Here is a 144,179-nt window from a genome sequence, read left to right as displayed (position 1 = left end):
CTAAAATGTTGTGTGATTTCAAGAAGAAATTAGATTTCACTCTTGGGGCTGAAGAGATCAAGGGATATGGGGGACAGCAGGACAAAGATATTGAATTTGATGATCAGCCTTGTTCATAAGGAATGGCAGAGCAGGCTCGAAGGGCCAAATGGCCTCCTCCTACTTTTAGCTTCTGCGTTTCTGACTGAGCTTCCAGCCTCCTGATTGGGCCGCCTCCACCTATAGAAGATCATCACCAATTTCGCCATCTACTCTGAAATTCCTGGTTGTAAGTATCCAACCATGTGCAGTATGTTAGGACAATTTCAATCCAACCAATTGTTGTCGTTCCATAACACAACATGATCTCGTTGAAGGATGGAACACATTTGAGGGGCCGAATGGCACACTTCTCTTCTTCTGTTCCTAATGTTGTTTGCATTGAGATTAAGGAGCGATTTTATTGAGGCGTTCAAGGTGATTAAAGGGAGTTGAGAGGCTTGATAGAGAGAAACTGTTTGGTGGAGTCCAGAACTTGAAGACAGAACCTTAAAATTAGAGCCAGGCTGTGGAATTCTGGAACTACCTGCCTAACAAACTATCTAAGCCCAGAAGCAATTGGAACGTTTCAAAATAGGTTGCTAGGTTTTTGTGAGGCAAAGATGTTAAGTTTTATCAAGGCAGGTAGGTGGGGTAAAGATACAGATCAGCCATTGAATGGTGGAACAGAACCAAGGGCCGAATGGCCTCCTCCTGTTCCTGTTCAACATAAATTTACAATCTCACTTGAAAGAATAATAAGGATGTGGCACATCAAAGGGTGGCAGAGTGGCACATTGGTTAGCACTGCTCCCTCACAGGGCCAGAGATTCGCGTTTGATTCCGGCCTTGGGTCACTGTCTGTGTGGAGTTTGCATGTTCTCCCCGTGTCTGCTTGGGTTTCCTCCGGGTTCTCTGGTTTCCTCACACAGTCCAAAGATGTGCGAGTTAGAGTTAGCCATGATAAATTGTCCATTGGGGGAATTAGCAAAGTAAATATATGGGGTTGTAGGGATAGGATCTGGGTGGGATCGTTGTCGGTGCAGGCTCAATGGGCCAATGGGCCAACTCTAGAGATTCCATGATTCTTCTATGAAAGTGTTGTATTGGTAAATAATTGAGTGTCCTTATGAGGTTGAGGTGCCCTAGCATTGGCCTTCAGTTCCCTGATGTTTGCTTGAGAAAGCAGACATGGCCTCAACGTACCATCTCATCCAAAAGACGACACTTCCAGTCCTTAAGTAGCAGACTGAAGCCTTAGCCTGAATTTTCTGTACCGGTTGCAGAACTGAGCATTAATTGACAGCATTCTGATTCAGCGATGAATCAACTCCAGCACAGTTTATATATATATATCTATAAGTTAAGCTATGTTCAACAGCCAGGGTGTAAAGTTTTGGTGACTTGTCAGAGCAGGAAATGTGGAGTTGTGCCAGCTGGACTCTTGCAACAAGGAGTTTCAGGACCTGAATCTGCACACAGTCTCCTCCATTCATACTGGTTAAGGCAATTTAAAGTGTTGAAATGAGAAGATTGGAAAGTTTTCATAAATAAGAGTTCAATGTTTGGATGCAAAATAGATATATGAAAAGTACATGATCCTTCTGGGCATTGGCCACAGCTGTCACTTATTGCAGTTTGTAACATGCAAACCTGGCTCAGTGCACACCGCTTGTTACTGATACATTGGTCAGAATTCTTCAACGCTGAATGTACATGCAAATGGCTTGGATGTATTTATGAATGTGGAATACTTATATTGGTGCCCATTACATTATGTTGTTGCTTTAAGGTTGCGACAACACAGCCAATTGACTTGACACAGTCCTATATAAGTAATTATACTTACGTTAGTATAAGTAAGTCCTATATAAGTAATAATACTTCAGTAAAATGGACTAGGATGTGGATAATGTGGGTGGAATTCTCCCATTCTCCAGGAACAATCTGAGACAGTAAGATGGGCTCTTAATACCTGTGTCAAATAAAAATCACTTCTTTTGTAATTTATAACTGACCCCCCAGTTTTAAACGTATTTTATTTTTGTGGGGGGAGAGTTCCAGATTTCCGCTCCCCCTTCTGTGAAGAAGTGCTTCTTGACATCACTCCTGCTTGGCCTCGTTCCAATTTTAACAGCATGCCCCCTTGTTCTGGACTGTCCCAGCTGAAGAAATACTGTGCCACGAGCGTAGAAGGCTGGAATTTTCCAGCTGTTGGCGGCCGCTGCTGCTCCAAGCTCAGCTAAATTTCCATCCGCTGCAGCGGGAACAGAAATTCTGACCGGTGCGAGTGGCCGGAAAATGTTCTGCTGCAGGAAAAGATCCAAGGCGGAATTCTCCGGCAGCGCTGGTCCGAAAGCAGGAAATTCCTGCTCAGTTGTCAATAGGGTTTTGTATTGTCTGCAACCCACCCAGTGGCGGGCGGGATGGGAGAATTCCGGCCCCGATTTCTATCTGCATTGTGAGCGAAGGAAATCATTACAGGATTTGGGATGTGACTCAAATGTATATCTTAAATTATCTAATTTCCTTCACTCTTTCGCATTCTTTCTATGAACACAATTCACAGAAATATTGAAGGCTCAACATAGGGTACGATTTAAGAACAAGTTTGAATATTATCTGGATGTGAGAACATGACGGCTCATGTGCTGCTGAGTTGATAATGAGTCATTTGCAATACAAGTTTCACTTTTAAGTATGAGTCATGGCATTAAATCTGAACTCACTAAGTTCAATAGATTTTTGTCGGGTGTGGAATCAAGGTGAGTAAATGGGGTTAAGATAGATAGGATAGATTCAGTGATAGGACTGAATCTTAGAGGCTGAATGACCTCCTCCTGTTTATATTGTCTTGATGTTGCCGCAGGTGGATTGACTGTCAAAGGACAAAGGTTGGGATTCTCCGGTCTCCCCCATCCCTATTTCCTCCCGTCGCCAAAACGGAAATTCCTGCCTGAAATCAAAGGGCCTTTGGCTGCTCACTCAAAATTTCTGTCCCGGCCGTGCTGATCCTGCCATGGGTTCGATTCCCAGCTTGGGTCACTGTCCGTGTGAGTCTGCACCTTCTCCCTGTGTCTGCGTGGGGGTGCTCCGGGTGAGTGGGTTGGTGGATTGCCAAATTGTCCCTTAGTGTCCCCAGATGTGTAGGTTAGGGGGATAGTGGTGTAAATATGTGGGGTTATGGGCATAGTGCCTTATGGGTTTAGAGCCTGGGTGGGATGCTGTGTTGGAGGATCAATGCAGACTTGATGGGCCGAGTGGCCTCCTTCTGCACTATAGGGATTCAATGATATATATCATTAGCTGTGGAAACATGACTGCTCCGAATGGTTAGGATTTTAGAGAGGATTTATCAAGCAGGTTGTCAACGATGAATAATGTCAGGTGGGTATTTTGAAACATGGTTTGATTCTGCTTGGGGTGACAGGACGTGACTTTATAAAGCTTCCTCTCAGATTCCAGAGAGTGGAAGGTATCCCAAAGATTGTGCAGGTGGTAGAATCACAGTCCTCTGCTGCCTTAAACCATGAAGGGTCTCATTATAACCTTTCACTGTAAACTTTTAAGTGGGTTGATATAATGTGAGTTTAAAATGAAACCCCAGGAGCTGTTTTCTGCAGGGAATGATTTTTTGCCCTAGTGTTTAATGGTGTGAAATGATACAGAAATCTTTCCAGAGAGAGCTATTGATCTTAAATGATGATAGCTCCCATTTGATTATCTATACTAATAGATTAATTGCATCGGAATTAGTTTGTGGTTTTGAGATGTTAATACAATGCCATCAAATAGCTGTAGTGCGGCACAGTAGTGAGTACTGCAGCCTCACAGTGCCAAGGACCTGGATTCAATTCCTGGCTTGGGTTACTATCTATGTGGAGTTTGCACATTCTCCCCATGTCTGCGTGGGTTTCCTCCAGGTGCTTCAGTTTCCTCCACACTCTGAAAGACATGCTGGTTAGGTGCATTGGCCGTGCTAAATTTTCCCTCAGTGTACCCCAATATGCGCCGGAGTGTGGTGACTGAGGGATTTTCACAGTAACTTCATTGCACTGTTAACGTAAGCAAGTCAAATGTCAGAACATTGTAAAGAAAACTCACAAAAAAGCAGCGAGGGTGATATTCCATTAGTATTACACCAGTTTCCTCTGTAACTTGAGTGGAAAAAAAACAATCTGTTCATAATCTTGATGTTATATTTGACCCCAAGATGAGTTTATGAACACAGATCCACTCCATCACTAAGACCACTTGTTTTCACCTCTATAACCTTGCCCAACCTTGCCCCACCTCATCTCAGTTGCTGCTGAAACCCTTAACCCTGTCTTTGTTACGTCTGGACTGAGCTGTTCCAATATTCTCCTGGTCAGTCTCCCATATTCTACTCTCTGTAAACTCCACTGCCTGTGTCTTAACTCACACTGAGTTCCATTCACCCATTACCCCATGCTTACTGACCCACATGGCTCTACAACATTCCAAGATATCTGCACTCCTTGTCCGGAATTCTCCAGCTGTTCACGCTGGCGGGATTCTCCGGTCCCATTGGCAATGCACTCCCACCTGCAGTATTATGATGTTGAAGGAATGAATTACATATTTGTTATTGTTGTTGGATAGAGTAGAAGATTGGCTCAGGGTTTCTTCAGTTGACTCTTCAGAGTCCATTGCAATGTCCAGAAGTTTCTTCTGAATGTGTTGGGGAACATCTTCCCTCATCGAGGCAGGCATAGTCAGTGAGGGAATGGTGTTTGACATAGTTCCCCTCATTAAAGCCAGGACAATACTGGAAGCTGGGAACTTGCTACATGGGTCTAACTGATCATGGGGTGATAACCTCTCTCAATGGCAATATGATGGGTAATGTCAGCTATGACAGGACAACATTGGAATCTCTTGAGATTTGTGTGGGGTCAAACAGAGTTGTGTTCTGACACTGAAACATTGGTATATTCCTCTCTCTGCTGCTGTCATTTTTCCTTCAGGTCACACTACATAGAATGTTTACTTACATACCAGAACTGACCGAAAGCTGTTCAGCTTTGCTCACCTGAGATCTAAGACAGATGCATGCCAGGTCCCCATCACTAACAATACCACACTAACATTCCACACTGAGGAACATCTACAGTGACAAATAGACTGACTCTTTCACACCTGTAAAGAGTTTTGTTTGACCATCAGCATCAGGAAGACCAATGTCATAGTCCACAATGTTGCCATACTGCCATCAATCAGCACTCACCATGTGACACCGGAGGTTGTTGACAGCTTCACATATCTAGGTTCCATATATCTAGCTTCCACAATCACCAGCAATCTGTCACTTGATGCTACAATTGACACCCACATAACAAAAGTGTAGCTGGGTCGGAGAGTTTTGAACAACAGCTACCTGACTGAGAAGTATCAAATTGTGAGCCTACTAAGCTTGTGTCCTCAGCACACTCCTCTACTGGGACCCAGGTTCAATTCCAGCCTTGGGTCTCTGTCTGTGTGGAGTTTGCACATTCTCCCCGTGTCTGCTTGGGTTTCCACTGGGCGCTCCAATTTCCCCCTGCAGTCTAAAGATGCGCAGGTTAGGTTGATTGGCCATGTTAAATTGCCCCTTAGTATCAGGGGAGTAGCAGGATGAATTTGAGGGGGCAGGGGTGGGATTGGCTTTGGTGCAGGCTCGATGGACGCAATGACCTCCTTCTGCGCTATAGGGATTCTAAAACCTAGACAACATATGCTACATGGGATAAAATGTTGAATGTTCATTATTCCTTTTGTTGTCTCTGATATACCCTCGGCATCTTGGGTGTACCTTCAGCACATGGACAGCAGTAGTTCAATAAGACAACTCATCACCTCCTTCTCAAGAGCGATTAGGGATGGGCCTTCAAAGTTGGCCTTACAAGTGTTTCTCACATCCTCCAACTTATAAAAAATTATTTCGCAGAATGTGGGCTTGGCTGGCCAGGTCAGCATTTATCACCCATCCCTCTTTGCCCTTTAGAATTCTCTAGAGAACTGCCTTCTTGAACCGTTGCAATCCCATTTGATGTAGGTACATCCAGATGGAGAGAGTTCCAGGATTCTGACCCAGCGACAGTGAAGGAACGACAAATATATTTCCAAGTCAGGATAGTGAGTGACTTGGAGAGGAATTTGCAGATAGTCGTGTTCCCATGTCTTTCTAGGTAATAGACACTGTGGGTGTTCTCATAGGAATCTTGGTTACTTGCTGTAGTGAGTCTTGTGGATGGTAAACATTATGAATGATACAAAAAGGAGTTTAATTATTGAAAATATTCTTTGGAAAATGTTACTAGTAGTAATTACAACCAGCGAATTTAAATTGTTTTGATGATAGTAATATATATATATCATATATTTATATACAAACAATCTTCAGGAAGTCCAGGAAGACAAGTACCTGATGGATTTACTTTAGTAATAATGGAAACGTGTGACATGTTGGCATAGTGTTTAGCACTGCTGCCTCACAGCGCCAGGATCCAGGTTCAATTCTGGCCTCAGGTGACTGTCTATTTGGAGTTTGCACATTCTCTCCGTGTCTGCATGGGTTTCCTCCCAGTGCTCTGGTTTCCACTCACAGATGAGCGGGTTAGGTGCATTGGCCATGTTAAACAAAGATATGTGGATTAGTGGGGTAAATGTGTGGAATTACAGGTACCTGGATAAATGTTCTGTTGGAAAGCCACTCCACACTCGATGGGCCAAATGGCCTCCTTCTGCACTAAATAAATCCATCAGTGTTTAACATTTGACATTTCTCTCATGGTTTATTGACTAAGCTCAATTAAGTGCTGAACATTTTGAATATGTTGCACTTCAAGAATTTTCGTATCTGGTGAAGTCAAACCTGTCCATCCCTCCTTAATTCTTTCACTTGTCTCCACCCATTTGACAAGCAGAAGCTTTTCAACCGTGGAATCACATGGATTAAACAGTGAAAAGCAAAGTTTCAAGTTCCTTACACGGCCTTCCACAAACAAGAGTGATTGATTCAGTGTGAATTCTGAGGAATTACACACAGACCCAGTCCGGTCTGCAAGGCAACAAAGGAGGGAGATGTTGCATATTCAGAAATGTAATCACAACGTCACGACAGCGGCTTACACAGCGCTGGGGCCTTTTCAAATAGCACATCACTGCAAGATTAGTGAGAGTGGAGCTGAACAGGTAGAGGGTGGGGAGCAGGAATGCCTGGGTACCCCTCGCAGTGAAAGCTTTAAAGAAAGGTTTTGGATGAAAGGGAAGGAACATGGGGAAGGTGTTTGTTGGTTGGTTCGGTATTCAGGCTGAGGGTCCGCCCACACAAAGTAAAGCTGGAAGCTCGGTGGCACAGGAGACACAGGTAATAAATCAGAGCCTGAAGAGTAAAAGGCTTGTATTCCATAGAATTCATATAGTGCAGAAGGAGGCCACTCAGTCCATCAAGTCCACACCAACTATCTCACAGAGCATCCTATCAAGGCCCACCCTGCCCTATCTCAATGACCCCACGTTTTTACCCCACTGATCCACCTAACCTACACATCTTAGGACACTAAGGGGCAATTTAGCCTGGCCAATCCGCCTAACCTGCACGTTTTTGGAGTGTGCGAGAGGAAAGACTGAAGTCTCTAACATCTCCATCCCTCCCCTTCACTCCAACGGGGTTTAGAATAGTTCCCTGATACTGGGGAGCTGACAGGAGGTTGTAGTATTAATGGGGGAAGGGAGGCAGTGGGAGAGAAAAAAGTCAAAAGAAAGGATTGCAGCATGGTGGTTAGCATTGCTGCCTCACAGCACCAGGGACCCAGGTTCAATTCCGGCTTTGGGAATTGGAATGTGGAGTTTGCACATTTTCCCCGTGGTTTTGCTCCGGGTGCTCCAGTTTCCTGCCACACTCCAAAAATATGCAGGTTGGGCAGATTGGCCGTGCTAAATTGTCCCTTGGTGTCTCAAGATGTGTAAGGGGGGATTGAGTACATGGGGTTATGGGGGTAGGGCCTGAGTAAGGTGGTCTGTCGGAGAGAGCTGATGCAGACTCGAAGGGTTGAATGATCTCATTCTGCACTATAGGGATTCTATTATTCTATGAAATATAATACATTTCACAAACACTGTACACCATAAAGCACTTGCCAGCTAACAAAATGCAGTTGAGATGTTGTCACAGTTGTAATGTAAGGCACCCAGTTGTTAATCTCTGTCACAAGTATAAGGATTATAAGATTGCTTTATTTTAGCGCGGTGTGTCTTTAACTTTAAGAAGGGGTCATGTGACCAATTCTGCAGCCTGTCTCACAGAAGGTCTGAGTGGTTTGACTTTTAGAGATTAAAGAGAGCCTTGTTAGTTTTATTGGGAAGCAGGTGCAAGGTATTGGAGACAATGGCAGCAGCTAATGTGCTAACAGCAGATAGGCTGTAAGTCTCCAGAACTGGGGGACACATTTGAAAAATAAGGGTTACCCCATTTAAGATGGAGGTGAGATGAATTATCATTCCCTCAGATGGTTGTGAATCTTTGGAACTCCCTTTCCAGAGAGCAGTGGAAACAGGATCAATGAATATTTATAAGGCAAAGGTGAATAAATTCTAGACTGCTAAGGGAGTCAAAGGTTACTGGCAGTAGGTAGAATGTGTATTTGAATCAGATCAGCCTTGAGGAGTTGAATGGCCTGCTCCTGCTTCTAATTCATATGTAAAATCACAGAAAAGTGCTGAGAATGTAAACAGTTGTGTTTTAAGCTGTCCATTTACTTCCAAGATAGATACCAGTTGGGCTATCAAGGATAGCTAAACAGCATTTCTATCTGGATACAAGGCCCGTCTGATTCATATTACAAATTAACCTGCCAGGGTCTGGAAGAGAATGAGCAGCTAAATGCAGCAGGATGCTGTGGTTCACTGTGTAGGAATGTGGGTGGAGGCTTGTGCTTGACATGGAAAGATCAATCAACCTAACCCAAACATTTTTGGACTGTGGGTGAAACCAGAGCACCAGGAGGAAACCCATCCAGACACAAGGAGAGCGTGCAGACTCCATACAAACAGTGATCCAAGGCAGGAATTGAACCTGGGTCCTGGGTAAATACATGGGGTTATGGGGATAGGCCCTGGATGGGATTGTAATTGATGCAGACACGATGGGCCAACTGGCCTCCTTCTGCACTGTAGGTATTTTATGATGATACTGACACAACATACCGTTCATAGAGTACATAGGGGCAAAGGAAAGGAGCAGGTGCAGAATATAATGTTACAGTTACTGATAGAGTGAAGAGAAAGATTAGTTTAATATGTGATAGTTCCATTCAAAAATCTGACGGCAGAAGGGAAGAAGCTTTTCTTGCGTCAGTTGGTATGTGATCTCAGACTTTTGTACCTTTTTCCTGATGGAAGGAGGTGGAAGAAAGAATGTCTGGGGTGTGTAGGGTCCTTGATTATGCTGGCTGCTTCCCCGAAGTGGTGGGAAATATAAATAAAGTCAATGAATTGGAGGCTGGTTTGCCTAATGGACTGGGCTATGTTCACAGCTCTTTCTGCAATCTTGGTCACAGCGGGAGCCATACCAAGCTGTGATGCTTCTGAAAAGGATGCATTCCAACCATTATCTTGTAAATTGAGTTTGTGTCTTTATATGCCCTGTTTGTGAACAGAACTCCCACTTACCTGATAAAGGAGCAGCGCTCCGAAAGCTCGTGGCTTTTGCTACCAGATAAACCTGTTGGACTTTAACCTGGTGTTGTGAGACTTCTTACTGGACGCACACCATCCAGACTTGGAAATATATCACTCTTGCTGGGTCAAAATGGGAGAACTCCCTCCCTCACAGCATTGTAGGTGCATCTACACCATGTGGACTGCAGCAGTTTGAGAAGGCCACCCACCACCATCTTCTCAAGGGGAGTAGGGGATGGGCAATGAATGCTGGTCTTGCCAATGAGGTCCATATAAATAAATTTTTAAAAATTCCCCTCTGTTCATTGAAATCGTGTCACCAGACCTTTCACCTCCATTTGAAAGGGTGGACGGGACATGGTTTAACTTAATCCAAAAGGTCTCACCTCCAGAAGTGGAGCAGAAGAAACTCCTCCTATATTGCTTTGGAAAGTTGACCTTATTTCTGTGCTCAATGGAATATGATCAAACCTTTGACCTTTTTTGAATCACTGGGAAACTCATTCTGGGAGAGCTGTACTGTCAGAGGGACCGATATCACTGACATTGGTAGAGAAGAAAGGATGAAGTAATCAGGAATAATTTGCAAACTTGTTCATCTGAAATAAAGGCTGATGTTGACTGTCAGTTTTGGTGTGAATGCGTGCCAATGGTTTTGAGAACAGATTCTTTTGCCCTTAGTTTCTCCTGGCTGTTGGTATTCAATGCAAAGTAGCGTGTTTGTGTTGGGAAATGAATCACAGAGAGGAACATTCAAAATGCATTACGTGTACAAAGAAATGAATGTTGTAACTTATTCTGGCCAAGTGCAGCTGGTGCAGGTTTTTGTTGCTCTTTGCTTGCAGGTGCTTGCTCTCACTTCACGAGAATCCCTCACGCTTTGCGTTTGAATAGACTGTTGGCAGATCCTTTCCAAACCAGTTTTCATTGTGGGGTTTACTATCTGTGCACCTGAATTTGAATATTGGTACGGTTGTGAGGGAGCATTCCCTTCCTCTTGTTTACCTTTATTTGGGAAACTAATTGACCTCTCCCATTCTCATATTTTCATATTAGTTAATTACTCAGTAGGACAAATCCTTCTGAGTTTAAGTGGTGTTCTGATTGCTTTGGTAATCATCTTATCATTAGCGTATAAGGAATAACCAGGCTTTGTTTCAATTGGAATGCACATATTGCACAAAACGGGTTTTTGGGTTCTCTTTCACTTTGGTCTATTGCATTCACTGCTCCCAATGTGGTCTCCTCTACGTCGGAGAGACCAAACGTAGACTGGGTGATCACTTTGCTGAGCACCTTTGGTCTGTGTGCAATCAGGAAGGACCCTAACCATCCGGTTCCTTGTCATTTTTACACACAATCCTGTTCCCATACCTACATGTCTGTCCTTGGTCTGCTGCAATGTTCCAGTGAAACTCAGTGCAGTCTGGAGGAACAGCATCTCATCTTCCAGCTAGGCAATTTACAGCCTTCTGGTCTCAACTTCAAATTCAACAACTTCCGATGATTGGCTGTACCCCACCTCCACCCCTTTGTTTTCATTTTATTTTATTTTTAACTGTTCTCAACCTTTATTTCTTTACTGTCTTTCTTTATTTTTCTTCCCCCCGACTCTTTCCCCTATTTCATCTCCATTCCTTACATTTTCTCCCCCTTTGCGTCCCCTTTCCCCCTTTTTCTCAGTTTTTCCTCTCTCCCACCCATCTCCCCCCCCCCCCCCCCCCCCCCGCTCCCACTTCTTCATCTGTCACAGTTTACCCTCTGATTTCGGCTCCTCTGCTGTTTGCCCATTCACACTTCAAATCTCGCTAAGGACAGCCAGTAGCAACCTTACCCTTATTTCTGTGGCTATGACTCATCTTTCATTCCCTCATCCTGGGGCATAAATAACTCCCACTTTCTATGCCATTTAGCTTTGACAAAAGGTCATCTGGACTCAAAACGTCAGCTCTTTTTTCTCCTTACAGATGCTGCTAGACCTGTTGCGATTTTCTCTTTTGGTTTCAGATTCCAGCATCTGCAATAATTTGCTTTTATTAAGCCTTTGAGTAGTTTTGTCTTTTTCTGTGCGATCCCTAAGCCAATAATTAAACTCTCACCATCATCAATATCCATTTAAAAAGGCCTTGCCTTCTTACTGAAGAGATGTGACGGAGTCACATAATTCATTTAAGATCTTTTAAGCGCCACTTTCTATCAGTGATAAAATAGCAAATGCCCAAAGCACAATAGCACTGGAGGTATTGTCATCCTGTACCCCAACAAGTTGAGATTTAGATCTGTAGAGTTCCCACTCCCCTGTTTCACACAGGTAGGCTTACAGCGGGACCCTGAATTCCCGGAAAATGATGCCACAGTGGAGGGATCAGAAGGTGGCTAAACTAACCTCGCTCTCCCCCTCTGGAATCTTTCTTCAAAGCTAAAAAGGAGACTGAGGAATCTTGAGCCACCAGTGATGGTCCTGAAACAGACACTAGGTGGAAAGCACTCCAAGAATTTGTTTCTTATAAAGACTCATTAAAAATCTACCACTGTCTTTGGTCGTAAACATACAGTATCATCACTCCAACCAAGTTTATCCATTTGGTGACAGTGAGTCAGAAAACAGTAGTTTAGTGATTGCATATATAAGTTATGGACAGGAGAATGAAAGGAGATTCTGGTTTGGATAAAACGTCAAGAGCAGACCTGCCCATTTCTCCTGTTATGGGCCTCGACAGAGCAGAAATCCTAATAAAGTGGACTCAGAACAATGACATTGATTAATGCTGGAATATGCTTGTTCCAAGATGTACATTACAATAATATTTAAACAACAGGGGTTGTTGGACAGGAACCATTTTCTCCCTGTCCTTGGACTATTTCTAGCTGTCCCCTTTCATGCATCAGAGCAAACACCTGTCTTCTTCTATGGAAAGGAAAGTACTGACCAAAAATGGAACAAGGGTCAGAAAATCCATTCCCAGAGCAGTGAGGCAGAGTTGTTTAATTCCCTCAGCTGGCAAAACCAGGGAGGGAAACACCAATCCTCTCATAACTGGGTGAACATAAGAACATAAGAAGTAGGAGCAGGAGTCGGCCATCTAGCCCTTCGAGCCTGCCCCACCATTCAATAAGATCATGGCTGATCTGAAGTGGATCAGTTCCACTTTCCCACTCTCTCCCCATAACCCTTAATTCCCTTGTCTATCAGAAACCTATCTACCCGTGACTTAAATATATTCAGTGAGGTAGCCTCCACCACTTCAATGAGCAGAGAATTCCAGAGATTCACCACCCTTTGAGTGAAGAAGTTCCTCCTCAACTCTGATCTAAACTGCACCGCGCCCCCCCCTCCCCCCCCATCTTGAGGCTGTGCCCTCTAGTCCTGCTGTCCTTTCTAAGCGGGAAGAATCTCTCTTCCTCTACCCTATCTATCCCGTTCATTATCTTATACGTCTCTATAAGATCCCCCCTCATCCTTCTAAACTCCAACGAGTACATCCTTCTAAACTCCAACGAGTACAGACCCAGTCTATTTAGTCTCTCTTCATAGGCTAACCCCCTCATTTCCGGTATCAGCCTAGTGAACCTCCTCTGCACTCCCTCCAATGCCAAAATATCCTTCTGCAAGTGCTGTCTATCATGGAAAGGGCAGCAGACATGTCCCCTGATTTCAAAGCCAAACTTTCACTCTGTTCCTATCATATATATATATCTGTATGCACAAATGAATCTCCAAGTAATGCCCACCATCTCAATACAGTTAAAAAAGTCAATTACTATATAATTAATAATGAAGTAACTTTAGCAATGGAGAAATCACCTCTGTTTCTTTAAATAAACTATGTTAAGTTTCTTAAGATTTCACATTTGATTCCAGTTATTTGCCTTACAGTAATAAGCTGCCAATTGTTGACTGAACATGGCCTTCGCAAACTACCTTACAATGGTCAAAAGGTAAAGCCGCTGTAGGCCTGGATGACCATAGGCTGCTCTTTCCTTTGCCAGGCAGAGCTGACTGGTGGTGATTTAATCTGAGGATCACCACACCTCAGGCAAAGTTGAGAAAGTGGGGCCTTTATGAATAACCCTAGGCCAGTACAGGAATTGAACCCATGCTGTTGGTGTCACTCCACATCACAAACCAGCTATCGAATGGCGGTGATGATGACGCAGAAGAGGAGCCTTGAATTCTTGATTGGACCTTGTTTTTAAATGACTGCTTTAAGAACTCATTCTAACAGAAATGCTGTGGAACGTGGTGGCTGAACAGTAGATGTGCATTTTTTGAGTTGCCAAGTTGATTGCTGTAAGTTGGAAAAAAGGCTTCTGTAATAAGGTTCATATTTGGTAGCAAATGTATATTTTTGACCCCAAACAAAATACATTGGTCGAGTATATTGGTAATAACAGTGGCCCAGTCACAATCATATATTTAATAAGATATTTGCAACTGAATAAAGTTAACAAAAGTGGTAAATATGTATTTGCCTTAAACTCACTACCCATCTATCTTTAATAAAACCCCTCTGCTGTTGAATGTGTTTTGTGAAATAAGAACATAAGAAATAGGAGCAGGAGTAGGCCAAAATGTCTGACAACCCCCTCAGTTCTAAGAATGATGTGAGTCACAGATGTATTGTCACACCCGATTGCTGTTTTACATAACCCAGCATTATGCCCACGCATCCTTGGCTTGCTGCAAAGCTGCAGTGAAACCCAACGCAAACTAGAAGAGCAGCATCTGGCCTTCAGTTGGACATGCTGCACCCTCAGGACTCAGCATTGAATTTCTGCAGTTCTAGATCATGATCTTTCTCCTCCATCTTAAACCCCTTTTTAAAACTTATTCCATACATGCATTGCCTCAAAGCAAATGCTTCCACCCCCTCCCTCTTGTTGCAATCTTTCACAGCTACACCTTAATAGATAGCACGTTCTCCTCCCTTGACTCTGTCAAGGAGCCAAAAGGCCTCGAAACATTTACTCTGTTTTCTCTCCTTATGAATGCTGCCAGACCTGCTGAGTCCTTTGAGAACTCTCTGATCTTACTCTTTAACACCGTCTTTTCTATGCCTTCTAGTAAAGATTTACTAAGATGCTACCGGGTCTTGATGGTTTGAGTTATAAGGAGAGGCTGGATAGACTGGGACATTTTTACCTGGAGCGTAGGAAGCTGAGAGGTGATCTTATCGAGGCCTATAAAATAATGAGGGGCATGGATCAGCTAGATGGTCAATATCTTTTCCCAAAGTTAGGAGAGTCTAAATCTCAAAGGCATAGGCTTAAGGGAGAGGGGAGAGATACAAAAGGGTCCAGAGGGGCAATTTTTTCACTCAGAGGGTGGGGAGTGTCTGGAACAAGCTGCCAGAAGTAGTAGTGGAGGCAGATACAATTTTGACTTTTTAAAAGCATTTAAACAGTTACTTGGGTAAGATGGGTATTGAGGGATATGGGTCAAAACGCGGGCAATTGGGACTAGGTTAGGGATTAAAAAAAGGGCAGCATGGACAAGTTAGGCTGAAGGGCCTGCTTCCATCCTTAAACATCTATGAGTCTATGACTCTACCTCAATCCAATCATGTTCTTTGTAATATAAAGCAGTGCTAGCTTTTGCTTTGCCAAGTTTTCTAATGATTTTAAATCTCTCCTTCATTGGCTCTAACTTGTTTTGCGACTTCTTAAGGCATTGTACAGATGCAAGGCTTACCTTTAAGAAAAGAAGGAATTGCATTTATGAATGGCGTCGCCCTTTGAGAGAGGACAGCTGTACTTCTCGGACTGAAGTTGTAACATTGAGTGAATTTACTTCAAACCAGGAGCTTAGCTGAACAGAATCAGACATAGAAGTCAGTGTCAGGGGAAGTGCAAGAGTATTAGGTGCAGGAGGTGAACATTCAGCCTTGCATACCTCTGCCCCATGAAAAATTTCCCAGGGTCAATCTACCCAACCTGCACATCTTTGGACACTATGTGATAATTTGTCAGGGCCAATCCACACAACCTGCACATCCTGGGACATTATGGGACAATTTACCAGTTGCTCTTAGTTGTGGAAGCTGGATGAATTGGCCATGGGAAATTTACAGGGCTACGGGGATAGGGCAGGGAGAGTGGGTGTGGGTGAGATGATTGTCCAGAGAGTTGGTACAGACTTGATGGGCTGGATGGCCTCCTTCTGCATTATAGGAATTCTCTGGATTAGGCACTTATAAGATATGAATGATTGTTTATTCCATTAAAGAACTGCCCCTCCCCTTATCAAGGCTAAAATATTAAATCTCAGCACACTGTCACACAAACCGCATTCTGCTGATATTTGATTCTATTTCTTCGCTAACTTGTCGGGAAAGTGGTTCAATATCGTGCTCATCTTTCTAAACAGAAGGTTACTGGCAAACTTCAGCAAGTATTTAAATATCATAAGAATCCCTGGAGAGATGAAAATCCAATACACTGGCATGAAAGTGAACTTTAGAGTAATACAAAGCAGGTCTTTCCTTTAATGCTGATTGCTGACTTAGCAGTTTTGTTTTGATTGCTACCATCTCCCAGGAGTAATTTAAAGATCTTTCTCCGGTTTAAGAAGCATTATCCAGCTGCTAGTTGGTACACGGTAAGGCTCCCCCTCTGCAGTCTTTCACTGGGGAATTCTCACAGCAGGGCCATTGGACCATTGATGTATTGGCTCATTTTTGAAGAGAAATATGTGCCAAGGAGTTCCTTTTACAATGAGCTCAGGGACGGCGCAACCATGTGGCAAACTAGACAGTTGCCAAAATTCTGTGGGTCGGGGGTTGGGGGTGGGGGACCTAAATGGTAAAAAGCAGAATGAACTTTTTAGGATAATGTGTAAAGTGGACAAACAGGCTTCAGCAGTGGGACTGAAAGGTTTAGATTTGCTGATATACAAAAACTTACACGCATAGAGATTTCCATGTATTTACATTGCAGGCACTCCCAGAATATGAATATATCCTTCATTGTGTATATGCAAAAGTTTTACATGTTTATACATCTGTGGACCATTCCAAAACTGGGAACTAGCAAATAATATCAAATAATATATTTTAATTGAGCCCATTGCATCTTAATGATTATTGATGTATTGCGCATAATATAATTTAGTAACTGTTGCAGGAATACATGGTACTCCAACATGTCAGACACATTACACATTATATTACACATCTGGGTTTCCTCCGCGTACTCCGGCTTCTCCCCACAATCTAAAGATGTGCCGGTGTGGTGGATTGGCCATGCTAAATTGCCCCTTAGTGTCCAAAGATGTGTAGGTTGGGAGGGATTAGTGGGGTAAATGTGTGGGGTTACAGGGATAAAGTTGGGGTGGTGTTGGCTGGGTAAGATACTCTGTCAGAGAATCGATGCAGACTTGATGGACCGAGTGGCCTCCTTCTGCATTGTGGGGATTATATGACTCTGTGATTATATTCTGCATTTCTTCTGGCACATGTCCTGTGAAAAGTGTAGAAAAATAACAATGTTAATCATATCAGACCATTCTCCTTTTTCATGTAAATTAAAGTTGTAATTGTAAACAGAATTTTTACTCATTCTGAAGTGCAATATTCACTTTCTCAGAAGATTAAGGAAATTTGGCATATCAGCTATGACTCGCACCAACTTTTGCAAATGCACCATAGAAAGCATTCTTTCTGGTTGTATCACAGCTTAGTCTGGGCTCCTGCTGTGCCCAAGACTGCAAGAAACTCTAAAGGGTCATGAATGTAGCCCATTCCATCATTCCGACCAGCCTCCCATCCATCGACTCTGTCTACACTTCCTGCTGCCTCGGAAAAGCAGCCAGCATAATTAAGAACCCCACGCACCCTGGACATTCTCTCTTCCACCTTTCTCCGTCGGGAAAAAGATACCAAAGTCTGAGGTCATGGACCAACCGACTCAAGAACAGCTTCTTCAACTGCTGCTGTCTGACTTTTGAATGGACTTACCTTGCATTAAGTTGCTATTTCTCTACACCCTAGCTATGACTGTAACACTACATTCCACACTCTCTCCTTTCCATCTCTATGAATGGTATGTTTTGTCTGTATTGCACGCAAGAAGCAATACTTTTCGCTGTATGTTAACACGTGACAATAATAAACTAAATCAAATCAAAATCAATCTGAAAGTTAATTGTGACGCTGTAGTTGGACACAAGGTTAAATGTTCACCTGGGGTGTATGATACTCTTGTACCTGCCTTCCATGAGTTGCATTTTCCTGTGGGCTTTAGGATCCCAATGTTCAGACCCAGTGAGGTTCCTGAGCCTTTGTTCATCAAGGACCAGAGCAATGGTAGCCTCCGACTTGGCTGCCTCAGAACTTACTGTTCTATTAGGTTTGGGGTGGGAGATTTGTGTGGGGTGGGGGGTGGAGGGGATGCAGAGGCGTTGGGGGGATATTGTGGGAGGGTCAACCTCCTGATGCCATTAGCCCAAACAGAGGGTCAGCGACTCTGGCACCATGACAGCCTCACTGAGAGGGCTAGTGTGGCTGAGGCGGGTTGGGGAGCAAGTTGGTGCCTTAATATGGAGACGTCCTTTGGGGCAAAAATTTAAAGGTGAAAGTTCAGAGGGACTAAGCCGGCAGGCATCTTGGATAGGAGGAGAAACTCTTCAGCTAAAGAAAAATTCCTTTCCCCCTCCTCCTCCCAAACCCCAACCTGGCCTCCCTCCCTCTGTTCAGCAGGCAATTGATCCTCTGGTAACCTCCCTGAAGGTGGGAATGTGTCGGGCAGTTATACCCGACCTCCTCCTGTGCCCCAACTCCAAGGCATCTTTGCCTGGCCAAGAAAATTCAGGTCCGGATATTTGTTTTATAGCATCGCAATACATTTCAGCTCATTTCAAGAGAAGTGTGATGAATTAACTCATTTTTCCCCACTTCTGGTTTAAATTGTTGAAGTTGATATTATGAAGTGGGCAAACTGTGAGGTATTTATTATCTGGATGCTTGTCCAAAACACACACTGATATTTCACCGTCAGCCAAGGCTCAGTTTGTAGCACTCACGACTCTGGGTCACAAGGTTCTGTGTTTTTATGTTCCACTCCAGGGCTTGAGCGCATAACCAATGTTAACACTCCAGTGCAGGACTGTTGAAGTTGCTGGTTGGGATTTGCCAAACCTGCCCACCTGCAGGATCTTCCAGTCCGGCTAACGGTGATCCCCGCAGTGGGTTCCACAGTGGTGTAACTGGCGATCAGTTCAAATGTTCGTTGCCATTAGCAGGACCAGAGGATCCTGTGGCAGCCAATAGTGAGTCACCAAGGCGGGGTGTCTCTTAGGTTCTTAGGCTATCTCTTAGGTTCAGTGTTAGCCTGCGGAACCAACTGCCTACTTGGGTAGAAGCGAACGATCCCATGGTTCTATTTTGAAGATGAGCTGAAGAGTTCCTCTCAGCGTCCTGGCCAATATTCATCTTGCAACCAACACAAAAACCAATCATTCAGGCCCTCCCACCACTGCTGCAAGCGAGAATGGAGTATTTGGCACTTGGCCAAATCTCTGTTCACTGTAGCAGGACCAGAGAATCCTGGCCAGAAAATTCCAGCCATTCATAAAATGACAGAATCTCTACAGCGCAGAAGGAGGCCATTCGGCCCATCGAGACTGCACTGAACACAAACCCACCCAGGCCCTATCCCCATAATCCCATCTATTTACCTTGCTAATCCCCCTGATACTAACGGGGCAATTTACCATGCCCAATCAACCTAACTTCCACATCTTCAGAGTGTGGGGGGAAACTGGAGCACCTGGAGGAAACCCACGCAGACATGGGGAGAATGTAAACACTCCGCACAGACAGTGATCCGAGCTGGGGATCAAGCCTGGATCTTTGGTGCTCTGAGGCAGCAGTGTTAACTACTATGTAACCCATTATCACATTACTGTGTGTGGATGCTTGCTGTGTGCAAATTGGCTGCTGGGTTTCCCACAGTACAACAGCCACTGCACTTCAGAAGTACCCTGTGATGTCTGGCGGTTGTGAAAAGCGCTATATAAATGCAAGTCTTTGTCTGTAAAATATATAAATTAGGGCTCTGTGTAATTAGTTTATAAAAATGATTACAGAACATAAAGAAGCAAATTAACTGCCACTAATCTTACAATTTCTAATGTAAACTCCAGTAAATTCTAGTGAAAACAATCTCTAAACTGCATGTTGTGCTGTCATGTTTGGCCGTGGATCAACTTAACATGGGATGAGATCCAAAACTAACAAGCATTCCATCTCCATGACAATTCTCTATCAATACACAAACTGGTGAAAGTGTGTCAGCTTTGATCTGTAAATTTAATAACACAGGAAAAATAAAGCATACTGTAAGAAAAACAGATTATTAAAACTTACAAGCATCTTGTACACACATTACATTGCAAAATTAGGTGGAAAATTGCGAGGTCCTTTCACATTAGTAAATTCCACCGCATTTCTCTCTGAAATGAATGAGGCGAATAGCAAGATAGGTACATGTTGCTATGGAAACAGGTTACTGTTATTTGTTATAAACATTAGATTCTTTGAAAAGTTTAACAATGGCTGAGTGAGGAAATAAACTGTAGGAAGGAGCAAGTGTTCCCAAATTGCCCACGATGGTAATTGTGGAAAAATGTTTAGCACGTTTGTCAGAGCAGAGCCAACTCGGAACGTTGGCTCTATTCCCTCCCCACAGACACTGTCAGACCTGCTGAGATTTTCCAGCACTTTCTATTTTCATTTCAGGTTCCAGTATCGGCAGTATGTTATCTTAGTAAATTACTGACAAATAGGTTAATTGTTCTCCCGCAGTTATCTGAGGATGAGTTGTGGTTCAAAAGCGGTTGTGTGGCATTTGCTGTTCCATGGCAGAAACTTAAAGGCAGGAAGGAGGAGAGTGTTGGATTGTCTACCCGACATCATCATGTTTCAGAGTAACCAGAGAGGTGGTGGTGTCCCACCACAATTAGCTGCCCATCTGTCAGTGACAGCTAAACAAATTAGTAGCAATCGGGTAGATTGGTGAAGCTGGTGGGATCTCCCCAGTGGGAACGATCTGCTGCTAAGGTCAAAGTCTTGCTATTGCTTGGAGATACCTGCCCGATGGTAGACAGGAAGCAAATGAATGCCCGCTTTAAACCCCCCCTCCTTTGGAGCTGTGATTGTCAGGGGGCCTGGGCAGGAGCTGCACACCAACTTGTGGTGGTACACCTCCTCGGCAGCGAAGGCTTGTGGTGAGTCTCATTTGCGACTTCTTGTTACGGCTTCTGCAGGTGCCACCATATTGAGGTGGCCTCCAAAAGTGGCAGCAGCTGGTGAGGTGGACAGTCGCCCACAGTCTCAGGTGCCGCGAGGGCAGCAGGGTGGTAATAGGTTAGCATTGCCAGCTGACAGCGCCAGGGACCTGGATTCAATTCCGGCCTTAGGTGACTGTGTGGAGTTTGCACATTCTCCCCATGTCTGCGTGGGTTTCCTCCAGGTGTTGCGGTTTCCTCCCAGAGTCCAAGGTTAGATGGACTGACCATGCTAAATTGCCCCTTAGTGTCAGGGGGATTAGCAGGGTAAATATGTGGGGTTATGGGGATAGGGTGGGATTGTTGACAGTGCAGACTCGATGGGACAAATGGCCTTCTTTCTGTGCTGTAGGTTTTCTATGATTCTATGACTGGCTGTCCCAAGCAGTGAACCTCACCCACCATCCCTGCAAACATCCTCTTAATTAATCACCTCCAGGAAAATTTCACAGACTGGTGGGAGACAGAATCCATTTGGGTCAAGATTCTATCCTGACCCTCATTTAAAAACTAAGATGGTAAGATTCCAGTCTCAGCCAGTACCTGCACAATGGGCCAAATGGCCTCTTTCTGTGTTCTGAATCTAATATTCTGCAATATAATTTTAAAAACATTGAGAATTTTCAAGACCCGCTCTGGTGCAAATGTGTCAGTGGAGCTCTGGGGGTCACAGTCTCACCCTGGAGTCAGGAAGTTGTTTATTCCACTTTGGAATTTGAGTAAATTAAGTAAGGGTCAAATAGACTTGAAACTTTGGCTTTATTCTCTCCCCACGGATGCTGTCAGACTTGCTGAGATTTTCCAGCATTTTCTGTTTTTTTTTGTGTAACCTGAGGTACAGTCTGGTGGTTTGGGCAGATGTTATGATTAATTGGCCAGATGTCCGAACCAGCATCAACAAAACAGCTCAACCCATCAGTCATTCAATTGCTCTTTGTAGAATGTTGATGAGTTTGAATGCACTGCCACAGAGAGATGTGGTTTTTAAATAATTTCTCTGTGCTATTTCTCCCAATTCATCCTGTTTAACCATGTTTGGTTCATGGCTCCATCTCAAATGACAACTCCCCATGTCCAGGCACCAATGGGGAGAGCCGTCCTCAGTGTCTCCTGGATCGGGTAGAGAAATAAACTCACGTCTCATCTCGTAACAGACAACAGCTTGAAATTATACAGTGCAATTAAAGTGACAAAATATGATTAAATTAAAATTTTGAAAATCTATTATGAACTCATGTTTCTTCTCTTCTTCTTTAGGCGATCCCTCAGGATCGAGGGTGGTTTGCTTCCACTCTGGGTCGATGGGTTCTGAAATGGTTATCGGTTCAATAGCAATCTGGAAACTCAGTCACATGTGGGGCAGGTGGTGCCAGAAAGATTGGGTGGCTGATGGTTTCTGCAGTCCTTCCAAAGCTATAGCTTTGCCCCTGCACATTCCCAATGAAGTCTCTCGATGTGTTCAGTGCCCTCCCGAATGAACCTTCTCATTTTGATTGGTCTCAAGTCATTGTGTGAGAATGGATGTTATTCTTTTTATATTTTTGGGGGAGGGGGGAAATGGAGTGGTATTGTGTCATTCTGCAAATAAATCTGTGCGTGTGTCTGTGTGTATATGATTTAATCAATCTGGAATAAGGCCAATAGAGACAAGTTATCTGGGTGAATTGACAGACGAAAGGGATAAAGGTACTAAATAAATTTGTAATAAAAGGTCATGGTGAAGTGGATTGATAAGTGAAAAGGACAGGTTTAGAAATTTGCATTAGGAGATAGGGACTTGGCTTTTCAGCTGTCAAATATCAATGTAGAGCAAGGAACCTTGACAGCTTATATTTCATAAGTAAGCAAGGGAAGGATTAAAATTTTATATGACTTGAAAGGGAATAATAGGAAGACATGAAAAGATTTTTGTGTTTTGGAAAAAGCTGGGTCCAAGGAAGTGCTGAGGACAATGGAGTCGAAGATGAAGGGGAAAAAGGATATTGAGGGAAAGATGTTAAGCTGACTTTTGTTGGCTGTGTGAGGAAGATATCATGATGTGGAGATGCCGGTGTTGGACTGGGGTAAACACAGTAAGAAGTCTCACAACCCCTGGTGTTGTGAGACTTCTTATTGCGAGGAAGATACCCTCAGATCTGTGCTGAGAGAAGGTGCATAATGTGAAGCAGCTATCCAGAAACCAGAAGAGTCCTTATTTCAGACTGCAGTCTTGTTTCTGAATGTTCTTGGATTTCCACAACTGAGTGGGAGTGTTACTGGAATTGTATGTTTCTGGGATCAGTAGCTCCCCCACCCCTTGTTTCAAAAATACAAAAATGGTTATGATCAGTTAGACAAGTTTCCCTCTGGGATTTGTCTTGCTCAGTAAATAACATCTGCTATGGACATAACAAGAGACCCCCATGGCTATTCATATATTTTGAGGACATCCTTAAAACTCATGATTAATAATTCATTTAGTCCTTCTGTGTAATTGTAGATAAAGACAGGCGCGGGTTTATTCTGTTAATGTTAACTGCTAGTGGTAGTTTTAATGATCCCACACGGCCACTAGTTTAATGACCCAGGAATGGGAAGCTGAGTTTTTCCCACTCTGTAGCTTAGGGGCCTAAGATCAATTATAGTGCATCTAATATCATCAATGAAAATAATATGCTTGAGCAAGCTATCAGAGGAATGACAACAATTGTGGTGTGTCAGCTTGTCTTAGTAACATTCCTGTTTCTCAGTCCAAAGCTTCTGAGTTCAAGCTCATTTAATATAATGAGATTTCACTGCAGAACTGAGGGAGTATTGTATTTATTACTGGAAAGTTATGTTAAATATTTTTGTTACATTTTAATTATGTTCTTAAATAAAGTTAGTTTTGATAAAAGCTTCCCAGTGGGTCATTTGAATCATATCATCAGTGAAACACTTTATGCTCACCCTAATGCCAAAACCAAATGTAAAAAGTGATGTCTAGGCTAGCTTCATAAAATACCTTGGAGTCATAAATGGTGATGAACATTGTGCAATCATCAACGAACATCCCCACTTCTGATCTTATGAAGGAGGGAAGGTCATTGATGAGGTGGCTGAAGATGGTGGGCCCAGGACATCAACCTGCAGAATTCCTGCAGTGATATCCTAGAGCTGAGATGATTGACCTCCAACCACCATGACTGTCTTCCTTTGTGCCAAGTGTAGAGTTTTCCCCTGAGTCCCATTGATTCCAATTTTGCTAGGGCTCTTTGATATCACACTGGGTTCAATGCTACCTTAATAAATTTAATTGTCTTCAGAAAAGATGTGTTATCAATGTAGGGTTTTTGTTTCTTTAGAACACCATCATAGTAAAAGTGATTCCTTTACAAGAAAAGACCTGAATGTTTGTTGGAACGCAAGTCCCCACCATCCATTCCCCGTCCATTCCTCAATAATGTCAGGTTTCCCAAATTTGGCTTCCAAACATCTGGATGTAAACACTTCTACACTGTGCAAGCCTGTATCACTGAACTGCTGCATCTCTCAACTGCTGCTTATAGTTGCTTACATTTTGAAGTAACTTTGCCCATGTGATTTACAGCCCTTCCCCCATCACTGATCTTCACCACTGGGCAAAATGCTGCCTTTCAGGTTCCACTGGTTTGAGCAGCTTTAGCTGCAGCCTGCTTCCTGATCAGAGTTTCACTCTGCTGGGCTGAAGTATGATCCTAAACCATCTGCTTCTCCTCATAACCTCCAACTCTGCCAATATTTTCTTCTGGCCCATGATCCTGTATTTGTATACCTCCATGATCGTTAGACATTGCCAAAGAAATACCTCCACCTACGTGACCTTCAATTCTTTACCCTCAATCTCGGACTTTGCTAACCCACCAACACCTGTGTCCAAATTCTCCCTCATCTGGACTCACTGCCCTCTTCTCCTCCCCTAAGCTTTCTCCATATAAACTTCCCATCCTGATCGTTTTCCTTGACCTCATCACATGACTTCGCCACTCCTACATGTCAATTACAGTTGAGGCTATCACTAATTACTCTCCACTAACATTCCCTTACTAACCTCACATTCTTCTGTGTTGAGTATGGAAAAAAATCTCTCTCCCAATTTACTTAAAACTGCAACTCCAACCTTCTAACTATCTAGTCTTTGGCTATTTGTTCACCATGATATTCCTACTGTTATAGTTATTAGGGGACATGATGGCCTAGTGGTATTATTGCTGATGCAGAATTATTATTGCTGATGCAGAAATTCAGCTAAAGTTTTGGGGACCCGGGTTCAAATCCCGCCATGGCAGACGGTGGAATTTGAATTCAATTTTAAAAATCTGGAATTAAGAATCTACTGATGACCATGAAACTATTGTCGGTTGTTGGAAAAACCAATTGGATCCACTAATGTCCTTTAGGGAAGGAAGTCCTTATCTGGTCTGGCCAATGTATGACTCTAGAGCCACAGCAATCCCTCAGCTGTCCTCAGGCAACTAGGGATAGGCAATAAGTGCTGGTCAGCTAGCGATGCCCATGCCCCACAAATGAATAAAAAAAACACATTTGCTATCCATCCTCTCATCCCCAGTCCAATGTCGACATCTCCACATCATGATATACTTCCTAGTCAGGATGGTGAGTGACTTGGAGGTGAGTTTGCAGGTGGTGGTGTTTGCTTATGCCTGGTGCCCTTGTCCATCTCGGTGGTAGTGGTCACGGGTTTGGAAAGAGAAGGAATCTGCGAGGAGACCAATAGGTCAAAGGCTAAAAGTACAGGCAGAAACAAGAATTTTTGAGTTTCAGATATTTAAATAGGTTTGTATTCCAATGAAAGAGCTTCTTCACTAATCTTTTCCTAGTACAGTTTACAAGTCTGTACACATTACTGACTAATGTTTCAGTTATGAAAATTTGTTCTTTAACAATATGTTGAACTTGTTTGAACAGAAACCTCATCACTCTTCATATTGTCAATCATCAGGGTGGAAACTAGCTTCTATTGCCTCTGTCTCATCTATCAACTCAGCTACCACTGCAAATGACAAGTTGGCATTTAGTTAAATTTCAATCGTTCAGATCAGGAAAAATTACACAGTGCGAACATTTGTCTTTACTTCAACTGGTGAGAGGCTCGCCAATCAAATCCTTTGCTTGCAGCTGAGATCTTGGGCTAGAACTGGGTGCACTGGTGAGGGGGAGGGCCATTAAAAGGTGTCTGAAGGGGGACTTGTGGAGAGGTAATTGGGAGAGGTCTGAACAGGAGCTCGTGGACTATTAATAGGAGTGGGGCTGACAGAGGGGCTTAAGGTGGAGTAATGTAAAGGGGACTGGATGGGCGCTGCTAATTTCTTTGACACTGCATTGGAACCCAGAGCTGAACTGTTGCATCTCTTGACTTCACGCTCAAAAGTTTTCCTTCTTTAGTGGCAGCCTCCAGCTCCCCCTTTGTGGAACCCCTCCTATGCAAACCTCCAATCTAGTTAGGCAATGTTTTCTTGTATGTAACCACAAGACAGCCCAATTTTGCAATAGTGCTTCACACAGGAGCTGCTCAAAGTCTCAACGCCTGACTAAAGCACAGCTCTTGAAGGTCTCCGTTCCTGCCCTGACCACCACTCCTGGCACCCACCATTTGGACATTTAGAGGCTTGTTCTTTGCCGAAAAAAAATGTTGAGCCATCAAGATTCTAAACCCTAGAATTTTACCAAAGACCAGAATGGACATTTCATATATTTTTGTGGAAGTTAAAATTCCAATCAACTGATATGTCAAGTTTCTTGAGTGTTGTTGGAACTGCACTCATCCAGGCAGGTGGAGAGTATTCCATCACACTCCTGACTTGTGCCTTGTGGAATTTGGACAGGCTTTGGGGGAGTTAGTTGGTGGATTACCCATCACCAAATTCCCAGGCAGTAACCTGCTCTGGTAGCCACAGTGTTTATATGGCTGGTCCAGTTCAGTTTCTGGTCAATGGTAACCCACAGGATGTTGACAGTGGGGGATTCACCGATGGTGATGCCATTGAACGTCAAGGGGAGATGGTTAGATTCTCTCTTGTTGGAGATGGTCATTGCTTGGCACTAGTGTGGTGTGGTTGTTCCTTGCCACCTATCAGCTCTTGGCTGAAAGTATCTGCTTCACTATCTGAGGAATTCATGGAATGGAACACCGTGCAATCATCCCTTCTTTCCATTTTACGGGTGGGTGGCAGGGGTTGATGAAGTAGTTGATGATCACCAAGCCTGGGACAGTATCCTGAGGAACCCCAGCGGCAAAGTCCCCGGATGAGACAGTCATTAATAAATCCAATAGAGAATTCAGGAGAAACATTTACCGAGAGGCTGGTGAGAACATGGGGCTTGCTACCACAGAAAGTGTTGAAGGTGACTGGTGTACATGCATTGACGGGGGAACAGCTGGACAATTACACGAAGGAGAAAAGAACATAAGAATTAGGAGCAGGTGTAGACCATTCGGTCCCTTGAGCCTGCTGTCCCATTCAATATGATCATGGCTGATCTCATCTCAGCCTCAATCCCACTTCCCTGCCCAATCTCCATAACGCTTCAACCCATTGCTAATTAAAAATCTGTCTATCTCCTTAAATTTACTCAATGTCCCAACATCCACCGCACTCTGGACTAGTGAATTCCACAGACTCACAGCCCCTTGAGAGAAGTAGTTTTTATTCTCACCTCTGTTTTAAATTTGCGTGCCCCTTAGCCTAAAGCAATGTTCTTTCATTCTATACTATTCCTTGAGAGGAAACATCCTCTCAACACCTACCCCGTCAATCCCCTTTAACATCATTTAGGTCCCTCCTCATTCTCCTAAATTGAGTGTAAGCCCAAACTGCTCAATCTCTCTTCAGAAGAGAAACCCTTCATCTCTGGAATCAATCCAGTGAACCTGAAGGAAGGGTAGGCTGATAGGGGGAGATGGTGTAGTGTGGGAAGAGGCTCATGTGGGGCATAAACAGTTAAATAGACCAGCTTGGCTGCATCTGTAGCCTCATTCTTGTCAGAGATGTGGGTGTAGGGAAGACATTTGCTGGAGAGTAGGCTGGGCTACCTGGGTGGATGCAGTTCAAACACCTTAGCATGATAATGGCATTAACTATCATTACTCCTGCAACAATTGAATGACTTTTAACAGGAATCAATTCAAAGCCTTACAATGACAGAAGGGGATCCTTCACCCGTAACAAGTTGACAGCACAGATTAGGTGTATCTCGTTTCTGAGATGGGTTTCACTTTCCTCATCTGATGAGCTGTCATAACAGATACAGTCTTGTAATAACAACTCAATCAAGAAAAAATGTAGATGTGTGCAACTGGAACAGTTAATCCCAGTAATCCTACATTTAAATATGAATGACAATGCACTAATCCATGTCAATAGATTTGATATGCAGAAAAGAATATAGCTTTGACCCTTACCTTATGTCTGATTAACCACCTAATCTATGTGATACCCTCCTGGATCAGCCCCCACTCAATGGGAATGGGCTCTGCTCATCGCATAAATTAACATTTGCATTCTTGTCATTGTAAAGAATGACCAATAAGTTTCATATTGTTTTGATATGATAGGCGTTTCTATGGGACTTTTAATGGATGTTTGAATAAATGAAAAAGTGGAATGCAATCCTTTTCTCCAATAATCTTTCTAAAACAACGTTTAAATGTCAGAAATTAATAGTTTGGTGAAGTAGTGACCTCATAACAATGGTCAGAATTTATAACTTACTGAAAATATTTTAAGCAAGTGCGTATACATATTCGCAACCATTATCAAAACCATGGAAAGAATTGATGGTTTTGCAATAGAACTGATGGTGCTTTATTTTTAGCACCCTGTTATCAACTGTGACGACACTGTGCCTTTAAGAAATGGATTTGTGTCATGTTTCTGGTGAAAGGAATGCTTTAAACTTCAGCTCTGATTACGGTGCCGCTTTGTCTGTTCCAGACAGCCCATCTGCTGAGAAAACAGAGGAATAATTGCTCCTAGTTATGGTGTTGATTGTTTTAATCTGAGTTAATGCAGTTTTGTGATTTTTTTGTTTAGGTTGCCCCCTGGGGTTTCAGAGTAGGGTTTAATTAGGTTGATTGACAGGAGGGAGTCTTGTGACTGGGTAGAGCTAGATTTACAGAGGGGAAAAGCAGGCAGTTTCTGCTTGGATTTGCAAAGAGCAACAACTCTTTAGTCTCTCTCCCTGGAGATTGAAGTCTAGGACTTGTTAGGTATCTCTCTCCAGAGGTGTTAAAAGGTTTGAAGACTGGCAATGTATGTAAGCCTCTGTATTTTTGCAAACTGATTCTGAAGAAAAGTTCACAGCTATGAGGAATATTGCTTAAATTGGAACTAATGGAGATAGTTAGCAGTTAAGAGTTGTACCTTGCCATGTTTGAGTATTTCAATCGGTAAAAGTTAGCCTATTTATTTTTGTTATAGTTAAATGTATTGTTAAATAAAGTTTGTTTTGATAAAACCTTCCATGTGTGTCAATAGAATCACACCTGGAGTGAAACATCTTATCTTCTCACTAATGGCAAAATCAAAAATAGTTAGACTATAGGCTAACTTCATAAAATACGTCGGAGTTTTTGAATTGGTCCCTGACACAGTAATGTTTGGAATTTAGCTGTGTGCAAGTATATAGATGAGTTTAATACCCATAGCACTGGTGTCCATGTAACATTCAGGCTAACTTGTCAGCTATGACACTGTCTTTGAATCAGAAGGTTCTGTGTTTAAGACTCACTCCAGAGACACAAAATCTAAACTATCATTCCCATGCGGTGCTGAGGGAGTGCAACACTATTGTCTTTCGGATGAGATACTAAATTTTGGTCCTTTCCACCCTCTTACAAGGATATAAAAGCAAAGAGGTGCACAGAAGATGTTTCTCCCGGATGGGAAGTCTATAAAATGGGGTTATAAGTTCAGAATAAGGGGGCTGCTACTTGGGACTGAGATGTGGAGAAATCTCTTAACGCAAATGCTTGCGAACCTTTGGAATTTTCTACCTCAGGGAGTTGTAGACATTCTGACAAATATATCCAAGGGAAAGATCATTAGGTTGTGGGACAGGAAGAGAACTGGGGGCAAGGGGGAATAGGGCAGGAAGGTCAAGTTGAGGTAAAAGGTCAGTCACAATACCATTGATCGGCAAAACTGACTGGAAAGGTCACATGACCTACTCCAGTTTAAGATGTAACTCACATCCGAAATCCAACTCCCTTTCATTGCATCTTTATTCATATTGGTGCGTTAACTCTTCACTCACCTTGACTATTGGCACCTATGACCTTTACGTGGCCCATTTCTCAGTCCACTCCTGCCATTTATCTTGGTCCAGCCCTCATCTTTATTCCTCCAAACTAGAGGAAAACCAGTTTGAGTATAGCGAGTACAAATTAGAGTAGACCTTGGACATTCCCTGGTAGTGTAAGATGGGTGATAATGAACTGGTGGCCTGTTTTAAATCTCTCCCTGATCAGATTTCCATGGAGGTCAAAATCTACTCCATCCATTGCCTGATCTCCAAGGCTGCCTTCAAGACACACAACACAAAATCGCCAAGCAGAAACTGATAGCTAACTTCCATGCACATGAGGATGGCCTCAACCGGGATCTTGGGTTCATGTCACACTATCTGTAACCCCCATGACTTGCCTGGGTTTGCACAATCTCACTTACTATTCTGACTTGAGACAATTCATACCTCTCTAACCTGTGCTCAACCCTTTCTCCACTGGCATTGTCTATACCTGTAAAGATTTGAGTACCTGTTAAGACTCGCATTCCAACCGTTATCTTGAAATTGTGTCTATATATGCCCCGTTTGTGAACCCAACTCTCCACTCATCTGATGAAGGTGCAGTGCTCCGAAAGCTCGTGATTCCAAATAAACCTGTTGGGCTTTAACCTGGTGTTTTGAGACTTCTTATGTGTCCGCTCCAGTCCAACGCCGGCATCTCCACATCATTGCCAGATCTGACTGGCCAAAAACATGTAACACTCCAGGACACTGTTGTAGGTGATACAAGTTTTACTGTGTTTGTGTGGCTCACTAATGTCCTTTAGAGAAGGAAATCGGCCATCCTTAACCTGATCTAGTCTACATGTGACTCCAGAGCCACAGCAATGTAGTTGACTCTCAACTGCCCTTGGGCAACCAGGGATGGGCAATAAATGCTGACCCAGCCAGTGACGCCCATATCCCAGGAATGAATAAAAAAAATTTAAGAAAGAGGAGAAAGCTGAAATGCAGAACAGAAGATTCAGCATTATGCTAATCTCATATCTGGACGTTTAATACAGATACAAGTTATAGGCATGATTTCATTTTTGTGATTTTCAGAGCAGTACATGCCATTTTTTTACCTCTGTCTCTCTCATTTTTCCCAGAAATAGCCCCATTTTCACTTTTTGTAGATGCCTGTTGCCTTTGTGCTCAGCTCCAAGTCCTGTTTCTCACGTATGGGCCTGACCAACATAAAATATCTAAAGCAAGCGCACATGCAGCTCTTTCCCAGCTGGTTCTTGCACGGGAGGGCCAAGATTCATTGGATCTTGGATGTGCCAACCGCAGAACTGAAGGCAAAGGTTTGTTTTGCTTTGATCACATCAACTTTTCATCATTTTGTATCTTTATTGGTGGGATAGTTTTGGGGAACCTTCATGGAACACCAATCTGCACTGATTGGGAACCACTGCTCCAATCTATAGCACATCAGCAGAATAGCAGACACAGAATTCTCTCACCATTTACGACCTGCCAAAACTGCCAGCCAAAATGGAAAATTTGGCACTCAGCCAAACCTCCATTCCCTGCAGCGGGACTGGAGAATCCCAGCTGCAGACGAGGTTGGAGAATCAGCCCATGATCTTTTTACAAATGTATTTATAAAGTCTCCGTATTCACAAAGAATCACAAAGATAATATCTGGATGTCATTCCTTTGTTAGCTTCTTATTAGCTCTCAGTGAAGCTTGCATGCAGAAGGAGCATATCCCTTTCACATTCTGATAAATCAGCCAAATCCTGAGCTGAGGCAGTTAACAAAAGCAATGCTTTGTGAGTCCGCACTGCATTAATTCTCCCAAGTACGCATTGTTCTTGGCCAAGGAGTTTGAAAACTCTCAAACCTGTTGGATGGGATTACTGTCTCCACCTGACCAGCTGATTTCTCGCAGTTCCATTTAGCTGTTAAGACATTAGCTCAGCCTGGTGCACTGTCATAACGTTGTTAACTGAAGCTTCATTCAGAGAAATTGCAGCATTCCCCCCCACACATTGTGCTGAAAGGATTGTCAGTGAGTTCACCTGCGTTAAACAAATGAAGGCGGAGTAGGGCTTTTGTTATCCCTGCGTTTGCATGCGCTGTGCCACACTGCAAGGTAAAGCTTAGGAGCAGGCATAACCTGTTCCCAGTAAATGATCCACTCTGTGTCAGAGGAAGGGAATCCATTGCAGCAAAACCATTCCATTTTCTGCAATAAGGACTCAGTTTTTGTACAGCAGTAATTTGATGGGATTGATTGCCTGTAGTGTGGATGTAGAATCATAGAATCCTACAATGCAGAAGGAGGCCATTTGGCCCATCGAGTCTGCACTGACCACAATCCCACCCAGGCCCTATCCCCATTATCCTATCTAAACTCCCTGACACTAAGAGGCAATTTAGCCTGGGTAAATATGTGGGGTTACAGGAATAGGGCTGGTGCGATTGTGGTTGGTGCAGACTTGATGGGTTGAATGGCCTCCATCTGCACTATGGGGATTCCATGGATTCTATGCAACATTAGACTGGGTCACTTTTGTTTTATAAAATGAAGGCTAAGGGGTGGCCAATCAACTTGTTTCTGATCGCTCACTGCTAATTAACAATTTGATTCTGTCTGCCATTATTCTAAGAAATTAAGATCATTAATTTACTTACGACTTCTACACTGCACAATTTCTTGTAATTTACCACCTTGTGAAGTTTGAGGGTTTTGAACTGTCAAGATGTTTTTGTATTGAGCACATTCAGTTTATTTTGAGTAAAAGGCTTCAAGTGCTTTGTTATTCAACCAACAGTATCTCAGAATATAATCTGTAAACATCAGATCACCTTTGAAAACAATTAAGTTATAAGGCGATTCTTAAGTAAAAGTAGTGAGTACTGGATAGTCCCTGGAGGCAAAGATATCCTTCACTATATACATAGGCTAATCCCCAGAAACATCCAGTGAACGAGCATGACAAAACATAGCCCCATTTACCCTGAGCAGCTTCTCAACAAGTGAAGGCAATTAGTTTCTCTGTTTACCTAATCCCCCTATATCAGTTTGCAGTCTCTAAACATTAGTGGAGCCATAGAACCATCCTTGCTTTAATAGACATGGTTCCTCAGCTTTTAACCCTTCAGTGTTTCACACTATAATTATTATTTCCTACCTTGATATCCAAGCACGCAAGAATCTGGACTCCTTATTATTGACTAGAGCTCGGCCTTCAAAGCCATTATTCCTACTCTGTGGCCTGGCGCTTGGTTCCTCCCTCTGCAACTGGATCCTGAACTTCCTAACCCACGGACCATAATCAGGAAGGATAGGCAACGACACCTCCTCCACGATCATCCTCAACACCGGTGCCCCACAAGGCTGTGTTCTCAGCCTTTTACTATATTCCTAATACACCTATGACCGTGTGGCCAAATTTCCTTCCAACTCGATTTTCAAGTTTGCTGATGACAGTGCCTTAGTGGATCGGATCTCAAACAATGAATAGATGGAGTACAGCAAAAAGATAAAGGATCTGGTAAACTGGTGTGATGACAATAATCTGTCCATCAATGTCAATGAAATGAAGGTGATTATCATCAACTTCAGGAAGAGTGGTGGAGAACATGTCCCTGTCCACATCAACGGGGATGAAGTAGAAATGGTCGAGAGCTTCAAGTTTCTAGGTGTCCAGCTCACCAACAACCTGCCTTGGTCCCTCCATGCCGATGCTACAATTAAGAAAGCCCACCAACACCTCTACTTTCCCAGGAGACTAAAGAAGTTTGGCATGTCCACTACCATTCGCACCCACTTTTGCAGATGCACCATGGAAAGCATTCTTTCTGGTAGTATCGCAGCTTGATATGGCTCCCACTCTGCCCAAGACTGCAAGGAACTACAAAAGGGTCATGAACAAAACCCAGCCCATCACTCAAACCAGCCTCCCATCCATTGACTCTGTCTACACCTCCTGCTGCCTCAGCAAAGCAGCCATCATAATCAAGGATCCCGCGCATCCCAGACATTCTCTCTTACACCTTCCTCTGTCGAGAAAAAGATACAGTAAGAAATCTCACAATACCAGATTAAAGTCCAACAGATTTTGGAGCTCTGCTCCTTGATCAGGTGAACTATTTTTTCCTGTTCTTGGTGTGCGTATAGATGTCTGTTACGTCATCTGTCTCGATGTGGAGTTGCCGGCATTGGACTGGGGTAAACACAGTAAGAAGTCTCACAACACCAGGTTAAAGTCCAACAGGTTTATTTGGTAGCAAACGCCACTAGCTTTCGGGGCTCTGCCCCTTCGTCAAGTGAGTGGGGAGTTGCTATGTCACACTATTTGTAACCCTCATGACTTGCCTGGGCTTGCAACATATCACTTACTGTCTTGTCTGGAGACAATACACACCTCTTTAACCTATGCTGAATGCTATCTCCACTCACATTGTCTGCACCTTTAAGACTTGATTAGCTGTAAAGACTCACATTCTAATCAGTATTCTGTAAACTGAGTGTGTGTCCTTATATGCCCTGTTTGTGATCAGAACTCCCCACTCACCTGATGAAGGGCAGAGCCCCGAAAGCTAGTGGCATTTGCTACCAAATAAACCTGTTGGTCTTTAACCTGGTGTTGTGAGACTTCTTACTGTGTCATCTAGTTGCCAGTGTTTTGCAGCTGGTTTGCATCCTGAGCGCAAGTTGAGAATATGGATTATATCTTGGTTTCCAGGATGCAGTGTTTGCTGTAGAGCTGGTGTATGAGATAGTTGAGGAGTGTGATGGCAAAGTCTCTCAGCATTGTGTGTTATAGGTTGTCTTGAGTGGGTTCCTGATCTGTCGTCCTTTCGGGATCTTGTCTACTGTCTTGCATCTTTGTAGAAACTTGATGTCTGCGTTGATATGTGTGATCTGCTTGACGATTCTCTCCACTTTGAGCCGGTGGTTTGTGGTGTAGGTGGTAACCATGATGTGGAGATACCGGTGTTGGACTGGGGTGGGAACAGTCACAGATCTCACAACAGCAGGTTAAAGTCCAACAGGTTATTTTTTAAAAAAAGCTCACCTGATGAAGAGCAGTGTTCCGAAAGCTCATGATACCAAATAAACCCGTTGGACATTAACGTGCTGTGAGACTTCTTACTGTGACCACCCCAGTCCAACGCCGGCATCTCCACATCGAAAAAAAGATACAAAAGTCTGAGGTCACATACCAACCGACTCAAGAACAGCTTCTTCCCTGCTGCCATCAGACTTTTGAATGGACCTACCTCGCATTAAGTTGATCTTTCTCTACACCCTAGCTATAACTGTAACACTACATTCTGCACTCTCTCTTTGCCTTCTCTATGAACGGTATGCTTTGTCTGTATAGCATGCAAAAAACAATACTTTTCACTGTATGAATTAGTCACCGTATGTTAATATATGTGACAATAATAAATCAAACCAAATCAAATCAAATCAAATCAAATCAACCCTTGAAAGCTCCTGGAAATTTTGCATCTAGAATAGAATCATAGAATGGTTCCAGCACAAAAATAATCCATTTCAGCCCCTTGTGCCTGGGCAACACTCTCTGTAAGAGCAACCCACCGAATCCCACTCACCTGCCTTTTTTCTATAGCCCCATAAATGTTTTCTCTTCAGATAATGATCCATTTCCCTGGTGAAAGCCTCATTCGCTCCTACCTCCACCACACTCTTGGGCAGCACATTTTCAATCACAAAAACACGCTGCATAAAAATATTTCTCCTCGTGTCACTATTGCTTCTTTTGCCAATCTCTGAAATCTGTCTCCTCTGGTTCTGGATCCTTCCACCAATGGAAACAGTTTCTCCCTATCTACTCTGGCCAGACCCTTCAAGGTTTTGAACACCTCGATGAAATTTCATCTTCATTTTTCTTTTCTCCGAGGAGAACGGCCCCGGTTCCTGCGGCCTGGCCACTGAACTGAAGATCCTCATCTCGGTCAATCCTCAATCTTGTGAGTCTTTTCTGCCTTCCCCCCAGTGCCTTCACAGATAAGGGTTTCCCCTCGTTCACTTCAGAATTCACGCTAAGAGAAAATCATGCTCAGAAAGTTTAAGGCTGGGACTACACGTTTTTTGACCCATATCCCTGCCAGCATAATTCCCTGCCAAGGATATATGACTGGGGAATCACAATTACCAACTCTCCAAAGATGCAGTCTACTTATCAAACTAGTGATGTCTCGCTGTGAATTGACAGCAGAGTTTGTGCTTTAATGATTATGTAACTGTTCCTTTAGTTCAGCCATATGTTTTCTCAACACACAATGTTCCTTTTTAAATCTTGATTATACCTCCTAATTCACTTCACATTCTATATTCTGATCCTAGCTTCCTTTTCCTTTCTTTGTCTCCTATCTGTGTTTCTAACTTTTCTTTCACTAATTAATGATTGATTCATGTCTGAGTTACAGCTCTACGTAACATTATTAATCATTCCTTGGGCTGTCGATTAACCAAGCCTTTGTATTTCTTAAGTGTTAATTTTCATTGAATTGCTTCATTTTATTATGCCATTCTCTCTGCTTTGACAGCTGAAGTTTCTTTTTTATCTTTCGCGTTTAAATTGAGGACTTCAAAATGCTGCTAATTTAGAAGCAAAGACTCAGTTAGTTTGAGCAGTAGGCTCAAAATCCTCGCCCTGATTTTTAAAGACTTTGCATAGCTTTCTTTCTCCGATAAATCCCACATAGAGAACTCACTTCCCAGAGTCTACTCTGAAAGAGTTTACGTTTGGTTCACAGTAAGTTCATTGCAGTGTTAATGTAACTAATAGCTGACTAATAAATAAACTTCAAACTTCATTTAATCTCATTGTGCCACTTTATGATATGCTATCACGCAAACCAGCCTCCCATCCATTGACTCTGTCTACACTTCCTGCTGCCTCAGCAAAGCGGTCAGCATAATTACAGACCCCACGCACCCCGGACATTCTCACTTCCGCCTTCCTCCGCCAGAAAAAGATACAAAAGTCTGAGGTCACGTACCAACCGACTCAAGAACAGCTTCTTCCCTACTGCTGTCAGACTTTTGAATGGACCTATCTCACATTAAGTTGATTTTTCTCTACATCCTAGCTATGACTGTAACACTACATTCTGCACTCTTTCCTTTCCTTCTCTATGAACAGTGTGCCTGTGCTAGAAACAATACTTTTCACTGTATACTAATACATCTAACAATAATAAATCAAATTCAAATATCTTCTTTTCTTTCTCTTTCTGCACCATGCCAGACATTCATCTGTTTCCATAACTAGTAATTCCTGGAACAGGTCACCAGTCTGTCACCAGGTGCTTATAGCTCGAGGGGCCCACTCCACATCAAACATGTTTGACCAGGAGCCTCTCCCACTCTCGCTGCCTGCCAATTGGCATGTTTGGAAGAATATTCATACTAAATTTGTTTGGCCATGTTACAAATGCACCTTCTTTGGCCAACAAGGTACTGGGGTGGGACTCAAACCTGGAGCTTCTGGCTCAGAGGCAGGGATGCTAATGCACTGCGCCACAAAGCCTCCTTTACGGTACATAGGTCAAAAAGTCAAAAAATTTTCCAAGTTAGTTCGAATGCAATGAGAAGTCAATTAGGTCATCCACCACCCAACTCATTGCTACAATACATTCAGAATGTGCCTGCAAAGTGAGAATCAGAAGAGGGAGAGAGTCTATCTTTAAGGGGAAGCTTGTTTGGGCAGGTTTGAAATTGCAGCTGACAGAGTTTTGGCTTCACAATTAACACTTCACTGGAGCACAGACTGCTCAAGTGGAGGAGCAGAGGGAGCTTTTGGATACAGTTTCAGCTGAAGGAGCCTCCTCTGATTCAGGACTCTGTCTCAATTGATTAGTTTTCTGTCTGTTACCCAGGGATGTAACGCCTCTGAGACAGATGGACATTGTGACCTGCGCTGGAGGCACATCCTCCATTGAGGAGGAGAGAGGGATGAGGATTAGGAGCAGAAGGACGAGGAAGAAGGGAGCATCAGGAGGTTCAGGGTGTTGTGGTTTCTCAGGAAGGAGACAGAGCAGCCCAGACCCCAAGGATCAGGAGGAACCCAAGACATTGTCAGTGGAGGCACAGACAATCTTATATTGCCCCAAGAGTCAGATTTAGCTATCTGCAGCTGATTGAAGATCTACTGACACACCATCACTGCTCCTTCACCTGACGAAGGGGCAGTGCTCCGAAAGCTCGTGCCACCAAATAAACCTGTTGGACTTTAACCTGGTGTTGTGAGACTTCTTACTGTGCCCACCCTGGTCTAACGCCAGCAACTCCACATTAGGGGGACCACTTTGTGAGATGCTCAGAGGGGAACTTTTATTCAGCTGAGTAGGGGGGGTTCACCTAATGTCTGTCGCATTGTAGTTGATGCTTTCCAAGCAGCCTATGGAAACCTCTGAGGAATAACACAGCCTGCTGTATGGTGTTCACAGGAAGAATGTTCCAGAAGGCTGACAGTCTCATTTTCTTCACACAGAATGTCCAGAGGATAGAGCCCAAGGATTTGCACTGATTACAGGCTTCTCCAGGGTGCAGGGAGCCACTGTCTGCACACACATAGCCATTAAGCTCTTGCTGGATAGACCTGCATCAACAGAAAGGTCTTCCGCTAGATCAGTATGCAGCTGGTGTGTGCCAACATTCCACGGTGGGCTATACAGATGTGTGCCAGGTACACGAGCCGCATTCGCCACTCTCAGATTCTGGATCTTTCCACCGGTCTGGACTCCTTTGATGATACCAGATGATAAAGGGTTATCCACTGTAAAGATGGCTAATGACTCCAGTGAGGGTGCGCAGACCTGACACAGAGTGGACGAACACTGGGGGCCAAGCCAGAACCAGGACTATAATGAAATAGACCACCGGTGTCCTGAAGACACAATTCCAATGCCGGGAGAGATCTGGACATGTATTACAGTACTCCCCCTCGCTTGTGCCCCTGATGGTTGTGGTTTGCAGTGCGCTCTGTAGTATCAGTATCCAAAAAGGATGATGACGTGTAAGATATTGGCCAACCCCTGAAGATGATGACGATGGTTTGAGGGACCAGGCCTCCTGATGGCCCTGACCATGAGAGATCAGATGGCCACGACACCAGGGATGCCAGTTTGGTCATCTCAGGGAGGTGGTTGTTGAGTTCAGCTGCCTCGCGCTGGCCCTTCTCAATGACGGGCACAGCCAGAGTGTGAGCAGTTACTGTCCTAGTCCCCACGGCCCCACACAAGACAGCTCCACACTTCTACAGTATGTCTGGACACTTCCAGAGAAGGATTTTTTCCTCCTTTTCCTAATGGTCGGCAATAGCTTGCAGGAGGGCACCAAGGGTGGCCTCACTGAATCTGGGGGTAGCTTTTCCCCTCCTGGGATGCCTCTCCCCTCACTCTGATGGTGCAGATATCCAGGCCTGGAGATACATAATGAATGAACAACTCCCCAATGCCAGGGTGGGAGAAGTGTTGATATTAAAAGTTTCCGTGACACTGAATCAAAGAATAGAATCATAGAATTCCTATAGTACAGAAGGAGTTCATTCGGCCCATCGAGATTGCACCAACAACAGTCTAACCCAGACCCTATTCCCATAATCCCATGCATTTACCCTGCTAATTACCCTGACATCACCAACAACCTGTCCTGGTCTCTCCATGCCAACACTATAGTTAAGAAAGCCCACCAACGCCTTTACTTTCTCAGAAGACTTAGGAAATTTGATGTGTCAGCTACGATTCTCATCAACTTTTACAGATGCACCATAGAAAGCATTCTTTCTGGTTGTATCACAGCTTGGTATGGGCTCCTCCTCTGCCCAAGACCGCAAGGAACTACAAAAGATTGTGAAAGTAGCCCAATCCATCACGCAAACTAACCTCCCATCCATTGACTCTGTCTACACTACCCACTGCCTCGGCAAAGCAGCCAGCATAATTAAGGACCCCCATGCACTCAAGACATTCTCTCTTACACTTTATTCCAGTTGGGAAAAAGATATGAAAGTCTGAGGTCACGTACCAACCAACTCAAGAACAGCTTCTTCCCTGCTGCTGCTAGAGTTTTGAATGGATCTACCTCGCATTAAGTTGATCTTTCTCTACACCCTAGGTATAACTGGAACACTACATTCTACACTCCTTTCCTTCTCTACGAACGGTATGTTCTGCCTATATAGCGCGCAAGAAACAATACTTTTCACTGTATGTTAACACAGGTGACAATAATAAATCAAATCAAACCAAAAAATACCTTTGTTCCTCCCTTAATACCTGTGGAGAGGAAAGGCCCTGACCCCTATCTCTCCTTGTTCTCCTGGAGCTACACTGGCTCCCATGCAGATTTAAAAATTCTCATTCACTTTTTCGAACACCTCCCTGGCTGCGTCCATCCCTACCTCTAACCTCCTCCAGCCTCACAATCTGGGCTTCTGGATTAGCAGTCGGGTGACAATACCCTTTTCCTCAACAGCAATATTGCAGTATTATCTAACCATGCTCCAGTTACTGGGTGGAGAGAGTTATTGTGGTATGTTTGATGTAGCTTAAACCGTGAAATACAAAACACAATAATGAAAATGTCACCCCATGATAGATAAACCAGGAGTCAACAGTGTTTAAAAACCAGGCAAACTAGTTTCCATCATTCTGTGTCGTAACCTGTTATACGTAAAATCGCTACAGGGCAGAAGGAGGCCATTTGGCCCATCGAGTCTGTACCGACCGCAATCTCACCTAGGCCCTATTCCTGTAATCCTCATTTACCCTGCTAATCTCCCTGACACTAAGGGTCAATTTAGCATGGCCAATCAACTTAACCTGCACATCTTTGGACTGTGAGAGGAAACCAAAGCACACGGAGGAAACACATGCAGACACCAGGAGAACGTGCAGACTCCCCACCGACAGTGACCTGGACCTGGAATTGAACCCGGGTCCCCGGTGCCATGAGGCAGCAGTGCTAACTGCTGTGCCACTGTGCTGCCCATGGTACTCGAGTCGATAGCCTGCACTGTGATTTATTCAAGTAATTGATTCTGAATTCTACCCCGTGGATGTCGGCAGGGAAGTGGGAAAAAATGGTATTTTACATAAACTGAACATTCACACATCACCATCTGTAGACAAACATCCATTTAAAAACAACACAGACACCAGGTTTTGATATTTGCCTACCCAATTTAAAGTTGTCCCAGCAATCATTTTACTGCTACTCCTAATTAAAATAGAAAGGCCAAATCTTTATGAAAAGGCATCTCAGAGACAATGAAGCATTTTCAAAAGACATTCACTGTTGTATTGTAGGGAATATCACAGCCAATTGGTGCACACCAGAGGTGAGGTGAGAGTGACAGACCTTGACATCAAGGCTGCATTTGATTGAGTTTGGCATCATGGAGCCCTGGCGAAACTAACATCAATGGGTATCAGGGGGCAAACTCTCCGCTATTTGGAACCATACCTGGTACATAGGAAGATGGTTGTGGTTGAGGAGGGTCAATCATTTCATCTCCAGAACATCTCTGCAGGAGTCCCTCAGGGTTAATGTCCGAGGCCCAACAATCTTCAGCTGCTCCATCAATGACCTTCCCTCCACCATAAGGGCAGAAGTGGGGATGTTCGCCGATGACTGCACAATGTTCAGCACCATTCGCAGCTCCTCAGATACTGAAGCAGTCCATGTTCAAATGCAACAAGATCTGGACAATATCCAGGTTTGGGCTGACAAATGGCAGGTAACATTCGTGCCACACAAATGCCAGACATCACCAATAAAAGACAACCTAACCACTGCCCCTTGACACTCAATGGTGTTACCATCACTGAATCTTCCCACTGTCAACAGCTTTGGGGTTACCATTGACCAGAAACTCAACTGGACTGGCCACATAAACACAACGACTACAAGAGCAGGTCAGAGGCTAGGAATAATATGGTGAGTAACTCACCTCCCGACTCCCCAAAACCCCTCCATCATCTACAAGGCACAAGTCAGGAGCGTGATGGAATACTCCCCGCTTACCTGGATGGGTGCAGCTCCAACAACACTCAAAAGGTTTGGTACCATCCAGGACAAAGCAGCTCACTTGATTGGCACCACATCTATAAACATCCACTCCCTCCACCACCAACACTCAGTAGCAGCAGTGTGCAATATCTACAAGATGCACTGCAGCAATTCACCAAAGATCCTTGGACAGCGCCTTCCAAACCCACGACGACCATTTCCATCTCGAAGGACAAAGGCAGCAGATACGTGGGAACACCACGACCTGCAAGTTCCCCTCTAAGCCACTCACTATCCTGACTTGGAAATATATCACCATTCCTTCGCATCGCTGTGTCAAAATCCTGGAATTCCCTCCCTAACGGCATTGTGGGTCAACCCACAGCACGTGGACTGCAGCGATTCAAGAAGGCAACTCACCACCACCTTCTCAAGGGGCAACTAGGGATGGGCAATAAATGCTGGCCAGCCAGCAATGCCCGCATCCCACATTTGAATAGAATAACAGCAAGCTTCCAGGAACAGCAATACAATAAAGACCAGGTCAGCTGATTTGTGATACAGATTGAGGGATTAAATATTTGTCAGGTTTCCAGACTCTCCGATGTTTTGAAATAGGTTCTACTGGATCTTTTATGCACCATACTTCAGGAAGTACTTTTTATGATTAATTCACTGATCCCACAGTCGCAGTGAGCAAACACACGTAAAAGGATTGCTCTACAGAAATCACTGCTATGCTGCCTATCCGTGGCCTTTAATTTCCTTAAAGCCTTTGTTAGGTAAAGAGATCTAAACCGTACTGAGTATGCCAGGTGTGGTCTCACTAATGCCACGTATACTTGAAGCAAGAATTCTTTACTCTTATACTCTAATCTCTTTGCAACAAAACCTAACATGCCAACTACTTTCCTGGTTGCTTGCCTTACCTGCATGTTAACTTTCTGTGGCTAATGCACCCGGACACATAAAAACATAGAAAACAGGAGCAGGAAAAGGCCATTCGGCTCATTGAGTTGCTCGTATAAAAGGCCATCATCTTGGCCTTCACATCACCTGATGAGGGTGGCTGGCAGGAGCCATTTTATTAGTGAAATTGAGAAGTCCATCGCTGGTGAGTGGAACACAATCACAGGTTTGCAATCATTCCTCAAAACACGTTAAACGAATGAAAGAATGGCATTAACATAATGAGTAAGTTGGATTGCCACTCACAAGTTCTAACTTTGAAATCCAAGTGACCTTATCTCATCTGACCTTCCAACTTAGGCCAGGTGAGTTCTGGGCAATGCAGCCTGGGGGGCTGTAGAGTCAAAGATAAGTAAGCCTCTTTTTTACAGCACTAGCTGCCGTAAACTAGTTATGTTAAAAGGTTTTTGATAAAGCAGTCTTGGGGTGGCGGTTGGCATTGCGGAACAGAGTACGTGTAGGAGGTAAATGGGTAGGATTGCAGGTGAGCTGGGCCTTGGGGAGACGGGTCAGGTTGGGCCTTGGTGCGGGAGGGAGTTGGGTCAAACTCTGTTTTGATTTGATTTATTATTGTCACATGTGTCAGTATGCAGTGAAAAGAATTGTTTTACTATACAGACAAAGCATACAGTTCATAGAGAAGGAAACAAGGGAATGCAGAATGAGTGGTACAGTCATAGCTAGGGTGTATATGATGGGGAAACACTAGCTAGGATGTAAAGAAAGATTAACTTAATGCAAGGTAGGTCCATTCAAAAGTCTGACAGCAGCAGGGAAGAAGCTGTTCTTGAGTTGGTCGGTACGTGACCTCAGGCTTTTGTATTCTTTTCCCGATGGAAGAAGGAGGAAGAGAGAATGTCCGGGCTTGTGCTGGGTCCTTGATTATGCTGGCTGCTTTGCCGAGGCAGTGGGAACTGTCGACAGAGTCAGTGGATGCGAGGCTGGTTTGTGTGATGGATTGGACTACATTCATAACCCTTTTGTAGTTCCTTGTGGTCTTGGGCAGAGCAGGAGCCATTGCAAGCTCTGATACAACCAGAAAGAATACTTTCTATGGTGCAGCTGTAAAAGTTGGTGAGAGTGGTCGCTGACATGCCAAATTTCCTGTCGGGGAGCAGTGGGCCAGGGGTCAGGTCATTGTGGGGGTGGGGCTCAGAGTCAGACCTGGCAGCTGTGGGGAGGTTGGGGGGGGGCTATGTGTGTAGGTCAGTAATCAGCACTAGTGATAGTGGGCAGAGAAAGGGGGGGTGCAGAGTCGGGCCTTCCTGCTGCAGGGGAAAGAGTCCCCCTTATCATTGGGGTAAATCCTGTGTTGTGGAGTTCGTGGGGATGGGGAGTGGGTTGTGGTCCCTTGGGTGTTCGTGAAGCCCCGTTGAATGGGTGTTCCATGTGGAGGTGGTGTTTGGATGGGTGTGGGAGTGTTGGTGGGGGTTCAGAGTGATGCAGGGGCCAGTTTGATCTGTGCAATAGTTACCAGGATGTAGAAATAGTTTTAATTCTTCTAACTTTCTCTGTGCAACTCTTGATATAGCACAGTTGAAACCATCCAACCTTTGTGAGTCGTGTAGCATTTTTGGCTTGTTCCAGAGCAGTTAAAGCATCCTGAGCAATTGCCATGAAAACCTCACCTGGGAACTTTCAGTGGGGGGTAGGGGCAAGAGAGGACAGGGTTCGGTTCCCAGTGCATCTTTGGGACATCCCCTTAATATGGCATCCCTGGAGCTCAGAAGTTATGGCCCAATGTGTTTTTGTGATGTTGAACGCGGGGTCATTATTGGGCCAGGGAGAACTGCCTGGCTGCTTTTCAAAAAGCCACTGTGGGATCTTTGCCATCCAACTGAGACGAGGGATGGAACTTTGGTTAAATATTTCAGTCTAGGACAACACGGTGGCACAGTGATTAGGTCTGCTGTCTCACTGCACCAGGGACCTGGGTTTGATTCCTGGCTTGGATCACCATCTGTGCAGAGTTTTGTACATTCTCCCCATATCTGCATGGGTTTCCTCTGCATGCTTCGGTTTCCTCCCATAGTCCAAAAGATGTGCGGGTTAGATGGATTGGCCATGATAAATTTCCCCTTAGTGTCAGGCAGAGGAGCTTGTGTAAATGTAAGGCTTTATGGGGGTAGGGCCTGGGTGGGATTGTGGTCAGAGCAGACTCGATAGGCTGAATGGCCTCCTGTAAGATTCTAGGGTTCTATGATTCTGTGACCCGATAGACAGCACCTGTGACAATGCAGCACTCCCTCAATGTTGCACTGGGAGTGTCGGCTTAGAATTTTGTGGTCAAGTGTGTCTTGAACCAACAATCTTTCTAACTCAAAGGCTAAGCCACAGCTGATGCTAAACACTCAAACTAAAGAGCAGGATATTTTAGTTCGGGTGCAAGGACAAGACTCTACATTTGTTATTTTCTTGCAGGAAGAGGCATGTCGAATGGTTTTGATGTTTGGGAAATGTCTGCTGTACTACAAACAATTCTTCCTGCCTTTACTTCAACAAATGTGCAAGTGTCACTGTCAAGAAACGTGCATCAACTGGAATGATTCTGTAAGACATAAGCAGTGTGGTCCAAACATTGGAAATATTAGCTCTAATACATTTTTGCTAGGCACATGTGTAGCCAATTTCTTGTAGGTTTGGGGGGGATCTATCATATTTGTAACTGGTAATCGATACCCCACGGGAGTCCGGTTCATTTTCTGTCTGGTGGAAAACTCAATTTCTTCAAAATGTGCGTGTCGTGAGCAATCACTGGGATACAAGTGCTCACTTGCACAGCCTTTTTGATCATGGCCTCAAACCATATGAACCCTGAGGATTCGGTAACTCTCTGACAAAGGAAGTAACGTTGCCTTGAGGTAAATGTATGGAAATGTGTGACAGCGATTATTAGTGCCTTGTACCTGGGGATTTGACAACTTCTGAAATTCGGTCTTCCTTTCTAGCTGGTGCTGCAGGCTACTAATGGATGTGATGTTTGCCAATGTGTAACAAAAAAAATTAATTAGTTCACTCAACAGTGCGGCCGTCAACTGCACACTAACTGATTCAAATCATGCCTTTTGTTCGTGGCTGGAATCAGATGTTGAGTTTGGGTTGTGTCTGCAAAGGTCTAAGATTGTAACACTGGCAAGACAAGGGGATGAAGCTTCCCGTCCCACCTGCCACAGGAATTGCAGACAAGGAGTGGAGCGTGAAAGGTCTTTTGACCTTTCTCGAGGTCCTTCGACCTCAGGTGGGGGTTTACAGTTTCGGGACAAGTGAGGCTCTAAAATGCCACCCAAAGTCTCCTTTCATGCTATTCACTACAAAGAAGATCCACGAGTATAATATCAGAACTGAGAGGAGAGACTCATCGGGAAAGATTGAACAGGACGAGGTGTTACTTTTGATAGAAGACTGAGGGGTGACTTTGCAGAGAACTTTAAATTTGTGTAAGAACTTGACAGGATAGGCACAAATGAAGATGTTTCCACTTATGGGGGAAACTAAAATTAGGAACATCACCCAAAGAGAGGTGAGAATGTGGAACTCGCTATCAGATGGAATGGTTGAGGTGAAGAGTGTAGATGAATTCAAGGGGAAGCTGGGTAAACGTTTGAGGAGGAAAGGATTAGAAGGATATGCTGATAGGGTGAGATGATGAAGGATGGGAAGACGTTCCTTTTCATTCATTCACAGGCATACCTGAATCAGAATATGCATTGGTGTCTAGACCAGCATTAACTGTCCATCCCTAACTGCCCCCTGAGAAGGTGATGGTGAGCTGCCTTCCTGAACCACTGCAGTCCTTGTGGTGTAGGTACACCCACAATGCTGTTAGGGAGGGAGCCCCAGGATTTTGACCCAGTGACAGTGAAGGAACGGTGATATATTTCCAAGCCAGGATGGGAGTGACCTGGAGTGCTGTTCCCATGTGTCTTCTGCCCTTGTCTTTCTAGGGGATAGAGGTCACGGGTTTGGAAAGTGCTGTTGAAGGAGCTTTGGCAAGTTGCAGCAGTGCATTTGGTACATATAGTTGCCATTGTGTGCTGGTGATGGAGGGAACAAATGTTTAGGATGGTGGAAGGGTGTCAACCAAATGGGCTGCTTTGTCCTGCATAACATTGTTTTTAAGTTTATTTATTAGTGTCATAAGTCAGCATACATTAAGACTGCAATGAAGTCATTATGAATGTCACCAATTTGCCACACTTGGGTACGCTGAGGGTGAATTTAGCACAGCCAATTCGTCTAACCAGTGTGTCTTTTGGACTGTGGGAGGAAACTGGAGCACCCGGGGGAAACCCACACAGACATGGGGAGAACGTGCAAACTCCACACGGACAGTGACCCGAGGCCGGAATCAAACCCGGGTCCCTGATATTGTGAGGCAGCAGTGCTAACCACTGTGCCACCGCGCCATCCTTGAATTTCTTTATGAGAAGAATTACACCAGCGTAAACTAATTGAGTCAGTGGCTTGTGTCTGTGCTGTAGACTTGTTGGTAATCTAAGTAATTTTGTTTCTTGTTGAGGTTCAGGTGGTGTAATATTCACACTGCTGTAGGAGCCAGTCCTGCTTTTCCTTCCCCTTCCAGATCAAGGTCTCTCGTCTCTGCATCTCCATCTCCATAGCATTCAGAGTGGGTTCTCCTTTGACAAATGTGTCCCATCAGCTTACCACTGAAACTTTGCATATATCAAATGGGAAATTGAACATGTTGTACAGATAAAGCAAATCTGTATTTGCCATGTGATTCTTTCCATACTAATGACTACCTAACCATAAAACCGCAACAACTTTCACTGATAGATCCCTTTAATGCAGTGAAAAATCCTAAAACAGTTCACAGCAGCATTAGCAAATAATACTTACCACTGAGACACATGAGGAGATTTTAGGGCAGGTGACCAATTGCTCGGTCAAAGAGTTGGGTTTTAAAATAAGAGGGAGGTGGGTAGGGAGAGTGGGTGGCATGGTGGCACAGTGGTTAACACTGTTGCCTCCCAGTGCCAAGGACCCAGGTTCAATTCCAGCATTGGGTGACTGCCTGTGTGGAGTTTGCACATTCTCCCTGTGACTGCGTGGCTTTTCTCCGGGTGCTCCAGTTTCCTCTCACACTCCAAAGATATGCAGATTAGGTTGATTGACCCTGAGTGTCAGGGGGATTAGCAGGGTAAGTACATGCAGTTATGGGAATAAAGCATAGGTAAGATACTCTGATTTGATTTATTATTGTCACATGTATTAACGTGCTGTGAAAAGTATTGTTTCTTGCGCGTTATACAGACAAAGCATACTGTTCATAGAGAAGGAAATGAGAGAGTTCAGAATGTAGTGTTACAATCTTAGCTAGGGTGTGGAGAAAGATCAATTTGATGTGAGGTAGGCCCATTCAAAAGTCTGTCAGCAGCAGGGAAGAAGCTGTTCTTGAGTCGGTTGAGTCACAGTCAGAGAGTTGGTGCAGACTCGATGGGCCAAATGGTCTCCTTCTGCACTATGTGGATTCTATGATTCTATGGAGAGGTTAAGGGCAAGAATTCCACAGTATAGGACCCAGGTAGCTGAAGACACGGCCATTGATGGTGGATTGATTGAAATTGAAAGTATTCAATTTGAATACTTTGAATTTGAATACTTTGAATTCAATTTGAATAGATTTGAAACAAATCTTATATCAGGCATACTGGCACCTTGCCTTAGGACATTAGCACCAATTAAACCAAAGACACTTTCTTTGCCAAGACCATTCCTATAAATTCCAAAGCTCTTGAGGTCATTAAGGTAAATTCACCCATCTTGCATACAAAGCCACGTTTGAAGAGTGTGTGAGTCAGCGATAAACTCGCAGCAGTCATTCTCTGTGAAAGCTCCCTTTCGTCTCTCTGCAGGCAACATAAAGGATAGGAGAAACCGAAAGAGAAAATGCTGGAAAACCTCAGCGGGTCTGACAGCATCTGTAAGGAGAGGAAAGAGCTGACGTTACGAGTTCAGATGACTCTTTGTCAAAGCTAAAAGGCATAGAAAATAGGAGATAATTGACAAAGGGTCACCTCGACACGAAACATCAGCTCTTTTCTCTCCTTACAGATGCTGCCAGACCCGCTGAGATTTTCCAGCATTTTCTCTTTTGGTTTCAGATTCCAGCATCCGCAGTTATTTGCTTTTACAAAGGAGAGATAGATTTTTTCAACAATAACTCTGCAGATGTTCCATATATCGGTTACGCTGTTTCAGAAGTATTAACTTGGTATTAACAGAGATAAATCAGGATTGAATAAGTTCCCAGTCTAATCTATCCAAATCTTCATTTTGTTTGTAAAATAATAGGAGTGAAAGATTGATCTTATAGGAAAATGTAAGGTTTTGCATGGGAAGATCCATTAGCATCAGTAAACCTGATTAATTGGGATCGCATTACTGAAAATCAGAAGTAGAAAGCATTCCTGTTATTGTTGCTGTTGAGAAAGTACTGAACATGTGGACAAGAATGAAGTGTTCCATTACACTGCATGTGTATAGAGTCAGTCAAACTCCACTAAACACACAAGAGAAAAGCGGCAGTTGGTTCAAAAACGCAGGTGCTGCCTCCTCGTTCTGCACAGTTTGCTGTCAAATGATTGCCACTTTTTAAAAGCTAACCCAGCCCAAATTTTCTTAACTGGCCTGAACATGCCCACACATTAAATGAAAGCTAAAAGTTTCACTTGCCAATGTTAACTAATGCATGTCAATTAAATCTACAAAACTTGTTTGACCAAATGATCTCAAAATTCCATCCCTTTATTTCTGGGACATAAATCAAGCTGACCCAACTGGAAAATTGGGAAAAGATTTACGGTGTATTTCCGTGTAATGAAGCCCAAATACCAAATACTCCAACTGGAGACAGCTGCTCTTGGTTAACAGTTTAAAGCATGGGCTGTATTGAAGCTCAGTTCCCAACGTTAAGGAGGAGGATGGAAGTTGAGGACACATCGTTAAAACTCATTCCCTGCAAACAGCCACGTTCACCAGTTTTCAGGAACTTGCAGGAACATCTTGGTGTTCCCATGAGGCAGAGGCCTCACAAGTAATATCAGGAGGAACGTCCAAAGACTTCTACCCCAAGATCTCATCTACAGCCACTTAAATGCCAATTCTAGGGACGGAAATGTTTCTGATATACAACTGAGGATTGCACGGAAACTTTTATTAGCAATGCTGGTTTAAAGAGACGCCTAAGGTATTGACATGGAAACCAAGAATATTTCAAGTTTTCTTCTGACACTCGTGGAAAGACTTTCAGTAAGGATTGAGATTTCAAAACCCATTGTTACGAACATATTAAACAGCTTGCTTTTGTGTACCAGGAGGAGGGATGGGAAATGAAATTTAAGAAGTCAAATGAACACATAATACATGAAAGAATTTGATTTGTTTTGCTTTATTATTGTCACATGTATTAACATACAGTGAAAAGAATTGTTTCCTGCGTGCTTTACAGACAAAGCATACCATTTATAGGTAAGGAAAAGACAGAGTGCAGAATGTAGTGTTACAGTCATAGCTAGGGTGTCGAGAAAGATCAACTTAATGCAAGGTAGGGCCATACAGAAGTCTGATGGCAGCAGGGAAGAAGCTGTTCCTGAGTCGGTTGGTACGTGACCTCAGACTGTTATATCTTTTTCCTGAAGGAAGAAGGTGGAAGAGAGAATGTCTGGGGTGCGTGGGGTCCTTAATTATGCCGGCTGCTTTGCCGAGGCAGCAGAAAGTGCAGACAGAGTCAATGGATGGGAGGCTGGTTTGCGTGTTGGATTGGGCTACGTTCACAATCTTTTGTAGCTCCTTGTGGTCTTGGGCAGAGCAGGAGCCCATACCAAGCTGTGATACAGCCAGAAAGAATGCTTTGTATGGTGCATCTGTGAAAATAGGTGAGAATCGTAGCTGACATGCCAAATTTCCTGTCTTCTGAAAAAGTAGAGGCATTGGTGGACTTTCTTAACTATAGTGTCAGCGTGGGGGGGACCAGGACAGGTTGTTTGTGATCTGGACACCTAAAAAATTGAAGCTCTCATTTGAAGAAAACATGATGGTCACCCTCGTAGTCTTAAAGTGCGTCAACTCATAGCCACCACATGGACACAGCTGCAGAAGCATCTGAAAATTCATCTCAGTAAGAGATCCAGTGACTGGAGTCTTTATTTGTCGCTGTGATTTCTAGTTCAATGAGCTTTGTAAATGAAGAAAAGATATCGCGACTTCTCAATCTTGGCTGAAGCAGAATAATTAACTATATTGTTTTGACCAGATTTCTCTTCAAAAACTTATAGATAAATTAGGTTTTCTATCGGTGAAATATCCAGAAAATCTGACTTCAGCACACAATGGGGACACTTCTCCCCAAAAACCTCTGAGTGTGGAATTAGTGTAAAAACTGGAATAAATCGCGCTGCATTTTTTCAGCCGGAGTTTGGAAAAGAATCTCACACACTCTGTGTGCTGCAGGGTGCCTCAGTGTAAATCCCATTGAAAATCAGTGGGCAGGGCCTATTCTCGCTCGAGAGGGCAGCAGCATAGTGCTGACTGGGCCTCTGCACATGTATTGATCCGTCAGCGCTGAGATTGGCGCGTGCGCAGTGGCCTCTGCCTGCCGGCCTTCCGATTGCTGACCAGTCCCACGATCCCCGCTCGCTGGCCATGCAACCCGCGCCCCCCCCCCACCCCACAGCCCGAGGGCTGGCCCCCCCCCCCAAAGCATGTCCCGGCCAGCCTCGTTGCCCCCTCCCCCAACAACCAGCCTGCCTTAATCTCCTCATCAACGCCCTGATCCACTCCTCCCACACCCCCAGCAGCCCCGACACGGACAGAACACATACAAACTCCACACAGACAGTGACCCAACCCAGGAATCAAACCCAGGACCCCAGGCAACAAAGAACAAAGAACAAAATCAGCCCGGGAAACAGGCCCTTCGGCCCAACGAGCCCACGCCGCCATCTCAACACCACCAGTCCCCCTTTCCAGTGCTAACCACTGTGCCACCAAAGCTGCCCCCTGCAACTATGAGTGTAACTACACTAGACAGATGGCCACAGTTCAAGAAGGCAGTTCATCGACACCTTCTCAAGAGGCAATTAGTGATGAGCAATAAATGTTGATCTTGTCAAAACACTTGGAGGAATATTAAAAAAATTATGGCGAAGGTTGAAGAGTTATTTGTAAAATGATACGCATATTATCGATACCTAATCATAGATACCTAAAAAATCTACAGTTGACAAATATAGTTTTAAACTAAAGAGTAGTATTGTACTCATACTCACAGGGTAGATTGTTTACTGAGTTACTCCCAGTCATAAGTGTCACCAGGGAAGAACACTGAGGGGCTCACTTTACCTGATACTGCACCCACCAACTCACCTCAATAGATGGCAGCACATGTCACACAATCATTCTATCTCTGCCTCGTGTTCTCATATTGCCCAAGTGTTGGCTTGCAAAAAATAACTCCTCTCCAACAGAATTCCCAGCTTTTTGAGAGATGTTTATACATGTGACATTCAATACATTCCAGTGAAAAGTACGGAATATAGGATAGCAATGATTGAAGGTCTTGCAAATTAGGTTCAATGTTTTTTAAATGGTGAAACAATGCCCTTTATGTTTTGAGGTCTCAGTGCCTTTGTTTCTATTAGTGTCACAGGTAGGCTTACATTAACACTGCAATGAAGTTACTGTGAATATCCTCTAGTCGCCACACTCCGGCCCCTGTTTGAGTGCATCTTTCGGAGGAAACCAGAGCACTCAGAGGAAACCCACACAGATATGGGGAGAACGTGCAAACTCCACACAGACAGCGACCCGAGGCCGGAATTGAACCTGGGTCCCTGGCGCTGTGAGGCAGCAGTGCTAACCACTGTGCTGCCCCACCTTGCAAGGGTCCATTGACCTCAGGTGGGATTTTCTGGTTTTGGGGTTGAGTGTGGCCTGGAAAATCCCACCCAACTTTGTTGCAATCCAGGCAAATACTGCTCTGAATTCCTTTTAAAGAACTCATGGAATCAAAAACAAGCATTTATGATAATTATGTTTGGGTAGTCAGACGTTTAAAGATTTCAAAACAACATGGGCCCACCACACAAGTACAGCTGACTAGTAAACTCATGATATTACTGGCCTTATGGGGTGCAGCTAATTGAACGGAATGGTTTGAAACTTCTTTGAGAAACCTACTGCTCTGGCTTCAACCAGTTTGGTCAACTTGTGACTTCAGTATATTCACATTTATCCAGACAGTGATGAAGAATACTGTTCTGCACACCAAGTGGAATAATAAAATATAGGATGTACATTTTTAAGGCAAATTCAGAGCCTGGAATAAGATTTGATTTGATTTGATTCATTATTGTCACATGTATTAATATAGTGAAAAGAATTGTTTCCTGTGTGCTATACAGACAAAGCATACCGTTCATGCAGAAGGAAATGAGAGAGTGCAGAATGTAGTGTTACAGTCATAGCGAGGGTGTAGAGAAAGATCAAATAAATGCAAGGTTGGGCCATTCAAAAGTCTGACAGCAGCAGGGAAGAAGCTGTTCTTGAGTCGGCTGGTACGTGACCTCAGACTTTTGTATCTTTTTCCCGGCGGAAGGAGGTGGAAGAGAGAATGTCCGGGGTGCGTGCGGTCTGTAATTATGCTGGCTGCTTTGCTGAGACAGCGGGAAGTGTAGACAGAGTCAATGGATGGGAGGCTGGTTTGTGTGATGGATTGGGCTACATTCACAATCTTCTGCAGTTTCTCGGGCAGAGCAGGAGCCCATACCAAGCTGCGATACAACCAGGAAGAATGCTTTCTATGATGTATCTGTAAAAGTTGGCGAGAGTCGTAGCTGACATGTCAAATTTCCTTAGTCTTCTGAGAAAGTAGAGGCGTTGGTGGGCTTTCTTAACTATAATGTTGGCGTGGATAGTCTGAGGCTGGCAGCGTTGCAAGGTAAATAGCAGATAGCTGCCTGCACCTGGAGTGGGAAACCCTAGTAATGTGGTTGTCAGCCACCTATTATTTTTGACTGTATCCCATTGTTGTTCCACACTGTCACCATCTCCATGTGGACTGGAGTTGATGTGGAATATTTCCAAGACTTCTAAGGAGCGAAATCCTGATCCATGCAAAACGCAAGCTTTTTCACCTTCCAGTCTGAACAAAAACAAGGTGCATTGATATAGCACCTTTAGCAATGTGAAATGCTGCAAGGCAGTTCCACAGGAGCAGAGCTGAGCCAGATAATAGGACAAGGTGATCAACAACTCTTAGGTTTTAGTAAGTATCTTAAAGGACAAGATAAATATAGAGAGGCGGAGAGGCACAGGGAAGGATGGCAGCAGAAATACTGGGGATGCCAGAATTCATTCAGCAGAGATCTTACTTTTTCAAATTAGTTTACAGGATGTGGGCATTGCTGCATTTATTGCCCATCCCCAACTGCCCTCCATTTCAGAGGTCATTCAAAAGTGGAGCTGGAGTTACCTATAGGCCAGACCTGGCCCCTAAAGGACATTAATGAACCAGATGGGTTTTTGCAACAATGGTTTCATGGTCATCACTGGAGGTTTAATTCCCGATTTCACCATTTGCCATGTTGGACCTCCAGATGTTGCTCTGGATCTCCGGATTACTAGATCAGTGACATAAAGACTGCACCACTGCCTCCCCACTTGGATCTTGGAGGATTGTGGGCTGGAGGAATTTGGAGAGATAGGAAGGGACGAACGAGGCTATTAAAGGGATTTGAAAATAAGATTGAGAATTTTTAAATCAAGGAACTGGCGGCCCAGGAGTTCCTGTAGGCCAGCAAGCACAAGTCAGGGGATGAGTGAGTAGCAGAGTTTTAAATGTGGCCATGTTTAGGGGAAATTAAAACTGTGTCAGCCTTGCATTGTTAGTAAAAAGGTGACTGTTCTTCATGGAATGTGAATTACATCGTTTAGTTCAGAGCAGTACAAGAAATCGCTGCATAATTTGTGGATTCCAAATAGCAAAATGTCATCTTGTGTGATGTAGCGCACTGACTTAGTTTCATCTCCAAAATGGCAGTGCACAAAATGCTATTGTTTTATAAATTGCTCTTATTTTTAGTAGTTTACTGGGATTAAATATTGAGCATTCCAAATAAAACACAGTAATTTTTTTAAAAAAAAAGCAAGAATCTGCTGTTTTAAGCTCAAGATAGAAGTTAACAAAATTGAGAGGCTTGGATAGAATGGGTAGTCAAGAGAGTCTTTCTCCCAGGGTAGAAATCTCAATTATTAGGAGACAAAGGTTTAAGGTAAAAAGGGGGGGAAGTTCAAAGGAGATGTGAGAGGCAAGTTTTTTACATGGAGGGTGGTAAGTATCTGGAATGTGCTGCCGGAGGAGCTGGTGGAGATACAATGCCAATATTGAAGAGGCAGCTGGACGGATAGATGAATGGAGGGGTACAGATCGCATAGAGGTAAAAGGTCTTTGGTTTAGAAAGCATCATGTGTCAGCACGGGCTTGGTGGGTCGAAGGGCTTTTACTGTTCTGCGTATTTTTTATAACAAGACTGGTAAAAATTGGCTGAAGAGTTTAGAAAGGAGATACAGATGCCCGATTGCGTAGATGATTGCTGGTAGTTGAACGGGATGGGTCAACGAAAGCTTTGATCATATCAGCATTTGTTTTAGTTAACACTGTGTCTCCTGCCAACGCAAGCTGGCAGGGCAGGTTGACTGGGGTTAGATGATTTGCGCATTCACACAGAAATCCAGCAACATCACACCTGTTGGGTCGGCGGGGCAACAAAGCAGGAATCCAGACCAACATCAATTTCACAGAATGTCATTCCCTGCATGGACACAAAACCCCATTCCCATGCCTGGGAATCTACCCCTGCTTTAGGGGAAGTGACAGCCCAGCGATATTATCGCACGACTCTTAATCCAGAAACTCTGCTAAGATTCTAAGGACCCAGGTTCGAATCCTGCCACGGCAGATGGTGGAATTTGAATTCAATAAAAAATCTGGAATTAAAAATCTACGGATGACCATGAATCCATTGTCTATTGTTGGAAAAACCGATCTGGTTCACTGATGTCCCTTCGGGAAGGAAATTTGCCGTCCTGAACCTGGTCAGCAAAGTGGTTGACTCTCAACTGCCCTTTGAAATGGCCTAGAGAGTCACTCAGAAATTAATTTTTGGGGTGAAGTTTGATGTTCCCCTTTGCACCAGTCACAGAGGAAGCTCCTAGGTTTTTACAGAAGAGATCCAGATGGGTCAAAATTGTCCTAATTGCCTGTACTGTTTTTTTTGTGGTTTGCGCTATGTTAACTTGTCTTTCACCTGGGATAATAGTCTCCCGGTGTCTGATTTCACCTCTCCACATGGGTGGCCGTGTCCGTACAAGTGGGTGGTCAAGTTTCTGCTATCTGATCTGCTGTCTGGTTAGTGGCTTTGTAGCTGTGAGGAGACAAAGTTAACTGTTTCACTGTTATCTGTAAGTATATGGACTCCCCTAACTGAAGATTATATCATTAAGTAAATTGGCTGCATTAGTATCTTTTGATCCCAGCAACTTGTTTACATGGAGAAGTCCTAATGTCCTTCTTCAGTCGGCTTAAACACAAAGCTGTCTGCTGGCATTAACTTAGCTTTTTTTTGACAACTCTTTGCAAGGTAGCTTTGATCTTTGATCAGCATTCTGATGAGCTAATCTAGAGATACAATGTGTGCTTTTCTGGACGTTTTCAATAGTTTTTTTTCTAAGTTGCGGCCAGAATGGCTATGATGTTCAGCGGGAACTCATTAATACATGTTCAGTTGAGTTTTGGACAACATTAGAAGATCTTGCACCAATCTAAAAGCATTTGACAATGATTTTTTTTAATGAGATCCTTGCCATTATAAAAGCTAAATGCCATCGGAAACAAAAGTGTTTAAGCACAATCCTAGCTGGACCATTTTCTTTGCAAATACCAAAAGTGACAACCTATATCATGAAGAGAAGGATCTTTTGATGATTTCTCCCAACTTCCTGCTCAGTAACCAGAGGACACAGATTTATAATCATAGAGAATCAGAGGGTGCAATGAGGAGAAATTCTTCTTCACAGATGCACTGTACACATCTTTTGTTATCACATTGTTGTTTATGGGATCTTGCTGCACACAAATTAGCTGCTGCTATTCCTACACAACAGCAGTGATCACAGTTTGTATTAAAAGGTGCTATTTAAATGCAAGTCTTTTATTTTAAGGAAAAATAGGAGATATCAAAGATGGGTGACCAAATAATTCACTACTCTTTGCATCCAAACGCAATCACTTCTAAGTTAGCAATGGTGATCCAGAAGGAACTCTTCCAGTATAAACAATAAAATTATAACAAAACTTACTCCAACTTATAAATCAAAGAAAAGCTTACTAAAGAAACTTCATTACTCCAAACTTGAGGCCTCATCCTGGGCCATTCCAAGTTCCCCACAGTTCTCAACATGTTCTAATTTATACTGAGTCAGCTGAACATTACATCATTCTGTCATTGGTTACATGGTTTACTGGGTCAGCTGACCCTTACAGCTTGTTACCATTGGTCATATTACATCAGATACAATGTTATCACCAGTTACATTCTAACAACAAGACCACCAGCTACAGCATCCAATACCTTTCCAACCGCATCTACACTCACCGCATGGGGCTTGAGGTTACAGTACTTAATCATTGCATGCAGGGTTTTATTTTTCATAATGAGGAGTTTCGAGTAGGGATGTCTCGTTGCAATTATACAGCGCCTTGGTGAGGCCCCCTCTGAAATATTGGGTGGGGTTTTACAGCCTCGCTAGTCCAGAAATCCTACAATCCCGCCCAAAGTGAGCAGGCCTTCCAGTGCTTCATGCCTCGCCTGCTCCAAATCCCAGGCCAATAAAATTCCAGCCAATGTGTGCAGTTTTGGGCTCCTTTTCTGAGGATGTTCTTACTATAGCGGGAGTACAGCGTAGGTTTACCAGGCTGATTGCAGGGAGATTGAGAAGGTTAGGATTATACTTGTTGGAGTTTAGAAGAATGAGGGGGGAGTTTCATAGAAGCTCATAAAATTCTGACAGGACTTGACAGGATAGATGCAGGAAGGATGTTCCCGATGGTGGGGGTGTCCAGTAACAGGGTTCACAGTCTAAGGATACAGGTTAAACCATTTTGAATTGAGATGAAGAGGAATATCTTCTCATAAAGAGTGGTGAGCCTGTGGAATTCATTACCACAGAAATTAGTTGGGGCCAAATCATTTTATGTTTTCAAGAAGGAATTAGATGCAATTCTTAAAGCGAAGGAATTTAAAGGATATGGGAGGAAGCTGGGATTAGGCTATTGAGTTGGATGATTAGCCATGATAGAAATGAATGGCGGAGCAGGCTCGAAGGGCTGAATGGCCCAAGCCGGCTCCTATTATCTATAAACTCCAGATGAAGAAGGAGAGATTTTTGGGTTTGGTTTCTGCCCGGAGGTGAAAACAAGGACGAGAGAGCAAATCCCTAACTTTTGACTTCCAACCAGCAAAATGCGAGATTAGCCATCTAAATGTTACAGTAAACAGATCAATTACATTCACATTTGTACCGTTTGTAGTCTTTTGTTAAAGGGCTGCAGGATAAAAACGAAATGTAAATACTGATTTAAACTGAGCATTTTGTAATGCTAACACTAAGCCTCCCAGGCTTAGTTACTGTATTGTATGAAACTTTCAGCATGTTTCTCTTGCTTTCATTGCTGAGATGCAGAACCAAGAATAAAAATGTTGGCTTTTATTGGTAGAGGGATTGAATTTCGGAGCCGTGAGGTCATGTTGCAACTGTACAAAACTCTGGTGCGGCCACACTTGGAGTATTGCGTACAGTTCTGGTCACCGCATTATAAGAAGGATGTGGAGGCATTGGAAAGGGTGCAGAGGAGATTTACCAGGATGTTGCCTGGTATGGTGGGAAGGTCTTATGAGGAAAGGCTGAGGGACTTTTCGTTGGAGAGAAGGTTACGAGGTGACCTAATTGAGGCATACAAGATGATCAGAGGGTTAGACAGGGTGGACAGTGAGAGCCTTTTTCCTCAGATGGTGATAGCTAACACGAGGGGACATAGCTTTAAATTGAGGGGTGGTAATTATAGGACGGATGTCAGAGGTAGGTTCTTTACTCAGAGGGTAGTAAGGGCATGGAATGCCCTGCCTGCAGCAGTTGTGGACTCGCCAACTTTAAGGGTGTTCAAATGGTCAGTGGATAGGCATATGGATAATATTGGAATAGTTTAGGTTAGAGGGTCATTGGATTGGTTCCACTGGTCGGTGCAACATCGAGGGCCGAAGGGCCTGTACTGCACTGTAATGTTCTATGTTCTAAAAAGAATCCAAGATTAATGCTCGAATTAAAACACTAATGAATTGAATCCCTTTCTTCAACATGTCAGTTCATGCGTGATGACACACTGTGTAATAATGCATGGACAGGAAGCCAGGGAGTATATTCTGTGAGAACGGTGTAAGTTGGATTTAGGTACAGCTTTTGCTCAAAGTGTATGTACAATTTGATTCACTTGTTATTGTGCAGTTTGAAGACAGATCAAACTGACCATACACTGAAAAATGCATAATTCCCAACAGGAATACAAACTGACTTACTAATTAAAAGTCCCCCCTTTCCTTATCCCTGAAACCATGAATATCAATGTGAACATTGAAGATGATGTGGAGATGCTGGTGTGGGCACAGTAAGAACAACATCAGGTTAAAGTCCAACAGGTTTATCTGGAATCACGAGCTTTCGGAGCACTGCTCCTTCAAAAAATCTTCTTTAACTTTTATTTTTTGATTCACTTCTCATCTCTGTGTGTATGTGGTGTTGTGTTTTTTCCCTCCCATTTTATTTACGTATAAACTCACTATAGGAAATTTGGCATGTCAGCTATGACTCTCACCAACTTTTAAGATACACCATAGAAAGCATTCTTTCTGGTTGTATCACAGCTTGGTACGGCTCCTGCTCTGTCCAAGGAGCAAGGAACTACAAAAGGTTGTGAACATAGTCCAATTCATCATGCAAACCAGCCTGCCATCCATTGACTCTGTCTAAACTTCCTGCTGCCTCGACACAGCAGCCAGCATAACTAAGGACCCCATGCGCCCTGGACATTCTCTCTTCCACCTTCTTCTGTTGGGGAAAAGACACAAAGATACAGCAGTCTGAGGTCATGTACCAATCGACTCAAGAACAGCTTCTTCCCTGCTGCTGTTAGACTTTTGGATGGACCTACCTTGCATTACATTGATCTTTCTCTAGACCCTAGCTATGACTGTAACATCACATTCTGCACTCTCTCCTTTCCTTCGCTGTGCTTTGTCTGTATAGTGTACAAGTAACAATACTTTTCACTCACTGTATGTTAATACATGTCACAATAACAAAACAAATCAAATCAAATCACTTTCTTTAACTCAAGAAAGCCTGGTTAAGTTAGCTCTTTTTAAAATGTATTTACACTTAGACTGGAAAAAGTGAAGGGATCCTTTTCAAATTAAACTTGTTGCGACCAATTGAGAGGGTTGAATAAAGGAGGCGAGTTAATTCATCCTTCCTCACGCAGGAGCATGACAGTTTGGAGGCATCACATCCAGAATAATCACACATTGTGGGACCTCGCCCAGGGACTGGTCGTAACTACTTCAAAACTCTACTGAACAACAGTAGCTCTTTAACATATCCTGCTTCAATCCACCTTGCAAATGATGCTTGGAACAGTTTCATTGCAAGGCTGGGTGGGGTTCGTTACTGTCAGACAAAGTAAATGGTCCACTAGCAATGATACAATTCCAACAGAGGAAATATTTTATATGTTCACTTTTTGTCCTCAGGGCGTAATTGACATTTTAAAGCAGGTGCAGAAATATTGCAGCGAGCACTTTTCTTCATTTTCACTATTTACTATTTAACTATTTACATTTACATTTACTATTTACATTTACTATCTACATTTAACTATTAAATGTAGTTAATAATCAACTTTTTTTCAATTGAGAAAATCTAAGTTGAGGTTGCCAAATCTCACTGGTGCAGGACTCCAGCAAAGTGAAAGAATAAAGCAGCAATGGTGGTTTGGTGATGTCAGGATTGGAAGTTGAATCGTAGAATCCCTACAGTGCAGATGGAGGCGATTCAGCCCATCGAGTCTGCATCAACAACAGTCCCACCCAGGCCCTATTGCCATAACAAACGTATTTACCCTGCTAATCCCCCTGACACAAAGGGACAATTTTGCATGGCCAATCAACCTAACCCACGCATCTTTGGACAATGGGAGAAAACCGGAGTACCCCAAGCAAACCCACGCAGACATGGGGAGAATGTGCAAACTCCACAGAGACAGTCACCTCAGGCTGGAATTGAACCTGAGACCCTGGCTCTATGAGGCAGCAGTGCTAACCACTGTGCCACTGTGCTGCCCCTAGGATTTCAGGAAGAGGGAAAACTGGAAAAGATTAACTGCAGGAAACAAACTACTTACAATGGATATTAGTTACAACACTCCAGGTCTACCATGACACCATCAAGAGTTTAACTGCTGACCTCTAATCAGAGTTCAATCAGTGGAGTGAGTGAAGAAGAGCTCTCTTTCTGAGGAGCGACCAGCTCCTCAGGATGGCATGGTGGCACAGTGGTTCTGCCGCATAGCGTCAGGGACTCAGGTTCCAATCCGGCCACGGATCGCTGTCTATGTGGAGTTTACACATTCTCCCCGTATTTGAGTGAGTTTCCTCCGGGTGGTTTGGATTCCGCCCACAGTCCAAAGATGTGCGGGTTAAGTGGATTGGCCATGCTAAATTGACCCTAGTGTCGGGGGATTAGCAGGGTAAATATGTGGGGTTACGGGAATAGCGTTGGGTGGGATTATTGTCAATGCAGACTCAATGGGCCAAATGGCCTTCTTCTGCACTGTAGTGATTCTATGGATTCTAACCAGAAATCTACTCGTAATGAGCACAAAAATTCTCTGCAAAGCTAACCTACCTCTGCCCTATCAAACTGATAAATTCAGTGATATTTAACATTATTAAATTAATATACAGCAAACCATTTTCAAATGGGACCAAAAAATGCGAACCCTTTAAAAGCAAATGTTTATCCTCAGTAAAACTTACAAATTGCAAGTTGCTTCACGATGTTTTATTTGGTGAAAGATACATTCTTTAAGCATTCTTAATCCTGCACCATTGTTTCCAATGATGTTATAGCCAAGAACTTTAAATTCTGAAATTCTTATTTTCATGAATATTTTGCATATTTAAGTTTATTTATTAGTGTCACAAGTCAGCTTATATTAACACTGCAATGAAGTTACTGTGAAAATCCCCTACTTGCCACACTCCGGTGCCTGTTCGGGTTACACTGAGGGAGAATTTAGCATGGCACCTAACCTGCATGTTTTGTGTATGTGCATTTGTGTACATCACAAATATCCTTTCACCTTTACAGGATAAAATGATAGGGATACCAAAGAATGTACACCAGTTTATTAAGATACTGTGTGCTTGAATGATTGAATGAAGAATCTCTCTTGTCATGGCAATGGCTTTAAGAAAGCGTTAGTCAACTTCCCAGCTGATATTTCAGAGGATGTGGGCAGATGTTAGGAGAGATATCAGGAGGTTAAACTGCTCTATTTGCATTGGCAATAATAACAGGAAGAATCTCGATAGAGAGCAAAAAGGAACAATTCGAAAATACAAAAATAATCTTTGTTGTGAAGCATTGCAAAATGTATCATAGATAAGATTGAAAAAGAAAGACTTATTTGTAACTGATAAGGCATGCAAAGTGTAAACATTTGAATCCCATGAAATAGTTAAAGCAAGCATTCTATGTTTATTTCTTCCCTTTGATTTGATCTGATTTATTATTGTCACATATTGGTATACAGTGAAAAATATTATTTCTTGCACACTATACAGGCAATGCATATTATATGTAGGGAAGGGAAGGAGAGAGTGCAGAATGTAGTGTTACAGTCATATCTAGGGTATAGAGAAAGATCAATTCAATGATCCACTGAGATTCAGTCAGAGTCACGGAAAGTCCAGCAGACTGGAAGGTCCTGAGTTTGATTCTTGGTCTTTACTTACAAAACTGAAGCAAAGTTGGGGCTTCTAGCACTAGCCACATTGTTCTGGGACTATAAATGGTAAAACTCTCCAGGGAATTTTAATTACTATGGTGGGAGCCCTACTGAGGAGTGAGTGTGTGCACACATTGGGTATTCACAGGATTGAGCTCAGCTGAGTTCTTCTTCAGGGTCAAATAGCCTTCTGCCATTTACTGTCTAAGCTCAGACAAACCAGTGCTAATTGGACAAAGTATAAGGCAGATACTAACAGCAGCCTACACTTGCAGAAAAGTGGGCAAAGAACATTATATTTTCGTCAGATCTTATGCCAACGATATTCACTGCCTGGAATCACTCATCCTGCAGACGCTTTATGAAGATGTTCCAAGTAAATTATTATCTATATGACTAAACCCCAGCAAAGGAAAATGAGAAACCGCACACACAGATCAGCTCTATTGAGTGAATGACAAAGCCCAGGCAATGTATATTCTGTCTTCGCTTTTCACACGGATTTCTTGTGAGGATTCCTTTCAGGGATATGAGCCAGCTTATGTCATTTGGACATTTCTCCTGAATTCTAACATTCCTGATCTTTTCAAAATCAAGCTGGGGCTTTCAGCACTCCTCATGTGCTCTTAATTACCCATCTTTCAGTCTGCATCACAGATGATAATTGAGGTTGATAAATGACACAGGTCAACAGCATTCACGTTTAAAGATGGCATTTAAAGAAAAAGCCTATGAAACATGTGACAGATGCATTTTAATTCACCATTCTATTATTCAAGGCTCTATGACTCATAAAATACCTTGCAACAGATCTTGGGGTTAGGATGCATGTCAGACAGAGTACAAATTAGCAAATATGTTTTTACTTGTCCTTACACAATTGCACTCACCATGCTGAAAAAGCAAATTTGATTTATTTCTCAGGCTTTTAAAATATTTTTTCACCAAAATATGTTGTACACGTTATGTTCATTCATCTGGAGAAATGCAAACAATGTGGAAAGTATTGAACACTTGAAGTGTTCTTGATTATATAAGAAATAAACTGAGCAGAACACTGTAATAGTTTGATCACAGTTTTCTCTGAATTATATGGAAGTATTTTGGCCAATATTTATTCCTCAACCATCATCACATAAACAGTTTATCTGGTCATGATCATTAGATTTCAATGTAAGCTTGAGGAACTCATCTATTGATTGGGAACTTTGCAATCTTCAAGAATCAATAATTAGTTCAACAATTCTAGATTATTATCTCCACCTCCATTTATTTCCAGATGGCAACTAATAATTCTGATATTTCCCATTTTACACTCTCGCGACACATCTTTTGTTTCTTGTTCAATTATCTTCCCCTTTTGCCTCGTATCATCATCCCCATCATCATTTAACCTGAACTGCATTCCACCAAATCAGAGACATTTCCTTATGTGACCAGCGGTGTGCCTCAGGGATCAACGCTGGGTCCACTGTTATTTGTCATTTATATTAATGATTTGGATGAGAATATAGGAGGCATGGTTAGTAAGTTTGCAGATGACACCAAGACTGGTGGCATAGTGAAGAGTGAAGAAGGTTATCTTGGATTGCAACGGGATCTTGACCAATTGGGCCGGTGGGCTGACAAATGGCAGATGGAGTTTAATTTAGATAAATGCGAGGTGATGCATTTTGGTAGATTGAACCAGGGCAGGACTTACTCAGTTAATGATAGGGCTTTGGGGAGAGTTATAGAACAAAGAGATCTAGTGGTACAAATTCATAGCTCCTTGAAAGTGGAGTCACAGGTGGATAGAGTGGTGAAGAAGGCATTCAGCATGCTTGGTTTCACTGGTCAGAACATTGAATACAGGAGTTGGGACGTTTACATTATTATTATTTTACATTATTACATTAATGTAGAAGTGGGTACCAATGAATTTAATTCATATAGCAACAGATACAAAAACAGGAAATACATTTTACCGTTCTAATGTTCTCCTGGTTCGATTCACCCTCAATGAATAGAAGTTGTTTATTTCTGTTTGGCACAAGGGTGGTAAGAGAATTGTGGCGAAACCATGGCTTGGAAAGAAAATTAGAGATAGGATCAGATCCAAGGAAGAAGCATACAAATTGGCCAGAAAAAGCAATAGGCCTGAGGATTGGGAACAGTTTAAAATTTAGCAAAGGAGGACCAAGGGATTGATTAAAAAAGGAAAAATAGAGTATGAAAGTAAGCTAGCAGCAAACATAAAAACTGACCATAATAGTTTCTATATGTATGTAAAGAGAAAAAGATTGTGCATAGTTTTGGTGTTCTTATCTGCGGAAGAATGTCCTTGGAGTCATAAAGGTTTACAGCATGGAAACAGGCCCTTTAGCCCAACTTGTCCATGCCACCTTTCTCTTAAAAACCCTTAAGCTAATCCCAATTGCCCATATCCCTCTACACCCATCTTACCCACGTAACTGTCGAAATGCTTTTTAAAAGACAAAGTTGTACCCGCCTCTACTACTACCTCTGGCAGCTTGTTCCAGACATTCAGCACTCTCCTTGCTATAGAGGGACTACAGCGAAGATTTACCAGGCTAATTCTGGGGTGGTAGGTCTGTCATATGAGGAGAGATTAGTCGATTAGGATTATATCAGGAATTTAGAGCAGTGAGAGGTGATCTCATAAAAACTTATAAAATTCTGACAGGGTTAGACAGGATAAATCCAGAAAGAATGTTCCCCAATGTTGGGGTGTCCAGAACTAGGGGTCGTGGTTTGAGGATAAGGGATAAACCTTTTAGAACTGAAGTGAGGAGAAATTTCTCAGAAATTTTGTATTTGGCCTATATCCCTCTATACCCATCGTACCCATGTAACCATCTAAATGCTTTTTAAAAGATAACATTGTACCCGCCTCTACTACTACCTCTGGCAGCTTGTTCCAGACACTCACCACCCTTCAGGATAGTACGCGGGAACCATTCAAGTCCCGTTAAATCCCTGAGCTGCCACAGTGGGAACCAGTATTTGTGGTGTCTGGTGGCTATAAATGAGCCTAACTGACATCTCACTGCAAGCTGAAAACTTTCTCACATTGGCCTCTTCCTGCCATTAATTTACACGCAGGAGGTTTATCGGCTGCTGACAGACTAACACACAGCTTCCTTCCTGTGTAATTTAGTGGCTGGTCACCATGCTCCCCGCTGAGACAGACTGCATTCAATTCTGGTCATAAGGAATGCCTGCTTTTCTGTCACTTCCCACTAATAAAATTAGATTTCAAAATATTTGGAAAAAGTAACCCATTCCCATCTTCTGACTGAAAATGAAATTCTACAGAATATTATCGTTAGTAACTCACTTTCTGAAAAGGAGGTTTCTGCAGACTTTATGAATTAATGTACTTCTAAGTTTCAGCGTGACACAGTTGGCAGAAGTTTTGCACGCTGAGCTACAAGGTTTGTGGGTTCAAGTCCCACTCCAGGGCTTGAGTACAACAGTCAGGTCTGGCACTCCGATGCAGTACTGAGAGAGTGCTGCTCTATTGGAGTACTATCTTTCAGATGGGATGTAAAACTGAATCCCCTTCTGCATGCTCAGGTAGGTGTAAACAATCCCAAAGAAGAGTGGGAAGTTAACATTGAGACACTGGACAATATATACTCCCCAGTTAACATCACAAAAACAGATCATATGCTCATTATCACACTGTTGTTGGTGAGAGCTTGCTGTGTGTAAATTGGCTGCCATGTTCCCAAATTGAAACAATGATTACACTTCAAAAAATATCTTGTTGGCTGTAAGGCGATTTGAAATGTTAATAGTCATGAAAAATAAATAAATGCAAATCTAAAGTTTATTTATTAGTATCACAAATTGGGCTTCCATTAAAACTACAAAGAAGTTACATAGCTGCCACAATCCAGTTCACTGAGAGAGAATTTAGCATGGCCAATGCACCTAATCAGCACATCATTTAGACTTTGGGAAGAAACCCACACATCCAACATATAAACACCACACAGACAGTCACCGAGGTCAGAATTGAACCTGGGTCCCTGGCACTGTGAGGCAGCAGTGCTAACCATTGTGCCACCATGTCTGTTCTTTTCCTTTCCTTTCCTTTGACCAGGAAGTGCATATGATGGGAATACTATCAGGAGGGTGAGTGTGTTGGACCACTGCCCCTGAATCTCCAGCTGCACATGAAGTTCTTCAATGAGGATGCTGTTTTGTAAAAGCGACCCTGTGTATGCTCAATATTCCAATTCACGTTTGTTTCTCATGTAATCCAGTGTGCCCCCATGTGGAGATTTTTAGTTTGTACATGGAAGCCCAAAGTAGAACATAGGCAAAGCCAGTTATTTTTCAGCTAGATGAGTGATGTGCAGTCTTTGCCAATTTACACAACATGCACTGGTTGTCCACTTCTCACCCATTCCCTCTTTATAATATTTAAACATTAATGTGGCCTTTTGTCAAAATTGCCTGTTTCGAATATATTTCAGTTTTCCAGCATCTGCACTATTTTGTCAACATATATAGAGACAATCCAGAGCTGTGTGGGTTAGGCAGATTGGCCATGCTGAATTGTCCCTTAGTGTCAGGTGGACTAGCAGGGTAAATACTTAGGGTTACGGGAATAGGACACGGATGGGATTGTGGTGGGTGCAGATTCGATGGGCTGAATGGCCTCCTTCTGCTCTGTAGGGATTCTATGATTCAATGATTCTAGATTCAGTTCATCAGTTTTCACATTGCATGGTTCAAATACAGGACAGTCATAACTCTGGCAGGTCACTTCAACACTCAGTGCTTTTTATAAAGATCATTCTCAGCTGCCATTGAATTTGTCAATGACATCAGACAACTGGCAGTCCAACAGGTACATCAAGCAGTTGATTGATGCCTTGGTGGCTGAGCAAGGACCTTTTCCTTCTCTATGAATGGTATGCTTTGTCTGTATATAGCACAAGAAACAATACTTTTCACTGTATGTTAATACAAGTGACAATAATAAATCAAATCAAAATCCCCTTCCCCACATATCAGACACCATGCTCACCCCGGCCCCACCCCCTCTCCCTGACCCCGCCCCTTCACTGACCCCGCCCTCTCCATGACTCTGCCCCTCATTGGCTCCGCCCCTTTGCATGGTCCCGCCCCTCAGCCTGGCCCGCCCCCTCTCCTAAGTGCTCTGCACTGATTGGCGGTGGCAGCTCTCGCGCGATCTGGGTGTGGGCGGGGTGTCGTTGCCGGGAGACGGGATCGGGAGAGAGTGAGAGGCGGCGCGCTGGGGACAGCAGGGTGAGCGGCCGGGGAGGGGGAAGCGGGGTGCGGGACCATCCAGGTCAGAGTGACCCCCCGGGCCCGGGATCCAGCCGGTCAGAGTGACCCCCGGGCCCGGGATCCGGTCGGTCAGAGTGACCCCCGGGCCCGGGATCCGGCCGGTCAGAGTGACCCCCCGGGCCCGGGATCCAGCCGGTCAGAGTGATGGCCGGGCCCGGGATCCAGCCGGTCAGAGTGACCCCCGGGCCCGGGATCCAGCCGGTCAGAGTGACCCCCGGGCCCGGGATCCAGCCGGTCAGAGTGACCCCCCGGGCCCGGGATCCAGCCGGTCAGAGTGATGGCCGGGCCCGGGATCCAGCCGGTCAGAGTGACCCCCGGGCCCGGGATCCAGCCGGTCAGAGTGACCCCCGGGCCCGGGATCCAGCCGGTCAGAGTGACCCCCGGGCCCGGGATCCGGTCGGTCAGAGTGACCCCCGGGCCCGGGATCCGGCCGGTCAGAGTGACCCCCCGGGCCCGGGATCCAGCCGGTCAGAGTGACCCCCCGGGCCCGGGATCCAGCCGGTCAGAGTGATGGCCGGGCTGGGCCTGGTTCCCCCCCGCTGCTCCGGTGCACTCCCTGAGTGTTGGTCAGAGAGGGGCAGTTTAATGAAGCAGGAGCCCGGGGACCCGGCACTGCAGCCGGGACAGAGGCTGCAGAGCCCCCGGTCTGTCTGAGAGCCCGGAGCAAAGAGCTGCTGTTGTAGACACTGACAGCCCAGAGAGTGAGAGGCCCTTCAGCCCATCCTCTACACAGGATTTGCTTCAGTAACTCTGCAACCTCTGCTCCTTTAGGCTGACCTGATAGATATTTTTGAAAACAACGTGAGTTTGTAATGGAATTTCATTCGAAGGGTGGCAGAGTGGTCAGCACTGCTGCCTCATAGTGCCAGGGACCTGGGTTCAATTCTCGGCTTGGGTCACTGTCTGTGTGGAGTTTGCACATTCTCCCTGTGTCTGCGTGGGTTTCCTCTGGCTGTTCCGGTTTCCTCCCACAGTCTGAAAGACGTGCTGGTTAGCGTGCATTGGCCATGCAAAATTCTCCTTCCGAACAAGTGCCGGAGCATGGTGACTAGGGGATTTTCACAGTAACCTCATTGCAGTGTCGTTGTCTGACAGCATCTGTAAGAAGAGAAAAAGGCTGACGTTTCAAGTCCAGATGACCCTTTGTCAGAGATCACCCTCTTTGGCTTTTCTGCCCTTACAGATGCTGCCAGACCTGCTGAGGTTTTCCAGCATTTTCTCTTTTGGTTTCAGATTCCAGCATTCTCAGTAATTTGCTTTTATTTAGTTAATGTAAGCCTAGTTGTGACAAATAAACTTTAAACTTAAACTTTCCTTAGAAAAGTGGATCAATAACCAGAGATTTCAAATCATCAGGATTTTTTGGGGCTAAAAGGACCAAGGGATATGGGAGGAGGGGGTGAGGAACAAGATATCAAATTTGATGATCATCCATGATCAAGGTAAATGATAGAGCAGGCTCAAAGGGCTGAATGGCCTACTCCTGCTTCTAGTTTCTATGTTTCTCCCAGCAAGAGATCCAGAGTAGAGTGGAAAATATTTTCACTGCACATTGTCATGGTCTGACACATTGCACCTGATTCCATAAATAATTATAAAAGGGAACTGGACAGGTACTCAAGGGTTAGGCTGGGAGTTTCCATCCCTTCCCATTGGCAAGGTCTTCCAGTCCTGCCAAAGGAGATCCCTATGGTGGGTGCGCGGCATCATGGCCAACAAGCAACGCAAATGGCCATTGCCTTCGGCAAGACTGGAAGGTCTCACCGCCAACCAATGGTGAGCCCCATCCACTGCTGGAAAGCCCCAACTTTAATGTTACCAACACAAAATATGGGATGGGGCTAAACAAAGCAGCATGATGGGCTGACTGGCCTCCTACTTTGTTGTAAGTCTAAATGTTTATTTATTAGTGTCACAAGTAGGTTTACATTAACACTGCAATGAAGTTACTGTGAAAATCCCCTAGTCGCCACACTCTGGCACCTGTTCGGGTACAGAGAGAGAGAATTGAATATGGCCAATGCACCTAACCATCATGTCCTTTGGACTGTGGGAGGAGACCGGAGCACCAAGAGGAAACTTATGCAGACACGGGGAAAATGTGCAAACTCCACATGTAGAGTCCCCCAAGCCAGGAATCGAACCCGGGCCCCTGGCATTGTGAGACAGCAGTGCTAACCATGGTGTTGCCTGTAACATCCTTTGTGTGCTGGGGGAGGTGCAATACTTGCTGTGACCTAACCACTGACTTCTACAGATTGAGTGGCCTTATTGTGTTCTTGGCCCTTTATATAAATAGCAGAATTAATTCTGTAAAATTTTTAAGGACCATGTTAAAGCCCCATGACATTACTGTACGTCCATTGAGATATGTTTTAGTTTATTCCACGTGATTGCAATTTTGCTGCCAATATTCGACCACATATGCCACAGTGGCACAGTGGTTTGCGCTGCTGCCTCACAGAGCCAGGGACCTGGATTCAATTCTGGCCTCAGGTCACTGTCTGTGTGGAGTCTGCACGTTCTCCCTGTGTCTGTGTAGGTTTGATCTGGGTGCTCTGGTTTCTTCCCACAGTCCAAGGATGTGCAGATTACATTAATTGGTCATGATAAATTCCTCCATAGTGTCAGGGTAAATATGCAGGGATAGGGCCTGGATGGGATTGTTGTTGGTGCAGGCTTGATGTACCAAATGGCCTCCTTCTGCACTGTAAGGATTCTGTGATATCTGCACCATCATTAAGACTGCCTATTTCCACTTCCATAACACTGCCTGACACCACCCACTGCTACCACGCGGTTCATCTGCTGCTGAAATCCTTATCCACACTCTTGTCACTTCTGGTTTCAACCATTCCAACGCACTTCTGGCTGGCCCCTTGTGTTCTACTCTCTGAAGTAAGTTCATCCAAAACTGCTACCTGAACTATAAGTTGCAGCAAATCCAATTCAGCCATTACTCCTGTGCTCGCTGACCTAAATTTGGCTGCCAGTTCAGTAAGACCTTGTTTTCAAGATTATTATTCTTGTTTTCGAACCTCTCCTTGTCCTCGCCTCTCTCTGACTCTGTAATCTTGTCCAGCCCTGCAACCCTTTGAGATATCGAGTGCCCCTCTAACTCTGGCCTCTCAAACATCCCCTGATTTTAGTGTTTTTATCCAGTGGTGGCCTGGCCTTCAGCTACCTGGGTCCTAAACTCTGGAATTCCCTCTCTAAGCTGCTGCTGCTTCTTTTCCTCCTCGTGAGATGCTCTCTAAAACCTGCCCCTTTGACCAAGAATTTTGGTCATCTGCCCTAATATTTTTATGTGGTTCAATGTCAAACTTTGTATTCTAATGTTTTATTCTGGTAAAGATACTATATAAATTCAAATTGTTGTAAAAGCGTATCCAGTCAGATATGGTAGCGGTGAGATGGTCTGATTCAATTGAAGCAATGTTTGCAACTGTTATCTCTGAGCAGTTTTATTTTTTCCAGGTGCTAGAAGGCAGAATAAGTGATGACCGATGCCTCGAATCAATAAGACCATCATACTGATTCTCCTGACTGTCATAAGTTCTATATTTCTGTTGTTTCAGCTGTATTATTATAAAGAGTACTTTTCTTCAAAGGCAAGTATGGCATTGTGCATTTTAGTAATTTATGAATATAGGAAAAATGCAAACACCACTTGTTTTGGGCAGTTCACAGAATCCCTACAGTGCAGAAGGAGGCCACTTGGCCCATCGAGCCTGCACCGATAACAATCCCACCCCAGGCTCTATACCCACAATCCCCACACTTTTCCCCCACTAACCGCTCTAACCTATACATCCCGGGACACTAAGGGGTAAATTAGCATGGCCAATGCACCTAATCTGCACATCTTTGGACTGTGGGAAGAAACTGGAGTACCTGGAGGAAACCCATGCAGACTCCGCACAGACAGTGGCCCAACGCTGAAACTGAACCCAGGTCCCTGACGCTGTGAGACAGCAGTGCTAACCACTGTGCTACCAGGCCAATTCCTCTACTCCAGATAATTATACAGTTCCCCCATTTTCGTACATCGTCGGCATATTTTGTGAATAAAATGATCTTTGTATGTTGTAAATAAAACCAGTCAAAATGTGGTTGTGCTGACAGATTTACTCCTTGCAAAAATAATTTGAAATTTTATTGGTGATATTCAGTCTGTCTTGCTGTGACATTTGCTCCCATTATGAATAACATTGAGCTTTTTGGAATTTATCAGTTTAGCAGTATGGATGTCCCTGGCAAGGCCAGAATTTATTGCTTATCCACAGTTTGCTCTTAAGAAGGTGGTAGTTGCTGCAACTGTACAGGGCACTGGTGAGGCCGCAGCTGGAGTACTGTGTGCAGTTTTGGTTGCTGCACTTGCGCAAGGATATTTTGGCCTTGGAGGGAGTGCAGAGGAGGTTCACTAGGCTGATACTGAAGTTGAGGGGGTTGAACTATGAGGAGAGGCTGAATAAACTAGGCTTGTACTCGTTAGAGTTTAGAAGGATGAGGGGAGATCTCATTGAGACGTATAAGATGATGGAAGGGATGGATAGGGTAGAGGTGGAGAGGTTCTTCCCGCTCAGAAAGGACAGCAGGACTAGAGGGCACAGCCTCAAGATAAGGGAGTGGGGGGGGTGGGGGGGGGCGGTTTAGAACAGAGTTGAGGAGGAACTTCTTCACTCAAAGGGTGGTGAATCTCTGGAATTCTCTGCCCGTTGAAGTGGTGGAGGCTACCTCGCTAAATATATTTAAGACGCGGGTAGATAGGTTTTTGATAGGCAAGGAGATTAAGGGTTATGGGGAGAAAGCGGGAAAGTGGAACTGAGCCACGACAGATCAGCTATGATCTTATTGAATGGTGGGGAAGGCTCGAAGGGCTAGATGGCCTACTCCTGCTCCTATTTCTTATGTTTCTTATGTTAACATCTTGTGTGGTGTGAGTGAGATATCCCCAGAATTTTGCCCCTGCTGCAATGTATCTCCAAGTAGGGCTGTTGTATGACTTGGAGGGAAACCTGGAGATAGTGGTATTCCCATGTGTCTGCTGCCACTGCTCTTCTTGGTGGTAGAGTAGATATTATCAAAGTAAATACGTTACAAGGCAGAAGCCCCCGAAACACGTGCAACACTGCTTTTCCACAGTAGAATTTTATTTCTCATTATAAGATAGTTTCAATATCAAGGCCAAGAACAATTTATTTATTTTTACAATGAAGGTTTGATTCGTTAAATCCTGATTGAAAAAGAGGTGGCTGATCTCACTCAGTATCCATATGTACAATCCTGTATAACAGCCAGCACCTTGTAGTTCATTTATTATTGCCTATCCTCTAGATGCCCGAGGGCAGTTGTGAGTCAACTACATAGCTGTGGCTCTGGAGTCACATGTAGGCCTGACCAGGATAAGGGGCAGATTCCCTTCCCTAAAATTAGTGAACCAGGTGTGTTTTTCCAACAATGGTTTCATGGTCATCTCAATTACAGATTTTTTAAAATTGAATTCAAATTCCACCATCTGCCGTGGCGGGATTTGAACTCCATGTCCCCAGAGCATTAGCTGAGTTTCTGGATTATAGTCCAGTGATAAAACTATTAGGCTATCGCCTCCCCAATTTCAATAGCCTTTCCTTAGACACTAGACCAGTCTTAGCATCTCACAGTTGTCCAGCTGAGCTTAGCTGACTAGGTACAGATCGGGGATCAAACCTGCTGTATTTCTGGGGTGAAGAGTTGAAACCGTACCACGCCTGCAGCAATTTCAACTGCGTTGCCATTTTTCAAAAGAAAATCTTCATGGTTCTGTTTTTTTTAATTTAACTTCCGTGGCTGGTATTTAACGATCTTGCTCGGGCAAGACTTGTAAAATCCCGCCTGAGACCAATGGAAAATTCCGTTCTGCAAGTAGAATCGTGGTAGGTGTGCCAGTAAAATTCCAGCCATGTCTTCATTTGAGGATATTGCTTTTCAAAATGTATATTTTTAATCAACTAATGCAATTGTAGATGCTGTTGAGTCTATCACATGAATCCCACCAATAGAGTGGCACGGTGGTTAACACTGCTGCCTCACAGGGTCAGGAACCTAAGTTCCATTCCTGGCTTGGGTCACTGTCTGTTTGGAGTTTGCACATTCTCCCGTGTTTGGGTGGTTTCCTCCGGGTGCTCCGGTTTCCTCCCACAGTCTGAAAGACTTTTTGATTAGGGTGCATTGACCTGAACAGGTGCCGGAATGTGGCGACTAGAGGAATTTCACAGTAACTTCATTGCAATGTCAATGTAAGCCTTACTTGTGACTAATAAATTAACTTTAACTTTTCATTTTAAAACTACTGTTTAAGAAATGGACAGATGGGCTGACCTAACCACAGATATGGTAATTGGGTAGTCCTCTGCATTTCATTAGTTTTTCAAACCAATTTGACAATTGGAATATTTTATTTATGCTTACACTACTTAGCTACCTCATGAGATTAAAAGAAAATTGTTTGGACAGCACATTGGCTTTTATGTATTTCCACCTTTGAGCGACAATGGTGTGTGGTATCGTGTGGGTTGTTTTCTGAGTTACTGATCTCGGCTGTTTTTCTGTGGGGTTCCAATGAGCAGTTACCACCTTTCTTCTGCGTGAAGGGAGATCATAAGGAAAGGTCACGATCACATTCTTGCTATAAATTCTCGCCTGTTTCAGGCTGGAAGTCACCTGCCCTTTTTTGTCTTGTAAGTTTCTTGGCGAGGCATTGAAAGATGGGCAGGATTAAGTATTGCATTTGTGATTATGTTCTGTTCATTGAATAGGTAATTAATAAATGCAATATTATTGACTTTAGCTTTTGCTGCCAGTACTTACTGATAAGATATTCTGCATCTCTTAAGTTTTGAACATTGAGCAGGTTCTGCTTATCATGATAGATAGACAGCCTGTTGTAGTAGTCCTAGACATTTCTGAAAGATATTGAAAATTTCACCTGAGCTGTAGGACTGAAAGCAGAAACAATGCTGTGCAAAGTCTCATGGTTAGGTATAATTGGGAAGCGCAATGAGCTCCTTCTGCCATTAGAGGCTGCTTTAACATTAATATAGCTTAACAAGGAAAGTCAAATATTGTTCATATCCCTGAAGTCCTTTTGACATCTTGTTCCGAAACCCAACTGTTCTACAGAGCCCAGACTAGAAAATCTCCCAAAAACCATCTGAATCCCGAGATGAACCTGTTTACAGGCTGTATTATTTGATTTGATTTATTATTTTCACATGTATTGGGATACAGTGAAAAGTGTAGTTTCTTGTGCTCTATATAGATAAAGCATACCATTCGTAGAGTACATATGGGAGAAGGATGTCTATGAATTGTACATACATTAAGATTTACAAGGAATATTTTGTTGTGTTGGTTTATTTTAGAATGGGGAAGACATTTCTGACTTCAAAGGAAGTTATTCCATGGAAGAGAGTGTGCACTGGGTATGTACATTACTTAGACTTCATTGCTCTTCTGTTTTGTAATTCTGAATAGGTCCTGGCAGAGAGGAATTAAGGAAAGAACTTTTAGTTATACTGGTGCCTTTCGTATCTTTGAGATGTTCTAAGATGTTCTAACATGTTCTGCATACAATGAGCGGCTTTCAAATAAAAGCAAATTCTGCGGATGCAGGAATCTGAAACCATAAGAGAAAATGCTGGAAAATCTCAGCAGGTCTGGCAGCACCTGTAAGGAGAGAAAAGCTGAGTTTCGAGTACAGATGACCCTTTGTCACTGCTGTCAGACCTGCTGAGATTTTCCAGTATTTTCTCTCTCAATTGACTTTCAAGTGTAGTTACGGCTGTTATGTAGGCATAGCTATCTTTTTGCACGTATGATCTTGCAAACTGTTGTGAAATGTATTAGTGTGTTTCTGCAATGAGTTAAGAACATTGGCTCGGATACTTTTATAACCCATTTTTGTTCCAAACATCACTTTCAAATCCCTGGGACGTGAGGGTTGACTGAAAAGGAGAGATTGGAAGGAATGGGCCTACTTTCCCTATGAGTTAGAATAAGCAGTGATTGCACTGAAACGTAGAATTCTGAAAGCTGTACAGAGTAGGTGCTGAGAGGCTGTTACCCTCGCTGGAGAGTTGACAAGAAAGGGATATAATCTGAGGGGATTCAGCCATCCAAACTATGAGGAAGAGAAATGTCTTCACCCAGGTTTGGGAATCTTTAGAATTCTCTACCCCACAGATTGTTAATACTCAGTTGTCGTACTTATTCAAAATTGAAGTGTTTTAAATTTTTGGACACTAAGGGAATCAAGGAATGTGGGGTTAGGGTGAGAAAGAGGGGCAGCCAGGATTTTTCGAAATGACAGAGCTGGTTCACAGGGCTGTAATGTTTGTCCCTGCTCCTAGTTTGTAAATCCTGCTGCAGAATGGCAGACTATATCACAAAGAGTTTTGGAGTCTGTCTCTCCACCCATGCCAATGACGTTTACTGTTCATTTCCCTAACACCCATCTCTCTCTCTCGCCGCCAACCCACTGCCTTCCCCCAACACTTCTCTGACAAGATTACTACTTACTGTGATGAATTCTGACTCGGCTGAAATACGCAAAACCTGATGATGAGACTTCCGAATTCACTTGGAGTGGTGGCCATGCCTCCACCTGGAACTGGATTGAATGGCAACTTGAATAAAATTGACCAGGTGACCTTGTTTCCATGTTCCTGCCACAGCAGGATGGAGATGCATGATCTTTGCTGGGTTTGAGAGCAAGCTGGTTTGTGCTATTCCAGCTCTATGTAATTATACATTCCTATTTGCAACCTAATGTAAATGAGCTTTGCCCACCGAATGAGCAAAGATAGGAAAGATTCCTATCTGTAAATTAATCCATCACAGCATAAATGTATTTGTTAAATTTGAAAGTTACTTTTGCCTGTTCCCTGAGCCTTTGTGCCTATTAGACTCCTACTCTGCCTCTTTAACATCAAGGCTGGCACCACCATGTACTGCCCTCTGTAGCTCACTTTTGGTCTTTGATTCAACTCGAATGCCCACAGTCTGCCAGCACCCCACAGCCAGTGAACCTGAGGGTTATTTGTTTGACCAAGGAAGCAACACTCGTTTTGTACAAAGGATTTCTTGCTTTTGTTAACTGTGGACAGCGCTTTGTTGGTAACTTTTTAATGCTGAACATATGTTCTTTTCTAGAAAGTGGTCAAAAAGTTTCTTGCTTTGGTATCGGTCCACAACATTCCTTTATACCTCATTGATCCTTTGATTTTGGGGCGAATGAATGGGAACATTCGCCATGAGGACAGCACAGGCAGTGGGCTGACCTGCAAGTATCTGTGTGCACCGAGGGAGTTCACCACGTTTGCACTATTGGACAAATTTTGGAAAAATGAAGTAAGTGCCAATACCTCTAGTCACGCAATTATCTTATTTTCTTCAATAGAAAGGGCTTGTATTTCTATAGTAGTTGATGTATGAAGAGGTGCGATATGGTGCCACATGTCATCCTGATTTACACAGAAAACATAGAAAGTAAGAGCACGAGGAGACCATTCGGCCCTTCAAGCCTGCTCCGCCATTCACCACAATCATAGCTGATCATCCCTGGAACTATATCATCATTCCTTCAGTTGTGGTGTCAAAATGTTAAGAATCTCTTCCCAACAGCACCGTGGGCTGAAGTAGATCAAGAAGGCAGCTCAGCAATACCTTCTGAAGGGAAATTACGGATGGGCAAAAAATACTGGCTCAGCCAGCGACGCCCACATCCCATTAATTAATACATTTTTAAAAAATGAAAGGGGCTGAATGGCCTTACTCCATGCTTTATGACCTGATGATATATATGTGACAGATATTTTCATATTTAAATTATAACCATGCACATTATATTTGTGAATAAAGTTTTAACATGACTGGCACCTTCGGATTTTCTAAACTGACTTCACTTGGTTATTACCTGCGGGAAGCTATGCTTTCAGTTGTGCAGAGGATGAAGGAGGGATCTTTTTGAGATTAAATTAATCAAACCAGAAATTCCTTCAGTGAAGAATAAGTGCATAATTCTTTAATATCTGTCAAGTGTTATAGAGTTCAACAGCCATTTACAACTCAGATTCCACCTGCTGAAAAGGGATGATTTACTGAGGCAATGTTTAATTTTTAACTCAGGGTTTTGAACAATTTTGAAACAAACTTGAGGGGAGTAATTTTGAAGAGGAATAATTTTGAAGTGGAATGAGTTGCCTGGACTAACTACATCTGTTTAGCAGCCTAAAGCTTCAGCTCATTTGAGAACCTTGTGTTGGACGTTTGCAGTGAGAAAGGGCAGCCTATAACTTTAAAACATGCTTTTCTTCATCACAGAATCACTACAGTGCAGAAGAGGCCATCAAGTCTGCATCGACTCTCTGACAGAGTATTTTGCCCAGGCCCTCTCACCCACATGTTTCCCATGGCTAATCCATCTAATCTACACATCTTGGGACACTAAGGGGAAATTTAGCATGTCAATCCACCTAACCAGCAAATCTTTAGACTGTGGGAGGAAACCGGAGCACCCGGAGAAAATCTACACAAACATAGGGAGAACGTGTAAACTCCACACAGATGCTGACTGGAGGCTAGAATTGAACTTGGGTCCCTTGCACTGTGAGGCAGCAGTGCTAACCACTGTGCCGTTGTGCCATTCAATGTGTTGAAATTATTTCATAGGTTGATTTTTTAAAAAATGTGTTGGTGACAAATATTTGTTTTGATCTGATTAATTTTTTTTTATTTCCTTCTAAGTAAAGTTCATTACAGATTAAATTTAAGATGCCTTCACAGTAAACATTAATCCTAATCTAATTTGCCAGTCGCTTCAGTGGATGAAGAGGAACCTCTTGCACCAGTTTTAACCATATGAAAATCAAACAATGTTTGAAAATACAGACTGATTTTGTATGCTATCACTTACTGAAGTGGGGGTTTTCTCTCCAGCAATAAGTATTGAGCTGATCCCAGCTAAAGACACAGACTCGCGAACAACAGCATTCTGGTTAAAGACGTATTTACTGATGAACACGTGCCGGGATAAAGGCAGCCAGGCTTGAGAACTCCTTTTTGAAGTTTACAATGCAATGGCAAAATGGTTATATATTTTCAAAACTTAAGTTCTCCCACCTACCCTGTCATAGAGGTTTACAGCATGGAAACAACCCTTCAGCCCAACTTGTCCATGCTGCACTTTTCTTTAAACTCCTAAGCTAGTCCCAATTGCCCACATTTGGCCCATATCCCTCTATACCCATCGTACTTATGTAAATAGAGTCATAGAGGTTTACAGCATCCTAACTGGATGCTCCCATCACACAAGTACACTTTATTTACCTTGATCAGTTGCATCCTATCTTCCAACAGAATTAGGAATTAGTTGGCCTAGAGGACCCGGAAGTTTCTACCCGCTATTGCTAAGGAACCTCACTTCCATAAATCCGTAAGGTTCAAAGGTTACATAAGAAATAGGAGCAGGAGTAGGCCATCTAGCCCTTCGAGCCTGCCCCGCCATTCAATAAGATCATGGCTGATCTGTCGCGGCTCAGTTCCACCTTCCCGCCCTCTCCCCATAACCCTTAATCCCCTCTCTTATCAAAAACCCATCAACCCGTGTCTTAAAAGTATTTAGCGAGGCAGCCTCCACCACTTCAACGGGCAGAGGATTCCAGAGATTCACCACCCTTTGAGTGAAGAAGTTCCTCCTCAACTCCGTTCTAAACTGCCCCCCCTTTATCTTGAGGCTGTGCCCCCAGTCCTACTGTCTTTTTTGAGCGGGAAGAGTCTCTCCACCTCTATCCTATCCATCCCATTCATCATCTTATACGTCTCAATGAGATCTCCCCTCATTCTTCTAAACTCTAACGAGTACAAGCCTAGTTTATTCAGCCTCTCCTCATAGCTCAACCCCCTCAACTCCGGTAACAGCCTAGTAAACCTCCTCTGCACTCCCTCCAAGGCCAAAATATCTTTGCGCAGGTGCGGCACCCAAAACTGCGCACAGTACTCCAGCTGCGGCCTCACCAATGCCCTATACAGCTGCAGCAAGACCTCCCTACTTTTATATTCAATCCCCCTCGCTATGAAGGCCAGCATCCCATTCGCCTTCCTGACCACCTGCTGCACCTGCAAGCTGGGTTTTTGCGACTCATGCACAAGGACCCCAAGGTCCCTCTGCACCGCCGCCTGCTGTAGTTTTTCGCCCCGTAAGTAATAGTCCTTCCTACCATTATTCCTACCAAAGTGGACCACCTCACACTTGCCAACATTAAATTCCATTTGCCATTTCCTGGCCCATTCGCCCAGCCTATCTAGATCCTTCTGCAGACTCTCCACACCCTCCGCACAATTTGCCGTTCCCCCAATCTTGATGTCATCAGCAAATTTCGACACCCTACACTCGGTTCCCTCCTCCAGATCATCTATATAAATGGTAAAAAGCTGAGGCCCCAGCACCGACCCCTGGGGCACTCCACTAGTCACCATCCGCCAATCCGAATAGCACCCGTTGACCCCCACTCTCTGCCTCCTATTTGACAACCAATCCTCTATCCACGCTAACACCCTACCCCCCAACTCCATGTCCCTCGACCTTCTGCAATAACCTCTTGTGAGGTACTTTGTCAAACGCCTTCTGAAAATCTAGAAAGACCACATCCACCGGCTCTCCTCTATCCACCGCCCTAGACACATCCTCATAGAACTCCAGGTTGCTTTCTCACCATAAGCCTCAGAGTTGAAAAGGTGACATTCCCATCACCTCTTTCTGCCATATTATCAGTAGGAATGGAATATTTTATATACTTTGTGAATACTTCTATTCATTTCCTAAAGTATGAGAATTTGAACTCTCCATGACTTTTTTGTTAACATAAGTGTATTCTGTGGTTTATTGTTCCCAAGAATGTGGCCTGTCCAGTTTACTCTACCCATTATGCTTCAGGGCAGTTTGCATTTTGGCCAAGGTGCATAATACATTTAAAACTACTTGTTCAAATCTAAAATATATGTTTAAATTCCATAGCAGTAATTATGTGAGTGTCTAAGCAAGTAGTACTTTTGTATACAATAAGTCTAAGGTACATTATGGTCCTTATTCTAAGTTAATTTTTACTGTTTACTAATCTTATTAGTTTTTAAAATCTCGGCTTTCTGAACCCCTCTAACACTTACTAAATAATTTATTTTGAAATCTTCTAAGATGTTCTTGAAGAAAGAAGCTGAAGAGGAGGGTTTTCAGTGGATGGAGTTGAGTGGTAAGGACCCAAGGCTGGCTGGAATGGATGGTCTTTCTGGTACAGAAATTCCGTTGCACTACATCTTTAAGCTGCAGAATCACGCTATCCACCTGGTGGTATTTTATGAGAGGAGTGGAAACTTCCTGTGGCACGGACAGCTGCGGCTCAAGCAAAATGCAGACAAAAAATTTGTGCACTTCCGAAAGCTGCATTTTGGGCGTTACCCCGGAGCTTACAGCAAGTAAGTGGAAACCAGGTATTCCGAGACTTGTAAGAGATGGGCTGCTGGTTGAAATCAAGATCGTTTGATAAGACACAGGGTAACTAACCTCTGTAAGCCTGGGGAGGTGGTGGTGGCATGATAATGTCACTGGACTAGTAATCCAAAGACCGAATGGGGACACAGGTTCAAAACCCAACAAAACAGCTAATTTAAATCTAATAAATCTACAACACAATACCATCATTTTGAGCAGCACAATGGTTAGCACTGCTGCCTCACAGCGCCAGGGTTCCGGGTTCAATTCCGGTCTAGGGTCACTGTCTGTGTGGGAGTTTGCACATTTTCCCTATGTCCCGGTGCTCCAGTTTCCTTCCACGCTCCAAAGATGTGCCGGTTAGGTGGATTGGCCATGCTGTATTGACCCTAGTGTCAGCGGATTAGCAGGATAAATATGTAAGGTTATGGGAATAGGGCCTCAATAGGATTGTGGTCGGTGAAGACTCGATGGGCCAAATGGCCTCCTTCTGCAATGTAGGGATTCTATGATTTTTTTTGCCAATAGGAAAGGGCTTGAACCTCTTTGGTGCCTTTCAAACGTCAGGACATCTCAAAGTGCTTCACAGCCAATGAAATACTTTTGGAAGTGTCACTGAGGCCCATCTGAAGGCCATAAGATAACATTTGAAAAGACTGGTAGCTAAATCTACACAAGTCTTGTGAATTAGTGAGGAGGGTGAAGATTGAATAGCAAACAACTCAGGACTTCATTTAAGTACTCTGTATCAATGAAATGATATAGTCATATGATTCCAAGCAACCTATAATCTATTCCATTTTATTTGGACTGTATATTTAAATAAACACACATTTTGCACAGACTTTAACCTATGTTCGTTTTTAACCTTGTGATGGTATTTAACCAAGTAAGCAGCTGAGAAATCATGAGATTGTAAATGGATTTTTCCACTCAGCTATGTTAATGTTTTGTTAGAAACTATTCATGCATCATCTCCAGCAGGATCATTGATCTATGGTGATTGAATAAATCAAATTTTATATTTACTACATGGGATGTGGGTTTTAAATTGGCATCACAGATTTTTTTATTCATTCATGGAACATGGGCATCGTTGGCCAGTCTTCATTCATTGTCCATCCCTAGTTGCCCAAGGACAGTTGAGAGTCAACCACATTGCTGTGGCTCTGGGGTCAGATGTCAGCCAGATCAGGTAAGGATGGCAGATTTCCTTCTCTAAAGGGACATTAGTGAACCTGTCGTATTTTTCCAACAATCCATCAGTAGATTCTTAATTCCAGATTTTTTTTATTGAATTCAAATTCTATCACCTACCATGGTGGGATTCGATCCCAGGTCACCAGAACATTAGCTGAGTTTCTGGATTAATAGTGCAGTGATAATACTACTAGGCCATTGCTGTCTCCATTGCCAGTGTATCTCCAAGCATTCTTCCGTCAAATACTGTCAGTTGCTTTCCTTGATTGGAGGTTTTCAGATATACATAAGATTCTGAGAAGACTTGACAAGAGACATGCTAAGAGGCTATTTTCTCTGGTTAAAGAGTCCAAAACCAAGGCGGTTTCTCAGGATAAGGGCTCAGCGTGTGATCTGAGATGTGAGATTTCGACACTCAGAAGTGTAGAAATCTAAAACAAAGTCAGTTGGCATCATGGAGATTAAAATCACGCAGAGAGTGGTGCATGTTCCGTCCTGTTGTCTATCCAAGACTGATACCAATAGGTATTTGGACTCTCAAGGGAGCAAGTTATATTGGGTGAGGAGGTGGAGTTAAGGTTGAAGATCAGCTCTGATTGTATGAAATGGCTTATAGGGCCGGAAGGAGATGCAATGGCATAGTGGTATTGTTATCTGACTAGTAATCCAGAAACCCAGGGTAATGTTCTGGGGATCTGGGTTTGAATTCCACCGTGGCAGGTGGTGAAATTTGAATTCAATAAAAATCTGGAATTAAAAAAAAGTCCAATGATGACCATGAAGCCATTGTCAACCGTCATAAAGTGATGCAGTGGTTAGCACTGCTGCCTCAGCACCAGGGACCCGGGTTCGATTCCCGGCTTGGGTCACCATCTGTGCAGAGTCTGCATGTTCTCCCCACGTCTGCGTGGGTTTCTTCTGGGTGCTTTAGTTTCCTCCCACAGTCTGAAAGATGTGCTGGTTAGGTATATCAGCCATGCTAAATTTTGCCTCAGGCGCCGAAGTGTGGTGACTTGGGGATTTTCACAGTAACTTCATTGCAGTATTAATGTAAGCCTATTTGTGACACTGATAAATAAACTTTAAAAACTTTTAAAAACCCATCTGGTTCAGTAATGTCCTTTAGGGAAGGAGATCTGCCATCCTTACCTGGTCTGGCCTAGATGTGACTCCAGGCCCACAGCAATGTGGTTGACTCTTAATTGTCCTCAGGGGTGAGCAATAAATGTTGGCCCAGCCAGCGACGCCCACACCCAATGAATGAATATAAAAAAAGGTCCACTGCTATTTCTTATGCACAGTATTCAAAACACTCCTACTTCGCTAGTCTTTAGTCTATATTCACAATTAGAACTAATTAGCACTAATGACAATGTACTTACTTGAAATGTCTTGATCAGAAACTCTAGAATTTAGACACTTGTAGAATAAATTAAGTCTTGGGATCAACACATTTGCAGCAACTTCTGTCAGTCGACAGCAGAGTATCTTTTAAAACTGTTCCGCTGAAATGTCCGGTATTCAGTATCATAACTAGTTTCCCTGGCTTGGAGAGTCCGTAGAGAAATTGCAATTTATCACCAAAATAATGTGGAAAAGAGAAAAAAAATGCATTTACAGGTCCTTTGTGGAGCCTCTGTTTTTAATAAATGCCATTTTATGATCCAAATGCAGGACTAGTGATGCCAGGCAGTATGAGCCAAGGCGATCCCATTACCAAGCATGTTCACACTTTATCATTGCCTGAGGGTGTACTTGTAAAACATGCCCTTGACAAAGCTACTGATCTTTAATATTGCCTCTTGCCTTACTTACCTATATATTGCAACTTCGAGCAATGTTGCCAACAGGCAGAAGAGACTAGGGTTCATTAAATTATTTTGCTTACATTGTTTTTAACTTTTACAGACCTGAGCTACATCTGGCTTCAATTGATGGACTAGAAATTCATGTTCCGAAGGAAATAGCCAATTTTCTGGAGGAGGTTTCTCAGTCCAGGTTTGTTGAGTGCAGATACAAGGAGGCAAGATTGTTTTATCAGGTTAGTCTGAACTCCAATAAATTCCTGATTATTATTAAAATTATGGCCAGGGTTTGTTGCTACTAAAAAAAACTGCAGCACAAACATTGAATTAACATTTAGCAACTAACTTTCAGCTGCAAATTCCACAATTTTGGTGAATGGAGGTAGGTGCATTTTGGGGTTTGGGTGGGGGCTGGAGAAGAGAATGGATTTGATCTGAATACACCTATCCATTTTTTGGACACAATTTTTCACTATTGAGCTAAATAACAGCTTAATAAATAATGGCAGACTGGTACAAAAACTAAAATCACATGGCATTCGGGGTGGGCTAGCTGGATGGATACAGAACTGGCTTGGTTATAAAAGTGGGTATGCTGGCGTTGGACTGGGGTAAACACAGTAAAAAGTCTAGTGAATTTACTATCAAATAAATTGGTTGGACTTAAACCTGGTGTTGTCAGACTTTTTACTTGGTTATCGAAGACAAAGAGTAATGGTGGAAGGATGTTTTTCAGAATGGAGAGCTAGTAGTGTTCTGCAGGGATTAGTGCTGGGATCTCTGATATTCGTAGTATATATAAATGATCTAGAGGAAAATGTGGGTGGCCTGATTAGTAAGTTTGCAGATGAAATGAAGATAGGCAGAGATGCTGATAGAGCTGGGGATTGTCAGAGGATACAACAGGATATACATAGATTGAAGACTTGGGCACGGAAATGTCAAGTGAGTTTAATCCTGACAAATGCGAGGTGATGCATTTTGGAGGATTAAATTTAGGTGTGAATTATACTGTAAATGGCAGAACCCTTAGGAACATTAACATATAGAGGGATCTGGGTGTGCAGGTCCACAGTTTCCTATAAGTGGCAACATAAGCGGCCAAGGTGATTAAGAAGGCATATGGCATACTTGCCTTCATTAGCCGAGGCATTGAGTATAAGAGTTGGGAAATCATGTTGCAGCTACACAAAACCTGGGTTAGGCTGCATTTGGATTATTGCGTGCAATTCTGGCCACCATACTACTGGAAGGACATGGAAGCTTTGGAGAAAATGCAAAGAAGATTCACCAGGATGTTGCCTGGTCTCGAGGGCGTTGTGCTATAAGGAGAGGTTGAATAAACTAGGATTGTTTTCACTGGAAAGACAGAGCTGAGGAGACACCTGATAGAGGTCTACAAAATTACGAGAGGGTATAGACACGGTGGAAAATGGAGGTTTTTTTCCCAGGACGGAAGTGTCAATTAAAAGAGGGCAGAAGGAGACTATTCAGCCCATCAAGCCTGCACTGACAACCATCCCACCCAGGCCCTATATCTATAACCTTAAGCAATTACTCTGCTAATTCCCCCAATCCTAACGGTCAGTTTAGCACAGCCAATCAACCTGACCCACACATCTTTGGACTGTGGAAGGAAACTGGAGCACCCGGAGGGAACCTACGGAGACACCCGAGGCCAGAATTAAACATAGAGACGAGAAGCAGGAGCAGGCCATTCGGCCCTTCGAGCCTGCTCTACCCATTTTGATCATGACTGATCATCAAATTCAATATCCTCATCCCCCCGCCCCTTTCCCATCATCTCCCTTGATCCCTTTAGCTCCTAGAACTATGTGTAATTTCTTCTTGAAATCAGGCAACGTTTTGGCTTCATCTACACTCTTTGGTAGTGAATTCCATAAATTCACCACCGTCTGGGTGAAGAAATTTCTTCTTACCTCAGTTCTAAAAGGTTTACCTCCCTTATCGTAAAACTATGACCACTAGTTCTGGACTCCCCCACCATTGGGAATATTCTTTATTCCTTGGATCTCAGACACTGTGAGGCAGCAGTGCTAATCACTGTGCCACACGACTTCATAATTGCTCCTCATTCACTAGCTCAATTCCAAATTTAATTTTATGATTTTGTCAGTTTACCCATCACTGTGCCTCCAGCATTGTTATAACTTGTTTAGGTGGGAGGCATTACAATTAACAGATCAAGTTATTTAAAACAGGTTTGGCTGCAGTCATATAACAAGGCTGACTACGTTCACAAAGGCGTATCTATTTTTAGTGGGTGGTTCCCTGTTTCTCTGCTTTATATCCCATTGTACATCTGTTTAATTATAGATGTACCCTGAGGACACATCCCAAGATGCTATGGAATTTAAGAAAAAGGCAAAAGATTTGCTTCATCGGGCTGCAAGGATATTGAATAGACAGCGGGTGCCGTTCTGGCTCAGCAGTGGAACGTGCCTAGGTAAAGTACCAGGTGCAAAATTTGGAATAGTTTTCTGAAAACGTACTGAGATTTGCTTTGGAAACATAATTGTCTATATAGCGTGCAAGAAACAATGCTTGTCACTGTATACTAATACACGTGACAATAAATCAAATCAAAAAAATTCCAATTAATGTTTTCAATTAAAACAAGGAGGAAACATTAGAGAGGACGTGAGAGGATTCAAACTCCCAACAATCTGTGAAGTTAAGCTTTCCCCTGTGGTGTGTGGAATGTAACAATGTAATGAAATGAATGCAGCAATTGTGGGTGGAAATTACAACCACAAGGGGTCCAACTGACAGAGATGAAAGAAACTGTGAGAGATCTGAGAATAAATTTATCTCAAACCAGAGGAAGGGAACTGTCTCGGGAATGACCATTAAGCCATGAACGGGATAGAAAAGTGTGCAGTTAGAAAATTGTGTATGACAGGTAACTTAAACAATTGTCCGTGTGGGATTAATGAATAAATTTTGAATTTCTGGCAGTTCAAAGCAAAGACCACTTTAGGAAAGAGAATGGAGGGCGAAGAGGGTAAAATGTGGCATGGCGTAGGTATTTGTAAGGACTGAACCTTCAAGGACAAACGCAAGGACACAGGTTTCAAAGTAAGCAGCCTTGATTAGGGCTAGTTATCATTTTAGAAGATTCCCACCCACTCACCCCCTCATCTCCACCCCACCACTGAATATGTCGAACAGACGCTGAACGAGAATGGATGGAGATGATCTTCTTTCTTCTTCAGGGGAAAGCAAAATAGCACAGTGGTTAGCACTGCTGCATCATAGCACCAGGGTTCTGGGTTCGATTCCTGGCTTGGGTGACTGTGTGGAGTTTGCACATTCTCCCCGTGTCTGTGTGGCTTTCCTCCAGGTGCTCTGGTTTCCTCCCGCAATCCGAAAGCCGTGCTGGTTAGGTTGCATTGGCCAAGCTAATTTCTCCCTCAGTGTGCCCGAACAGGCGTCGGAGTGTGGCGACTAGGGGATTTTCACAGTAACTTCATTGCACTGTTAATGTAAGCCTACTTGTGACTCTAATAAGTAAATAAACAGATGCCATACCCAAAGAGGGTGTCAGCAACCACTAATACATTGACTGGGTTGGTGCAAACGTGATGTGGGCGTTAAATCCCACGAGAATCAAAAAAATGAAACAAAACTATTATAATATTATTAAAGGGCTTCCCTGTTGTACAGTTCCTGCCCCAGTTGGGATTTCCCACTTCCCCACATGACGCACGTGGGTGACGTTTGCATCAGGTTTTTGAAATAGGGAAGCAGGTGAAGGGAACCTGCTGGGATCACATAGTTAAATATGACCCCACCCCAGGTGGAGAGGGATATGCCTGGCCTGTAACCTGGCAAAGCCCCCTCTGAGGTGCTGCATGGATCAGGGTTGCCCATGTGAGAAGTCTCCATGTGCAGGGGCGGGGGGCTTTGTTTCTTTTGTTATTGGAGATTATGGAGTCTTTTTTAATAAAAGCAAATCACTGAGGGTGCTGAAATCTGGAACTAAAAAGAGAAAATGCTGGAAAATCTCAGCAGGTCTGGCAGTATCTGTAAGGAGAGAAAAGAGCTGACGTTTCGAGTCCAGATAACCTTTTGTCAAAGCTAAAACTGATAGAATGTGAGAGATATTTATACTGTAGGATGAGGGAATGAAAGATGAGTCATATGCACAAAAACAAGAGGAAAGGCTAATATGTGCTCCTTTTTTCTCAATAGTGGATTCCTAGCCACAGTTGTCGACAGGGCTCTCAACAGCGTGCAGTCCATCTCCTGTGCCATGACCCTTACCCCCTCTCCTCCTGCCCAGAACAAGGGAGAGTCCTCTTGTTCTCACATTTCACCCCACCAGCCTTCACATGCAAAGCATAATCCTCCGCCATTTTTGCCAACTCCAGCGTGATGCTGCCACCAAACACATCTTTCCTTCACTCCCTTTGTCAGCATTTCACAGAGACCGTTTCTTCCAGAATAACCTAGCCCACTCCTCCACCATACTCAACATCTCTCCTGTCGCTCATGGCACCTTCCTATGCAATTGCAGAAGGTGTAACACCTATCCCTTTACCTCTTCCATGCTCACCATCCAAGGTCTGAAACACTCATTCCAGGTTAAGCCGTGTTTCACTAGAACCTGTTTCAGTTTGGTGTATTGCATTTGCTGCTCCCAATGTGGCCTTCTCTATATCGGAGAGACCAAACGTAGACTGGGTGATTGCTTTGCTGAGCACCTTTGGTCTGTGCGCAGTCAAGACCCTGATCTTTTGGTTGCTTGCCATTTTAACACACGATTCTGCTCCCATGCCCACACGTCTGTCCTTGGCCTGCTGCAATGTTCCAGTGAAGCTCAAAGCAAACTGGAGGAACAGCATCTCATCTTCTGGCTAGGCATTTACAGCCTTCCTCCCACAGTCCAAAGGTGTGCAGGTTATGTAGATTGGCTATACTAAATTGTCCCTTAGTGCCCAAAGGTGTGTAGGTCGGAGAGTCGATGGAGACTGAATGGGATTAATTGCCTCCCTCTGCAGTGTAGGGATTCTCTGATTCTTCTATGAAGTGATATCAAGTCCAAATGTGGCCTGTTGATGTATTTGTTACAAATGGTTTGATATTTTGAACTTTAGTAGCTCAAGCTGAAGAGGATAAATGTTGCCTCAAATGTTTCTTTCTGATCTTTCTAGGATGGTTCAGACAATGTAACATCATCCCGTACAGTAAAGATGTGGATTTGGGAATATTGATTAAGGATTATAAGGCTGACATTATCACAGCATTCCAGAGGGCAGGACTCCCATTAAAACATAAGTTTGGCAAAGTGAGTCATCTGCATGCTTTGCTACATCATCGTGCATTGTATATTTCTTCGATGATTAAATGCTTTGCATCTACTGGAATCGGTTGCAGTCAGGAGTTCCTGAAGGCACAAACCACGTGATTGGCTCAAGTATTGTTTAAACATGATTTAAAAATGGTCACAAATTTTGTCCTGTGAGCAGTTAACCCCATACCTGCCGTCATTATAAAATTAGGACAAAGCTGTGAGAAAGCAATCTATTAGCTCATAAAGCTACAAACTAAACAATGACAACCACTATGAAACTAGACAAATCTTCAAGTGGCCATGTTGTTTCCCTGTATACAACAAAAATTAGTAAATTTGAAAATACCCTAAGTAAAATAACAGTAATATAGGGGGCGATTCTCCCAGCCCACTGCATTGCTCGAGGAGCACAGCAGGTTGGAAGACAGCGAAGGCTGTTTCGCAGACTCCCTGCTGGACACCAAGATCTCCATGCACCTCTAGCTAAAATTTCCAGAGTAACTGGTTCCACACCAGAAATCAGGGAGGAGCTGAGTACAATATTGGAAATTGGGATTTCGGTTTCATTAGTGGGTCAGCTAGCGTCTCATCTACCCCCGCCACCTCCATTCTGCCAGAAGTGGTTCACTCCAGTGGGATTTACAACTGCTCCCAATTAACAGGGAGCAGGCAGCCTGACCCCGCTGGAGTGAAGAGAAGCCATTGAGGTCGTCCCCGGGAGGTCGAGGGTTAAGGAGGGAGGGGTACTCCTTGGGCAATGCCAGCCTGGCACTGCCCAAGGGGCAAACTGGCACTGCCCACCAGGCATCGGGTTGTACCAAGGAAGTGGGGCCAGAAGGGCAGTGCTTATTAGGGGTAGGGCCTATTGGGTTAATTGATGGGGAAAGGGGGGGATAGATCCCACTGCCATGCTGCACACCAATCGCACGCAGATTGGGGTTGCTCGGGGCTGCTTGGGGGTCAGGCTTGTCTGGGAGAGGGGTGGGGGTCATGACTGCCTGGGGCGAGGGGTTATCAGGAGATCCAGGCTGGCTGGTGATGGAGGGGATGGAAGGGGGTGCGGTGCGGCATTAGGGCTGACCCAGGGAGACCAGTGATCAGAGGGTAGGGAGCTGGCCAGCGACCTGGAGGTTGGCAATGCAGACGCGCCACTCTCCCGCACTGACAGATCAGCGAATGAGCAGTGGCCCACTCTGTGTTATTCTGCCGGCCTCTCAGTGGGAATAGACCCTGCTCACTGATTTCCAGAGTGATTCTCTCTCTGGCATTCTGTGAAACACAGACTGCTAGAGATTCATTCTGGAAATCACGCTTAAAAAAAAAGCAGAATTTACTCCCGTTTTCCCACAAATTGGGGACTTTAGAAATTTTTTTGGCCATAATTCTAGCAAATGAATGAATTGATTGTTAGAAGTGCCTTCATGAAGTTTCTCCAGTACAGCCTGGTTCATTCTGGAACGCTGGTGCACAAATTCTGTTGCAAACACAGCATTTAGATTATTTCACTGGTCTGTAACTCTTTAGTTCCTGTTTGTGTGCTGTATGTTTGAGTGAGCAAAAGAGAGAGAGAGATGCATCGTCAGAGTTTCAATGTTTCCTGCCTCTTCTGGAACATATGACATAAGCCCATATCGTGTTAACAACTAGGCAGCAGTAACAGCAAACAAAATTCTAATTTAAGATCACAGATTTTCTATTAATGGTGTGTGTAAAAGAAGTTGTTGGAGGCAAAGTTTAATTTTCCTGCCATTGGGAGGGCCTCTTCATTTTGCTGGGATTGGAGGGAAAAGCTTTTGCTCAGATGTTGTGGCAGTCGTCTGTGGAAAATGACATATAGTCACACGCTCCCTGGAAACTCTCGGAGGGGAAAAAGATTCCTGTGGGTCAGCAGTATGTAAACAACATGTTTCAGCAAGAACTTAAAGTTAACTTGTCCATTAAAAGGGTAAATACCTTCCTGTCATTTCACCCATTGCTTTGTTCTGGAGTCTCAATCCTAATCTATTTCAACTGAGCTTGGATCAGACGACAGTATCTCAGCCATTAGTTAAAGAAAGGCAGAACCTTATTTAACCCTAATCTCATTAAACCATTACGAAATCTGAAATGAATTCAGTCCAATCTTTTTATATTCTGTTTTGTTTCAGGAAGATGACAGTCTGGAGCTTTCCTTTCAGGCAGCGGATGTGAAGTTGGATATCTTCTTTTTCTACGAAGAGGATGATTACATGTGGAATGGAGGAACCCAGGTCAAAACTGGCAAAAAATTCAAGTACGTTGCCACCAATATTTATTTACTTCCAACTTATGATCAATATTCTGCCCAATGTTCCCTATCCATGTGCAGAATTAATTTTGTTAAGTGCAGCTCTATCAAGGTCATGTGTGAATGTGCACCGTTACTGGAAGCTATCTGCTATATATAATATACATTTACCAGGGGCAGCATGGTGGCACAGTGGTTAGCACTACTGCCTCACAGCACCAGGAACCCAGGTTTGATTCCGGCTTGGGTCACTGTCTGTGCGGAGTCTGCACGTGATCCCTGTGTCTGCGTGGGTTTCCTCTGGGTGCTCCGGTTTCCTCCCACACTCCAGTGATGTGCGGGTTAGGTGGATGGACCATGCTAAGTTGCAGGAGGAAGTTACAAAATAACTGGTTGCTGTGCAGGATCAAGTCAAAATAGTTGGTTCACAGACATTGGTGAGTGCTGGAGTATCACATTGCTTTTTGATAAATGAGAAAATTATTCTTTAAAATGAATGAAACTAATTTGGGGTATTGTGAGCAGTTTTGGGCCCCAAATCTAAGGGAAGATGTGCTGGCCTTGGAAAGGGTCCGGAGGAGGTTTACAAGAAAGATCTCTGGAATGAAGAGCTTGTTGTATGAGGAACAGTCGAGAACTCTGGGTCTGTACTCATTGGCGTTTAGAAGGATGAGGGGGGATCTTATTGAAACTTACAGGATACTCCGAGGCCTGGATAGAGTGGACGTGGAGAGGATGTTTACACTAATAGGAAAAACTAGAACCAGAGGGCACAACCTCAGGCTGAAGGGATGATCCTTTAAAACAGAGACGAGGAAGAATTTCTTCAGCCAGAGAGTGGTGAACTCTTTGTCACAGAAGGCTGTGGAGGCCAGGTCATTGAGTGACTTTAAGTCAGAAATAGATGGGATCTTGATCAATTAGGGGATCAGGGGTTATGGGGAAAAGTGAGGAGAATGGGGATGAGAAAAATATCAGCCATGATTGAATGGCGGAGCAGACTGGATGGGCTGAGAGGCCTAATTCTGCTCCTGCGTCTTTTAATATAAATGTTTCAAAACAACACAAACCACCGCGGGAAATCTGAAATAAGAACAGAAAATGGTGGAAATATTCAGCAGGTCTGTCAGCATCTGTGGAATGACAGAGTTAATGTTTAAAGCCTGTGGGTGATGGTGCAGAGTCATAGGGAATGGTAATGGGACAAGTAAAGAAACTCGAAAAAGTGTGTATATCGGGATCCTAAACAGTTGGGATACGATATTATGGGCCGTTCATGTCGTGCTCCTGCTGCAGCAAGGTCAGAGAATTTGGCACTCAGCCACATCGCTGTTCACAACAGCGGAATGGGAAAATCCCAGTGGCAGTGGGAATATTCCGGCTCTGCCGTTCAAAGCAAAGTAAATGAAATGAGAGAGGATGAAAAGCAGAGAAACACAACTGACAAAATGAGAGCAGAGATTGCGGTCTAAAATTGTTGGACTTAATGTTGAGCCCAGAAGCCTATAAAGTGCCCAGTTAAAAGACGAGTTGCTGTTTCTCAAGTTTATATTGAGTTTCATTGAGCATGGATGGAAAAGCATTGGAGCGAGATGAGAATTAAAATGACTGTACCGGACCATGCTTGCAGAGGTGTTCTACTGCGATCATCTGCTGTAGACAGTATTGCAGTTGATAAGGGGGATGTGCTGGATATTCTTGAGGGTTTGAAAATAGATAAGTCTCCTGGTCCGGACGGGATTTACCCTAGGATTCTCTGGGAGGCAAGAGAGGTGATTGCAGAGCCTCTGGCTCTGATCTTCAGGTCGTCGTTGGTCTCAGGTATAGTACCGGAAGATTGGAGGATAGCGAATGTTGTCCCATTGTTTAAGAAGGGGAACAGAGACTTCCCCGGGAATTATAGACCGGTGAGTCTTACTTCTGTTGTGGGCAAGGTTTTAGAAAAAATTATTAGGGATAGGATTTATAGTTATTTGGAGAGTAATGAATTGATTGGAGATAGTCAGCATGGTTTTGTAGCGGGTAGGTCGTGCCTTACTAACCTTATTGAGTTTTTTGAGAAAGTGACCAAAGAGGTGGATGGGGGAAAGGCAGTTGACGTGGTATATATGGATTTTAGTAAGGCGTCTGATAAGGTTCACCATGGTAGGCTTCTGCAGAAAATGCAGATGTATGGGATTGAGGGTAATCTAGGAAATTGGATCAGGAATTGGCTAGCAGATAAGAGACAGAGGGTGGTGGTTGATGGTAAATATTCGTCACGGAGTTCAGTTACGAGTGGTGTGCCTCAGGGATCTGTTTTGGGGCCACTGCTGTTTGTAATTTTTATTAATGATCTGGATGAGGGTATAGTTGGGTGGATTAGTAAATTTGCTGATGACACCAAAGTCGGAGGTGTGGTAGATTGTGAGGAAGGGTGACTTAGACAGGTTGCAGAGCTGGGCCGAGAGGTGGCGGATGGAGTTTAATGTGGAGAAGTGTGAGGTAATTCACTTTGGTAGGAATAACAGATGTGTCGAGTATAGGGCTAACGGGAGGACTCTGAATAGTGTGGATGAACAGAGGGATCTAGGTGTATGTGTACATAGATCCCTGAAAGTAGGGAATCAAGTAGATAAGGTTGTTAAGAAGGCATACGGTGTCTTGGCGTTTATTGGTAGGGGGATTGAATTTAGGAGTCGCAGCGTCATGTTGCAACTGTACACAACTCTGGTGCGGCCGCACTTGGAGTATTGTGTGCAGTTCTGGTCCCCACATTATAGGAAGGATGTGGAGGCTTTGGAGAGGGTGCAGAGGAGGTTTACCAGGATGTTGCCTGGTATGGAGGGGAGGTCCTATGAAGAGAGACTGAGGGATTTTGGGGTTGTTTTCGCTAGAAAGAAGGTGGCTAAGAGGGGATCTTATTGAAACATATAAGATGATTAGAGGTTTAGATAGGGTGGATAGTGATAGCCTTTTTCCTCGGATGGAGAAAGCTAGCACGAGGGGGCGTGGCTTTAAATTAAGTGGGGGTAGTTATAGGACGGATGTCAGGGGTAAGTTCTTTACCCAGAGGGTAGTGAGGGATTGGAATGCCCTGCCTGCTGCAGTTGTAAATGCGCCTAGTTTGGGGGTGTTTAAGAGATCCGTGGATAGGTTTATGGATGAAAAGGGATTGGTTTAGGTTAGAGGGTCATTGTTTTTTAACTGGTTGGTGCAACATCGTGGGCCAAAGGGCCTGTTCTGCGCTGTAATATTCTATGTTCTATGTATGTTTGCATTGCTTTTATCATTTTGCACAATTTCCTACTGATGTTACTATATTTGCTTAATCTGGTTTCTTTATTTTCTTACCAAATTGTTTTTGCAGATACATATTTCCTAAATTTACCCTGTGCTGGACTGAATTCCTGGAACTGAAAGTACGAGTCCCCTGCAAAACACTCCCGTATGTGGAAGCAAACTATGGCAAGAACTGGGAAACCCCAGTGACCAGCTGGGATTGGAAAAGCTCACCAGCCAATGTACAAGAAAATGGCATTTGGCCCATCAGCGACTGGGATGAAGTTATCCAGATACACTGAGCAATGGCTGAGGGGATAAAAGAGAAGCAATATTGCAACAAATGAACTACATAGAAAAGGGAACTTCAATGGTTAATTCTCTTTGTCAAGAGGATTACTAACTGCAGCACCTGGAGCTGACCAGGTGAAGGCTTTATTGTGGTAAAGGTTCTCCTTTGATTTGTAAGATAAAGAAATAGAAAGTTTAGAGACTGAATTTCCCCATACTGACCCACCGTTTAGAAATTGCCTTAATCAGGCCTTCAACCTCTTGCTTAGAATAATGTTCAGCCAGTGAAAGTTGTGGATTGGAATTATTTTGTAAATATTGTGCTACTGAATGTTTTTATACTTCAGATTAAAATGTTAATTTATTCATTTTTTTAAAAAAAGAATATATTTATTCGTGAACGGGATTCTATAACTTAAAGAAGCAGATAGGATATGAAGACAACAGGAGAAACAGCTGGATACAGACACTGTGGACAAGGTGCAGCGGGGCTGGGACACTCATGTAGGGGTTACGGGTAGGGCCAACAATCGGGAAGCTGGCAGTACGGGGCTACTGCATGTGCATCAGTCTCGGCGCTGACAGATCGGTGTGTGCACAGTAGCTCGCTCAGTGCTATGCTGCCGGCCTCTCGGGTATGAATAGGTTCCGCCCACTGATTTTTAGTGCTAGGGAACTCTGCAGTGCACAGTGTGGGAAATTAATTTTGAAACTCCTGCTGAAAAACCAGCATGATTTACTCCCGTTTTCATGCACATTCGACACTTAGCATTTCTTTGGGAGAATCGCCCCAAGAACATTTGCTTTTGGAAACAATGCACCTTTTCCTTTTCCATTAATGTTATTATTTTACCCCTTCCTGGTTTATCTATTGTCTCTATCGCTAAAGTAAACTGATTCATGTAACAGTTATTCTTATGTGCAACTGACTATATGCAGCAAAATACAAACTACAATTTGAATGTTAAAGGTATGAAACTCCTGGGGCTGCGTGGGATTGGGATCTGGCATAACTTCCTCCTCCCTGGTCTTCTCCCAATTCCTGTTTTTTTTGCGGCACATCTCATGAAGATGCTCTCAAAATCTAAAGAGTTCTTCTGCTTTTTGTGAAAAATCTGTTAATTTTTCATTCCGTCTAACATGCAAACCAGCCTCCCATCCATTGACTCTGCCTATACTTCCCGTTGCCTCGGCAAAGCAGCCAGCATAATCAAGAATCCCACACACCCTGGACATTCTCTCTTCCGCTTTCTTCCGTCGGGAAAAAGATAGAAACATCTGAGATCACATACTAACCGACTCAAGAACAGCTTCTTCTCTGCTGCCATCGGACTTTTGAATGAACTTACTTTGCATTAAGTTGATCTTTCTCTACACCCTAGCTATGACTGTAGCATTAAGTTCTGCACTCTCTCTTTTCCTTCTCAGTGGATGGTATGCTGTGTATAACGTGCAAGAAACAATACTTTTTACTTTGTTAATGCATGTGACAACAATAAATCAAATCAAAGGTTATGCACTGTGGACATGCTGTACAGAATGTGTTAGTATTTAATGGGTTAGGAATTGCATCCATCTAAGGCTATTACTGTTTAAAATATTCAGTATATTCTAAGTGTGGCCGATTAAGATCCGCATGTGGCATTGACCCAAGTTTACGAGACACCTCTTTATAACCAAACCTCTTGGGTATCCACCCATTTCAACCAAACCCTGGGGAATTCCCGAATGGCCCTTCCCCCCTCCTCCCCCCCCCCCCCCAACCCCCATCCAAGTGGGCACAGCTGTGTTTTCCTGATCATTGATGAGTGACAAACCACACTGAAAAATAAACAGAAAAATCCTGGGATTAAAAATGTCAATCACACCTTGTGTTGTCTTTAATGCCTGAGCCCCATGCATGCTAATTTCCGAAACTGTGCCCTCACCAATTTTCCAGTAGTAACTATTGTCACAAACCACGCTGGTATTACCTGGAGGATGTCCCAACTTGAAACACCGGTTCCTGCTAGTATATAGTGTTTTTGGAATATTGTGAGGAGTCATGTAAAATATAGTGAGATACCAGTTGTGTCCTCATATAAGGAATATTTATTAACTTAAAAGACAAGAAAAGTACACCACGAAAAGGGCTACAATACTCTAGGATGCTTTGGTATTTGAATAACAAAACACACACACAGTTTATACAGAAATTATCCCTTGTTCCAAAAATATCTATGATCCCTGAACTCAGTAAGACTTCTCCCTTCCCAAAGCAATATCCGAATTAAATATATCTATAAGTCAAATCCAGATTATAGTTACTGCACAATACAGAGCTGATGATGAAGTTTGGGAAACGTCTTTTCCTTGTACGGTAAAGATGTTTAATCTGCCTTAATGAAGATTTTCTGCAATGCCTTTGCAACGCTATAACATCTCTGAGAAGTAAAAGATGTTACAGGACCCCCCCGGCTGTGAAATGGGACCTAGCATCCTGACTGTTATCGTCAGCTCCTGGCTGTGAGGCGTGGACTGGCACCTCTGCTTCTGGGAGGGGGTGGTGGGGGCGCAACAGTTATACTGTTTCCTCTTCTGTTATTTTGAATTCGAGCGTCGGCTGTCTACATACCTCAAATTCTTTCCTTTTGTGGAGTTTAGCATATCTATAACCTTGAATCAACTAGTCATTTAGGTAAACTGTTTCTGTTTAGGGACGTAACATTTCTACAGCAGTCATCTAAATAATCTGTTTCTACTATTAGAGCAATTCGTACCTGATCACCTTTAGATGCTTTCATGCCTTTGATTTGATTTATTATTGTCACAAATATTAACATACAGTGAAAAGTATTGTTTCTTGCACTCTATACAGAAAACATACCGTTCATAGAGAAGGAAATAAGAGAGTGCAGACTGTAGCGTTACAGTCATAGCTGGGGTATAGAGAAAGATCAACTTAATGCGAAGCAGGTCCATTCAAAAGTCTGGCAACAGCAGGGAAAAAGCTGTTCTTGAGTTGGTTGGTACATGATCTCAGACTTTTGTACCTTTTTCCCAAAGGAAGAAGGTGGAAGAGAGAATGTCCGGGTTGTGTGGGGTCCTTAATTATGCTGGCTGCTTTGCCAAGGCAGCAGGAAGTGTAGACAGAGTCAATGGATGGGAGGACGTTTGGAATGTTCTGATCACTTTTTAGAGGCTTGCCTGCCCCTGGACATTTTGGCTGCTATTGTTGTAGACAGATTTCAACTTTCAGTCTGTCTTAAATTCTTGTCATTGTTGTTGCAGGGCATATCTTTGAAAGCGTGTTGCTTAGTGTAGCACTCAGCCCCACAGACTAACCGGTTTGTCAATTTGATTCTGACTGTGCTGAGTTTCCTCAGTCTGCGAGGCAGTGGAAAGTGGGTACAAATACTCTGTGTATCCAGCTTAACTTTCTGTCTGGTCAACCTACCGAAACCTCTTTCATTGCAGTGATATTTTGTAACAGATTGTCAGAATAAGTAACTGGGACATCCATTTGTGTTTTACTTGGTTAAGGTGCCATCTCATTTACAGCGGCATGAACTGTGGTGTGAATATGCCAGGGTCTGAATGACACTCCGGAATAATGTTAACATTTTGCAGAGACAGTCATTCTGACCTGTTGGAAGTTCTCACTGTGAAATCTCTGCTGTGTTTACCCACTGAAGATGTGCTTAGCTTCTCTTCCAGAATGCTAGAGAACAACGAATTTAATGTGACTCCACCAAACGTTAGTGTCTTATGTTTTGAATGAATGTTTGTGTTTGGACACACAACAAAGGAACCCAGTCTTAGAAAGACAATTGTTGAAATGTGAAAAGGACAGCCAAAATAATATAATACCTATGAGCAGCAGGAGGGAAAGATGGGGTCTTGAGTTCAGAAAGGTCTTTGCTGGAAGTTAGTATACAGTGAAAAGTATTGTTTCTAGTACACTCTGCAGACAAAGCATGCCGTTCATAGAGAAGGAAAGGAGAGAGTGCAGGATATAGTATTACAGTCATAGCTGGGGTGTAGAGAAGGATCAACTTAATGCAAGGTAGGTCCATTCAAAAGTCTGACAGCAGCAAGGAAGAAGCATTCTTGAGTTGGTTGGTACGTGACCTCAGACTTTTGTATCTTTTTCCTGATGGAAGAAGGTGGAGGAGAGAATGTCCTTGATTGTGCTGACAGCTTTTCATAGGGGAGAAGGAAAGGAGAGAGTGCAGAATGCAGTGTTGCAGTTACCAATAGGGTGAGATGTACCCAAGTGGAAGGATTTTTACTTTAAAAATCAGCTGTGTAAGATGGAGATGGGTCAAAATGCTCAGAAACATCCATCATTCTGTAAATTCAAAGGACTTCCACTCCAGAACAAGCTTGTATTTTTTAATCTATCTGCCATCTTTGTATATGTCAGTGGGTATATGTGTTTGATTTGTCCAACCTAAGTTCTAATGAAACTACTAAAGTTAAAGTTTATTTATTAGTCACCAGTAAGGCTTACATTAACACTGCAATGAAGTTATTGTGAAATTCCTTAGTCACCACAGTCCGGCACCTGTTTGGGTCAATGCACCTAACCAGCATGTTTTTCAGAATGTGGGAGGAAACCAGAGCACTCGAAGGAAACCCACACAGACATGGGGAGAACTTGCAAACTCCACATAGACAGTGACCCAAGCCGGGAATTAAACCTGAGTCCTGGCACTGTGAAGCAGCAGTGCTAACCATTGTGCCACCATGCCACCCCAATTGAATAACTAATTGAATTGATTAATTGAATAACTTAGAAGGATGAAGTGGAAGTTATTATGGTATGGCATTGACTTGGCCTGTCTATTGTCATCTGTCCAGACTGCAATGTGCAATGAATATTGTTCCAGTCTGTCATTCGTTTGCAGATTATTTTTTTCACAATTTTAATTTAGGTTGATCGGAAATGTATTTGTCTAGTAATTTGGAGATTTAATTTATTGATACAAATGTGTAGATGAATACAATATCATGATTTGGTTTGGTTTGATTTATTATTGTCTCATGTATTAGCATACAGTGAAAAGTATTGTTTCTTGCACGCAATGCAGACATAGCATACTGTTCATAGAGAAGGAAAGGAGAGAGTGCAGACTGTAGTGTTGCAGTCATAGCTAGGATGTAGAGAAAGATCAACTTGATGCAAAGTAAGTCCATTCAAAAGTCTGACAGCAGCAGGGAAGAAGCTGTTCTTCAATTGGCTGGTATGTGACCTCAGACTTTTGCATCTTTACATTTGTGATGAATTGCGAATGGGAGTACATCCAGTATTTGCAAGTGTCAAACTTCCACAGTTTTGAGCACTATAATTTTGGCAACTATTCTGCAGTAATCAATTAAAATACACTAGAAGCATCGTCCTCACCTTTTCATGTATGTAATTAAATCTCTTAATTCTTTGTATCTTGTAAATAAATATCTAAAGCTGTCCACCTGTTTGACAGTACACTGGAATTAGGGGAACTTCTGGTAAATACCCCACTTGTGAAGCTGCAGAGTTCTGCACAGCGCTGTTTCTCTGCAGCACCAGTAACGTGCTGTAGAGGTGCCTTACCACTTTAAAGTATGATGTGAAAATGCCGGTGTTGGACTGGAATAAGCAGTAAGTAGTCTCACAACACCAGGTTGAGGTTCAACAACCAAATAAATCTGTTGGACTTTAACCTGGTGTTGTGAGACTACTTAGTTTGAAAGTATATTTAGAAAGCACCGTTAATTTTTAGTGTTTGCTGTTATTGGGTCCTGTTTAGAATTTATGCATTAAAAACAATACTTAAGAGGTCTAAACTCTGCGTGTTTTCTAAACTTGTGTAACATTTAGCCTATTCCAAAATGTAGGTTTTAAGATTAAATTGAAACTTGTGCCCTTTGGGTGTTTTTAGTCATCAAGCAATAAATTGTGTGTGAAAATGGCCATTGTAGTTAACCAGATTATGTAATTAACATTCTCCGTTCAACTGAGCCCTGTGTTTAAATCTGGCGTGAACTAGTGAGATTAAATGAAGTTTCATGACAAATGTGTGTTGCTACCTTGTGAGAGTGATTTTGATTTGATTTATTATGTCACATGTATTAACATACAGTGAAAAGTATTGTTTCTTGCACACTGTGCAGACAAAGCATACCATTCATAGAGAAGGAAAGGAGAGAGTGCGGAATGTAGTGTTATAGTCATAGCTAGGGTGTAGAGAAACATCAGCTTAATGTAAGGTAGGTCCATTCAAAAGTCTGACAGCAGCAGGGAAGAAGCTTCTTGAGTCGGTTGTTGCGTGACCTCAGACTTTTGTATCTTTTTCCCGATGAAAGAAGGTGTAAGGGAGAATGTCTGGGGATGTGTGGGATCCTTAATTATGCTGGCTGCTTTTCCGAGGCAGCGGGAAGTATAGACAGAGTCAATGGATGGGAGGCTGGTTTGCATGATGGATTGGGCTACATTCACAACCCTTTGTAGTTCCTTGTGGTCTTGGGCAGAGCAGGTGCCATACCAAGCTGTGATGCGACCAGAAAGAATGCTTTCTATGGTGCATCTGTAAAAGTTGGTGAGAGTTGTAGCTGACATGACAGATTTCCTTAATCTTCTGAGAAAGTAGAGGTGCTGGTGGGCTTAAGATTGAGTTAAGAAAACTGCTTCCCCAGACTTGCCAAAAACAGCAAACATGGAAACAGGTGTACACAATGTTCTCTCTAGGTTTTTTTTATTGGGCATAACTTATTTAGGCAGAGTACAGACCGTACTCAACCAGACCACACTTGAAAACTACAAAACAATGTTTACTGTTCAATGTGATTGGACAACACTCGCTTAACACTCCTAAGTGTACCAATAATTACACTAACAACCAACTTTAAAAATTCAGTTCAGTTTGTAATGCGGATCATTTATACTTGCTCAAAGTGACATACATTTGTACACAGGGATCCATTCTCTACAAATGAAAGGAATGTGTCCTAAATTATCCCAGAACTTGAACAGCCTGTCGTTCTCTTTGGCAATACCTCACTGTTCAGACTTAACTTGCTAATCAATCATCACCCTTTTCTCTTGTCATATAAATTGTTGTGATCATTTGAAATTTGGCATTTTTGCATTTGACCTGATGAGTGCAAGATGAAAAATTTTGGCAACATGTCTCTTTTTCAGCTATATTTACACTCTGTACTAAGTGACTACTAAAATCAAGTCTTATGTCCAGAACAAATTTGTCCATATCTCCTTTGCTCTCACCTATGAATTGTTTATATTCTGCTCCTCTGTCGCATTTCACACTATATTTGTACATTTCTGCCTTGCTTCAGTTCTGAGAAGGTTGGTTTAGATCTGAAATGTTAACTCTGTTTCTCTGCAGATTCTGCCAGGCTTGCTGAGTTTATCCAGCATTTTCTGATTTATTTCAGGTTCCAGCATCCACAGTATTTTGCTTTTATTGAAATCCCAGTTGTTGTCTTCTGACTGAAACCATTGGAGACAAGTTTATGTTGTCACTTAACAGCAGGGTGACATAATGGGAGCTTTTTTTTTGCAGATTTTCATATGCATCAACTATCTCATCTAAACTGATTTCAAATATACTTACCAAAATTAATAACCCATTTGAAAAGCAGTACTTAGTACAGTTTATCTTCCATGGACAAAGGACCATACTCGGGCTGCGGACTCCACTCACAGCTGCCCTCATCTGGTCAATGAATATATAGCAGCTTGATTTGCAAAGTCCTTAATTCTTGTACAGTTCAGTACAAAGGCAATTTTTGCAAAGAGATTAATAACTTTGAATGTCCAAACCTAGTTCCAATGTGAAACTTAGTTCCTATATTCCCAGAAGGACACAGCCCAGAAGGAGGCCATTCAGCCCATCATGCCCATGTCAGCTCTTTGACAGAACTATCCAATTAGTCTCGATTAGGAAGATTGGATGTTGGTTTGCAAGGACAGAAACAAGGGAAAGATCTGAGCCCAGTGTTAGGAGAAAGGGCTAAGCAGCTAAGCCCTTGCTGATTGAGGGGAGAGAGCAGGGGAGGAAGGAGGGGTGAGATGATTGAGGAAATGGTTAGTGATGGAGCTAAGAAACACTTTTGCACTCCAGGTGAATGTTAGTGTAGAGAGTAGATTTGGAAGACAGTGAGGAATCATTTGTGCTTGATGTGGTCCAGCAGGACCTGACTTTGGATGATTAAACCAATAGTGGATCAGATGTCCTCAGGCCTGCACATCTTGTGTTTACGGATTGCAGATTGGCTTGTGCCAGGGAACTGAGCAGAATAGGAGAGAGTAAAGGTTTCACTCGGGACAAGGGCATCAAAGGTGGAGATGAGGGAATAGTTGACAACTACAAAATTATCCTGGGACCTTGAGGGTCACAGCTACGCCGTTGGGATTTTGAAACAGTAGATAGAAGTGCTTGTTCCAGCAGTGGATAGTGAATGAAGGATGGTCACACATGGATAAGAGCATGAATGTGATGACAGAAGCAATTGTGGATATTTGATTTGATTTATTATTGTCACATATGTTAATGTACAGTGAAAAATATTGTTTCTTGTGCATTATACAGACAAAGCATACCGTTCATAGAGTAAAAAAGGAGAGAGTGCAAAATGTAGTGTTCCAGTCATAGCTCGGATGTAGAGAAAGACCAACTAAGTACGAGATAGGTCCGTTCAAAAGTCTGACAGCAACAGGGGAGAAGTTGTTCTTGAGTCAGTTGGTGCATGACCTCAGACTTCTGTATCTTTTTCCCTACGGAAGAAGGTGGAAGAGAGAATACCCGAGGTGCCTGGGGTTCTTGATTATGCTGGCTGCATTGCCGAGGCAGTGGGAAGTGTAGACAGAGTCAATGGATGGGAGGCTGTTTGAGTGATGGATGCCCCTGTCTGTGGTAAAGCCAGGGAAGTACACTGGAGCTAAGGTTATAGAATGGTCAGGAGAATGGCTGTGAGTCAGAGTTTACAAAGGGGGAGAAGTCCAAGAAAGATGAAAGGGAGCTGAATTCTGATGAGCTGAAATGGAAATTGAGAAGTCAGTTCATTGGGTGACTAATGGAGGATCTCTCAAACTCAGAGTCAAATTGGTGGTGAATGAGGAAATAAAGGGTTTGAGAGATTGGAATAAGGTGTGGTCCTTGAGGGGTAGAAGGTATAAGAGAGTTGAGAAACCAAGATGCGGCTATATGATAAAAGCAGCACCAACACCAAATTGCCAGGCACAGAAGCTTTGGTAAGGGTGAAATGTCACAAGTAACAACCCAAGTTTCAAAGTTGGGATATCAATGTAATTATCCAGAACATGTTTTGTGTCGCAAGTTTAAGATAATTGGCAAAAGAACTGGATTGGGGGTGAGGAGCATGTTTTATGCAGCGAGTTATAAAGCTAACTGAAAGAGCTAGCCCAGGAGCAATGTGCTGAATGGCCTCTTACTATGCTGCAAGATTCCATGAGATGGTCTTGCTGCCTCTGAAGACAAAGATCCATCTGAAGAGGTTGCTTTCTGCAGTTGGTTACAGAAAAGTATTCACTTCAGAGGTGTCTTGAAAACAGTTCACCATTGAGCCACAAGAAAACAGAATTATGAATGAAGGAGGCCATTCAGCCCATCATATTTGCACCAGTTCTCTAAACAAGCAACTCTTCCAGTCCCATTAAAAGGCTTTGAGGGGAATCCTCTGGTTACTGGCCCAGCCATCAGTTGAAACTGGGTCTCCTTATTCACTCTGTCAAAACCTTTAATAATTTTCTGCAAGATCAGTACAACATGAAATCCAGAAACATTTTTTTTTGGTACTCCATCTCTAATGCATTCAACATTGCCTTCCCTGAGTGAAGGAACAGTCTTTAAAAGTTTAATTTAATTTCTTAAAGGAGTGGGATAACTAATGATAAAGTTCAGAGCATCAGCAACTCAGTGCATTCACACAGTGCAGCATGAAGACATGCTTTTAAATTTACCTGACACAACTTTATTTAAACCTGTACACACAAAATCACACAGCAAAGAGAAGTACAGTCAGAGGGGACTTTGTGTCATGGGGTAACCCAGCCCAAAAATATTCAACTCAGAATACATCTTTGAACCCAAAAAGTCTGCGCAGTGGTCAGGGATTAGTAATCCTCCTCCTCCCTGAGATACTGTGTAGATGAAAAGGGCAGGTGCTGTAACCTCCTTTCAAAGCTACTTAGAATACAAAGCAATAACAGAAATACTTTGCATATGTTAACAAGTCATTACCATGGTCCATAATGCTGTGTTGTGATGTGAAATTCCATGTTAGAGCCAGATTACATTGCCCAGTTAGCAGTGGTGAATGAACAACTTTTTAATAGTTCATTTAAAGTGATGTTTTGAATTGATTGGTGCAGTTTTCCACCAAGCTTTAATCTGCAGATTTTTTTATTTACCTAGAAGATACACCCTGGATTTATTTTAAGTATATATGTTTCTATGAGTTTGGAAAATCTTGCATTTGTATAGTGACTTTTAGGGTCACAGTGAGGTGTTCCAAAGTTATGGTTAATGCAGTAATTTCTGAAATGCAGATGTTGCTGTGATGTAGGAAGTGCTGCCACCAGTTTGCGCAGAGCAGGCTCCCACAATCAGCACAGTTGTAAAAACAAGATCATCTATTTTTGTGATTGAGTGATAAATATTCAGTCAGACACTGAGTTAACTCCCTGGCTCTTCAAAACCATGCCATGGGAGTGTCTAAGAACATGTGAACTAGGAGCAGGAGTAGGCCATTTGGCCTCTTGAGCTTGTTCCACCATTCAACAAGATCATGGCTGATCTTTTCGTGGACTCAAGTCCACTTATTCACCTGCTCACCATAAACCCCTAATTCCTTTACTGTTCAAAAACTTATTTATCCTTGCATTAAAAACGTTCAATGAGGTAACCTCAACTGCTTCACTGGGCAGGGAATTCCACAGATACACAAATCTTTGGGTGAAGAAGTTTGTCCTCAACTCAGTCCTAAATCTGCTCTCCCTTATTTTGAGGCCATGCTCCTAGTTCTGATTTCACTGGCCAGTGGAAACAACTTCCCTACTTTATTTTATCTATACCCTTCATAATAAGATCTCCCCTCGTTGTTCTGAATTCCAATGAGTATAGCCCCAGTCTACTTAGTCTCTCCTCATAAGCCAACCCTCTCAACTCTGGAATCAACCTAGTGAATCTCCTCTGCACCCCCTCCAGTGCCAGTATGTCCCTTCTCAAGTAAGGAGACCAAAACTGTACACAGTACTCCAGGTGTGGCCTCACCAGCACCTTATACAACTGCAACTTAACCTCGCTGTTTTTAAATTCCATCCTTCTAGCAATGAAGGACAAAATTCTATTTGCCGCCTTAATTACCTGCTGTACCTGCAAACCAACTTTTTGTGATTCATGCACATGGACACCCACGTCCTTCTGCACATCAGCATGCTGCAATTTCTTACCATTTAAATAACAGTCCATTTTGCTGTTGTTCCTACCAAAATGGGTGACCTCACATTTATCAACATTGTACTCCAAGTGCCAGACCCTTGCCTTCTCACTAAAACAATCTATATCCCTTTGCAGACTTTCAATGTCCTCTGTGCACTTTGCTGTGCCACTCATTTTAGCGTTATCTGCAAAGTTTGACACACTACACTTGGTCCCCAACTCCAAATCATCTATATAAATTGTAAACAATTTTACAATTTTGTGTCCACCTAAAAGAGGAGCACAATCTTGGTTTAATATCTCATCTGATGGACAGTTCATTATCTCATCCAGCAGTGCTGCACTCCTTCAGGACTGCATTGGAAGGTTAGCACTCAAGATTCTGAAGTGAGAATTGAACCCACAATCTGATGAAGCTGAGAAGAATTCGTATAGCATCTTTCACAAGCTCAGGGATCCCCAAAGTGTTTTACAGTCAATTAAATATTTTTGAAACGCAGTTACCACTGTAATACAGGAAACACAGCAGCCAATTAGTGCACAGAAAGTTCCCACAAACAATGTGATAAAAGACTGCAATTCTTTCATCAATCGAGCATCTGTGCCCACTGGTTCTTGATTCTTCTGATGAAAGGAACAGTTTCTCTCAATCTGCTCTGTCTTGTCCCCTCATGATTTTGAACACCTTGATTAACTCTCATCCCTTTCCTTCCTAAGAACATTCACAGCTTCTCCAACTAGCCCCGCATCTGAAATTCCTCAACCTTGCAACTATTCTTCTGAAACTTTTTTGCACCCTCTCTAAAGCCTTCACATCATTCCTAAAGCATGCTGACCAGAACAGACACAATACTCCAGCTGTGAAAGTAGATGAAAAAAAAAATTATGGCCGGAATTTTCCAGTTCTTCATGGCCTGCCCGGAGGGACAGAAAATTTGGCACTTAGCCAATCTCCATGCACTGCAACAGGACTGGAAAATCCCACCGGCGTGAATGGCTGGAAAATTTCACCCTGTATTTTGAACCAGTCTTCCTGCACCACAACCCTGGAGATCTCTGCGTTCCTTTAATTCCAGGTTCTTGTGCACTCCTGGCTTAAGTAATTCCACCACAGGTGACCATACCTTCAGCTGCCTGAACTATAAGCTCAGGAATTCTGTCCCTAAAACTCTCCACCTCTCTCTTCCTTTCAGATGCTGTTGAAAGCCTACCAAATTTTTGGGTGCTTGGCCTAATATGTCAAATTTTAATGATAGCACTCTGATGAAGTGCTTTGGGATCTTTTACCATGTTAAAGGTGCTATGTAAATGCATGGCGTTGTTGTAGATAACACAAAGCTACTGCAACCAGATAAACCCAAGATGTAGGGCTTTCTAACAATGCTGCAGGATGTATTAACTGACAATGCAGGAAAAGCAATATTAAATATTCAATGCTGAAAGGAAGAATGTTAAACCAACTCAAAGTTATTTAGAATATTGTTCTTTGCAATATTGTTAGCTGTGAGTGTGTGTGCATGATATAGGTCTTGTGGCGTGCCAATAATGTTATTCTTGCTTACCTGTAGGGTGCTTATGGTAACTTGTACTATGGGCTTATAATGAGACTTATTTTGACAATTTCTCAAGAACTCGATATTCACATAATAGAAAGGTACTTAGGATTAACTTTGACTAAGGAAATGTATGATAATTATTGAATCACACAACACAGAAGGAGGTAATTCAGCCCACTGTGTCTGTACTGGCTCCTTGAAAGTGCTATCTGTTAAATTCCACTCCCTTGCTCCTTCTCCTAATTTCTTTCCAAGTATTTATCCGATTCGTTTTTGAAAGTTCCTTTTGAGTCTGCTTCTAGCACCCTTTCAGGCACATGGATCCACCACAGATCTGTGAGGCTTCTTAACTTGAAACACAGGTTTGTGGTGGAGTATGGTTTTGTTTTGGAAATGTGCGAGGAGTCACATGAAACCTCCAGTGAGAATAACCAGCCCCATCATCATACAATTACTAAAGGCTATTTATTAAACGAAAGAAAAGACAAATACATACAAATAGGACTGTGATACTTCAATTAAATGTATAATTTACTAAATACACATGCAGTTTATATATAGAAAGTATCCCTTGTTCCAAAATATGTTTATCTGAAATCCCTGAAATTCCTTAAGACTTTTCCTGTCCCTAAACAACATCCAAATTAAATAAACGTAAAAGCCAAATGCAGCTTACAGTTACCACACAATACAAGACGAATGATCAAGTCCAAGAAACATCTTTTCTTGGTCCAATGAAGATATTGCCTTTGCGAAAGTTCCTGCACTATCTTGATTCTAAGACTTCTTGAATGTTAAAATGGCCTCTCTGACTCTGAGCTGTGAAACTGGCCTCTCCAATTCTTCAATGTTACAACGCCTTCTTGACTGATAGATGTTAAACTGGCCTCTGGCTATGAGATGTTAAACTAGCCCCCCTGCTTTCGCAAGTGCTGGCAATTATACCCTAGTTCGACTGTGAATTTCACCCATGTGTATTTGGACTGTCTGCACTTCTGACATTCCGTAACACTTGAAATTAGCATCTGTGCAGCTCCTCTGATTTCTCAGTCATCTAGGTAAGCTGTTTCCTGATGATCGCTTTTTATAACTGATTCTGTCTGGATGCCTGCTAATCTTGTTGCTGGGAAAATTTGAATCCCATCATCCCCTTTGAATGCTGGCTACTGCTATCACTAAGCAGATACATGACACCTTCCGATTACAACAACTCAAATATATTCCTCCTCATCGTCCATCTGGTTCATTTTCTAGAATTTTTGGATTCAGGATGAACTGAATTATTGTATTTCACTACCCAAGATCTATTAGTGAAAGCAACATAATACCTAGATCTGACCACAGTTTCTGAACTTGTAAAAGAGGAGATCTTCTTAGTTCTTTTCTTAATTTATTGAATTCAATGTTAGATGTCTGCAGGAAATCATTCTGGCAAATGATGTGCATTGGAAAATGTCTACACTTTCAAAAGTTGTTGGGCATTTATGGGTTGGCACAGTATCAGATGTATCTTGAATTGGTGCCTGTATAGAACAGAAATGTGAAATATTTACTTCAATTTCTCACTCTTAGGCTGACAATGAAGCCATTAACAGCAATACCTCACATTGATATAGTATGGTGCTTTGAATATAATCCCAAAACAATTCACAGGAGTGTTACCAAAATCTGACACCAGAACCAATTAATGAGAGTTTGATCTAGACGCTCAAAAGCTTTAAGGAGTACCTTAAATAAGGAAAGAGAGGCAGCGAGATTTAGGGAGGAAGTTCCAGAGTTTAGGGCCTTGGCAATTGGAGGCATTGCCAGTAATGGTGAAATGATTAGAATTGTAGATGCACAATCCTCTGAGGTCTTTGCATTCCTCGAGCAACAATGATTTTAATTGCTCCTCCATGCCTTCAGGTACCTGGCTCCTAAGCTCTGAAATTCCCTTCTAAACCTCTCCATCTCTCTCTCCTACTTGAAAACACTTCTTAGGACTTATCTCTTTCTCAAAGCTTTTGGTTAGCTGTCTGAATATCTCCTTATTTGGCTGGTTGTCAAATTTGCTCTGTTAATAGAGTAATAGAACAATAGTAATAGTTAATGGTGCTATATAAATGCAAGCTGGTGATGTTGCAATACTGAAAGGAGAAGTTATGAAAATTGGGAGGAATTATCTTCTTGATAAATTTATTGGATTGATTTCTCTTGTATTTCTTCACTCAATGGTAGTTCTCCTGGTGTCTGCGTGGATTTCCTTTGGGTGCTCAGGTTTCCTCCCACAGACTGAAAGCCATGCTGATTAGGTGCATTGACCCGAACAGGCGCTGGAGTGTGGCAACTAGAGGAATTTCACAGAAATTTCATTGCAGTGTTAATGTTAGCCTTACTTGTGACTAATAAATAAACTTTTACTTTAAAAAAACTGTCTAACCAAGCACAGATACATTCTGTCCCTCAGAATTCCTTCTAATAACTTCTTCACCACTGAGCTTAGATGGATTGGCCTATAATTTCCTGGTCTATTCCTACTTCCCTTTTAAAATAATGGGACAATGTTACCTGACCTCCAGTCCTCCGACATCTCACCCGTGGCCAGAGAGAATTTGAAGAATAGTGCCCCTGATCTCTCCACCCTGGCCTCTCTCAATAGCCTGGGATACAGTTCATCCAGGCCTGTGGATTTATCACTTTTAAACAAAGGCAGATTTACAATGAAGCACAGAGCGTTGCAGCACGGGGATCCAGCCAATGCAGTGGGGAGCCCACACTGAGAGATGACTGTGCTCTGAATTTGCCTGGTGTTCAGGGAGAAATGGGACGACAAGAGACCAGAGCTGAGAGTGAGGAGGGCTGGGCAGCCAGATCAGTGGGGCAGGGGTTACTTGAGCACCATCCCCCTGCCCCCGAGGGCTCAGGAGGGGGACGCCCACTGACGGGCAGGCTGCTGCATGATGAGGCACGATGTCATGGGCGCAAAGAGGGAAAGCATGTGGCCACCAAGTGCTCCTCTGCTTTTAAGTCTGCCAAACCAGCTAATATCTGCTCTCTTGAGATGTTATCGTCCTTTAATGTACAGCTCCAAGACTAGTATCTACCCAGCAATATGGAAAATTACCCAGATTACCCAAATCCAACCCAACCAATGACTATCCCATCAGTGTACTCTCAATCATCAGTAAAGTGATGGAAGGGGTTATCAATAGTGCTATCAGGCAGCACTTACTCAGCGATAACTTGCTCAGTGACGCCCAGTTTGGGTTCTGTCAGGGCCACTCAGCTCCTGATCCCATTACAGCCTTGATTCAAACATGAGCAAAAGAATTGAATTCAATAGAATTCCAAGGCAGCATTTAACCTAGTGTAGCACCAAGGAACTTTGGCAAAACTGGAGTCAATGGAAATCAGGGAAATCTCTCCATGGGTTGGAGTCATACCTGAAACAAAGGAAGATGATTGTGGTGGTTGAAGGTCAATTATCTCAGCCCCAATTCTAGTTTATTCAACCTCTCCTCATAGCCAACACCCTTGAGACCAGGCAACATCCTGGTGAACCTTCTTCGCATTCTCTCCAAAGCTTCCATGTCCTTCTGATAGTGTAGCGGCGAACAGAACTGCACGCAATACTCCAAATGTGGCCTACCCAAGGTTTTATATGACTGTAACATGACTTTCTTTCCATCATAAGTTGAGGAGTGGGAATGTTCACTGACAACTGCACAATGTTCAGCACCATTTGTGACTTCTCAAATACTGAAGCAGTCCATGTTCAAATGAGCTCTCACTGATAGATGTATTGCTATGGAGAATGCACCAGTTGATGTGACTAACAGTTAACTGCCAACTAGTTAAATCAGGCATTTTAAGTGTGATTGGTGAAGTCATTGTCCATGGTATCCAACATTAGATGTGATTTGGCAATTGGACAATATTTGATAACGCCCATAAACTGTGCAACAATAAATAAAAACACAATATTAATGCATTTTTGTTTGCTTTACTGAATTAACTTGGCCAACACAAAACGCTGTCCTTTGTGACTGTTTCCCATATTGCCACAGATTTATATTCTCAGTATAAACATAGACAACAAAAGGCATCCACCTAAAACCTTACCTCTACCTGTCTCTCTCTCTTCCACGGAGAGTGTCTGACTTGCGGAGTATTTCGGACGGTCTGCGCTTTGATTGCCAGGAGCTGCGGTATTTTGTCTTTGTTACATGGCAAAAATTGGGTCTTTTTTTCAACCTATTTCTCTCTGTGCGTGACAACTGACACCAATAGGAGATTGATTGATTGACCTCGTCCGGGGTCTGTTTCACTGACCGGAGCCACTGATGCATCACGAGGGCTGAAGAAGAATCGAAGATTCTTTAATCTGCTGACCTTTCCTTGAAGAACGATTGGAATTGGTCGAATCTGTACTTTAGCAGAGTAAAATCCCTCTGAACTCCCGAGCTGGGGCTGTCATAACCGGGAAACACAAAGCAAAATTAAATTAACAAAAAAAGTGTCAACCTTCATCCATTTTCTGTGTTTTGCCTTTCCAGAAATCTCTCTTTAATTTGACAGCATTCTCCCACTGAGTAATGTCAAATTCAACTAATCTTTGGGCTCTGAAAACGGATCTTGGTTTTAATAGCTCAAGATCAATACAGCATCTGTTGTGGGATGCAAAACGCGAGAAGTCTTGCAGTCAGGCAGATAAAAGCGTCCACTGTATCTTTTTACCGACTGTGTAACAATTAATGCCTGATTAATAATTACAGCTTCCTTATCACGTCTTCCCAGAGGCTGTAAAATTCTTATCTGTAAAAAGCAGCTTGAGTCGACTCAGCCCCCTCCACTCTGAATGGTAAATCAAAAGCCTCACAATAGCTGCAAACTGGCAAGTATTTGTCAATCCTGCCAAGCTCACCATCCTGCTCACCTCATCAGGCTTAGTGTCCCATCTCACCCTCTTCCCCAACAGCCTCGCTTTTCCCTCCAAGCTCCCCCCATCCCCGCCAAACCCCTTTCCACCGCAGTTAACAGGGATCTTGCCTTTAGTTAACAATGAGTATGAACAAACGGGTATACCATCTCCAGCTAAAGCAAACATTTGACTAAAGCGCCTTTCTGTCCCATTTTGTTTTTTTGCTAGTTGCTGGGGCGTGTGGGTGACTAATTGGAGTTTCAGCGGCGGCGGTTCTAAAGTCAATTTATTGTCAGAATTGGGCTGCTGCCCTGCCCTGCCAGCTAAATGGTGGCTCTCACTACCTTCCACACCAATGCCTTGAAGAAATCACCGAGACGGGTAAGTACTGAGGCACGCTGCAAATTGGGTCCTTTACTAAAAATAAAAAATCCGATGACCCTTTAGATAATGCTAAGCCCCCAAACGTTCGATTTCAGTCTCAAGACTAATCCAGATGGATCAATTAAGGGAGATGCGCACATGAAGCGGTTGTTTTGTAAATCTGAGATCCTACTGGAGTGTTCTGAAAGAGTGTGGGTTAGAATTGCAGGTGCAGTACTTTGGATGGTAGAGAGCGCAATGAATAGTAAGGATTTTTTTTAAAAAAAACAACTCAAACCCCAGTGGGACAGTTTTACAACCACATGATAATCCCTGTAATCGGATTATGTAAATTCCTACTCCACCAAATCAAATCCCATAGCAGCCTGTCACTGTGAGACAAAGCACTTGAGGGGGGGTTGGGGGGCGGAATTAATAACTGCATAAACTAAAGACAATAAAAAGAACACAGCAAATGAAGGAAATGCTGATTTATTTTATATATATATATATGTATAAAAACACCGACAAGAGTCACCTGTATCATATATTAATTTGCTTTTCCCGGCAGCAGTAGGATTGGTTCTGCTGTTAGTAACAGTTTGGAAAACTACTTTATTTCTTTGTCCATTACTAATGTTCTCTCTTCCACCTTCTTCCGTCCGGGAAAAGATATAAAAGTCTGAGGTCACGTACCAGCCGACTCAAGAACAGCTTCTTCCCTGCTGCTGTCAGACTTTTGAATGGACCTACCTCGCATTAAATTGATGTTTCTCTACACCCTCGCTATGACTGTAACACTACATTCTGCACTCTCTCCTTTCCTTCTCTATGTTTTGTCTGTACAGCGTGCAAGAAACGATACATTTCACTGTATGTTAATACATGTGACAATAATAAAACAGATCAAATCAAAAACATGTCACTTTGCATCGGGGTTGCTGTCTTTCTCCCCGCTGCGCTGTTTGGGATATTTTTATAGTTGGCGATTCTAAATCAGCCGGAGAATGAAGACATGTCCAACACATCACCAAACGCTCGGTGCCCTCTTCGGAAAAGCCGGCTGAGGTTTTAAATTCCATCGCCGGAGAAGAACATTGTCCAAGTTGTGAGTGGGAGATGCAAGATTTTCCTTGGAAAGGGGTGACGGCGTGGATTGAAATAAAACCATAACGTGTGTGTCTCTCCCCTCCCCTTGATTTATTGCCCAAAGCTCAACTTTTCAGGACACCCTGACAAATGTGCCGAAAGTAGAGAGGCGAATATTTCAGTGAATGGAACAAGATGTCAAAGACTGGGGAAATGGGGGGGGGGGGGAGCATTGTGCGGCTCGTCTCCAAGGAGACAGAAATAAATTCACTTGTAGCACATAGTAGTGACACATGTCAAACAAAGGGACAGCCACACTATAAATGACAGGAGACCCCCCCCCCTCCTCCCCACCCCACCCCACCCCCCCTCCCCACCCCACGCCCCGCTGCCAAAAAGAAGTCAACCCATCACACGGCGCTGCACACAATCTGGGTGTCACTGCCTCTGCTACACACACAGCACAGTGCAGTCCCCACGTCTCAGCTCCTCCAGCCTGTTCCAAGTACCGCCACTGACAACCGACACTTCACTCCACACAGGTAATGAAGAAATGATTGCGGGATTTGTTAAGCGCGGGGATAGAATGGAGATCACCTACTACAGGTAGACCCATCAGAGGTAAAACTGTCCATGTTTTCACCAGTGTAGACATATCTCTCAGCAAAAAAAATTGTCACCTGAATCTCGGCATCCCCTTGTTTCTGTCACCTATCGCAGATTATTTTTACCCCAATTAATATATATTTCTGTATAGTTTATTTCCCATTGATCAGATATAGGTTGAAGTTACTGTTCCAGCAATTTGTTTAGTGTTTCATTTATTGTTGGTTAGATTGTGTAGATCTGTGAGCAAGGCAGTGGTATTTTCAAATTCCATCTATTTAATTAGAATATGTTTAAGGTGTTCAGGAACGTTGCACTCTCTGTATTTCTCTCGGTTGCGAGTTCTTGTGCCACCTTTTCTTTAATGTTGCGCCTTGAATATTCGGTTCTGACCAGTTGTGTAAGGTGCTATTGCAGTTATGTCACCCTGATTTTAAACCAGGCAGTTTTAGAAAGTGGAACCGGGGTGAGGAGGGATGCTCTCCATTGTACAGGACAATAGAGGCTGTGGGAGAGAGTGACAAGACTGTTCTGCATCTCCTCCTTGTCGTGCTTGATGCTGCAGAGGTCCAACCCCCACAGTCAACGTTAGCTCAATAGTAACATACACTACCTCCATCGGTTATGCATGCTACCTTTCTGTGCTCCCCACTTGATGAAACCAATGGTTAAGAAATGAACAGTCTCAGTATAGCCTCCCACCACGCATAGGCTGCATTCACTAAGATACAAATCAACCTTTTTCTTAGGGTACTCTACATTGCATCAACACTTTTGTGGCTAGTATATGAGGGAACCTGGGAACAGGAGGAGGCCATTCAGCCCGTTGAGTCTGTTCCAGTGTTCAACTCAATCACAGCTGATCTGTATTTTAACTCCCTCCACCTGTCTTGGTTCTGTAACCCCTAATCCCCTCAGCTAACAAAAGATCCCACAATCTCAGTTTTGATATTTTCAATTGAGTCCATGCCTCAACAGCTTTTCGAGGGAGAGACTTCCCAATTTCCATTACCCTCTGTGTGAACAATTCTGCCCCCACCCCCAATGCTCCCTCCCACCCCATGGTCTAGCTCTAATCTTGAGGGTTACATCCCCTTAATCTTCTATTACTTCCCTATGCAGCTTTTCCAAATAACCTAACCCCTTCAGTCCTGGCATCTTTCTGGGGATTCAATACTGAGCTTTGTCCTCACTGAGGCGTAATGCACAGACCTGAGCCCAGTGCTCCAAATAGGAATGCAGAGGTTACACAACCACTGGCATTCTCCTTAAAAATGTATAATCCGGCATTAGCACCAAGCATTGAACAGAAGTGACTTATTGAAAGTGTGTGTGTGTGTGTGTGTGTGTGTGTGTGTGTCTGTCTGTGTGTGTGTGTGTGTGTGTGTGTGTGTGTGTGTTGGGGGGGGTCAAAGGGAGGAGTATGGTTATCAAAAATGGATTTGATTTCAATGGTTCATCTGCTTTGTGCTAATCTAGATAACAATTGAGGTTAGAATGTTTAGACATCAGCAAGCAAGCTTTTGATTTAAAATATCTCCTTCATTTAATGAGTCAACGCACCTGACTTGAAACAGACAGTTGTCTAAAACAGAATGGTGATGAAGCAAGAATGGGAAACAACGCCAATTTGAATGTTAAAAATGATTCCTGAACATAATCCCTTACTACTGTTGAAATATATCACAAAACGGGTCTATATTGAGTACTAGCATTCATTACCCAACCAATAGATCTTAATAAATATCCCCCTCCTCCAGGTACCATGCCCTCAGAAGATATTGGTGACCACGGACTTTCATTAGATTGGTCCATAATTCTGCTTGGCAAACTGGTTTGCCATTGCATTCGTCAATGTCCAGGAAACTCTCCCACTCTTCCCCGTTGCAGTTAGTGTATTGGAAGGATCTACAGACTGATGATCAACCTGTTTGGCCACTTATGAAAGCACCTTCCGTGGCCACCTTCCGTTGGACTTGAAGCCAGAGCTTTTTGCTCAGAGGTAGAGACACAACCCACTGTCCTACAAGATCCACCTTGCTTTTAAACAATAATAAAACTAGTTTACATTTAGATCCCAAAAATACTGCTGCCCCCCACCCCCCCAACTGCAGCATCATAAACAGATTCTCTGGTCAAGGTGGCTGTTTGGCCCATCAAATCTGCAGGCTTACTCCATAACCTCAAGTATTTACCCTACTAGCCTATACACCTTGGGAAACTCAGGCAATTTCACATGGCCAGTCAATCTAACCTGCACATCTTTGGTTTGTGGGAGGAAACCCACACAGACACAGGGAGAATGCGCAAACTTCACACAGTCACCCAAGGCCAGAACTGAACCCAAATCCCTGGCGCTGTGAGGCAGCTGTGCTAACCACTGTGCCACCATGCCACATGTTTTAGTCATCACTGTGTTGTCTATATTACTCTAGTGATTATACTTTGAAAAAGCTCCATTGGTTGTAATGCTCTTGGAGACATCTGATTGGTATGAAAAGTGCTGGAAAAGATAAATCAAGTTTTTGTTTTTTTAAACCTTGATTTTGCAATACATTTTGAAATGATTCATTAAAGAAATTTGGAGAGCTTGTGCAGACAGGATGGGCTGAATGGCCTCATTCCGCTCTGTAACAATTCTGAAATACCACAAGATACTGCTACCCGATTTTTTTAATTCATTCATGGGATGTGACAACCACGGGCAAAACAAACATTTATTGCCCACCCCTTGCGAGCCACTGTAGTCCATGTGGTGTAGGTACACCCACAGTGCTGTTAGAGAGCGTGTGCCAGGAATTTTGACCCAGCGACAATGAAGGAAGGACCGATATATTTCCTCCTCAGGATGCTGTGCTGAGGGTAACTTGTAAGTGTTTCTATGCACCTGCTTCCCTTGTCCTTCTAGCTGGTGTCAAACAAGCTCTGGTGAGTTGTTGCAGTGCATCTTGTAGATAAATGGTACACGCTGCTGCCACTGGGGAGGAAGTGAGCATTTAATGTTGTAAATGAGATCAATTGGGCCGTTTTGTCCTGGATGGTGTTTGAGTTTATTGAATGTTGTTGGAGCCTGACTCATCCAGGCAGAAACAGGAAATGCTGGAAAACAGGAAATGCCAGCAGGTCTGGCAGCATCTGTGGAGAGAGAATATGCTCTGTATTCCACAGAATTTCCAGCCTCAGGCCTGCTCTTGTAGACACAGTATTTATATGGTTTATTATTCTTAACTTGCTTGCATTCTGTGTGAAACATTACAGTTCCGGGCAAAGATGACCAAAAAGGTTTTTACCAACACCAGGGAGAGATGGAGGCAGCAAAACGTCAACAGCGCCTTTGCAGAGTTGAGGAAACTGGTCCCAACTCACCCCCCTGATAAGAAATTGAGCAAAAATGAGATCCTGCGTCTAGCAATGAAATACATTGACTTTCTGGTCAAGTTGCTGAAAGATCAAGGAGTTGATCAGCGGAGGGCGGACTTGAGTGAAGCTGGATCTTTTCCAGAGAGCACTCAGCAGCGGTCCCCGGGACAGAGGACAGCGGCTGACAAGAGTAACGTCCCATCACCAGCTTCGGGCTGTTCCAGCTGTCACGAGGAATGGGTGAGTCCCAGTAGCTCACCAGAGGAACATTCCTGCTCAGCTGATAGCACTGTGGCACCGCCCACTGCTATCTTGTATCAATTTGCTCTGCTAAAAAAGTTAAATGTTTTGTAGTCCATGCACCCCATCCCCACCACCCTCCAACTGAAAGCACTAGTATGTCCTCATGTGTATTTGTGTGTATTTTGATGTGTTAATTTATCCAGACTGGTAAAAGACTGGTCACTAAAATCTCTATTTCTGCAAAAAAAAATTAACTGGAAGAAAAATAAATGTTGACATCAGGAGGTTGTAAACCTGAATTCCGGTGTGACATTCACGTACCAGCCAAAGGTATTGATTAGACATTTGGGGACTTTGACTGTTAGATTATTCAACTGAGGGAAATGTATCTTCAAGACTCCATAGAATCCTACAGTGCAGAAGGTGGCCATTCAGCCCATCGAGTCTGCACCAACCACAATCCTACCCAGGCCCTAATCCTGTAACCCACGTATTTACCCTGCTAATCCGCCTGACATTAGGGTCAATTTAGCATGGCCAATCAACCTAACCCGTACATCTTTGGACTGTGGGAGGAAATTGGAGCACCCGGAGGAAACCCACGCAGACACGGGGAGAACGTGCAGACTCTGCACAGACAGTGACCCAAGCCGGGAATTGAACCCATGTCCCTAGCGCTGTGAGGCAGCAATGCTAACCACTGTGCCACCATGCTGCCAATTCCTTCTGTGAAACATGAGTTATTACAGTAAACTCCATTGGATGGATTTCCAGCTTGCTGCTTCCAGGAACCAAGGTTAATCAGAGGAGGGGCTGGGAATGGGCGAGCGAGCTCTTGCTGTGAACAGTGTTTTTTGATATCAATAGAGAATCGGGTGGTTTGTATAAAAGCTGAACTCCTGCCCACAGTGATTCAGCAAAAGGATCTCTTACACAAGTTAGGCTTCTGTAGCTTCTGACAATGGGAGTACCAATCAATGTATAAGAATATACTGCAAGAATGCTGGTCACCCGTCACAACAGTTTCAGCCAAACCCTCTTTATCAGTTTATTGGTATCTATCAGGGTGATTCCTGAATAGACTTAAATTCTATCTCAGTCCCTGAGCCAGTGGGAGAATCATTTCGAAGAGTACAGGAGGATGAAAAAAAGCTGTGGTAATCATAGAATCTCTACAGTACAGAGGAGGCCTTTTGGCCCATTGAGTCTGCACTGACCACAATCCAACCCCGGCCCTATCCCCGTAACCCCACACATTTACCCTGCTAATCCCCCCGACATTAGGGTCAATTTAGCACGGCCAATCCATCAAACCCGCACATCATTGAACTGTGAGAGGAAACCACAGCACCTGGAGGAAACCCAAGCAGACATATGGGAGAACGTGCAAACCTCACATAAATGGTAACCGAGGATAGAATCGAACCCGGGTCCCTGGCACCGTGAGGCAGCAGTGCTAACCACTGTGCCACCGTGAGACTTTGCTCTGTTTTTCTTTCATGGATTGTGGGTGGAACTGACAAGGCCAGATTTCTTGCCCATTCCTAATTGCCTTTGAATGGAATGGCTTGCCAGGCCCCTGAAAGGACATTTAAGAGTCAACCACATTGCTGTGGATCTAGGGCCACATGTAAGCCAGATCAGATAAGGATGGCAGATTTCCTTCCCTAAAAGACATGGATGAACTAGATGTTTTTGTGACAATCAGTGATAGTCATCAGAGGCATCATTATTGAGACTAGGTTTAACTCAATGGAATTCAAATTCCTCCAACTTCCGTGGTGGAATTTGAACCATATCCCCAGTTCACCGACATTATCACCACGCCAACATCTCTCCCATTGAACGCTGTGTTTGATGCATGCTGTTATTTTTGTTCCAATAATCATAATGTCTCATTTTGAGTCTTTCTGGTGGTTGGAATTTTTACAATTGTGGGCCAGATTCTCCAACCTTGCCTGCTGCTAGAATTCTCCAGTCCCGCTGCAGTGAACAAAGACCTGGCTGAGCGCCAAATTCTCCGTTCTCGCTGGCAGCAGCAGCAGAGTGCAAACAGCTGGAGAATTCCGGTCCATACTTCACCATGTTTTAAAGGCACAAACATTGAACAAACGTATTTTTCTCCTGAGATTACCAATGTAAGTTTGTGATGGACTGGACAGAAGGGAAGAATGTGGTCATGTCAGCGACCAAAAGCTTTCCAGAGATTAAACTTGTTACCATGGAATGGCGATCTGATCTGTGACTCTAATCGCAATCAATTACACTTCAAAAACCTCAATGGGAAACTGGGTGACAACTGTTCCCTGAATGTTTTAACACTTCCCCAATAACCTTTACATTTTTTTCTGTCCGATCTAAACTAATTTAAGTTATTCAATTAATTTAAAGTATATTAATATATGAATGGGAAAGGAAAATAAATGTTTTGTTGAACTAGCCAAAGAGTCTGCAAATGTATAAAATGCCTGTAGTTGACTTTATGAGTGAGCTGATAAAGAGGATTATAAAATATAATACTGGACAGACAGTTCTTGAGTTTAATGTATTTATTATTAAATGTTTTTAAACTAATAACATTGTAGCCTCATGATTGGTGGTACTTTGAAACAAATCTGTATTTTGTGTTATTTGCTAGAATACTCTCGATCATCCATATCATTCGATAATAAATGTTGTAAATGCAAAAGAAATAAAGAAAAATGAGTCAAACATGTCTGTCTCATCTTTTATTTGTTTCTAACTTATTGCCATTGCCCCTTTTCAGGGGCTCCCATGTTACAGCCCCATTTCCTGACTGAATGAGAAGGTAGACAACCTGCCCTCAGGAGTGAGCCAATGCTGCTCTTGAAGTGGGTATTAGGAGAAATAAGAGATCAGTGCAGATTCATCAACAGGCCAATATTCTTTTCATTCCCAACGTAATATTTCAGACAGCACCACCCAGAGAGTTGCGTTTGGAACTTGGTGATGATCACAAGGTGGGAAAATACGTGTATATTTCTCAAATATTTCCAATCAATTTTACTTTACGTTTTCTTCAGAACTCTCCCCTGGAAGCTCAGTGGGTATCTGTTAACCGGCAGAGACACGAAGATCCCCAAATTTGGTGCTCAGTCTGCATTAACTATTGTTGGCTGGAATGGCAATAGGGATTGCTCCAATTGTCCTAAAATCCCCAAATAAAGTAAATTAGCCAGTATTCCGGCTCTGGATTGCAGTCACCCCATTTAGAGTTAAAGATTCATAGAGGTTTACAGCATGGAAACAGGCCTTTTGGCCCAACTTGTCCATGCTGCCCTTTTTTGAACCTCTAATTGCCTACGTTTGGTCCGTATCCCTCTATACCCATCTCACCCTGTAACTATCTAAATGCTTTTTAAAAGACAAAATTGTTCCTGCCTCTACTACCACCCCTGGCAGTTCGTTCCAGACACTTCCACCCTCTGTGTGAAACAATTGCCCCTCTGGACACTTTTGTATCTCTCCCCTCTCACCTTAAACCTATGCCCTCTAGTTTTAGACTCTTCTACCTTTGGGAAAAGATATTGACTATCTAGCCGATCTATACCCCTCATTATTTTATAGACCTCTATAAGATCACCCCTCAGCCTCCTACGCTCCAGAGAAAAAAGTCCCAGCCTCTCCTTATAACTCAATCCATCAAGACCTGGTAGCATCCTCGTAAATCTTTTCTGCACTCTTTCTAGTTTAATAATATCTTGAAGAAACATGTGTGGTCTCTGGATAAGAATTGAATCATCCTCAAGTTGATGATTTATGGTTGTGTAACAAGAGGCAAAGCACTGTAATCATCACTTCCCAAAAATCACCCTTTGTGATTGATGTAAATCTACCTTTCAGGAATGTATCTTAAATTGCTATCTATCATTATCCACCACGAGACTGGGATGTGATGTACAACTCGATAACTCTGTAGATCGCAGTCCTACTGGCCAGACATGTCTACATAATTTCAGCTGAAGTTTATTTATTAGTATCACAAGTAGGCTTACATTAACACTGCAATGAAGTTACTGTGAAAATCTCCTAGTTGCCACAATCCGGTCCCTGTTCGGGTACACCGAGAGAGAATTTAGCATGGCCAATGCACCTAACCAGCACGTCTTTGGGACTGTGGGAGGAAAGTGGAGCACCCGAAGGAAACCCATGCAGATACAGGGAGAATGTGCAGACTCTGCAGAGATAGTGACCCAAGCCAGGAATCAAACCTGGGTCCCTGGCGCTGTGAGGCAGCAGTGCCAACCACTGTGCCACTCACACTGTCATATTGATAGAAATGGAAATGTTGCAAAGGTTGATCAAGTGAGTAAATCATCGAATTCAAATGACTGGCAGATCTACCAATTCATGTGACTCAATCAAAATTATATCTAAAGCGGCAGCAGAGACAAAAACCCTCACCTCCTTTCTCCAGGTTTCATTCAAACGCAGCAGTCATTTCAGTCAGAAAGGTAATAATATAACGCCATGTGAAATGATGATAAATCAAACTAATTGATCTCTTGTTTTAATGGATTGCCTCATAAATATAACAGCAGTCATTTACACAATGGTCGCCTGAACACCATGTGAAGTTTCTCCAATAAGAACATATTAACGGGCAGAGTGAGATGGACAGCTTAACTCATGACCTGCCCAGCGAAGGTCAGCTGAGAGCCAGCCTTTTATTGCTCAGATCACAGCCTTAGTAATCCTCACTGAACTTAGTTTGCTGTGTACATAAAAGGGGCAGGTGCTGTGGAACCATGTCAAAACCTCATTTGAAATATTGAGATAATCCTTCCATAGATCCAGACTACAAGTAATGTGTCCATAGCACATTCACGCTGAAGGAGGCTTTCAATGCACAGCCTATTAAACAATGTTTGATTTCAAAATGTTTTTAAAGAACCATAAGGCTGAACCTTCAATATCTTCAGGACAAGAGGAGGCCATTCAGTCCCTCAACCTTGTTCTATCACCATTCAGATAGATCATGGCTGTTCCGTATCTTAACTTCATCCAACTCTAACAGAGGGTGACACGGTGGCACAGTGACCAACACTACTGCCTCACAGTTCCAGGGACCTGGGTTTGATCCCCGGCTTGTCTGTGTGGAGTTTGCACATTCTCCCTGTGTCTGCATGGGTTTCCTCCAGTTTCCTCCTGCTGTTCGAAGATGTGCGGGTCAGGTGGATTGGCCGTGCTAAACTGCCCATAGTGTCCCCGGAAGTGTAGGTTAGAGGGATTAGCAGGGTCAATGTGCAGGGTTGTGGGGATAGGGCCTGGGGTGGGATTGTTATTGGTGCAGATTCGATGGGCTGAATGGTCTCCTTCTGCACTGTAGGGATTCTATGATTCCATGAACTGCATTGGGTTTGTTAACCTTAACACTCTCGCCTAACAAAAATCCATCTAGCCCAATTTTGAAATAGAACAAAGAAAATTACAGCACAGGAACAGGCCTTTTGGCCCTCCAAGCCTGCACCGACCATGCTGCCCGGCTGAACTAAAACCCCCAGTCCTTCTGGGGATTGTATCCCTCTATCGCCATCCTATTCATGTATTTGTCCAGACGCCCCTTAAAAGTCACTATCGTATCTGCTTCCACTACGCCCCCAGGCATCGAGTTCCAGGCAGCCACCACCCCCTGTGTAAAAAAACTGGCCTCGTACATCTCCTTTAAACCTTGTCCCTCACACCTTAAACCTGTGCTCCCCCTAGCAATTGATTCTTCCACCATGGAAAAAAGTTTCTGACTATCCACTCTAACCATGCCCTTCATAACCTTGTAGACTTCTATCAGGTTGTCTCTCAACCTCCGTCACTCCAGTGAGAACAAACCAAGTCTCTCCGACCTCTCCTGATAGCTAATGCCCTCCATACCAGGCAACATCCTGGTAAATCTTTCCTATACCAGCTTCAAACTCTCCACATCCTTCTGGTAGTGTGGAGACCAGAACTGAACACAGTATTTCAAATGCGGCCTTACTAAGGTCCTATAAAGCTTCAACATGACTTGCCAATTTTTAAACTCAATGCCCCGGCTGATGAAGGCAAGCATGCCATATGCTTTTTTGACTACCTTCTCCACCCGTGTTGCCACTTTCAGTGACCTGTGTACCTGTACACCCAGATCCCTTTGCTTATCAATACTCCTCGGGGTTCTGCCATTTGCTGTATATTTCCTATCCGTATTAGACCTTCCAAAATGCATGACCTCACATTTGTCTGGATTAAACTCCATTTGCCATTTCTCCATCCAAGACTCCAACCGATCTATATCCTATCCACTGAGCCCCCAGCCTTGACAGTTTTCTCAGGGGGTGGGTAGATTTCCTCTAGCCTTTGTGTGAAGAATAGTACCAGACCTACAGGTAAAGAGAAAGGTGCATTCACACCTTCTGTAATCTCTGAGGTGTGAGGCCAGCTACTACAAAATATATTTTACTGATTTCAATCCCCTTTGTGGCTTGCTCTGAATGGAATTCTCACAGCTGAGATTGGGGTGGGCGGCGGTGAGGGGTGGGGGGGGGGGGGTGTGTGGTGGTAGCTCCTGTCATTTACTGAATTTCTGATATTTTGATGGAATTGAGAAGGTTTTTGAGAATATTAAATATAACATTGAGAATGTCTAGTTGTGTCAAAACTGCAAGGTGGGCCCTCTGAAAATTGTTGAAGTCAGCTGCGCTAACTTGGAAGAGTGTTCAGTGCAGGGCCAAGGTTGGAGCTGTCCACTTTGCGTGTTTCTGACAATGCCCTGTTCCAGAGGCAGAGTGGGATTCAGTTAGTGGGGTGGATTCTAATCTTTCCCTAAAGGACATTAGTGAACCAGATGGATTTTTCTGACAATCGCCAGTGGTTTCATGGTCATCAGTAGATTCTTAATTCCAGATACTTTTTAATGAATTCAAATTCCACCATCTGCCATGGCAAGATTCATAGATTAGAGTCCCACAATGCAGGAGGCCATTTGGCCCATCAAATCTGTACTGACCACAACCTCAGCCAGGCCCTCTCTCTCTAGCCCAACATATTTACCCTGCTAATCCCCCTGGCACTGAGGGCCAATTTAGCGCAGCCAAACAAACTAATCTGCACATCTTTGGACTGTGGGAGAAAACCGGAGCACCCGGAGGAAACCCACGCAGACACAGGGAAAATGTGCAAACTCCACACAGACAGTGTCCCAAGCTGGGAATCGAACCCGGGTCCCTGGCACTGTGAGGCAGCAGTGCTAATCACTGTGCCACCGTGCCGCTCTGAACTCAGGTTCCCTGAACATTAGCTGAGTTTCTGGATTAATAGTCTAGCGATAATAGCACCAGGCCATCACCTTCCATTTTCCTTGAACCCTTTTGTTAGTTGCAAAAAAAATTGGATATTAGGAAAAGAAGGCTGTTGTACCTGGTGTGTTTGAACCCTCCAAGGATATGCTGAATCATAGAATCCCAACTGTGCAGAAGGAGGCCATTCGGCCCATAGAGTCTGCACTGACTCTCCAGCAGAGCATCTGACCCAGACCCACCTCCTGCCCTATCCTCATGATCCCACGCAGTTGGCATAACTAATCCATCAAAGCTACACATCTTTGGAATGTGGAATGAAACCGGAGCATCCGGAGAAAACCCATGGGAAGAACATACAGATTCCACACAGACAGTCACCTGAGGCTGAAATTGAACCTGGGTCCCTGAAACTGTGAGGCAGCAGTGCTAACCATGCCGCCCCTCTCAGATGTGACAACCCATGATGCCAAGGCCAGCTGGCAGAGTCCTGTATAAATATGTGGATTAAGCTCCAAGAGCATAATCCTTAAGTCGAAGTTTGAGTGGGATAGCGATGGTGGTTCCTTTGCCAGGGCACACCCATCAGGAGGTGGATCCAGGGCCAGGAGGACGAGTAATTTTTAATGTTTTACAATTTTGTTTTGCACCAGGAGCTAAAATGTTTCCATGCAATATCTCAGCACACCCTTAGAAAACAAGTTGTATCATTTACCTCTCTATGAAAATCAAATAGATACAGAAGATTATGATTAATATCTGTGGAGCCTCTTTGGGTTCTGTCTGTCTCTATCGATGTCACTAAGCTTTCTATGGAAAAGGAACACAGTGCTGAAATAATAAAGAACACAGAAAATTACAGCACAGGAACAGGCCCTTTGGTCCTCCAAGCCTGCACCAACTAATGACTGAACTACCCGAGGTTAACGATTTTAAACTGGTACCGAGGTGGTGAAATTGCCTCTTTAATGTAATGGCTCAGTTAAAAGTGGTATTAGCTCACAATGCACTGGCTTTGCAAGGTTGGAATATGTAAGCACAATCCACCATGTTAGGAGTAACATTGAACAGATTAATATCTGTGATTGCACTGGAGGGGGTGTAGAGGAGATTCACCAGGATGTTGCCTGGGCTGGAGTGTTTCAGTTACGAAGAGAGGCTGGGGGTTGTTTGCCTTGGGGCAGAGAAGGCTGAGGAAGGACCTGATTGAGGTGTACAAAATTATGAGGCTCATAGACAGGGTAGATAAGATGAAATCTTTCCTCTTAGTAGAGCAGTCAGTAACCAGGGGGCATTGATTTAAGATCGAGAGTGGGATTTGTGGAAATACCTTTTTCACCCAGAGGGTGATGGGAATCTGGAACTCATTACTTGTAAGGATGGTAGCGACGGGAACACTCACAACATTTAAGAAGCATTTAGGTGAACATTTGAAACACCATAACATGCAAGGCTACAGACCAAATGCTGGAAAATGAAATTGGATAGTTGCTTGATGGCTGGCACAGACATGATGGGCTGAAGGGCCTTTCTCTGTGCTATAAAGTTGTATGACCCTATGACTCTATGACCACTGTAAACTCCTCCAAATCTATCAACCGCCTGAGATCTTTGTATTCCTCTAGTTCCAGCCTCCCTGATTATTACCGGTCCACCAATGGCAGACACACCTTAGCAAGAAGTCTCACAACACCAGGTTAAAGTCCAACAGGTTTATTTGCAATCACGAGCTTTTGGAGCACTGCTCCTTCATCAGGTGACTCACCTGAGAAAGTAGCAGAGCTCTGAAAGCTTGTGATTGGTGTTGTGAGACTTCTAACTGTGCCCACCCCAGTCCAACGCTGGCATCTCCATATCAGACATACCTTAAACTGCCAGGGTCCTTATCTCTGGAATTCCCTCCCTAAACCTTTACACCTCTGTCTCTCTCTCTCTCTTTCTTTTAAGACCTTTCTTAAAACCTAACTCTCGGACGAAGCTTTTGGTCACCTGCCTTGATATCTCAAAATGTGACTTGATGTTGAATTCAAGGACTGGTCTGCGAACACTCCTGTGAAGCAACTTGGAAGGTTTACTATGTTAACAATGATGCTATATAAATGCAAGTCATTGCTGTATCACATATTTGAAACTGCATAAAGCAAATGGAACCTGTTTAATCTTTTATTTACCCATGCATGTATTGGCATCACACTAAACTAATGATCTGAAGTCTAAATTTTATATATAAAACCACGACAGAGGTTGGTGTACAAACTGAAACAGATTGTGATCATGCTCACAGACAAAAAATATTATTCTGTAGCTTGCCATGATCATTTTTATTTACAGTTCCCAAGCAGGAGTTATTTAATTCTGCCCAAAAAAATGTCCAGCAAAAATAGAAAATCCTGGAAGTGTAAGGGTTTGTACAAGACCCTTTTTTTATCCTGAGCCTTGCACATTGAGGAAAATATAGCACACAGCCTTTGTAATCGGGGTCAAGAAGTAGTCTTTAGAATCAGAAAAAGAACAAGGTTGTGTTTCGCAAAGGTCTCCGCTATTTCAAAGAAATGAAGAATTCAAACATAAAAGGATGTTAGTTGAGCAGCTTGTCTGCCACTCTGTCAACAACAGTCACTTCAGCTGTGTGTACCATCTATCATAATGGAGAACCTTTTACATAAAAAGAATGTTTGCTTGCTCCGTTGCTAGATGAAGCAATTTGAAAGTGGCCTCTTAGACTGCTGAATCAATTCTAATGGTGTCAGACATGACAAACTTCACACCACCCCCCCTCCCCACCAAGTGCATCACGCACTCTCTGAATCATATCCACATTTTAAAATAGTTTATTAATAATTACTTTCAATTGAGTCTAATTTTCCAAAGTCGGCCCTGTGGTGGATGTAACATTTTTCGCTGCGCTGTAAACTTAAAGAGAAGTGTTAGGAATGCCAACAATTTGGGGGTACCTTAAGACAACCAGACAAAAACAGGAATAAGATCATGTTTCCTCATTATTCATGTCTTAATTAAGACATTTCTATTTGTTTTGCATATAGTCACAGAAATATACCTTAATGCCACATTTCAACCATTAGTGTCAAATAAATTTTGAATATGCGTATCTTCGAAACATGCTAGATTTTGGGTAGCGTGGTGACACAGTGGTTCGCACTGCTGCCTCACAGTGCCAGGGACCCAAGTTCAATTCCGGCCTTGGGTCACCATCTGTGTGGAGGTTGCACGTTCTCCCCATGTCCGCGTAGGTTTCCTCTGGGTGCTCTGGTTTCCTCCCACAGTCCACTGTGGGTTAGGTGGATTGGCCATGCTAAATTCACCCTAGTATCAGGGGATTAGCAGGATAAATATGTAGAGTTGCAGGAATAGGGCCCAGTGGGATTGTGGTTGGTGCAGGCTCGATGGGCCAAATGGCCTTTCTCTGCACTGTAGAGATTGTATGATTCTATTTTTTTGTTGTCATACATCATAAGCTTCCATACATCGGCACATTGGGTGGTTATCAGTCTCTTGAGCCTACATCAGTGCTGATCCACACTTCAACTGCATTTCCCGACTTTGTTCTTTCTTTCTTGTGGCCCATACCTAAGAAAAAGATCAGTTTCAGTTTTGGCATTTTGAGCAGCTTTTGGTATGAGTTCCATTCCCCTTTTTGTGCAGAACAATGACACTAATTTCTGGCATTCATAAAGAATATTTAATGTCATAAAATGTCCTAAGCATGCCACAGAAATGTTTTGAACAAAATTTGACACCAGGTCGCGTAAGAAGATATTGGGACTGATAATCTAGCACATGTTCAAAAGAGTAAGTCTTAAGGAGCAACTTAAAGGAGATAAGAGAGGCAGAGAGGTTTAGGTGGAGAATTCCGAAGCTGCCAGTTGAAGGCATGGCAGCCAATGGTGGAGCGATTTTCTTTATTCTTTCATGGGATGGGAGCAACACTGGCAGGGCCAATATTTATTGCCCATTCCTATTTATGCTTGAACTGAGTATCTCGCTCAGCTATTTTAGAGGGCAGTAACAAGTTAGCCAGATTGCTATGGTCCTGGAGTCACATACAGGCCAGACGGGGTCAGGACAGCAGATTTCCCTCCCTGAAGGACATTAGTGAGCCAGATGGGTTTTTACAATAATCAATGATAGTTTCATGGCCATCGTTACGGAGACTTGCTTTCAGTTCCAAAGTTATTAACTGAATTTAATTCCAGCAGCACCTTCAGACACAAACATCACAGATCCTCCCCCTTAATCCAGGAACAAGTTGGTCAGGTGGTTTACAGATTTGCTTTAGTTGAGAGAGAGGGTTGGCCCTGGTATCCTGGTCAGCTGTTCTGCTATTCCACTGGTTTCTGTTCTGGCTCAACAGTTGCATATACAGGCTGAAATCAAGTCAGGTTTCACTAACTGGAGCAGATGTTTCTCAGAAAGCTTCCAACGGGTTGGGCACAGTAAGAGATCAGATTAAAGTCCAACAGGTTTAGTTAGATCATGAGCTTGCGGAGCACTGCTCCTTCATCACCTGATAAAGGAGCAGCAGTCCAAGAGCCATTGATTCCAAATAAACCTGTAGGATGTTAACCTTGTGTGGTGAGACTTCTTGCTATTAAAGGTGAACAAGTTCCAGGGGGGCAAATGGCCTACTCCTGTTCCCATTTCTTAATGTCTTATCAGTTCAACAAAAGCAGGGTAAAACAGCAAATCCACCTGGAACCAAAAACCGCATTTGGAGAGAAACACTGGATGATTTATATTGCTGCTACCTTCATCCTGTTTAACAAAGTTCATCTCCTTGGGCAGTCATTGTTCTGTCTACCTTTTGATGAGAAAACTAAGTTGACAGGCTGGTCATTCTGACCCATGGGATCACTTTGACGAATGCATTTCAACAAAGAGGCCTTTGCACGGACATATTAACCTAAAATTGTGATGAGATTTGGATTGCCAACTCTCCAGGGTTGTCCTGGAGACTTCAGAACTGGAAGATTAATTGCCAGGACATGGCAGTGATCAACAGCTTAAAAAAAAGCACAGTGGCAGCGCTGAAGCAAATGGTGCTTCTTTCAAATTTGCTTTACATATTCTCATTTATTTAACGTTTATTTATTTGTGAATCAAGTGGGCTTGCATTAACACTGCAATGAAGTTGCTGTAAAAATCCCCAAGTTGCCACACTCTGGCGTCTGTTCAGGTACGCTGAGGGAGAATTTAGCATAGCCGATGCACCTAACCAGCACGTCTTTCGGTTTGTGGAAGGAAGCTGGAGCACCCGGAGGAAACCCACGCAGACATGGGGTGAACGTGCAGACAGTGACCCAAGACGGGAATCAAACCCACATCCCTGGTGCCGTGAGGCAGCGGTGCCACCTTGCTACCCATATTTATGAAGATAGTCATGATGGGGACGATAAAAGAACACTTTGCCTGGGTGGGAGTGTTGGCGATGGATAATAAAACCTCCAGGAATATGCTCCACATGAGTTGACAAATTTACGCGGGACAAATATGTATCCGTTGTTTATTATGTCATGGGAGCAAAACAAGAGGTCAAGCAATTTCCACAAAGCTTTGGGGGTTTGGGGGGGGAACGTAATAAGCAAAATCAGCAGGTGGGTCAGCACAACCTGTCACAAATCAGCCTACAGTGTTGTCTTATCTACATGTCCAGCTGGTCAATGGTCAATGTGAGAGCTCAGTGTTGAGGGAGGGGGGAGGTGTGGGAGACACAGGGGGAGGTGGGGGAACACCTAAAATAAGAAAGAGAAATAAATTAAAAGCTGCACAAAAAAAAAGACAAAATTTCTCCAAATGGGAAATTTCCTTTAGTTTTGTAACTGGGTTTTTTGTTCTCTCACAGCCTTTGCGAGAACTGTGTTGAGAGTGGTAATTCGAAGTTAGTCTCTGAGATAGTACCTTGTGACCTGTGATGGAAAGGAATGATTGGAAGCAAATGATATCATTAATTGATTCATTTTCACATGATGAACCATGGCGAAATCAAATTAGAATAGATGAATTATGGAAGATAACAGAAATGTCTAGGCTTAACTGGGTCTTAACATGTGAATTTAAATTAACTTTGTATGGTGTGTCCTTCTGCATTGATTGACAACCATGGAAAACGCTAATTTGTGCTTATTTTCTTGTCAATTCATTTTAACTTATATCAGGCTTTACCATGTAATCAATTTCTCAGGGGTAGCAAGCTGATTTAATCAGTTAACTCCAAAAGTTATGAGCCTCCTCCTTGTGTATTGAGTGGAAACATATTATTTAAATTTCCAGCATTTTCTTTTGTTATAATATATCTGGGTTTCTAGCAATGACCATGGTGTGTTACAGTGAGCTAACAACAGACCATATTCAGCTCTCAAGCCTTAGCTTAGCAGAAGCAGACAGCGATACCACTCCATAATAATCACCAGCAATAATAAATTGAGAAAATCAACTGCAACTACTTGCATTTAAGTAGCACCTTCAAGGTAATAAAACATTCCAAGACGTTTTGCAGGAAGGCTACCTACCAAAGTCTGACGCAAAACCACATAAAGAGGTATAAGAACAGGTGCATTGGTCAAAATGATTGGGTGTGATCTTACCTGCCGAAGTGCTTCCGCTGCAGCGAGGTTGAAGAATTTGGCAGCCAGCCCCACCTCTATTCACTGCAGCAGGATGGGAAAATCCCACCGGCGTGAACGGCGCTGACACTCCAGCCACCGGTCTTAAGGAGCGACTTGAAGGAAGAAAGAGAGGTAGAGGAGCAGGAAGGGAATTGCAGAGCTTTGGGCCCAGACAGCTGAAAGCATGGCGGTGATGGTGGAGTGATTAACATCAGGGATGCTCAGGAGGCCAGAGGTGAAAGGGCACAGAGCACTCAGAGTGTTACAGATCCAGAGGAGGTTACATAGATGGAGGGATGCAAGGTAAATGTGTCACCCCCAACAAGGAAGGCATCTATCTCAAACTGTGACTGTATTGTAAAGTTTATTTATTAGTCATAAGTAAGGCTCACATTGACATGACAATGAAGTTGCTGTGAAATTCCCCTTGTCACCACACTCCGGCACTCGTTTGGGTCAATGCACCTAACCAGTACGTCTTTCAGAATGTGGGAGGAAACTGGGACACCCAGAGAAAACCCACGCAGACATGGGGAGAACATGCAAACTCCATACAAACAGTGACCCAAGCCAGGAATCGAACCCAGATCCCTGGCACTGTGAGGGAGCAGTGCTAACCACTGTGCCACTGTGCCACCTCATTGTATTGGTGAAGAATAGGGGGATGGGATTAGAGTACACAGCTCCAGTCGATTTCCTCACATCACTGGAGGTGCAGCGGAACGACAGTGTTCCTTTTGTGACAGAGTCACTGTTATATTATGATTACAAACATAAAAAGGCAGTGGAGGGAGGGATTCCAGGATTCCATGCCACAGCAGTGCTCACAACTTGTGGGCCCATGTCTCATGACTTCCCATTCATCACAATTAACGGTGGGAGATTATGGGTTGAGTATAATTTCCTGGCTTGCACTGACTTTGGTGCTGCAGCTCAGTGGGAATGAGGTGCTAAAATAGCAGAGAAGAGAGGTCAAAGAGATTGGTAGATTTTACGCAAATGTATAATGTCTCTGTATACATACATGTGTTTGATTGGACTGTGCTATGAATGGTTAGTGGCTGATACTATTCCCTGTTCATTTCTATAGACGGCATCCTTAAATATTTTTATGAGGTTGTACTTGCATGTTTGCTTAAACAGGACAACCTATGAGTGTGGTAGCATTCCAATTAATAAAGATTAAAGAATAGGAACATTTTTAGCTGCATGATAGGACTCAGGTGGATGTGAAACAGCAGCTGGGTTTAAAACTTGGTGGAAGTGAATTTAAGGAACAGGAGTTGGAAGAACAGTAGGACACACACAATGCCAGTTTTCAGATCCATAGCTGCATACATACTGTGCTTACAAGAGGCTACTCCATTGCTTAAATCTCCATCACTCCACCTTTGACAGTTATACCTTCAGTGCCCAAACCCCAAGCTCTGGAAATACTCCTTAACCTCTCTGTCTTCCTCTCCTACTCTGACCAAGCCTTCGGTCACTGACCCTAATATCTTATGCAGCTTGCCATTTTTCTCATAATGCTTCTCTGAAGTTCCTTGGAATGTTTTACTATGTTACAGATACTATAATAACGCAAGGTGTTGGAGACCCAACCATATTATTAGACAAGGGAAACTCACACTGACATTCACATGAGTATATATGAACATATGAACAAATTACTTACACTGATTATATTCCAATCACAGCTTCTTTACCTGCCCCTTTCTCTCCCTCTCCATCACGCACCTTGATTGTTTCTGTGCTAAGTCTCACACGTCCCTTTTCCAAACCAACAATAGCAAAGCCCAACATGAGTGCGGGCATGCACAGATCAGCATTCAGCTTCCATTACTCTGAACTTCCTTCAGTGCAGGAACACCTTGGCATCCGATGGGAAGATAAAACAGTTCAGCTTCCTGCTTAGTGTGGAGCATTCCACAAACCATCTGGAAAGGGAAACCCAGGGGCGGATCCCTGACAACTGGCTTCCTGTCAGTGGTCAAAGTTAAAATCTACTCAGTGCATTGTACATTTTTCACTAGGAGTATATTGTCGGCTAATGTGAATATTCTCACCTTGGTCAGAAGGTTCAAGTCCCACATGAGAGATTTGAGCTCATAATCCAAGTTAACAATCCAGTGCTGTATCAAGGGAGTGCGACACTGTCCGACCAACATCAGATCAGGGAGCACAATGTTAGAATGTACCTGGTGATAACATTGGATCTATTGTAATGTGACCAATAGAACAAGCTATAAGGTCAGCTGACCCAGTAAACCAGGTAACCAAAGACAGAATGATGTGATGATCAGCTGACTCAGTATAAACGAGAACATGTTGGGAACTGTGGGGAACTTGGAATAGCTCAGGGTGAGGACTCAAGTTTAGAGTAATGAAATTTCTTTATGAAATCTTTTCTTTGATTTATAAATGGGGGTAAGTCTTGTTATATTTTTATTGTCCACACTCAAAGCGTTTCTTCTGGATAAACACACAAGATGTTAAACTGAGGCCCAATCTCCCCTCTCACTATTTCAAAAGAAGGACACAGGAATCCTCCTTATTATTTGGTCAATATTTACCTCTCACTGAACATCCAAATTAGCTTATTATTTTGTTTAGTTTTGCAGGAAGATTGTTGTTCCCAAGTTGGCAATATTGAAGTATTGCAATAGCAACAATACTTCAAAAAGTACTTTACTGGTTGTGAAGAGCTTTTGGGATGTCCTGAGGTTGTGAAAGAGGCTATAGAAAGTCTTTCTGCATTCAATTCAGGCCTCTTCCTGTTTCAAACCTGCAATTTCTACCACCTAGAAGATAAAGGGAGCAGATACTTGGGAACACCGTGACCTGTAATTACTCCTCCCAGCCACAAACTATCCTGATTTGGGAATATATCATCATTCTTTCAGCATCTCTGGGTCAAAATCCTGGAACTCCCTCCCTAACAGCATGTGGGCTGCAGTTCACCTGCACCTTCTCCTTTCCTTCACTGCTGTACACTATGTTTTGCCTGAATAACGTGCAAGGAACAATACCTTTTACAGTATCCTAAGACACATCACAATAATAAATCAAATCAAATCGCCTCCTCAAGGACAATTGGGGATGTGCAATAAATACTGGCTTGGCCAGCAATGCCCACATCCCATGAAATAATGAAATAAATAAATGTTTGCAGTATTGCTGTCTAGTTATTCCCAATTTTAGCACTGAATAAAATCTGCAGTTGTAATTACAGATTAGCAAGGCAAACCCAGAGGGAAAAAAAAATGGGGTAAAATAAGTACAAATCTTATAACTAATCCCACAGATTTTTGTTGAATTTTTATTTCAGGGACCACTGGTAGAGAAAGACTAGTGTTCAGAGCTGAAGGCAATTTACGCAGTCAGAGAAGCATTAGGATCTTTTTGTTGCAGCTGTATTAGCAACCATCAGAATGTGATTAGCTGCAAAGTAAATAGCAGGGCTTCTATGGATACAGTCCTTCTTGTATTGAAGCCAGCCAAGCTGGGCAACAAACACCCCAATGTACGAGAGATGATCAGCAGCTGGAAGTGCTGCTAGCACCATGTGTACACAGGACCTGTGGGAATTACCAGGTGCCTCTGATAACCCGCAAAAAAGATAGGCAAACCTTACAGCAGAATGGGGCCAGTAACAGATTTATGGCAATTTGTGCCATGACATGGTTTTATTGAAGCAAAGAATAGCATACGGACCACTAAATAATGTGTATTATTTAATGTGCACTTTGTTCATCCCACAGAGTAACTATGCACAATGCACAAACAGAACTCATCACTTCTCAGTTGGTAACTTTACAGACTTGACATTCGCAGGTTCTGATATTGTCTGTTGGTTCAGAAAATAATTCAGCATTTGTCATTTGGATTTTGATTTCTGACCAAACTCCTTCCCCCTCCAATCCTGATGATGTTGACTCAGGCAGGGGTTATGAATCCAGATTTGACTTGCTGATCTTTATTTGTGAGCCTGGACAGTGATTGCCTGTGGGAACTTTGCAGCCTTCTCAAATTGTGTCCGCCCTTGAGCTCCACATTCTCTAGTAGGGCTCACTAGATAAAAAACAGGAATCTGGGGCAACTTTCCCTATCCATTTTCAGGGGTTTGGAGGCAAAAGGTGGAAACTTGCTGCTTCACACTCTGAAATCAACATCAAGTCACTCCATGCAAAATGGCAGCACGGTGGCAAAGTGATTAGCACTGCTGCCTCACAGCGCCAGGGACCTGGGTTTGATTCCCGTCTTGGTCTGTATCTGTGCAGAGTTTGCATGTTCTTCTCGTCTCTGTGCAGGTTTCCTCCGGCTGCCCCAGTTTCTTCCCACAGTCTGAAAGGCATGCTGGTTAGATGCACTGGCCATGCTAAATTCCCACTCAGTGTACCCGAACAGGGTCTGGAGTGTGGCAACTTGGGGATTTTCACAGTAACTTCATCGCAGCATTACTGTAAGCCTATTTGTGACAGTAATAAATACATTTTTGAAAAACAGAATGGCAATTGAACATTGACTGCTCCAGATCTATATACAATAGTTCAGATGTGCACTGAGTACAGGCTGTTCATTCACAAACTGCATCTTAGTCCTTTTGGTGTGTTTTGTTTTAAACTTAATCTCCCTCATCTCATTTTCCTCCATCTGCAGACCTCCATGATTCCTCCTGCTTCATTTGGGAGGGTGAGAGGAATGGTTCAAGTTATTTGATTTATTATTGTCACATGTATGAGTATACAGGGAAAAGTATTGTTTCTTGCATGCTATACAGACAAAGCATAACGTACATAGAAAAGGAAAGGAGAAGGTGCAGAATGTAGTGTTATTCCTGTTTGGTCTTTATGAATTGTCGATGACTGATTTGTATGAAGCAGTTGCATCTCGGGGAAGGACAAACTGACAATTCTCTCAGGTGTGTAGCAAGTTTGCTTTTTAACACAAGATGCTAGCGTAGGAAGGAGCAGGGGTAAGCTATTCAGCCTGTTCCACCACCCAATTTAATCACACTGATCTGTACCTTCTCCATCTACTCGCTTTGGACTCATAACCTCAATATCTTTACTTAACAAAAATCTATCAATCTCAATTTTGAAATTTTCAATTGACCTCCCCTCTCCCCCCCCCAACCCCAGCCCCACCCTTAACAGATATTTGGGGAGGAGGAACTCCAGGTTTTGTGTGAAGGAGTGATTACTGGCAACATCTCTGAAGGGCCTGAGTCTAATTTTAAGATTATGGCCCCTTGTTCTGGAATCCCCCAAATGACAAAATAGTTCACCTCCATTTAATCTGAATGCAACCTGTTCATGTATCTCCCTAGCTGGTGAAGTGTTAGACATGGTACCCTATCTTTCTCTTTGAGGTGTTGATTGGTCCATTTAGAATTTCCAACACACAAGGTGTCCTGTTTTCCAATGAAATGTCTGAAGCGGTTTACTATTTATCCCTTTCTGTGTTAATGCTGTTGTTAGCTGAATAATTAACCCAATGTTAAAATGGATAGAAAATGATGCTGGGGTCATGCATGGACAGCTGAAATCCAAACTGGCAAAGTTTTACAGTGGAAGGGCCAATGCAGAAAGTCTGTCCCCATGTAGTTTTACAGTGGAATTTTCCCCCAAAAATTGTCAAAGTCTGAAAATGGGTGTTTTACAGATGTTTTTGGGGGTGAGGTTGGCACTGCAATCTTCTTGCCACACACACCCTGAAATTGGAAAATCCCACCCGAGGTCAATGGGCCTTTCCATGGTTCGCCCCTCGTCTGCGATGATTCCCACAGAGGGAAGAACGGAAAAAATTTGCCCTCCCCGTCAGTTTTTTTGGCAGCAGGGAGATTCGCACTGGAAGATGGGGGTTTTAGCATAAGCTCGCTGGGGAAACCAACTTCAGTGTGTTTTGGCACCCCGATCTCTCAGAGAATTGGGAGCCCATCTTCAGTGTTCTACCAACATGGGTCACCAACATCGGAGGATCGGGGCATCAGGATTCTCCTGATGAGTCCCATAGCGGACCTCTCCATACTGCACCCCCACACCCCAGCATCCACCACTTTGCTCAGTCCCCCCTGCACTCCCCTCTTGCAAAGTCCCCCCTTAAAAAATAAAGAACAAAACAAATTTGGGGTTGCTTTCAGCCCTTTCATGAAGAGCAAATTATACAGTTCACCCACAGGCGATCATGGGAGAGATCAAACTGCAATTTTTCTATCATGGGTTTAAACAGTGAAATTAAACTATACACAGCAAATTCTCACAGCCCACAATGAAATATGTAAGCAGGCAATCTGTTTTTAAGTGACACTAGTTGAGGGATAAATACTGGTCAGAACGTCAGAACTCCACTGCTCTTCTTCAAATAGCAAGTCTCCTAAAAGTCTTGGCTTAACAAGTCATCTGAAAGCCCCAAACTCCAACAGTCCAGTGCTCCTTCAGTGTTGTCAGACCCATGTTACATAAACAGTTTCTTTTTATATCGTCCCTTAAAACAACTCATTATTCTGAACATTTTGAACATCTTGATTGGACCTTCCCTTAATCTTCTCTGCTCTGTGGAGAATTCCAGTTTCCTGTCCCTTCGTGTACTTGAAGTCTTTCCTTCTGAGTGTTGCCTCGGCAGCATCTGTAGTTTTAATAGCATTGTATATCAACCCTGTAGTTTAGATGCTATCACTTTAAATTTGTCTAAAACGTACCATGATTTTGCATATAAATAATTTTGTGTGTAGTCCAAATTTACAGTGCAGCATTGAAGGTGTCATTATGGATTATGTGCTCCAGTCTCTGGAGTAGGGTTTAAATGCGCAAACCTTTTAACTCAAGATGCAAAAATGTTGCTGGCTGACAGTAAAAACTGATGACTGTGAAAAATGGCCTCAGATATCCATTCCTTCCCTTTTTAATCAATCAAGATTGTCAAGTTGGCATGCAATTTAGGCAAAACCCATTCCTTCCTGCCTAACTTCACATCTTCTCTTGCGGCTACTGAATATGCTATTATTGTTATATGTATAATTTAAGTTGATGCATTATGCAAATAAATTAGAACAAATTAATTCATGGTACATTGTCAATAAAATATGTTTGAAGTACTGTAGTTCAAACAACATTATGTTCTGTTATCTCCTCTTAGCTGACTTCTGGCTTCTAACAAATAATCTTTCTTTGTGACAATTTGCTTATTTTCTTATCCTGTTTTTACAGAGATTGTAGAGTGCTTATCTCCATTGACCGGCTTACTGGAATGATCTGTCCCCGATTCTGAATAGCGAATCCAATGAAAGGCCTGCAGCCCTGGGCCGATTGCAAAGAAATTCATCCCTCGGAAGGTTTCAGCGGTGCACAGGAATAGGACTAAACCCTTTCATTCAAAATCTTTGTTGCAATACAGCACAGTGCTATTAACGATGGGGCTTCTCTATTTTCAACATGGTTATAATAAGAAAGACAGCACCATCATTTTACATGTACAAAATGCTGCATTTTTGCATTGAGAAATAGATCTCTAGAATTCATGCATGACTGATTGTTTTTTGCCAAAGATACATTAGAACTAAATTAACTAACTGGGGGAGAAGGATTCATCTACCTCCCCCCCACTCCATCCTCAATGACAGCAGAGCCCAGGGTGTGCATAAAAGACAAGGGTGAAGCATTTGCAACCAATTTTAATCAGAAGTGCCCAATGGATGACCGTATCCCTCTATTCCCTCCCTATTCATGTACCTGTCCAGATACCTCTTAAATGTTGCTAATGTGCCTGCTTCCACCATCTCCTCTGGCAGTGTGTTCCAGGCACTTACCACTCTCTATGTGAAAAACTTACCCCTTACATCTCCCTTAAACCTACCCCCCCTCTCACCTTGAACTGTGCCCCCTTGTAATTGATACTTACACCCTTGGAAAAAGCCTCTGACCATCCACCCTATCTGTGCCTCTCATAATTTTGTAGAATTCTATCTGATCTCCCCTCAGCCTCCATCTTTCCAGTGAAAACAATCCCAGTTTATTCAACCTCTCCTAATACCCAACACCCTTGAGACCAACCAACATCCTGGTGAACCTCTTCTGCACTCTCTCCAAAGCTTTCCTTAGGGATTGTCCAAGACTCAGCCAACTTTAGCTGCTTCATCAATGATCTTCCTTCCGTCAGAAGGAGGTTAGATGTCGGGAAGTTTCCTGATGATTGTACAGTGTTCACCTCTACTCAAATCTTTTCAGATACTGAAACAGTCCTTGCCCTCATGCAGCAAGACCTGGACAATGTTGCAGCTTGGACTGATAAGTGGCAAGTAACATTCATGCCACACAGGTGCCAGGCAACGATAGTTTTCAACAAGAGCAAGTCTAACCACCTTGTCTAGTATTCAACAGCATTATGATTGCTGAATCATCAACATCCTGGTGTACCACTGTGCAGCATCTAAACAGGACTAGCTGTATAAATACTATGGCTACGTTGGCCAGTCAGTAGCTACAATAGCCAGTCAGTAGCTGAATGCTCTGCTTTCAAACAGACATCCATAAGACACTAATAATCGGGAGAAATGCAAAGTACTGGGAATGAGACAAAAAGCACCAAAACCAATGCAGATTAGATAATGCTAATTATCAAGTTAGCCCTGCCTGGTTCCTTTTAGAAAAAAAATCCAGATGAATCAATTAGCAACAATGCACATAAGAAGCTACTAAAGTTCAGAAAGTGTACAGGCCAGGATTGCAGGTGCAGTCTCTTTAGACAGTAAAGGCTGCCATCAATAGCAAGGATTTCACTTATGCGGTTTTACAGCCACACGATTCCTACTAAGAAGATTATGGTAATTCCTGTCCCACAAAGAGAAACATTGCAGCAGGACTCCACTTTAAAAAAAGCACTCAAAATACAAAAGTGTAAATGTGGAGACACAAGTACAGACCAAAAGAAAAGATTACAGAAATTTTAATATACTCCCAACATTTGCCTTAGATTGTTCAATATTTTGCCTTGTTGATATTGCGTTTTCAGTTTTTTTTATGTTGAATATGCACAGTTAAGAGTACAAAACATTGCTTTACAGATAGTGGGAATGGAAAAAAAATAATCATTTTATTGTTACTACCAACTGCAAGAGTGTTTGATGTTAATTGTTACATCTTGCATCCCAAAAGCAATACATTAACAGCAACACAGATAAAAATATTTAAACTTACAAGAACCTCAGCAATGAAAACATTAATGTGTTAATGAGGGTTTGGTTAGCTCAGTTGCTAGCATGTGGTTCAGGATAGTGCCAACAGCACAGGGTTTGATCACTGTTCCAGACGAGGTGGACCTGGGACCTGTCTCCTTGCTCCGTTCCTTAGTAAAATGAATAATTGAGCTTGCTACCTGGAGAGGAGAAAGAAGAATGTTAACTCAAATAATGCCACATGCTCTCGTCATACAAATTTATCTCATCTTATCTTTTCCCACAGACCAAATGATACAACCATTTCTCATGAGCTGGCCCTTCAAGTACCAACACCAACCGCATTCAAATTCTTAGCATGTCTGTTGGGGCATGCACACTCAATTCATGCCTTCCTTTTGTCATACAAGACCTGATTGTAAAGGTGCTGCTGATAGACATGTTGCTGTAATGTGACGTTGACGTTAAAGATGTGAGATTTATCCATAGTCTATATTGGGACCAATAGTGAACAGCAGGCTAGGAGGACAATCAAACATATTTCAAATGAAGAGAAGAGGATGATTTGACTGTGTACTGTTGTCAAAAATTATTCAATCAGTTCACAGCGCAAATATTCACAGTCAGTGTTACTTTCAGGGGTAAAAATTGAAGACAAGAACATAAACTGATGACACAGACCTACTTGCGGAGTCAGAAGAGCACCTATAAAATATCATAGATTAAGTAAAATCTAGAAGTTTAGAATATAGATTCAGATGAACAACAAAATAACAAATATAATGGTAGTTAGAAGGAATACATTAGAAGAAACTAGCATAAAGATTTAAGTGGATGGTGTCACACTGGAACAAGTAGGTAAATTTGTCTATTTAGGGCAAGTTATAACAGAAGATGATAGATGCAATGCCAAAGCTAGAAGAAGGACAGCGATAGCCATGAATAATTTTGTGAAGATGAAAGATGTATTAACAACACGAAAGCCCAAGCTTGTAACAAGAGAAAAGCTCATAAGATACATTCCATCCACTTTCCTGTATGCCTCAGAAACCAATTAGCAAAGATCTGCCGAAGAAAATATGAATCTGAAATGTGGATGTTTGCGAAAAAATCCACATAGACTGCAAATGAAGAGGTGTTTTGGAATTGTAAGAACA

General features: G+C 43.1%; 2 protein-coding genes and 1 long non-coding RNA gene across 5 annotated transcripts; 2 read left to right on the top strand and 1 right to left on the bottom strand.

Annotated features, from left to right (window-relative positions):
* The first annotated feature begins 68,620 nt into the window (after positions 1 to 68,620).
* Positions 68,621 to 98,106, top strand: fktn (fukutin). 3 transcript variants are annotated; one of them, XM_080188341.1, is made up of 10 exons: positions 68,621 to 68,670; positions 72,190 to 72,323; positions 76,116 to 76,175; positions 77,905 to 78,102; positions 81,944 to 82,221; positions 85,346 to 85,478; positions 87,580 to 87,709; positions 90,420 to 90,553; positions 92,707 to 92,831; positions 96,175 to 98,106. In XM_080188341.1, the coding sequence occupies exons 2-10, from the start codon at positions 72,219 to 72,221 to the stop codon at positions 96,386 to 96,388; spliced, it is 1,377 nt and encodes a 458-aa protein (XP_080044467.1). In that variant the 5' UTR covers positions 68,621 to 68,670; positions 72,190 to 72,218; the 3' UTR covers positions 96,389 to 98,106. The 3 variants fall into 3 exon arrangements, with proteins under 3 accessions (XP_080044467.1, XP_080044468.1, XP_080044469.1); XM_080188342.1 differs by lacking the exon at positions 68,621 to 68,670 and adding an exon at positions 69,451 to 69,513; XM_080188343.1 differs by lacking the exon at positions 68,621 to 68,670 and adding an exon at positions 71,580 to 71,610.
* An 11,775-nt stretch (positions 98,107 to 109,881) lies between these two features.
* On the bottom strand, positions 109,882 to 114,886 carry LOC145343377 (uncharacterized). Its single transcript, XR_013886698.1, has 3 exons — positions 114,622 to 114,886; positions 113,479 to 113,826; positions 109,882 to 110,900 (listed from the first exon to the last, which is right to left on the bottom strand). It is a non-coding gene; the product is annotated as an uncharacterized LOC145343377 (long non-coding RNA).
* A 1,290-nt stretch (positions 114,887 to 116,176) lies between these two features.
* LOC145343375 (T-cell acute lymphocytic leukemia protein 2-like) lies at positions 116,177 to 122,635 on the top strand. The gene is made up of 2 exons (XM_080189590.1): positions 116,177 to 116,271; positions 119,594 to 122,635. The coding sequence occupies exon 2, from the start codon at positions 119,606 to 119,608 to the stop codon at positions 120,047 to 120,049; it is 444 nt and encodes a 147-aa protein (XP_080045716.1). The 5' UTR covers positions 116,177 to 116,271; positions 119,594 to 119,605; the 3' UTR covers positions 120,050 to 122,635.
* The last annotated feature ends 21,544 nt before the right edge of the window (positions 122,636 to 144,179 follow it).

The sequence above is a fragment of the Carcharhinus amblyrhynchos genome, chromosome 5 (assembly GCF_965287045.1).
Source record: "Carcharhinus amblyrhynchos chromosome 5, sCarAmb.v2.hapA, whole genome shotgun sequence".
Lineage (NCBI taxonomy): Eukaryota > Metazoa > Chordata > Chondrichthyes > Carcharhiniformes > Carcharhinidae > Carcharhinus > Carcharhinus amblyrhynchos.
The sequence above is the reverse complement of the archived record's forward strand: the minus strand, read 5'-3'. Positions and strand labels throughout refer to the sequence as shown.

Excerpts from the sequence above, each read along its gene's own strand:
- LOC145343375 (XM_080189590.1), top strand. The coding sequence starts at position 119,606 with ATGACCAAAAAGGTTTTTACCAACACCAGGGAGAGATGGAGGCAGCAA.
- fktn (XM_080188341.1), top strand. The coding sequence starts at position 72,219 with ATGCCTCGAATCAATAAGACCATCATACTGATTCTCCTGACTGTCATA. Across the intron at positions 78,103-81,943 it reads ACAAATTTTGGAAAAATGAA|ATGTTCTTGAAGAAAGAAGC; the intron begins GTAAGTGCCAAT and ends AAATCTTCTAAG. Across the intron at positions 87,710-90,419 it reads CAGCAGTGGAACGTGCCTAG|GATGGTTCAGACAATGTAAC; the intron begins GTAAAGTACCAG and ends TGATCTTTCTAG.